The following is a 112,678-nucleotide window of genomic DNA, read 5'->3' as shown; positions in this document are numbered from 1 at the left end:
CATACACTATGCAGCGAGATCAGTGTGTTAGAATTGAAAGTAACCAGCTTAAGCATGCAGCACACCATTAAATCCCCATGACCATGGTTGGAAAGGTTACAGAAGGTTATACACAATATTAACTCGATTAGAGGCTGCTACATAATTATAAAATTGAAACTCCAGACACAAACATGCACTCGTTTGACATGCAAATCACCATGCTTAAGGGTTCCTTTACTGGTGTCCACAAGTCCTCACACTGACATGTCAATCACAGAAGCAGTTTACTGGACCATTTATGGAAGTGTGGTTTTAATGATCAATGTTAACTGAATTCTGTCAACAGGAGTTGAACCAAGACAACTGCCACTGTACTTCCATGCTGAGAGATTGAGGCCGCCACCAGGATTGTATAATGTACTTGATTATTCTTCATTAAAAACCTGCCGGCTCCACACAAGTGGGTCATGAGCCTATAAACATTTCTACAGTAACATGGCTTGCTATCCAGCCCTAATAAAAAAAAACTTTGACTTTGATCTATCTGTTCTGTTTTGTTTCTGTTAGGTTACATGCTGAACATGTTGAACACCAAAGTTCATCAGTGGGTCACTTCCCTGAGAGCAATTAACTCTGCAAACACATGAGTATGTTGGGTCTAAAAGTGAAAGTTAACATTAATGCGAGAAGAAAGCAAAGCCTACCTCACATACGAGAACAAAGGATCGTAGTCCTGTGCGCCATTGTCATTGACAGACACTAAACTTAAATGATACATGTTTAAGCAAGCCTATTAATGTCACCATATCATACTATATTTCATTGCTTCTGATAAAAACAACAGCATGATTTACTTTCAAAGAAGGTCCATCTGTGTATATATTTTATGTGAATTGACCGCAATTTGCACAGCTGCTGCCTGTCAATGCATCTACAAGTTGTTCACATTTGCCAGCAATGCAACCTCCGTGATCACATTTTCCAAAATTTTGTAGCTGTGCTCTTCAAATAAAACCACTCGGCCCTTCTCTGTTCGCTTATCAGTAAACCCAGCATGTTATGGATTCCTACAGCATATTGGATTTTAATTGCACTGAGCCCGGAGTGACACAGGTATTAAACCGTCTTTTGCTGCAAAAGTAGGCACATGTGCAGATGCACAGACAATATGCACTCGACATTACTCTTCATGTCTTGTAGAATTTCTTAATGAAACCAACCATTGCCAAACACAGAGTTACATACGTAACATGTGACAACATGCCCATTCTGAGGCAAACCATGCCTCACCGACATAAAATATGTGGTTTTAATTGTACCTTTCTTGAGAGCAAAAAAAACTATGTGTTTATTTCAGATATAATGCATCATCAGAGTTATGATTGACGGCCTTTTGGTTTTGCTATTAATTCAAATCAACTGTTCGCTACCACCTTTCAAATCACAATATGTGTCAAATAACTGGTAATAACAAGGAAGCAAACACCATGACTAATAATAATAATAATACATTGAATTTATATAGCGCTTTTCAAAACACACAAAGACGCTAAACACAAGGCATAAACATACAGAACAAAACTAAATAGAAAGACAAAGAGGAAACAAACAAACATTTCAGGTAAAAAAAAAAGAAGAAAACTTGAGAAGCTCAGAGGAATGAGTCATATAGAGGAGGGTAGAGTGCAGGGGTAAGCAGGTAAGCAGTTCTGCATTTGGTCTATATGCTTGTGAATCACACAGACCAACCCCGGCATCACAATTTCAAGAAGTTATTTTTCGTCTTTTTGGTTGGATCAAGGTCACTCTGCCTTGTTCCTTCATCAGCCCCCTACAGGAACTGTCAGGGGAGTAACTGTCCTATCAACAAAAGACAGGCTGTCCAGCTCTGCTCAAAGTCTGTTGTCAGTTCACATAAACACACACGTGCACACACAATCTAACACCAAAACACAGAACCACACAAACATACCCACACTGGCAAGGACTCACACATAACACACACACACATTAATAAGCTCACTGCTGTCACTCAGAGCAAGGGGCTTTCAGACAGAGGTTTGAGTCGGTCATGAGGCAGCAAGAAGAGGAACGAGATGACGGAGAGATAGATAGGAAGAGGAAAATAGTTAAAAGTGCCAACTTACACAATGTTTCCAGAGAGGCACAGACAGTTGGGGAGTTTTTGTAGTTTTATTTCTTACCCAATATTTCCAGAGAGGCACAGATATAGGGTGTTATTCTTTGATTATTAGCTTCTTTTTTTTATCTATGAGGAATTGGAGGAAAATAATGTTTTGAATGTGTGAGAATCCACTATAATATAAAGTTATCCATTAAATTGATATTACTGCTCTTTATATCCACTTCAGTGATTGAAGGGACTCATTATGAGATACAATGTGGAATAAAACATTAGCTAAGTGTAGAAATGGGAAGCAGTCGCACAATGTAGGCAAGGCTGGATGATCAAAGGTTCGTGTTTTGGTCACTTGGGAGAACATTGTAATTACTACACTGGAGATGTACAATATCCAGTATATTTCTAATCAGAACCATTACACTGACTAAAAACAAGCTTTAACCATTATCTCTTGTAATACAAATAGGACAAGCCTTTTATATCCACATGGCAGGTGAGTCCCTGTATTGTGACTGTGATTCTTGTTCCCACAACATGCATCAGACATTTCTCACATGCACACATTCTGAAATTGTTTTTGAAAAGACATTCTCAAGGTTTTTCCTATTTCATTGGAAATACAAAGTGGGTCAAACATGCACCCCCCTGTGTAATCACCTGCACCATTGCTTTTATGATTATCAGCTGTCTTCCCCACTTGCTTTTCCACATGGAGTTGGTATTTGTAGGAATCTGATGATTTGGTAAGGAATGACAAGTGACTAATGTAGATAGCCTATTTCAAGAACCTCCCAGAGATCAGATGCATTTCCCAGAATATCCGTAGTTCTTCATTGACACAAATTGTGATGGACATATTTTGAGACTTCTCATCCTACCTCACCGACCGCTCTTACCGGGTAACCTGGAGAGGATCTGTGTCTGAGCCTTGTCCTCTGACTACTGGGGTCCCTCAGGGTTCAGTCCTTGGTCCTCTTCTCTTCTCTCTGTACACCAACTCTCTCGGCTCTGTCATTCGCTCGCATGGCTTCACCTACCACAGCTATGCTGACGACACCCAACTGATCCTCTCGTTTCCCCAATCCGAAACACAGGTAGCAGCACGAATCTCTGCCTGTCTGACCGACATCTCTCAGTGGATGTCTGCTCACCACCTGAAAATTAACCCGGACAAGACTGAACTTCTCCTCCTTCCAGGAAAAGGCTCTCCCACCCACGACCTAACTATTAACTTCAACAACTCAGTGCTGGCTCTGACTCCGACTGCCAGGAACCTCGGTGTGACACTCGACAGTCAACTCTCCCTGACTGACAACATTACCGCAATAACACGCTCCTGTAGGTAAATGCTGTACAACATCAGGAGAATACGACCTCTTCTCACTCAGAAGGCGGCACAGGTTCTGGTCCAGGCTCTGGTCATCTCACGGCTGGACTATTGCAACTCCCTCCTGGCAGGTCTACCTGCTAATGCCATTCGACCTCTACAGCTCATCCAGAATGCAGCTGCTCGACTGGTCTTCAACCTCCCGAAATTTACCCACACTACTCCGCTCCTGTGGCCGCCCGCATCCGCTTCAAAACATTGGTACTTGCGTACCGTGCTGCGAACAGATCGGGTCCGGTCTACATCCAGGACATTGTCTAACCTCACACCCCACCTCGTTCACTTGGCTCGGCTTCTGCTAATCGGCTTGTAGCTCCTTCACTTTAAGCTAAACACTCAACAAAGTCACGACTGTTTGCTGTGCTGGCTCCTCATTGGTGGAACGAGCTCCCCATTGACATCAGGACAGCAGAAAGTCTCTACATCTTCCGTCGCAAACTAAAAATACATCTTTTTCGACTATACCTTGAATAGGGAGGGTAGAGCCGTAGTAGCACTTAAATGTCCCTTACCGATAGCACTTTGTTGTTTAGCACTTTAGTAGCACTTAAATGGCTCTTACGGATAGTACTCTGTAGTTTAACGTTATTGAAGAAATTGTACTTTCTCGATTCTTGTTGTTCTAAGTTTGGACTCATGGTTTAATGCACTTATTGTAAGTTGCTTTGGATAAAAGCGTCAGCTAAATGACATGTAATGTAATGTAATAAACACATAAATGAGCGTTTGTTGCAACGGTGGGATTCATCCTAATCCTGACCCTGAGCATGGATTTTACTGAAAGCAGCCACTGATCAAAATATAAGGCATGTTGAGACAGATTCTTATGACAGTTTGAGTTAATGCTGTGGTTTTGGGGTTTGAGCTGAGGGAAGGAGTGCCACAGCCTTGTATTATTTAGAATCGCCAGCAGGGGGCAGCTCCTCTGGTTGCAAAAATAAGTTCAATTGTATAAGAAGTCCTTGAGAAAACCACAAAATTCTCACTTGATTTTTTACTCAACATTGTAAACATGAGTTTATGGTCGTAATCGCTAGTTCCAAGTCTTATTCAATACAGCATGATGTGTATTTAGTCAATTATGGCTCCATTTAGAACATAAAGTAAAGTATGTTTTAGGGCGGGTCAACCTCTTTGACAAGTCTCTGCCACAGCATTGTCCGGTCTGGGATCAGTGTGTTCCTTGTACAACTTCAACACTTTCACAGTGTGTTTTCAGTCTATAACAAATGTTATTTTTTTTGTTCAGAATTTTGTAGTACTTAGCTCCACCTTTTTGTGCAAAAAAAACAAAACAACATGGCAACTTCCAGAAACCAAGATGGCTATCTCCAAAATGCAAAACTAATGGGTGTCGTTGAGGTGATTTTGTCCACATTTCTCATAGACAGTCTATGGTAACTACCTATATGACAAACGTTCTTGTAAACAACAACATTGGCTGTGATCACTTCTGTCTGGTGTTCTGTTTTCTGTGAGCCGACATTGTACTGTTTCAAGCAATATTTGTCTTAACACTTGGACACGATCTGTCATCCACCGCTGACATTCCTACACCTCTTTGGGTTTACACCGGTTCCTCCCCCTCTCTTTCTTCCGCTCTGTCCTAAAACAGGAAATGTTTTACTCAACTTGACTTCGAACAGTTAGCATAGACACAGACATGTTGTCCATCTCTCCTTTTCTCTTTCACACTGATTGAATCATAGAATTACAGCTATTTGTATTCCCTATCTTTCCTCAAAAGTTTCGACAGTAAGGGAGAAAACTGAAAAGTTGAAAATAAGGTTACGGTGGAAGGTAAAACACACAGCGGGCTGCACAGAGAGACTTGTTAACACTAACTACTGAGTGCTCTCTACCTCTCCAATGCATTTGAAAGCTTTTGGTTGATCTTGATGCTGCTTTGGTGCTATATGTAAAGCCACTGCCCTCTAATATTCTGTAATGAAGGCACAGCAACATCCCTTCTCAGCTGTAAACCCCTGTGGTGAAACACGCTTGTTATTTTTAGTGATATTCAAAAGATTTTTTTTTTTATGCCTGCCAATCTTTTCAAAACTGCTCCTCTCTATTTGAGATTCTCAGTGAATTGGAAAGACCAAGATTGAAAACATAGTTCCCCAAGATAAAATATGCTGGCAGTTGACTTGCTGGGGAGTTGCAACACTTCCACCGTGTTATGAAGAGCGCTCTAGTTTGATAGCAGCCAGCTTGAAAGGTTTTTACAAGTTGCCCATGTGTGTGGATGATAGCCAAGCTAGTGCACAGATATCAGTTAATCAGGACTCAATCTTCTATCTGTTTGTTTTAAATAAGACAGACATGTAGCTCCTAATTTAAAATGCCTGAAGCAAAAGTGTTTATTTAATAAACAATCATATTGCATAATTTATCTCTCACCACTTTGCCTTTCTGCCTCATTTCACGCTGAAAACCCATTTTGATGTTTGAGTTTAAAAGAGTTAGTTTATTCTGAAAGTAATGCAGGATATATTGAACTTTACTGAATTCCTGTAACAGTGATCCATGCCTGCTACCCGTCTCTGTCTGCCTCTTTATGGTTATTGCATCAGAGGAATGAATGAGAGTGCAGTAGTGATGGGGCCCAGAGGGAAAAAGAGGTACTAATGGGACCTTAATGAAAATCTTCAGTCTGCTCATTAATGTAGAAATATACACACATCATGCACACGGTTAGGGAGGGGAAGGAAGACTCAATGCTTGCACACATACACACACACACACACACTCACAGAAAAACAGATGTCACATTGCCTCTTTATAATGCTCTACTTGTCCCTTCTCTCCCTTCATTGAATGCTGTCTTTCACTCCAGTAACAAAGAAAGCAAATGCTAGTTCATCATCATCACTAGTTTCTAACCATAAATAATAAGACAAGCTACATAGGTTTGTACTCTGGGCTGGTTGTTTTCTTGACAGATATTTTATTCTGCTGCAAACAAGTAATTGATTCCATTAAGACAGACAGCTGGATGAATTAATTATGCTGATTAGTGTGGTAGGTTGTTGGGATGAAGGTTTGGAGTGAGATGATAAAATAAAAGAGAGTTAATTTGTCAGATTTCTTCACAGTCAGATGCCTTGATAATTTCTGTCCCTGCAGGCTTGTAACTGTGACCCACCTGAAACCACAGCGGATCCACTGCAGTCCTCACAAGAACACAAGCAGGATTACTTACACACCTGCATGAAAGCACATGTGAGTTTAGAGGACACACATATTGTTGTTTGTTCAGCTTGTACTAGGCTTTAGACAATACTTTGTTACCTGCTTCCTGTGTTTGACTCTGGTCCGTCACACATGCCAGATTTTCCACAGTGCAATAGGTCCATCTGGTGGACGAAACATGACTTTTTGTGACCTGGTAAAAACTTGAAAGGATTGTTTTTACCATTGTTCAAGTCTGTCTTTGAACAAAGGTCATGCACACAGAAACGTTTTTTTTTACTCTCCCTACAGATATCCCTCTTTACAGTTTTTCTCAATTGCTAAAACACTAAAACCCATTGGCTGAACAAAGTTCTCAGTTGCCTGAACTCATTTAGCTAACTGTGCAGTCTGTTGTCAATACCTTAAACTATTTCACATGGTAAAACACAATTTCCAGATCTCACTTAGACTTTTCAGCAAAACTCTAAACACATTCTCAGTCTCAAAACACATTCTGCAATCTAATGCACATGTCATCCATACTGGTAAACACAAGTGGCAACAATCAAATACAAATAGAGAAAACATGTCATTGATTAAACATAATTACTCAACATTGATCAAATGATGTGACACAACCAATACGAGTGCTCTGGCCTGACCAGCCCAAAGACAAGAAGAAGCACATTGATGACATGTTGACTCCTTTGATTTGTGTCCCTTTTACTGTAGTATTGTATACTGTAGTAGGCCTACATTGCATTGTAGGCTGTATAATGTACAATAAACAAATTGTATGGCCTTGAACATCGTGCTTTCTATTTGTTACAATAACAGTACTGACTGCTCAATAGATTTTGACCGGTTGCAGGTTCATATCAACAAAGAACAAGAATTACAGTATCACAGAGACAAAGGACACGTTTGTGAGCTGCAGGGTACAGTACTGTAACAATAGGGGTACAAGGAGGAGGAAGAACAAAAGAAATTGCAAAGAGCAAAGCACAGTAGTAATTTCTGATCAATTTTGAGCTACTGTAATAGAACATGTTTTCGTTCATATGAAATTTGTTTTGAGATTAAAAATCTACTTCTCGCTGAGAACTATATGTTTTGAACAATGTGTTTTCTATTTATTGGTGTATCGTTTACCGACTGCTTGATAGTGTATATTATTTTGATCACTTCATTTACGATTTTAGAGCAGTGTTTGATTTTGAGCACAGGTAAATCTGTTTTGAGGCGAAAGTTTCGTTTTGCAAGAGGATTCAGAGGTTTTGTAAATAGTGCTCGAAGATGAGGTTTTGTGTTTACAGTTTTGAGAAAAGGTTTCAGGGTATATTCACACGATATACAATCATACAATAGGATGGTCACTTTTAAGATTGAAATGCTGTACAGACAGTCATGTTTTCCTCAGGATTAATTTTAATAAGGTTGGTGATCCCACTTTCATCCAGTCCCATAATCCTGTAAAATCTGTAATGTATGACCACTTGAACAACTAAGGACATTCCCATTAGCCTCAGCTGAACATTGTGTTTAATGTTAGCATGCTAAACTAAGAAACAAAAAATTATGAACATGGTAAATTTTAAACATCAGGATACTTGAAGGCAACGTAGTTGAGGCAGGTCGTCAGCCTTCTTTGTTAAGCTGTCACTCATGATACCACGCCCCTGTAGTTGAAACCACGCCCCTCACGCCACATCCCGGCCAAAAGTCTGAACCTGAAAAAAACCGATCTGAAAGTGAAAAAAAGATTCGAAAGTTGAAAACATAAAATATGCTATTGAAAAATGAAAAAAATATATTTTATTCGAAAAAAAACATAACTGAATCTAAATTATATTTAAACCAACAAAACTTTTCATACACTTATTTTTATTTTGAAATACATTGTTGAATTTTTCCAAAACTTGAATTTTCAGGTTCACATCTTTTTTTTAAACCAACAAATCTATTGGCATGGATTTAGCTCCATACACTAGGAGGCACTGCCAGACACACAATGACTTATACATGTAGGTTGTTATGTCTGTGCATTTGCAAACAGATGCTCACATCCTGCAGACCCAGAGGAACATTAGCATTCATTATAATATTTATATATGTTCACCTCATGGAGGCTCTTTTTAGCTTGGTTTTGGTCTCTCTCAACTCACATGGGATATGACTTGCTCTACCTATTATTCTAAATGTCCACTTTAAGAGTTAAGTAATGATTTTCTGCAGTTTCAGCAAGACATCCCTTTCTTAATGCAAATGTTTATGATTCAGTGCTATATTTTTCAGCATCAAGCTCCCTTTTCCCTACTACACCAAGTATATTTTGCTTCTCAAAATCAATCTATTTTTTTTTAAAAGCATGTAAATAACCTTAACATGCACTGTCTGTATTTAACATGCTATAATCCAAAAAGAGAGAGGATCAATGTGGGGAGTGCATTGATGTGTGTGTGTCTGTGTATTTTTTCATACAGCGCTAAAGCTCTATCCCTGTTAATATATGGGAAATATATATCAGGAAGAAAGCTTACATGTATTCTAGATAGGTGAGCTAATTATGCATCCATAATGCATAGTAAATGTATTCTTGTGTAGTAAATGTTTTTCAGATATTGTGTGTATCTTTTTTCCAGCTCTTCATCTAACAAGTCTTTGCTCCATGAATAAATGAGGCAATGTGTTTTGACGGAATGCTTCATATTTTAGTATTTTCCAAAGGATTCTGTTTCATCACACCTACTCTATTCCTCACAGATACATTTCTCTATGAAAACCTTTAGTTGCACTCTCACCTTGTGCCTTTTCATGCACACATTGCATGCAGTATGCATAAACACACAAAGTAGGTCACCTTGATGTGTGATGATGAGCTCAGTTTGTGTACCTGTGTGTGTATGTTTTAAGCCTTGTGGATTATGTTTTGTCCTCTTGATCCTCTCGGTGTCCTCATGGCCCCAGAGAGAGTCTATAGTCATTAGACTGGCTGTAAGTCCCTTAGTCACAACTCTAATACAATTGCAAGACTTGAAATCGGGTGCACTTAAGTCATGTCACATCCATATCGATATAAATGTTGAACAAGGCTGAAAGCGCTGAACTTCCACAGATAGTGGTATAATACTCTTTGTGAGAACATGATGGAGGGGTGTAAATAAATAAGCATGGGCTGTCATCATGCAAATCCATGTTTGCATTCACATAAAGCCAAAAATGCATGAAGAGTGATGAATAGAGCACTACAAATCTCTATCTATGGACCACTGCGAGGACACCCAATGAACCATCTAAACAAACTGAGAAGTCCTTCAGCCTGAAAACCCTTGAATGCTACCAGGATGAGCCAAGGCCAACACGCCAGGGTAGAGGATCCACACAAAGACAAACAGAAACACAGGTTATATTTCCTCACAAATAAATCTGCCTCTGACCAGCCGCATGGACTCTGTGTCCACCTAACCTACTTTAATGTTGTACCTAATACAACTATCCAGCTGTATTAATTACAAATTCATTAATTATTCATTAATTGAATGGGGGTTAGAATGTGTCATGACCCGAGGAGAAGGTCGAGCCAAGCCACAAATGAAAACGCGGACCGATGCATGTGACCGATTCTAAACGGAAAGCGTCTAGTAGAATGCAGCGTTTGGCCCAACCCCAAATGAATACCGAGAGAGGAAACGACGATGACGACAGCGCGTAGGCTGGAAGCGAGAGGTGCCCTCGTTACGCGGTTTGAACGGTGCCTGCCAGAAAGGTTCCCGGTGGCTCCACATCCAAGACACCAGAAAGCTTTGATTGTGCGCGCATTCCTTAAAGGGATATTGCCCAATGTCTCTCTCACCATCTCCACGCTGTGCATATTTAATAGAAGCGGTGCGGGTCGGGACATCACATCTTTGCAGCGAGTTTTACTACGCCGGATAGTGGGTCCGATTTAAACCAAGTAAAAGTACCAAAGGAGACAGAGAAGTTAATTCATTGAAAATGCCTACGACGCATATTAGCTCCCCGGCGCCCAACCCGAGCGACCTTTCCACGGCCACTTACGAGAAGACAGACGTCACCTCGGAGGTGGAGAGGCAAATCCGCCTGGTCACTTTCGGCTTGTGCGTAATCTTCGCCGCTGCCACTTTTATCGGAGGTGTGTATTCGCTGCTCTCTCTCCTCCGAATGAGGAGAAAAACCTCCCTGTGTCTTATTGTGGCTTCCATGTCGGTGGACGACCTGCTCAGTGTGGTCCCTCTTTCCCTGTTCATACTCTTACAGTGGGAGACAGCTGGAGGGTCGGGCAGCCTGTGCACCTTATCTGGACTTCTGTACGTCTTCCAGGGTGTTTCGAGCAATATGAAGGCTTGCCTCATAGCCGCCTACACTTTCTATGTGACCAAGAGATTTGGAGTTCTTCAATCTGTCCGCCGGCCCCTGAGAGTGATGTGGGCCATTGCCGGTGTGTGGGCGGTCAGCCTTGCGGTTAGCGTGTTGCCTTTGTGCGGATGGGGAAGCTTTAAGCCGGTCTCTCTCGGATGTTTCCCAGAGAGCGAGAGTTTTTACACGCTGCTGCTTTTCTCTTTATATTCCCTGTGTCTCTGCGGCTTGTTGTTTTTCTTTATCTCCCTCACCTACCAGCTGCTGTGCTCCCGGGAGCCCCAGAGGACTGTACTGTACCCCAGCTACTTGGATATAGCGAGGGGACTGAGTGGCTCCGCTCCCCTCTGTGATCTTCCTTCCTTTTCCCGGGACAGCCTGAGCAATAGTTTCGAGCTGAGCCCAAGTTCATGCGCGACGGTGCGGAGGGAGAAAGAGGCCAGCGGGCTGTCCCCGGTGTCTACCGGCGGACAGAGGACGTCAGCTGTCGGGGACACACCAGTTGTGTTTGCACAAAAGCGCTTCTCCATGATCCTCGCGGTTGTCCGAGTTATTTTATGGATGCCAATGATGGTGAGCAGCGTGAAAACTAATTTTAACAACAGCAACTTTCAGCGTATGCCTTACCAGATCATGTTATCCAATAGTCTTTAAATGATGTATGTTTTTTTCACATCTTGTGTTTGTTCTTATTTAAAAAAGGGTTATTTAGTTAAAAATGATTGGCCTTATTTTGTACTGAAAGAAAGAAAATCCACAAAATTACAAACCAAACAAGTGGAGCTGTCTCATTATATTGAATATGTAATCTTACATTATAATCACGTTAACCTAGACCTCTTGTTTGCACTATAGCTATCAACTAATTATACTGTCTACCCCAAAGAACAATACAGGAGTATGGCATTGTTTCTATATGGGGGCACCAATGAGATGTAAGAGAAGGGCTCAACAGCTAGACACTCGTGGCTCTAATGCAGCACATGACAAGACTGCCAAACATATTAATGCCATACATCTCCAAACTGACGACCATTTCTGTTTTAGTTTGTGCATATCGGCTATGAGCTTGTCCAGTTCAGTGTGGGCACAAGTAACAAGCTGTGGGGAAATAAATACATTTTCTAATTGGGGGGAGAGGTCGAGACCAATTACAAGACCTCCCATGTCCCTTAAGGCAACTTCGGGAAAACCACAGTATTCTTTTCCATTTATTAATCTGTTTTGAAAGCATTTAGACATTTCGTGATGGTTTATGTTCTCATTAAAATAGTTAAACACTCACAATTAATAAAGCAGCAATTATTTATATATATATATATATATATATATATATATATATATATATAGCCAATGTCCCATTAAATTAACCCCTAAAGGCGTTGAGAACAGTTTTAGTCCAGTGCTTCTCAAATAAGGCACTCCAGGGGAGTACGTGAGATTTAAAAGAAATATAAAATGACCATCCATTAAAAAATCCTTTAAAATAGTTATTTAATAAATATTAAATAATATATAGTAGTAAGTTCATAAACTGGATTGTATATATTCTATATTAAATCAGACACTGATGACACAGCGCTGTGTATTACATATTTTTTTCAACCAAAAATGCTTTGCACTGGTCAGGGGGTACTTGGCGGAAAAAAATATTGCAGGTGTATCACTGAAATAAGGTTGAGAACCACTGTTTTAGTCAATACCTAAAGGGCAGCATTCATTGGGTTGCATTGTAAAATACTTTACATGAATGCCTCACAATGAGTGCCACTGTTTCGACATTTGTTCTTGCTCAAACCTAAACAAATTAAAGGTGATAAATGCTGTGCAAGCAACAGCAAACATAATTGGTATGCCAAGCTTGCAACACTAAAACAATTGTAAAAACCTTGGATATGATTAGCAAAGCAAGTGTCCACATTTCACTGATTTAGAAATACATGACTACAACTTGAACATTCCTTAAGAAACAAACACGTCTACCTCAGATATTTATTATTTGTATCTGTATCGCCACAATTCCTCATGCATGTTGAATCACAGACTCCTCAGTGGATTAATGTCCCCTTCCCCTTCATTCACAGACCTTGGTGCTGGTAAGCCACACAGTGAACGCACGCAGCTACTCCCTGGAGATGCTGAGCTTCTTTCTCACTCTGCTTGCCCCTGTGGTCACTCCATTATTCGTGCTGAGTGAGCGCTGGATCCACATGCCTTGTGGCTGCTTCATTAACTGCAAGCGGGATCCAATGCAGGAACCCTCAGGTAAAAAAATAAGTTACAGAAACTTACCAACAAATCACCACCAAGTGTGTTTCTACATAATGAACCCCTAAACAAGTTACCCATTGTTTTATGGAGGAAAGGGTAGGTGTGACTAAATTATTCTCAATAACCTTTTTCACAGTGATGAACAGAAGATTTGAGTTCAACCTTTCCCTCCAACAAGGCTATGGAGTGTACAAGTTGTCACACGCCACCGTGCCTCAAAACATTCCACCCCTTGAGAAGCCTGCCTATCACAGCCTCTTTAACTGTGACTTCTCTGATACCTGCCTTGATGCACGAGTAAGTGGTGGACTCTCCAGCCTGGGGCCTGGTTTTGATTTCAGCACCAGCTGCCCTCTGGACAGCTCCTCTCGTGCAGACCTATCGTTGGAAGTAGTGGCCAGTGGAGAGGTGCTGGCTGATTGTTCACTCCCTCGTGAGAGCCAAGGAGATGATAACGACTTCCACTGTGTCTCTTCGCTTCCTTCTCATCACCGGGAGCAGGATCGCAATCTTACTGCTAATTCTTCTGTGTTCGAGGGCCCGGAGAGGAGGCTGTCACATGAGGGGTGTCGAAAAATCGAGCTGACAGACTGGGAGTGGTGCAGGAGTAAATCAGAGAGGACACCCAGACAGGTACGCCACTGTCCAGAGTTGTCAGTGTATTTGTCTTAAGTTGAACCATTCAATTTAGTAATTTTTATCTGACATTCTGTGATTTATGGCTGGCATTAATTGATTTTCCACACTCACACTACTGCTTTCCGAAACTATATAGTCCAACAACTGCTGCATTAGCATGCAACATATGGTGATGTACTCTAGGTCGTACTATTGACCGTTTAGGATGGATAGATTTTTAATCTCTATTTCTGTGTTTACATTTTGTTCAAACGGGGAAATAAATGCAGCGTTATTACAGTGTATCTGTACAGAGATACAGAGAAGCACAGCTGTTGGGCTAGACGTCATTCTTTACATAACCAGGCTTTATAGAAGTGTGTGCATATGTGTGCGTTTTTGACTGCTTGAATGCCTGTCTGACTTTCTGTTTGGTGGTCTGTATCTCTGTGGAGGGTAGAGGGGAATATGGCTCTTTTTAATCAAGCTGACAGACTGGCAGCTGTGCATGTGAATAAGATAACATGGCTCAAGTCACCTCCTCCTTAGCCTCTCAACTCTCACCTCTCCTCTCTTCTCTCTTTGTTAGTGCTAAGCATCAATGACTTTTGACTAATAGAATAATTGATCAAGTTACTATCAGCATTATGCTAGTAAGTACTCATTAATTGCTGCTCCATTCTAAACTCAGATCAACTCTCAAGGCTCCACTCAGTTCATTGATTTAGTCTTGTGGTTTCCTGGGGGATTAAAGACGGTGTTTACAATTTCAAGGTTAGTATTAATGAGCTGAAACCTTCAGTGGTGGTTAAATCTCAGTATCAATGAATATGTTTGTGCATAACTGGGACTTGATATGACATTTTAATTGATTCAACAAAATCCATTGTGGGTTCAGGGTTTAGTTGAATCAAACACAAGCTGTGTATCGATGTATCTGTATGGCAGCATTGTCTGTCTACATGTATTATTCCCTCAAGACAGTTTCCTACAAGCACATGATATAGATGGCCTAGCATAAGCTTAATTCTGTCTACGCTTTGTTTGCCACAATGAAAGGTATCGTGGAATTGTGAAATCCAGACCCAGATGAGAGAGCTGCCTCACTCTGTTCCAGAGAAACAGCAGAGCAGCCCCATTCATAACCTTTTTAAACAACATGACAGCATAGTAATTGGGGATTTTAGAAGAATGCCACTATGAGCTGCATGGTTTCAAAACTAACTGGGACAGGAACAGGCGGTGAAAACATGTGCACACATGTGCATACATGCACAAATACACTCATTATCTCTGTCTCTCTTCCTCTCCATCTCTGCTCTACTTATAAGTCTAACATGTTTTGGTTTGAAAATCACTGTCTGTCCCCCCTTTCAAACACAGTGTAAACATACAGTATATACACACACAAAGCCAAAAGAGAGAGGAAAGCCAAGCATTTGTCTTGTTCCTCGTTAACAGGCTAGATGTCATTACCCAGTGTCTATCCTCCTTACTGTCAGCCCCTCCGGCCTTCAGCATCCACAGGGGGAGGTGGAATTAGAGCTTAAAGACATCTTTACCCTCTCTGTGACTTTATGCTCTCTGCTAGCAAGCACAGACTGGGGGTGCACGTTCACAAGCCCTCTCTCAGAGAGGAAACTGAGATCTAATGTGCATTAAAATGTAGCAAACTAAAACCTATTCACCCTTCTGAGAGCGCATCCAAAAATGTTTTTCTCACCAATAAAAGGTGGAGAAAGAAAACAAAACAACGGTTGATTTGGAATGAACAGTAAATTTAGCCAGCTCACAATGATAACATCCTGATGTTTACTAATATTTACCATATTCATCATTTTGCATGCTAACATTAGACACAATGTTCAGCTGAGGCTAATGGGAATGTCCTTAGTTGTTTAATACATTACAGATTTTACAGGATTATGGGACTGGATGAAAGTGGGATCACCAAACTTATTACAGTAAAATGAATCCTGAGGAAAACATGACTGTCTGTACAGCATTTCAATCTTAAAAGTGAACATCCTATTGTATGATTGTATATCGTGTGAATATACCCTGAAACCAGAACACCCCCCCCCCCCCCCCACCCACACACACACACATGTCAATGCACTTCCCACATTGATCCTACAAAGCATGATTTTATTTACTTGATGTGTTTTCAGCTCAACATGGTCGTCTCTCTTTCTCTCTCTCTCTCTCTCTCTCGACATCCTTTGTGTTTCTATTCTGCGTCAGAGTCAGAATCAGATCATTACATTGAACTAATCTAAATTCTAATTCTAATTCTAAATCTAAAATAATTTGGACGGCTGAATGAGACCTGCCACAGCCTCCCTCTGTTGAACCACAGGATGCTTCTTCTTCCCCGTGCCAGCAATATGCATTTTATCAAACACATCACATTGACAGAGGCTCACTTTGATGTACTGTGTGATGAATTACAGTTTTTCTCGATTGCTAAGACACATTTCTTGAAGCGGTCACCCGTTTTCTCAAAATTGTAAACACAAAACCTCATCTTCGAGCACTATTTACAAAACCTCTGAATCCTCTTGCAAAACGAAACTTTCGCCTCAAAACAGATTTACCTGTGCTCAAAATCAAACACTGCTCTCAAATCGTAAATGAAGTGATCAAAATAATATACACTATCAAGCAGTCGGTAAACAATACACCAATAAATAGAAAACACATTGTTCAAAACATATAGTTCTCAGGGAGAAGTAGATTTTTAATCTCAAAACAAATTTCATATGAACGAAAACATGTTCTATTACAGTAGCTCAAAATTGATCAGAAATTACTACTGTGCTTTGCTCTTTGCAATTTCTTTTGTTCTTCCTCCTCCTTGTACCCCTATTGTTACAGTACTGTACCCTGCAGCTCACAAACGTGTCCTTTGTCTCTGTGATACTGTAATTCTTGTTCTTTGTTGATATGAACCTGCAACCGGTCAAAATCTATTGAGCAGTCAGTACTGTTATTGTAACAAATAGAAAGCACGATGTTCAAGGCCATACAATTTGTTTATTGTACATTATACAGCCTACAATGCAATGTAGGCCTACTACAGTATACAATACTACAGTAAAAGGGACACAAATCAAAGGAGTCAACATGTCATCAATGTGCTTCTTCTTGTCTTTGGGCTGGTCAGGCCAGAGCACTCGTATTGGTTGTGTCACATCATTTGATCAATGTTGAGTAATTATGTTTAATCAATGACATGTTTTCTCTATTTGTATTTGATTGTTGCCACTTGTGTTTACCAGTATGGATGACATGTGCATTAGATTGCAGAATGTGTTTTGAGACTGAGAATGTGTTTAGAGTTTTGCTGAAAAGTCTAAGTGAGATCTGGAAATTGTGTTTTACCATGTGAAATAGTTTAAGGTATTGACAACAGACTGCACAGTTAGCTAAATGAGTTCAGGCAACTGAGAACTTTGTTCAGCCAATGGGTTTTAGTGTTTTAGCAATTGAGAAAAACTGTAATCTCTTGGAAGATAATATTCAAATATGACCAAGAAATCTGATACAAAATTGAGAGTGATTTAAAAACAGCCCTGTAACAGTGTGATAAGAAACACATCCATCCATCCATCCATTATCAGCCGCTTATCCGGGGTCGGGTCGCGGTGGCAGCAGGTTCAGCAGGCCGACCCAGGCCTCCCTCTCACCCGCAACACTTTCCAGCTCATTCTGGGGGATCCCGAGGCGTTCCAAGGCCAGCCGGGAGATATAATCCCTCCAGCGTGTCCTCGGTCTTCCCCGGGGCCTCCTACCAGTTGGACGTGCCCGGAAAACCTCTAATGGAAGGCGTCCAGGAGGCATCCTGACTAGATGCCCGAACCACCTCAGCTGACTCCTTTCGACACAAAGGAGCAGCGACTCGACTCCGAGCTCCCCCCTGATGTCCGAGCTCCTTACCCTATCTCTAAGGCTGAGCCCGGCCACCCTACGGAGGAAGCTCATTTTGACCGCTTGTATCCGAGATCTCGTTCTTTCGGTCACAACCCAGAGTTCGTGACCATAGGTGAGGGTTGGAACGTAGACCGACCAGTAAATGGAGAGCTTTGCCTTCCGGCTCAGCTCCCTCTTCACCAAGACGGACCGGTACAGCGCCTGTTTTACTGCTGCAGCCACACCGATCCGCCTGTCGATCTCCCGCTCCACCTTACCCTCACTCGTGAACAAGACCCCGAGATACTTGAACTCCTTCGCTTGGGGTAGGCAGTTTGCCCCCACCTGGAGGGAGCAATCCGCCGGTTTCCGGCAGAGCACCATGGCCTCAGATTTGGAGGTGCTAACTCTCATCCCTGCCGCTTCGCACTCTGCAAAACGCCCCAGTGAATGCTGGAGGTCACGATCCGAGGAGGCAAACAGGACCACATGTAAACATGTAAACTGGTTGGGCAAACTCCCAGGACCCCTCCAGTAATCTTGCGAGGGTAAAGAGCTGGTCCACTGTTCCACGACCGGGACGGAATCCGCACTGGTTCGACAAGCGGTCGGAGCCTCCTCTCCAGCACCCTGGCATAAGCTTTTCCCGGGAGGCTGAGCAGTGTGATACCACGATAAAAGTGCTCTTTCCACCGCCCGACGATGTCCCCAGTCCGGGTCAGCAGTTTCCCCCCCCCCCTGCTGAGAACAGCTTGGGGTAGACCCTGCTTTCCCTTCCTGAGCCGTCGGATGGTTTGCCAGAACCTCCTTGAGGCCAACCGAAAGTCCTTCTCCATGGCCTCTTCGAACTTCTCCCCTGCCCGAGTTTTAGCCTCCGCGAACATCGCAGCTGCAGCCCTTCTGGCCCGCCGGTACCCGTTAGCTGCTTCAGGAGACCCCTGGGCCAGCCAGGCCCGAAAGGCCTCCTTCTTCAGTTTGACGGCTTCCCTCACCCCCGGTGTCCACCACCGGGTTCTCGGGTTGCCGCCACGACAGGCACCGATGACCTTACGGCCACAGCCCCGAGCAGCCGCGTCCACAATAGAGGCTTTGAACAAGGTCCACTCGGATTCCATGTCCCCAGCCTCCCTCGGGATTTGTGAGAAGTTCTTCCGGAGGTGGGAGTTGAAGACCTCCCGGACAGGATCCTCTGCCAGACGTTCCCAGTTCACCCTCACTACACGTTTGGGCTTGCCAGGTCTTTCTAGCCGTCTCCCCCGCCATCTGATCCAACTCACCACCAGGTGGTGATCAGTTGACAGATCTGCTCCTCTCTTCACCCGAGTGTCCAAGACATACGGATACTCCGAAATGCTGTTCGGTGCATAAGCACAAACAACAGTCAGAGCCTTATTCCCCGCAACCCGTAGTCGCAGGGAGGCGACCCTCTCGTTCCCCGGGGAAAACTCCAACACAGCGGCGCTCAGCCGGGGGCTCGTGAGTATCCCCACTCCCGCCCGGCGCCTCTCACCCTGGGCAACTCCAGAAAAGGACAAAGTCCAACCCTTCTCCAGGAGCTTGGTTCCAGAGCCCATGCTGTGCGTGGAGGTGAGCCCAACCATATCTAGCTGGTACCGCTCCACCTCCTGCACCAGCTCCGGCTCTTCCCTGCTAGTGAGGTGACGTTCCACGTCCCTAGAGCTAGTCTATGCCGCCGGCGATCGGCCCGCCCAGGTCTCCCGCCTGGCCCGCCGCCCGGTCTAAATAGCACCCAACCCCGATAATTCTCCCTGCGGGTGGTGGGTCCACAGGTTGAGGTAAGAAACACAGAAGAAATTAATTTTATCAAAGTTTTACGCACTAAAATTGTATTATTCACAAATTTGTAAATATAACAATTCTGATAACAGCTAATTAGCTCGTAAATCATATGTGCCTTTTTGCTGTGAGCCTAAAAGGTATCCAGTTGCTTATATCATGATACGCTAATTCTCATATAACCGGCAGTGTAACGTTGTATTCAATGTCAACCATTTAAGCTGTTCATGGTGCCAACAGTTTTTTCAGTTTCATCTCCACAGCCTCACAGAGTGGAAGTAATTTGATCATCTGCTTATTCTCAATTTCAGAAAGAACAACACCTCAGCTTCTGGTCTCATCAATCCTTGTGATCAATAAACTTGCTATTTGCTTTGTGTGTGAGCTTGTTGGTGACTTGCACATTAGCTGTACAAGTGCATGTTTACTCAGTCATGTCAACCATCTGAACGGATTCTGTAACACAAAGTACTCAAATGTGATTCTTTTTACAGAATAAAAAGCAAATAGTTAATGCAGTGATTAAAGAGACTGACCTAGCCAGCATCATCGGTTTTTGTTTGGTTGTTGTAGCCCTATGATGACAGTAATAGGACTAATCCTCAACAGTTGATATTGTGTTAATGCTCTTATCTGTGTTTCAGCTGACGTGAAATCAGCACTAAATACATTATATATTAATTTTTTTGTGGAAGATTTTGCAAATTCTATTTCATCCATATATATATATATATATATATATATATATATATATATATATATATATATATATGATACAAATAGTAGGAAAACAGGAGAGATTTTGAGAAAAGGGCACATGGCAGCAAAAGCAATAAGTAAAATAAAATGAAAAACGCAGTTATCAAAAGCATTAGCCAACAGCTATTCCTAAATTGTCAACATTTCTGTCTGATCCAAGGACTTTCACCTCCCACTCAAAACCTGTGATTATTCGAAAAAGCATTAAGGTATCGATATGTAGCATCAGTGGCACAGCTTGAGACCTCTAGCTCCACACATGCACCCCGAGGTTATGAAAACAAGGTGTGAAGAATAATCTGCAAAAGAGGAGTAGGGGACTGCGGTCAAGCCAGCCTCCACTTCGAAAAACACAGTCAACCCAGCCCGCACGGTTTTTTTCTTTTTTTTTAAACTAATCATGAATTTTATGAATGATGAATAGAAAAAAAAATAGAAAGGTAACTCTTCTAATATTGGGACATTTTAAATTGAAAGAACGAGATCTCGGATACAAGCGGCCGAAATGAGCTTCCTCCGTAGGGTGGCCGGGCTCAGCCTTAGAGATAGGGTAAGGAGCTCGGACATCAGGGGGGAGCTTGGAGTCGAGTCGCTGCTCCTTCGTGTCGAAAGGAGTCAGCTGAGGTCGTTCGGGCATCTAGTCAGGATGCCTCCTGGACGCCTCCCATTAGAGGTTAGAAGTAAAATAAAATGAAAAACGCAGTTATCAAAAGCATTAGCCAACAGCTATTCCTAAATTGTCATCATTTCTCTCTGATCCAAGGACTTTCACCTCCCACTCAAACCTGTGATTATTCAAAAAAGCATTAAGGTATCGAAATGTAGCATCAGTGGCACAGCTTGAGACCTCTAGCTCCACACATGCACCCCGAGGTTATGAAAACAAGGTGTGAAGAATAATCTGCAAAAGAGGAGTAGTGGGGGAGGGGGCATACGAAACAGTCCATTCTTACATTATATCTTTTTGTTATCACAACGTCTCCCTCCACAAAGCTCACTTTGATGTACTGTGTGATGAATTAATCTCTTGGAAGATAATATTCAAATATGACCATGAAATCTGATACAAAATTGAGAGTGTTTTAAAAACAGCCCGCACTAAAATTGTATTATTCATAACAAATTTGTAAATATAACAAATCTGATAAAATCTAAATAGCTCGTAAATCATATGTGCCGTTTTGCTGTGAGCCTAAAAGGTATCCGGTTGCCATGGTACCCTAATTCTCATATAACCAGCAGAGTGCGGTTGGCAGGGCTCTTATGTTTAAGCCCAATTAAACACATTCATCTCCTTGCCCTTGACAAGTTGACGTCATGGTCTAAGCACATTTAGTTTGAACTAAAGGACTTTTATTCAATAACATGATGAACAATTCAATTTAGTAATTTGCACAATCATAATCTCAAGAAATGAGGCCTGTTGTTGTGGTGGATGTTGACTGAACATTTAATTTTTCTCTTTTGGTCTTCCTATGCAGCGGTCATCAGTTGGTCTGTCAATCCCCCTGTGCGCCTTTCAGGGCACTGTATCTCTGCAAGCACCCACTGGGAAAACCCTCTCTCTCTCCACCTATGAAGTCAGCAGTGACGGACTCAAAATCTCCCCCAACAATGCAAAGAAGGTAATAGCTCCCGGCACAATCACAATCACATTGTTAGGGTTCAATTCCTGTTGATTAGAGGCAAGTCATCATATGACTTGGGAATTACGTATGCATTTTACTTTCTTTCTGAGAGTTAAAGGCAGACAATTATATCACTGTCTTGTCTGTGAATATATGAAGCTAGGTGACTTTTTAAAAAAGACTGTAAACAACTCAAACCAGAACAAAAAAAACTACAAGTTGTGGATTGACGATATGGAGAGTTGTGTGCTGTAGAAAAGCTTTGGATAGAGTAGGACTAGCTGTTTCCCTCCACACCCAGTCTCTATGCTCAACTAAGTAGATCTTTGCTAGGCTGTAGTTTCATACTTATGTCATATCACATTTCAATCATTTAACTCTTGGCCAAAAAAGTGTAATGTCACAAAAATACTGTCAAAAACAACTAGTTTACATAGACTTTGTCAATGTCCCATTGTCATCTAGGGACAATAGTATTTAATCAGGGAGAGTCAAGATAGATAAAGAAAGGATGCATGTTATTGTTAACGGATGATATTAAATGATGAAGTCTCAGCGTCTTTGGCGCTTAGACTCTGCGGGGAGATTTGCAATTGAGAGCCGACGCCCCGATCAGCAACAAGATAGATCCCCCGTGGAGTCCAGACCTGGTGGTGATGAGCTGATAGAATGATGAGTTGATGAAGCTGATGGATCCGTGGAGACTGGGCGGAGATGGGGAGGTGGAGGGGTGTGTAACAGCAGCATGAAAGAACTGAAGGTAGAGAGACAGTCATGTTTAAATGAGACAGCAGCAAGATGATTGGCTAGCCGTGTCATTGTTTCCGTGTGCTTATTGGATAGAGGGGATCAGCTGAACTGCGCAGCTGGTGTCATGATTGACGGTGCAGGACGATGACAGCAAGTAAACAATGCGTGAGCATGCGTGAGGAATGATTGGCAGGAATGTGAGGGAATAGATGGCGGGCTGAGGGGTATGGTCTTCCTGTCTGAACTTGAGCTAGAGCTCCATGTAGCTAGAATAATTTGAGAGTAGAGAGAAATTAAATAGCGCTATAACAAGTCTGTGGGATGATTTGAAATAGGACATGAAGTGACGAGTATCCACTCAAAAAACACTTTCTTGCATTTCAAGATGACTAACAATGAGTCATGAGTGAGCCGTGTGATGTAATTGGGTTAATTGAATTAGGAAAATATGTACGGTTCAGAAAAGAAAAGACTGTTTATGAATAACTTGAACTATAAATCTATAAATCTTCCTCTGCTTCAAAGGTGGAAGTGTATCGCTCAAAATCAGTTGGCCACGAGCCCAGTGCAGACGACCCAGCACCAGGAGGCCATCCTGGAGACGTGAATGTCAGCAGCGTAGAGATGGGCATGGAGATCGGAATGGGGATGGGTATAGGAGCTGGTGTGGGGGACACCAACGTCAAGATTCACCTTGAGGTTCTTGAGATCTGTGACAACGAAGAGGCCATGGACAGTGTCTCCATCATCTCCAACATCAGCCAGTCCTCCACCCATGCCCGCTCGCCGTCGCTGCGCTACTCTCGAAGGGAGAACCGCTTTGTCTCCTGTGATCTGGGTGAGACGGCTTCCTACTCTCTGCTCATCCCAAGCAGTGCCAACCCAGAGACAGAGACCATCAATATCACTATACCTGACACTGTGGAGGCCCACCGGCAGAACAGCCGACGGCAGACGCAGGAGAGCTCAGGGTATCGTGAGGAGATACAGCTGCTAAACGAGGCCTATCAAAAGCAAGCTGGGGAGAGGGAGGAGTGACGTACAGGATACCAAGAGGGTGTCTCTCAGGAAGAGGTTGAAAGACATTAAAGGATGAAAGAAAAATGTCCTAAACATTCCACATCACCAATTTCCGATCCCCACCCTAGAACTGAGAGGTGACCCAAATAGACATTTAGCTTAAGACTGTTCACTTGTGTACTTTCTCTTTAGGTAGCACCATGAGAGCACATACATCACTTATCTATAGAGACAGATTAGCCTGACATAGATTAGCCTGAAAAGAAGAGCTATATGGCTGTGAATTAGGGTAAACAAGAGAGAGAGAGAGAGAGAGAGAGAGAGAGAGAGCAGGGAGGTAGGAGGGAGAAACAATATTCCAGCAGGGCATCTGTATTCCTTGAGGGTTTCACCATATGGCAGCCTGTCACATATCTAAAATAGATAGAGCAAGAAAACGTGGAAAAAGAGGGGCCACGGTCTAGTCACACGTCTGATATGAAGCGGCTCCTGTACACTATGTCACAGGTGACTCAGCGTTGAGGGGAGGGGTCACCTGACCCATGGATCTGACTCATCCTTGTGTGTTGGTGTGCATTTTTGTATGTGAGAAGTAGCCTTGCCGGAAACGGAGGGGAAAGATATATTAGAGTAATGGTTTGTAATGTCAGTGATTAAAAGTATTCAAATGTTTCCTTTATATGAATGTGCTTATTCTACATAATATGTATTTTTGCTGTGTTTTCCTTTGCATCCAGGTGCTATAACCATCATGTATTTACACAAATAATGTAGAGACCGACATCAATGCTGAAAATATCAGGAAAGTAGAGCCCGAGCATATGAGGGAGAGTGCAAGTGATAGAAGAAGAGGTGGATGGTTTGCATATGCAGAGGAGTTTTCTGCCTCATGCACATTTAGTGCAATTTAAATGAGTAACAGTGTGCATATCTTACAACAGTAGGCAGCATATGAACGTACATTACAGAGCCACTTATGGGGCTCATCTGCCCATTCAATCAGTGAGCCACCGGGCCTCTCCCTTTCTATTGATTACATGCATAAATTCAGGACTGGAATACAATTTTCATATATAGTATATACATAAGCCTATTTCAACACTGTTTTTTAATGGGCACATAGACTGTGCACATCTGTCAGAAGCATATACATCTTTATTCTCTTTCCTGAATAATGTTGACATATCCATTACTTAGATTTAAATGTACATGTGTGTGTATTTAATTGTATAGTAACTAATATATATTTATTAAAGTTGGTTTTATTATGGTGTCTTTTATATGTCAGCCATTTGATTGCATGTACTTCAACACAACATCGGCACTTTGTGGACATTATTTTCAGACATTATTTGCAGACATTTGAATTGTCCTTTAGCTGCAGCATTTCCCATCCTCCAGAAGAATGTTGTCATAAAATTGCCTCCAATTGGATTACAATGTCAAGTGCTCCCAGGCAAAATGTAAAATAAATAATGTACAGGTGTATTAATCACACTGAATGTAACGTTGTATTCAATGTCAACCATTTAAGCTGTTCATGGTGCCAACGGTTTTTCAGTTTCATCTCCACAGCCTCACAGAGTGGAAGTAATTTGATCATCTGCTTATTCTCAATTTCAGAAAGAACAACACCTCAGCTTCTGGTCTCATCAATCCTTGTGATCAATAAACTTGCTATTTGCTTTGTGTGTGAGCTTGTTGGTGACTTGCACATTAGCTGTACAAGTGCATGTTTACTCAGTCATGTCAACCATCTGAACGGATTCTGTAACACAAAGTACTCAAATGTGATTCTTTTTTACAGAATAAAAAGCAAATAGTTAATGCAGTGATTAAAGAGACTGACCTAGCCAGCATCATCGGTTTTTGTTTGGTTGTTGTAGCCCTATGATGACAGTAATAGGACTAATCCTCAACAGTTGATATTGTGTTAATGCTCTTATCTGTGTTTCAGCTGACGTGAAATCAGCACTAAATACATTATATATTAATTTTTTTGTGGAAGATTTTGCAAATTCTATTTCATCCATATATATATATATATATATATATATATATATATATATATATATATATATATATATATGATACAAATAGTAGGAAAACAGGAGAGATTTTGAGAAAAGGGCACATGGCAGCAAAAGCAATAAGTAAAATAAAATGAAAAACGCAGTTATCAAAAGCATTAGCCAACAGCTATTCCTAAATTGTCAACATTTCTGTCTGATCCAAGGACTTTCACCTCCCACTCAAAACCTGTGATTATTCGAAAAAAGCATTAAGGTATCGATATGTAGCATCAGTGGCACAGCTTGAGACCTCTAGCTCCACACATGCACCCCGAGGTTATGAAAACAAGGTGTGAAGAATAATCTGCAAAAGAGGAGTAGGGGACTGCGGTCAAGCCAGCCTCCACTTCGAAAAAACACAGTCAACCCAGCCCGCACGGTTTTTTTCTTTTTTTTTAAACTAATCATGAATTTTATGAATGATGAATAGAAAAAAAATAGAAAGGTAACTCTTCTAATATTGGGACATTTTAAATTGAAAGAACGAGATCTCGGATACAAGCGGCCGAAATGAGCTTCCTCCGTAGGGTGGCCGGGCTCAGCCTTAGAGATAGGGTAAGGAGCTCGGACATCAGGGGGGAGCTTGGAGTCGAGTCGCTGCTCCTTCGTGTCGAAAGGAGTCAGCTGAGGTCGTTCGGGCATCTAGTCAGGATGCCTCCTGGACGCCTCCCATTAGAGGTTAGAAGTAAAATAAAATGAAAAACGCAGTTATCAAAAGCATTAGCCAACAGCTATTCCTAAATTGTCATCATTTCTCTCTGATCCAAGGACTTTCACCTCCCACTCAAAACCTGTGATTATTCAAAAAAGCATTAAGGTATCGAAATGTAGCATCAGTGGCACAGCTTGAGACCTCTAGCTCCACACATGCACCCCGAGGTTATGAAAACAAGGTGTGAAGAATAATCTGCAAAAGAGGAGTAGTGGGGGAGGGGGCATACGAAACAGTCCATTCTTACATTATATCTTTTTGTTATCACAAACGTCTCCCTCCACAAAGCTCACTTTGATGTACTGTGTGATGAATTAATCTCTTGGAAGATAATATTCAAATATGACCATGAAATCTGATACAAAATTGAGAGTGTTTTAAAAACAGCCCGCACTAAAATTGTATTATTCATAACAAATTTGTAAATATACAAATCTGATAAAATCTAAATAGCTCGTAAATCATATGTGCCGTTTTGCTGTGAGCCTAAAAGGTATCCGGTTGCCATGGTACCCTAATTCTCATATAACCAGCAGAGTGCGGTTGGCAGGGCTCTTATGTTTAAGCCCAATTAAACACATTCATCTCCTTGCCCTTGACAAGTTGACGTCATGGTCTAAGCACATTTAGTTTGAACTAAAGGACTTTTTATTCAATAACATGATGAACAATTCAATTTAGTAATTTGCACAATCATAATCTCAAGAAATGAGGCCTGTTGTTGTGGTGGATGTTGACTGAACATTTAATTTTTCTCTTTTGGTCTTCCTATGCAGCGGTCATCAGTTGGTCTGTCAATCCCCCTGTGCGCCTTTCAGGGCACTGTATCTCTGCAAGCACCCACTGGGAAAACCCTCTCTCTCTCCACCTATGAAGTCAGCAGTGACGGACTCAAAATCTCCCCCAACAATGCAAAGAAGGTAATAGCTCCCGGCACAATCACAATCACATTGTTAGGGTTCAATTCCTGTTGATTAGAGGCAAGTCATCATATGACTTGGGAATTACGTATGCATTTTACTTTCTTTCTGAGAGTTAAAGGCAGACAATTATATCACTGTCTTGTCTGTGAATATATGAAGCTAGGTGACTTTTTAAAAAAGACTGTAAACAACTCAAACCAGAACAAAAAAAACTACAAGTTGTGGATTGACGATATGGAGAGTTGTGTGCTGTAGAAAAGCTTTGGATAGAGTAGGACTAGCTGTTTCCCTCCACACCCAGTCTCTATGCTCAACTAAGTAGATCTTTGCTAGGCTGTAGTTTCATACTTATGTCATATCACATTTCAATCATTTAACTCTTGGCCAAAAAAGTGTAATGTCACAAAAATACTGTCAAAAACAACTAGTTTACATAGACTTTGTCAATGTCCCATTGTCATCTAGGGACAATAGTATTTAAATCAGGGAGAGTCAAGATAGATAAAGAAAGGATGCATGTTATTGTTAACGGATGATATTAAATGATGAAGTCTCAGCGTCTTTGGCGCTTAGACTCTGCGGGGAGATTTGCAATTGAGAGCCGACGCCCCGATCAGCAACAAGATAGATCCCCCCGTGGAGTCCAGACCTGGTGGTGATGAGCTGATAGAATGATGAGTTGATGAAGCTGATGGATCCGTGGAGACTGGGGCGGAGATGGGGAGGTGGAGGGGTGTGTAACAGCAGCATGAAAGAACTGAAGGTAGAGAGACAGTCATGTTTAAATGAGACAGCAGCAAGATGATTGGCTAGCCGTGTCATTGTTTCCGTGTGCTTATTGGATAGAGGGGATCAGCTGAACTGCGCAGCTGGTGTCATGATTGACGGTGCAGGACGATGACAGCAAGTAAACAATGCGTGAGCATGCGTGAGGAATGATTGGCAGGAATGTGAGGGAATAGATGGCGGGCTGAGGGGTATGGTCTTTGAATTGAAAGAACGAGATCTCGGATACAAGCGGCCGAAATGAGCTTCCTCCGTAGGGTGGCCGGGCTCAGCCTTAGAGATAGGGTAAGGAGCTCGGACATCAGGGGGGAGCTTGGAGTCGAGTCGCTGCTCCTTTGTGTCGAAAGGAGTCAGCTGAGGTGGTTCGGGCATCTAGTCAGGATGCCTCCTGGACGCCTCCCATTAGAGGTTTTCCGGGCACGTCCAACTGGTAGGAGGCCCCGGGGAAGACCGAGGACACGCTGGAGGGATTATATCTCCTGGCTGGCCTTGGAACGCCTCGGGATCCCCCAGAATGAGCTGGAAAGTGCTGCGAGTGAGAGGGAGGCCTGGGTCGGCCTGCTGAACCTGCTGCCACCGCGACCCGACCCCAGATAAGCGGCTGATAATGGATGGATGGATGGATTTTGAATTTCAAAATAAAAGATATAGAAAATCACATTCATGACCAAACGTGTCTCTAATTTCAGACTAGATTTAGAAGGAAATGGTGCATAGTTAAAAACTCATTCCACTTCAGATCCATAGTAGACCATCTCAGGATGTCCCTCAGAGACAATCAAGACATTCTGATGTTTGATTTAAAAATGAAAGCCCGTCAAAATCTCCTTTCTGAGCTGACTTCAAATCAGTTCATGAGGCAATTTATGTCTAACTTTAGATAATATTTAAAAAAGAATGACCCATAGTTATGAACTCATTCCACTTTCAAGGTAGAATTTAGAAAGTTTCCATGTGTTTTTACAAAATTAGACCTGTCATTGTTTTTAACAAATGTTTCCCACTATTAAACTACACATTATGTATGTATTTTAACCTTACTAAAAAAGAAGATATCAAGTTCACTGTCAATCAATACACAACTTCACAGGTTCAAAGTTCTACACCTTTTTCTTTCTATTGTCGTGTCAAAAGTTTACCCTACCAGGTGTTAAGTCTTTTTAAGGTGAAATGATTAATATTGAAAAACTAAAACTTATCTTTAAATTATTTGTTCTTGCAAGACGAGGCTCAGTTGCACAGAGCCACAACGATTCGGTGCAAGTGAGTGCTGAAGATTGAAATTCACAGCGCTATAAAGACAGTATACAGAGGTGGGCTGTTATTGGAATATTCAAATGTATTCAAATACACAGGGGTCAGGCATTAACTGAACAAATATCTTCCAATATTTTTAGTATTACTGGAAAAACTTTTCTCATATATTCTCATAAAAAAAAGATTTAGCATTTTAAATAAAAGAAAATGTAAAAACAGAATTTTGAGTTGTGTGGCACACATGTCCTTAAAACAAGGCATTATGTGATGTTACAATAAAAACTATTGATAAACTATGTCTATCAATCAAGGTCTGTTCAGATCCCCTACATTGTTCAGGTCCCCTTCATCTCTCTATCTCTCACTATTTATGTGAGGTCGCTCTGTGTATCTCGGTGCTGATACATATCCATTAGTCTTCCCTATTCACCTGCTAAACTGCCACAAATACCTCATAGGTCATCGAGTTGATAAATATGTGTTTTTACATGAATTAACACTTCTGTTTTTCTATTCCTTGTCTGACCTGTGTATTTTTATTTTGACTTGTTTTGGATACATTTGCAAAGATTGTTTGTTTTCTATGGATTTCACCAATAGTATAATGCAAACTCGCTTTTGCATTTTTGGCATAGTGAACACCTTTTGACCGTACTTCCCTGCCGCCTTGTTTGTTTGATTCCTGACAAACCTGAAGTTAGTTTCGTACCCCACCCCCACACCACAGACAAACACTATCCTTACAAACTTGTTCAATTCAATTCAGTTTATTTTGTATAGCCCAATATCACAAATTACAAATTTGCCTCAGATGGCTTTACAATATGTACACATACGACATCCCTGTCCCAGGACCTCACATCGGATCAGGAAAACTCCCCAAAAATAACATTTCACAGGGAAAAAAGGGAAGAAACCTTCAGGAGAGCAACAGAGGAGGATCCCTCTCCCCGGATGGACAGAAGCAATAGATGTCATGAGTACAGAATGAACAGCATTTACAAAGTTACATAAACACATTACATGAATATGACAATGTATGAATGGAACTCCAATCCATGAAACAGAAGGAGGTAGAGAGGAGGGGGGGCGGGGCATCAGCAGGGCCAACGCGGGAGGCCGGCTCACCAGGCATCAGACACCTCCAGGTCCAATGGACCCTATGAGACGTGAAGTCACAACGACTCCGGGGAGGAAGCAGAGTTAATAAGGTGCAATGGAGAGATGTAAATTCATCCATAAGGAGAGAGAGAAGAGGAGATAGGTGCTCAGTGTATCCTAAAACATCCCCCAGCAGCCTATAAGCCTATAGCAGCATATCAAACGCGTGAACCAGCTTTTCTGCATCTTTTTGGGACAAGGTGTGGCCTGATTTTTTAAATGTTACGTAGTTGAAAAAATGCAGTCCTTGAGATTTGATGCTTTCAGTATTTTGAAAGCCATTGTTTTTCTCTCATTTTTCATGTTCTTTTGGATGTCCCAAACATGATTTTTGGAACCGCTGGAAAGGCCTCCATCATGCTCTTGCCATCTAAAAATAATTTAAACATCATATGTCCTATTTCACAGGACAGGTGTTCAAAGGCAACACTGCATTACTCAAAAACAATCTTATTCAGTCAATGTACAACCATTCTTGTATCTTATTGTTATAAAGGCAAAATATAATTGCACAGGTAAAACTGAGTTTAATGGAGACATGGACGTCATTTAAAGGTGACAACCTGTGAACAAACATACAATAGAAATACATGATATAGCTTATGATTAAGTCCACATTACAAAGCACTTACCATGATGACCACAACCCCACAGTTATTGCCATCCTTCTGAGTTGGATGTGTGAGAACTCCTCCGGTCCATTTTTTGTCCATCCACTCAGTTTTCCCACGGCTTCTCCTCACCTTTAAAGTGGGAACAAAGCAGATAAACCTTGCTACATATGATCCAAATTGCAACTGGATCAACAACATATTCTTATTAGATTTTAAATAATGATTGACATGTAAATGCACATAAATTATCTTCTCACACTATTAAGTTATTTTTAAAATCTATGAAAAAGAAATACCTTTGGCTTCTCTTTTCCCCCATTCAAACAATTGAAAATAAACACGTATCAAGCTATTGAACATCTGTGAATGTAAACAAATGCAGTATTTATTTTAATCCAATACAGACTGTCAAATTTTAATAAATGCTGAAAGTGGGATTTTTTAAAGCTGTAATTAAAGCATGGGGGAATTGATTTGTCATTTGAAAACTTACAAACGTGACATACCCACTACATCTCAAAGTTCCATGACTGTTAACTAAGTTATTGGGTTGCTATTTAGGTGTAGACTGTCTGTCGTCAGTCGACGAATGATGACAAGTACTCTTTGAGTGTTCGGAATACTAGAAATGCGCATTACACATACAGTAAATGTATACACACACACACACACACACGCACACACACACACACACACACACACACACACACACACACACACACACACACACAACACACAAAATAACATGCCAGGAACTCTAATAATACCTTGACAAACAGTGCCTGGCAACATGCTCTCTGTCGCCAAAAAGAATGACACCTGCTGTGAAATGATTAAGTATGTAGATGGTAGTGCCCATCTGTAGCTCATTTGCAGCAACTTGAAAAACACCTTTGATTATCCAAATAAAGCAAAATGGGGAAAAGAAAATGATACATTTTTGAGAAACGTTTGGATTGAGAAACGGCCGTGTCCCGGGAAACACCTTTGTATTCACAAGATGCTCAACCTTTCTGTCCTGCATAACACGGTTGTAGTTACATTTGTAACCATAACGTAATACAAGAGGCTAAGACTAAAATAACCTACAACATCTAAGCAAATGTATAACAATATTTGTTTATGGATTGAGGATAATTGAACAAAAAACAAGTTGCATTGTTAAGTACCAAAAATGGTAAAAAAACAGCTACCACCACCTCCACCAAACACAACTCGAACAACCAATCACAGAGCGCTACCACGGCAGGCGGTTGGAAATGATCTCTGACGTCGTTTCTACGCGACATGCCGATGAGCTCGAACAAGCGCCATTCGAAGTGTTGTCTCCTGACAGCATAATTTGAGTGTTGCTGTTTTATCAGTGAACTAGTGGGCCATCATTTCAACTGTACATGCAACGTTAGCTATCAAGGAATGAACTGTTGGCAGCTACGTATGTTTAAACTTCCGTCTCTGAGCCACTAGTCCATTCAACAATCTAACGTAGCGAAGCACCCCGGCGCTTTGCTACATTAGCATTAGAGAATAGCTACGTTACGATACACCGTTACGCTAGTTAACCAATATTGTTCGAGCGTTTTTTTTTGTCGGGTAGTGTTACCACCGGGTGTTTCTGACGGCGGTATGAGTTATGGACATGGTGGTCGAGGAGGGAGAAGAGGCACAAGAGGAGGTCGAGGATATAGAGATGGAAGCAGAGACCGACGGGACAGAGGAGGTGGAGTAGGTTCGAGTGGACAACGTTCCGAATTGGACCAGGACCAAGGAGGAGGTGGACAACGGGACCGTCCTCCTCCTCACCTGAAGGGACGTGAGATTGGCCTGTGGTACGCAAGATACGGAGTCGTGAGGAGGAAGCAGGGTGACCGGAGATCGGTATGGATTGTGTTTGGTAGCATGCACATTGTGTGTAGCGGGGCAGGTTGTCACTAGCAACGGAGGCACGTTTATGACAGGTCACAATTCCCTTTATACCGATGTATCAACCCCTGTAGTAGACACCAGAGTGCAGTGCCTAATTCCCAAGCAAAGTGTGGGGCATATGCTGATTTAATTGGAAAATGGTTAAAAGCACAAAGTCGATGTACATCGGTTGGGCAACATCTTGCTGATAGGTGGTATGCCTCCATTTAGTGGGTAGACAATGGCCTAAACAATAGAGACACCTTCCCTGAATGTTTTTAAGCTTCCAGTAATAAAAACTGCATTTAAGTTGTTTGTTATCGGAGCCATTTTTTAATTTCATTTACTGGGGTTTGGAATGGGCATCGAACGTCTCAGGGAGACATAATTGATTATTCATGGTATACATAAGTTACAATAGAAGTTGCATGGTGCTAAAAGAGCAAGTAATACTTCAGCTATCACTGAAATTCCCAAATAACTTAACAATGTATATCGCTCTTACATGGATTTTACATTTCAGAGGGATTCAGTGGAATCTTTCAATGGAATAAAATAAATGTGGTACAAAACTAATAACATTGCTTCAAACCAAACGCTGGTGTCACATTTGTACACGTTAACTGCAAGGTCATGACTGAATCTTCCCCTTTATCTGTCCTTGTTCAGCGGGCGGTCGTCCAGATGGATGAGTCCAGAGAACAGCATATTACCAAGCTGCTTAGCTCTGTCCAAAATGATTTCCCTGTTCCGGGGAGGGATGCAAGAGCTTCTACGTCTAACAGCTGGCAGGCAGGTGCAAATAGCAGTGGTCATTGGTAAGAACAGCTTCTGCAGCTATTCCATTCGAGACTTGCACAGTGTAATTTTGGGCTTACGATAAAGAAAAATGGAAAAAGTAGATGGGATCAAAGTGTCTGGAGTGTCAGTTATTTTTTCAGCTGCGAGTGCTGACAAAAATGTCACTCTAATTTTTGCTTGCAGCTACTTCGATGGGGAAATGTCTGAAGAGGAAAAACTGAAGATTGAGCTCAAATCTGAGGAAGAGGAGGAAGAAGTTACTTCAGGCCAGAAGAAAGCAAGTCACAAATCGCAACGGTAATTTTGCAAGCAAATAAGAAGCATTTCTCAAAAAGATATAGTTAAATATTTGATGGTGCTCCATGCCACAATCCCAGAACAACGAATACTGTTTGGTGATCCACCGTATTGTGGATATTTATACACTTCAATGTTTTTCCGTTCAGTTACTTCTCCCCTGCAGTCGTTAAAGATGAGCCTCCAGACACGTGGGATGAAGAAGATCAGCATCAGCAGCAGCAGCAGCAGCAGCAGCAGGAGAAGGAGAAGGAGACACTGAGAATGAAAGACAAGGACCTGGAGTTTTTAATCCAGGAAATAGCAAGAGACAGTTCACTTGATGACCGCTTAAAGAGAGATCTGCAGAGCAAGAAATCAGATCCAAAGTACAAAGAAAATGCTGGTGAGCATACAGATTAGTATCAAGTTCATTATGTTGAATGTAATTATTTATCATGTTTCAAAATGTCCACTGCACCTGACTTGTATTGTTGATTTGATACCTAAACTAATTGATATTGTTTTAGTTGGGATGCATAGCATTCAATTAAAAAAAGGTTACATGATTATTTCTATGGGGAAGATTGGTTTTCTAAAGCAGTGGAGTAAAAATAATCAAAGCTACAACAGGATAATTGTGGATGGGATGAATAATTATGAAAACCTGCAAGTTAGTTTGCAAGATGTCTTTGGCTCGTTTTGTACTCTGGGATCAACAGATGTTTAGTATAAGACCATAATACAGAGTACGGGTGGGAAATATGGGGAATTTTTATCCTCGCAGGAAGAAATTATTCCACATGTAAAGTATTGGTAAATGTTTTAAAAATTAATTTACAGAACAGATTAGTCACAGTATCACAATATTGTAATGTTCACATTATTATTGTGAATATTGAGGAATTACTGAATCATTGTCAACCCACTGCACAGACTTTGGTTCTCATTTTATTGATTTTCTTCAGTCTTAACAAATGTTTTACAAATTTTTTGCCTTCAGAAATTCAGAGAAAAACTACCATCTTATGCCAAACAAGAGGTATGTTTTTGATTCCACTAACTCTTAAAACAAACAATCTCTTCAAACATTGTTTATTCTGCTAAATTAAATCTTATCCTCTATTTACCCTGTTGCTCCTCGTCTCATGATCTGTTCTCTCATCTGCTTCCATCTATCTCTACTCAGGAGCTGGTTGAGCTAATCAACTCAAACCGTGTCCTGGTGGTGAGTGGGGAAACAGGGTGTGGAAAGACCACTCAGGTTACCCAGTTCATCCTCGATGACTACATCAATAGAGGCGTGGGCTCTATGTGTCGTGTGGTCTGCACGCAGCCTCGTCGCATCAGTGCCATCTCGGTATGTACTCTTCGTTTTTCAGCTCTGTGTTGGATTGTATGTTACTCTGTGCACACCAAGGATAGATGTGGTTGCTAAATTGTGTGATATTGTGTTTATCGGCTACATATGTCATTTCCTGCATCTGTCATTACATTTAGATGAATAATCTTGAACAATGCTGATTTGTGTTCTTAAATGTTTTGTGCATGCTTCCTCTCAGGTAGCAGAGCGTGTAGCAGCAGAGAGGGCAGAAAGTGTAGGAAATGGAAATTCTTGTGGTTACCAAATCCGCCTGCAGAGGTAAGGAAGTCTCTTCAATCATATGTTGTATACAAGTATTGACATACCTGATGCTATAGCATCTAGACTAACCTCTTTAGGAGCTGCCATTGTTGTTTAGAACCAACAGTCGCTTCTCTGTCTTGCACACACCAAAGCCACGTCAACGATGTGGAAGTTCATCAGTGTGCGTAAAGAAGACATAAAGCATGATTTGTAAACTGAAAGACCAAAATAAACAGTGGAGAACAACCTTTAAAACTTTCTGATGTTACGTTGTAGTTCATTACAGCTGCTTAGAGTAATCGCAGTGACCGGCTCGTCAATACTTGACGTATGTTGTCTCCAGCTAGCAATAATTACCATTTTCTTATACTAGTCAATTGATCACGGAAAAAACAAAACGCTTCCCAACATTCAGGACCTTCTGTCCTTTACAATAAGATGTCATGCATCAACCACTCCAAATGATGCATGAAAAGCTCCTTGATTTCCTTTTTGAGTTTATACCATATAACCTGCTGGATGTTTATCCAAACTCTCTTCTCATTTCAATCATTTGCAAATACCAGCTGATGCATGACTATTGGCAATGCATGCATATGCACATAACAATTATTATCATTGCACACAGAGCAGAGCAAGATTTATAGTGGCCTGTACACAAACATGAACATTTGATTAAATAATTTTTTTTAGACGAATGACTAGAGAAAATTATGGAAGAGATGATTTTTTTTAAGTGATATAATGGGGGAAAAAAAAGATGAGAAAAAGAAAAGCATAAATAGTTAAACAAAATACAAAATCAAGACACCAATTATGGTCATCAGCGTGCAGCTCCTTTTCCCAGTCCACATAGTGTGTGAAACCATTTGTGGCAGTTGTCACACTGCCGTTTCCTTGTTTAAACATTTCCACTGGTAACTGCGTGTTTAATGTTGCATTGCTATGAATTGTGGGTAATTCCCTTGGGCAAAGTCTGCAATATGGAGGTCAACATAAAGGATCATGGTCATGTTCATATATTGTACAGTACATAAATAACATAAAACTGATCAAGCTCATGTCCATACATCGTACACATAAGTCAGTAATTTCATTATTGAGACAGGCCGACATGTAACATATTACAACATACATTTGTGATAAATCAAAAAACCATGCAGCAGACCTGCTGCTAGTACTGCAGTGTCAAACATCTGTACACATTGCACAGCGTGCGTGATGAATGGGGGGTTCCTAGAGGCCCAGCAGCTCCACGAGGCCCTTTCCGCAAGTTAATCCAGCCATAGCGCCCGGCCCCTGGGATCCTGCTCCTTCAATAGTTTCTTTTAATTCATAATAAACATGGTTGTTTGCTGTAATCACTCCATTTCACTGTTATTCATTATCTTTTTTTAAAAATGTATTATCTTTATGCTGTTTGATCATTGCTTGATGATCTTTTTAGGACCACTGCATTTGCTTGTATGATAATATGTGTGTGTGTGTGTGTGTATATATATATATATATATATATATATATATATATGTATGTGTGTGTGTGTGTGTGAATATAAATGTATGTATGTGTATATATTATTTTAATTTTTTTTTTACAGTTGCAGACACAAATGTAGGTAAATTAACAGAGAAACCTGAGACTATTTTAGATATCTTTTGTCTTCGCTTTATACTCATCTTAATTTGTGTCACTTGGGAAATGTAGTAATTTTTTTTTTCTGCTTCTATTTCTCAGCCGGTTGCCACGGAGACAAGGTTCGGTTCTGTACTGTACAACAGGCATTATTCTTCAGTGGCTGCGTACAGACCCGTAAGTCTCCCCCAGCCTGCTTCCTCATCACATCTTCACCCTGCATTTCTTCTTCCTCATCCTCATCCTCTTTGTGTCTTTGTTGCAACTGTCCTTCCTCCAGTCTCTAATTCCATCTGCTTCACTCCGCTTTATCCCCATTGATTTGTGGTTAAATGTTTACTCTCTGTGGAAGAAGCATTAGTATGGGTCCCTCATTCTCATCGACAGAGAAATGAAGACACACACACACACACACACACCACAGACACACACACACACACACACACACACACACACACACACACACACACACACACACACACACACACCACTTACTCACAACACACAGAGCTTCTGTGACTCATCCCTGCATTCTGAGTATCTTCATAAAAAAAAAACAGACTTATGCTGCGTTCACACGCATGAAATATTGCATTTATCATGCTATGTAGTGGGACATACTAAATCTTTTTTCTGGCATACTAAATAGTATTGTCGTCTGGGCATTGGAACAAAGCAACCCACCTAAAATTAACCATTTTATGTTTCAGATTATTGTCCAGCATCAGCCACCTGGTGTTGGACGAGATCCACGAAAGGAACCTGCAATCTGACGTTTTGCTCGTGATTGTGAAGGACATACTCGCCATTCGAGATGACCTCAAGATCATCCTCATGAGTGCCACGCTCAACGCAGAGAAGTTTTCTAAATATTTTGGTATGCAGCCTACCAAATGACATATCAAAGTTTTTTCAGCGCTGATCTTGCTGGTTAATTGTTTTGGATTGTTCCTCCTTCTCATCCCCCCGTTTCCCCGCATCAAACCTTTAGACAACTGTGAAATGATTCACATCCCTGGCTTGACATTCCCAGTTGAGGAGTTCCTACTGGAGGACGTTGTGGAGTTAACCAGGTAGAACGACACTGCTCCCAAACATACACATTCAAAGGCAGTCGCACACTGCCATGCACACACACAAATACAAATGGAACCACACCCTTCTTGTTTAATTGGGGTCTTATATAAAGTGGTTGGTGTGTCTGCCAGGTATCGTTGCCAGAATCTGGACCGTCGCCCCTCAAGGAAGAGAGGCTTTTGGCAGGGGAGCAACTCCAGGCCTGAGAAGGAGGCGAAAGAGGCTGAATACAAGGAGAATTGGCCCAGTTATGCACGCACACTGCAGGGCAGGTGAGTTGGGGAGAACGTTAGGAGCAGCAGCCAGGTGATAGATGTGGCAGTTTTAAAATGAATATCTTCTTTTCGTTGTGAATTTGAGTGTTTAAAAGCTAAATGTAGAGATGGGGAAGTGCCTTCGGAACACTTGAACCTTTAAAAAATGTGTTAGGTAAAGACTAAATGAATACATCTGCATTGAAGTGTTGTACCCACGCCTTTGGTAGCTAAGTACGAAAACGACAATGTCGCTCATTTGCGCCTCTTCATGTAACTCCATGCATAGGTAACATACATATATAGTGCTGGGTAAAGATGAAGAAATGTAATCGATTAATCGCATGATTTCTCTGTGATTAACAGCGATTAATCGCATTATGCGCACAATTCAATAATGAATTAAAAACTAGTGTATTACACGCTTTTACTTTAAAGTAATATTATCAGAACAATATAACAGGCACTCTCGCAGCAACAGCAAGTTAACATACAGTATTTAAAATCTGTTTTCTTTTTCTTCTGTAAAGGTACCAGAAGAAACATGTGTCTTTTATCAGGGAACAGCATTACAGTCTCTGTTCAGTAGGTAGGATCCCTGTAGAGTGACGTTAAGTGGTCTAGCACTAAAGAAAATACACAGCTGTAATTTACTGTGCAGGGACCTTTTAGCCTTTACAGCCTGTGGATTTCCTTTTAGTGAATCTCAGTCAAAGAAAGATAAATATAGAGTGAACAGGTACCAACAGTTAGTTTAAGTGGCTCATAACTTTTCTGCATTTGTTCAGGACTTTGTCAAACGCACTGGAATCATATTTCTGTCACCACTAAGTGTTCTGACTTTATTGTAAACGGTCCACTTATGTCCAATAAGTCCGGCGTCATTGTGATGATTGTGATCATTGCCAGCCCTAATATATACATACACAACATATACAAACAAACTGTCATTTACATACTTTCTTACGTTTTTTATTCCACAACTGCCTCAATATTTTAATACAACTCAACAAACACTCTTCTTCTTTTATTACAGCTATTTGCAGTGCAGTTTTTTTTCTTTGCCACCATTATTACAGCTCTGTGTCACTGAATCGATGCAACAGAATGTAGACATGATTTATTCTTGTGTACTGTACTTGTAGAAAGTGTACTCACTGTCTGAATGCACAACCCTACAAGCATGCACATTCAATGGGCAGAGCTCTTAGCAAAGCTATATGTCACTCACTACACTGTATGAAGGTACAATATGTCCTAAGTAAGTATAATTCAGGACTTAAGTGGCAAATCAAGGTTAGAGCCTATTTCGCACTTCATAGCCGTGACTTTGTCTTGAAACAGTAGTCAGGTGCCCATTTAAATATTTAAATTGGTTTCTTCCTGTGATCATTCCTCTTGTCCATACTGACATTTCAGTAATAGGTTAGACACATCAAGTATGTTCAAGAGATCCATCCATCCATCCATCCATCCATTATCAGCCGCTTATCCGGGGTCGGGTCGCGGTGGCAGCAGGTTCAGCAGGCCGACCCAGGCCTCCCTCTCACCTGCAACACTTTCCAGCTCATTCTGGGGGATACCGAGGCGTTCCAAGGCCAGCCGGGAGATATAATCCCTCCAGCGTGTCCTCGGTCTTCCCGGGGCCTCCTACCAGTTGGACGTGCCCGGAAAAACCTCTAATGGGAGGCGTCCAGGAGGCATCCTGACTAGATGCCCGAACCACCTCAGCTGACTCCTTTCGACACGAAGGAGCAGCGACTCGACTCCAAGCTCCACCCCTGATGTCCGAGCTCCTTACCCTATCTCTAAGGCTGAGCCCGGCCACCCTACGGAGGAAGCTCATTTCGGCCGCTTGTATCCGAGATCTCGTTCTTTCGGTCACGACCCAGAGTTCGTGACCATAGGTGAGGGTTGGAAACGTAGACCGACCAGTAAATGGAGAGCTTTGCCTTCCGGCTCAGCTCCCTCTTCACTAAGACGGACCGGTACAGCGCCTGTTTTACTGCTGCAGCCGCACCGATCCGCCTGTCGATCTCCCGCTCCACCTTACCCTCACTCGTGAACAAGACCCCGAGATACTTGAACTCCTTCGCTTGGGGTAGGCAGTTTGTCCCCACCTGGAGGGAGAAATCCGCCGGTTTCCGGCAGAGCACCATGGCCTCAGAGTTGGGATGTGCTAACTCTCATCCCTGCCGCTTCGCACTCGGCTGCAAAACGCCCCAGTGAATGCTGGAGGTCACGGTCCGAGGAGGCAAACAGGACCACATCATCCGCGAACAGCAGAGAGGCGATCCCGAGACTCCCGAACCGGATCCTCTCCGCCCCTGGCTGTGCCTAGATATCCTGTCCATGAAGGTCACGAACAGGACCGGTGATAAAGGGCAGCCCTGGCGGAGGCCAACACCCACCGGGAACGTGTCTGACTTACTACCGAGGAGACGAACACAGCTCCTACTGCAGGTGTAACAGAGACCGGATGGCCCGTGCCAACGGGTCCGGCACCCCATACTCCCGCAGCACCCCCCACAAAAACCCCCGAGGGACCCGGTCGAAAGCCTTCTCCAGGTCTACAAAGCACATGTAAACTGGTTGGGCAAACTCCCAGGACCCCTCCAGTAATCTTGCGAGGGTAAAGAGCTGGACCACTGTTCCACGACCGGGACGGAATCCGCACTGTTCGTCTTGAATCTGAGGTTCGACAAGCGGTCGGAGCCTCCTCTCCAGCACCCTGGCATAAGCTTTTCCCGGGAGGCTGAGCAGTGTGATACCACGATAGTTCGAGCACACTCTCCGGTCCCACCTTCTTGAAGATGGGAACCACCACCCCGGTCTGCCAGTCCATGGGCACTGTTCCCGACCCCCATGCGACACTGAAAAGGCGTGTCAACCAAGACAGCCCAACAATGTCCAGCGCTTTCACCATCTCAGGGCGGATCTCATCCACCCCTGGCGCCTTGCCACCAGGAGCTTTTTGACTACCTTAGGCGACCTCTGCCAGGGATATGGGTGAATCCACACCCAAAGTCTTCCGGCGCTGCCCCCTCTCCGGGGGACATGTTAGCCGGGTTTAGAGTTCCTCAAAGTGCTCTTTCCACCGCCCGACGATGTCCCCAGTCCGGGTCAGCAGTTCCCCCCCACCTGCTGAGAACAGCCTGGGGTAGACCCTGCTTTCCCTTCCTGAGCCGTCGGATGGTTTGCCAGAACTTCCTTGAGGCCAACCGAAACTCCTTCTCCATGGCCTCCATGTTCAAGAGATGTATTTTTACATTGGAATTATTAGTCCATTTAAAATAATAATAAAATAAATACATACACCCAGCATAAACATATTAACTATTCAATTCAGTTTATTTTGTATAGCCCCAAATCACAAATTACAAATTTGCCTCAAGGGATTTACAATCTGTACACATACGACATCCCTGTCCCCAGGACCTCACATTGGATAAAAAAAAACTCCCCCCAAAAAAATAGAAAAAACGCATCAGCAGGGCCATGGCAGGAGGCCGGCCCACCAGGCATGAGGCATCGCAAAAGAGGCCAGACCAATGAGGTCGGCCTTTGAGGCAGGAGGCGCAGAGAAGGAGGCAGGGCCATTGGGAAGGAGGCCAGGTCTAGGCCAGAGGCTGGATGCAGGAAGCAGGGGAAAGGGGTCAGGACCAGCTTCAGACACAGCCAGGTCCAATGGACCCTATGAGACGTGAAGTCACAAAGACTCAGAGGATGCAGTGTTAGTAATGTGCAATGAAGAGATGCAAATTCATCCATAAGTAGAGAGAGAAGAGGAGATAGGTGCTCAGTGTATCCTAAAACATCCCCCAGCAGCCTATAAGCTTATAGCAGCATATCTAGGAGCTCAACCAGGTCATAACCTGATTCAGCCCTAACTATAAGCACTATTAAAGAGGAAAGTCTTAAGTCTGTTCTTCTATGTGGTGACTGTGTCTGCTCCCAGCTGTTCCATAATAAGAGGAGCTTGGTAACTGAAGGCTCTGGCTCCCATCCTAATTTTTAAGAACTCGAGGAACCACAAGTAGCCCCGCATTTAGTGAGCGCAGCTCTCTAGTGGGGGAATATGGGACTACAAGCTCCTTAAGATATGATGGTGCATCACCAATCAAGGCTTTGTAGGTGAGAAGAACAATTTTAAACGTGATTCTTGATTTTACAGGAGCCAGTGCAGAACAGCTAATACAGGAGTAATGTGATCTCTTTTCTTAGTTTTTGTGAGTACACAAGCTGCAGCATTCTGGATCAACTGGAGGGATTTAAGAGACTTATTAGAGCAGCCTGATATAAGGAGTTGCAGTAATCTAGTCTGGAAGTAACAAATGCGTGAACCAGTTTTTCTGCATCTTTTGAGACCAGATGTACCTAATTTTTTAAATGTTACGTAGATGAAAAATGCAGTCCTTGAGATTTGCTTCACATGGGAGTTAAAGGACAAGTCTCGGTCAAAGATAACGCTGAGATTCTTTATAGTGTTGGATGCCAGGGCAATGCCATCTACAGAAACCACATCACCAGATAATTGATTTTTACAACAAAACTCCCCATTTGTGCTTTTTTGCTAAGCTGCTATGCAATGTGTAACCACGTTATGGCACAGAAGATGGAGGCTTGTCTATTTATTAATTGTCTGTGTCCCATGTTTTATAGATACTCCGACAACACCATTGAGACACTGGAGATGTTGACAATGACGAGAAGATTGACCTGGAGCTGATCGTGACACTGATTCGCCATATTGTACTCAAGGAGGAGGTGAGTTTAACTTTGTGTCTGTTTCAGGGCAGCCATCTGAAAGTGGCTGAATTCTTTTCAATTTTAGTCTTAAATTAGATGTATTTTTACATTATACTCCATTGATGAAAATGGGATTCCAGGGAGTTTGTTATATGGGTCGAAACAGCTGAAAAGCCCTGAGTGCCCATGTCACGGACGCTTCTCCTGTAGATTTTAAGATTTGTTTTTTCTTGGACTTGAAAAGCTTCTGATCGTAGACGGGTGGACAGAGCAGAGCTTCATTAGGTACATGGTTTAAATTCAAATAATAGTGAATAGTTGACAGCGATACAGAGAGATGTACAGTACATTCCTAGTAGAGCAGATGGAAGGAACAGGAGGGCTAGCTTCCAAACATGGAGCGGCATCAGATCAGAGGAAATATCACATATTCTGACAGCAGAGCTGATGAGTGATCGAACAGATGCACTCCCAATGCACATCCATCTTTTATTTTATTGTATTTTTTTTTTTAATACTCTTTCCTGTTCAGACTTTGGTAATGTGGAGAATAATTCACAAAGTCAGATCAGACGGCTCTTTTTTTCCCTTCTTTTTTCGCAAAGGTTTGAGATGTAGCTAAGGTGAAGAGGCCTTCAGTGTGGGCTTTTGTCCACTCTATTAGAAGGGAGAAAACAATGGTGAGGACAACTTGTAAAATGTGCCTGAATGGAAGGAAAACAATCAATACTGCTCTCACTTTTCCTGTATTTTTCCAAACGAAGTGAAACTAGTTTAACATATTTCTTAGTTTGTGGTGTATAGGAGAGAGAGACAGAAAAAAGAGACAGGCCCAGAATGAGATGTGACTAACACAGTCAGACAGAATAATTATCCCTTCCCCTCTGAAGCCATATCTCTATCAGTCACGGCCACCCTGAGCCAGTCAACCAGCTGATTCGCCATGGCATTGCCCAACTGTCGAGAGGGAACTGCTTGATTCTCTGTGACGGCGTTCTGAACCGAGGAAACGGGACGTCTGCCGAGCTTTCTACTGTGATGATTGGTTAATTATGTTGCCGGAGTCTTTGATCAGACACCTAGGGGGGTGCGTACAGCCTTGTGTGTGTGTGTGTGTGTGTGTGTGTGTGTGTGTGTGTGTGTGTGTGTGTGTGTGTGTGTGTGTGTGTGTGTGTGTGTGTGTGTGTGTGTGTGTGTGTGTGTGTGTGTGTGTGTGTGTGTGTGTGTGTGTGTGTGTGTGTGTGTGTGTGTGTGTGTGGTGTGTGTGTGTGTGTGTGTGTGTGTGTGTGTGTGTGTGTGTGTGTGTGTGTGTGTGTGTGTGTGTGTGTGTGTGTGTGTGTGTGTGTGTGTGTGTGTGTGTGTGTGTGTGTGTGTGTGTGTGTGTGTGTGTGTGTGTGTGTGTGTGTGTGTGTGTGTGTGTGTGTGTGCCCGCGTGTGTGTGTAGCCCAACACTACAGAGCTCGCTGTGCGATTTTTAGTTGGAATTAATCAGCGTCCATTATTTACTCCATGTGTTTTTGACACCGCTTGCATCTCTCTCCTCCTCACACAAATCTAGTCCCAAGTGGGTGACAGTTCTTTATCTCCCCTTCCTCTCAGGAAGTCCTTTTTAAAGACTCGTTATTTTGTATCGGCCTAATATTATCCTGAATATAATTTTGTTTAGTTTTAGGTGTTTAATGTAGCAAAATATCATTTCCAGAAACGTAAAAGTAAAATTTTCGTCCGGATTCCAAGGTTTAGAGCGTCTAACATTTTGATTTGTCTTTAGTTCAAATGAAAAAAATATTTTCATTGTTTATTTCTGACCTTGTCAGCATGGTGCATATATCTTTGTCTTAGAAGCTGCTGATTATGTGAGTAATTATTCCAAAGCCAGGTATTAAACCTCACTTCTTTTTGAGTGTTTGTAGCTGGCATAAAAATCCTGGTTTTATTTAGTTATCTAAAATCATGAAATGAGGAACATCTGCTAACTCTAGACAGTGTTTCATTGTTGTAATCTCAAAAGTTTTCTTCATGTTTATTGACAATTGTTTATGAGAAACCTGATGAAAATTCAAATACGTTTCTTTACTTTTTTGTATTTACACACTGTTTTAAGCATTTATAACATATAATAATGACAAATACTTGCCATATTTTTACATTTTACATTTCTCCTGAAACAAAGAGCAAAATATTTACCCCAAGGACATTTTCTGACACATTTATTGATTAAAAAAAGACACAAAGGACCAGGCGGCCTGTCATCATTACAGATGTAAAAGGGTTAAATAATGTAAAAAACTTTAAACTGATGCATTGAGATGTTTGGCATTTTGTTAAAGGAAAACATTTTATATTCCTCAAAAGTGAATTGTAATCTCTAAATCTTGATTCATTGCATTATTCTGTGTATAATTCAAGGTATGATTTATCCATTGCAGCATTATGTGATGTTGTTTTTATGTTTGAGGGGCTGATGCCTACTTTGCATTCATTCCATTTGCTCTGGAATACCTCCAACTTAATGAGTTACTGCTGATATTTTCTCAGCTGGCATGTGTGTGCCTCTATATCTTCCAGGTGACGAGTTGGTTTACCTCTTTTCATTTTCTTTGTTGCTTTGAGAGAGTCTATCCCTGTGGTAATGTGAAGCAGAAGTAGCGGGAAGAGGTTGTTGTCATTATGATGTTGGCAGGCGTTGTCGTGGCCGAATGTGGGGGCTCAGAGCGGCTCCTCCGAGGACACAAAACCTTGCTCACTTGGCTTCGTTATTGTTGCGGCTCCTCTGGCTAATGGCTGTTTGTTTCTGTTGGCAGTTTGTTTCTTGTTGTATATTGTGTCTTCTGAAACCCTGCTGTTTTATTGCGTGGCTTTCAGCTGCTAATTGTTGTGTCATGTCTGTGTCTGACAGGATGGAGCAATCTTGGTGTTCCTTCCTGGCTGGGACAACATCAGCGGTCTCAACGACCTGCTCGTGGCTCAGCAGATGTTCCGATCAGGTACACGCGTGGAAACACACACATCCTAGTGACCTCAGTGTTGATATACTTCAGAGGAGGTCGTTATTCACTCACGTTTGCTGCATTTTACGTCCTTCTCTTTTAACATGCAGCTGTTGAAGGGAGAAAGCCTTTTCTGTGCCCAGCTTAAATATTGTATATTATACGTTGGAGCATGACTATGTTACTAGTTTGGATCCTGTTCAATGTAACTTACAAAAGTGTGGAGAGCTGGAACAATTAATCCACTGGACATTAATTGTGTTTTAGAAAATCTATATTTTCATATTTTCTGATTCATTAATAATGGAAAATAGTTGCAGCCCTAGTGTGCTATTAAAACTTACAAAACGTTAAGTGCACCTATATTGAGAAGAAATATAGTATTCTGTTGTTAAAACCTTTTGAAATGTATATATTCATAAATACATCATTTTTCTTTGAAGGAGGAGTAGCTATAAATGTAAGATTATTTTTTTAAATAAAAACATTACTGAAGGAGATTTTTAAATATATACTGAATTACATCTCTTGTGTTTTTCTGTTTATATTTAATAACAATATAAGTTGTGTTGCCAAAGATGAAGGTTATATTTTTCAACATAATTGTTAAGCCTCACACACTACAGGTATTATATTATGTTGGCAAATGGTTCTTTGTTTGATTTTTCTTTTGTGTCCTGTTGTGTTTCAGACCGGTTCGTTATCATCCCTTTGCACTCTCTCATGCCCACCGTTAATCAGACGCAGGTTAGCATTCTTCTGTTTCTCTCTCCGTCTGCCAGTTGTCCTTCTTTACTCCCTATTTGATATCAGAAAAGTCCAATCTTATGTTCCCCCCGACTCTTCTCAGGTGTTCAAAAGGCCTCCTCCTGGAGTTAGAAAGATTGTGATTGCTACCAATATAGCTGAGACCAGGTATGTATGTATGTGTGTGTGTGTGTGTGTGTGTGTGTGTGTGTGTGTGTGTGTGTGTGTGTGTGCGCGTGCGTGTGTGAGCAATTTAAGAATCTGCATGCACTCCCCTCACATCACTGTACTAAATATAGACTCTAAACCTACCAGAGAGCAATATTTTATTTTTTTAATTCTGAATGAGTGCGTGTGAATCGTTCTTCACAGACTGCTTTGAAGATCTGATTTGGTCTTTATTTCAGCATCTTTTTTCTGTCCCTCCCTCTTCTTCTTCTCTCTCTACTCTTCCTCACAGCATCACTATAGAGGACGTTGTATATGTGATAGATGGAGGCAAGATTAAGGAGACCAACTTTGACACCAGCAATAACATTAGCACCATGACAGCGGAGTGGGTCAGCCTGGCCAATGCCAAACAGAGGAAAGGACGTGCTGGCAGGTATGTGTGTGGGTATATAAAGAGGGCATGCTGTAAATGACTGCCTCTGGCTATGCAATGCTTTTCTGGATGCATTATTTCAGCCGACTCCTTTCTGCCTTCCCCGCTGTAAACACTGAGGAAAGCAAAGTGTAGTCACTCCTGGGTTGTTTCCAGTCTGTGACTCGAGACGTCTGTTCTGTTCACTAGCTCTGACATCAAAGTGGAGCGAGGGCCCAATTAGCAGGAGCTGCTTACCGAGTGAAGTTTCATCCCATTGATTTTATATGAAGCTCTTGTCACAGGACTGATGTAACACGCAACCTCTTTTTTTTTCTCCCTCTCTCTGCCACTCTCTTCTTCTGTGCATATATGCAGAGTGTGTCCCAGGAAAGTGCTATCATCTGTACAATGGTCTCAGGGCCAGCCTGCTGGATGCTTATCAATTACCTGAAATCATGAGGACACCACTGGAGGAGCTCTGCCTGCAAATCAAGGTTGTCTATGAGGAGAGAAAGACTGAGACGGACTGACAGAGAGAGACAAATGGGTGTTGTCTGGGGAGTTTAAGATGAGGAAAAGATTGCCGTGAAGGCAGAAGGGGAACGAGGACACGAATGGGCACTTTCTTCTTTGGTTGCTTACTATATGTTTCTCCTCCTCTTCTTTAAAATCCACATACTCTAGTCAGAAATATTTCAGCCCATGCTAATGGAACATTAAGCCAAAGTTCACTGAGATCTAGTGTTTGCAGTGATTGTTCTCACCAGGCTTTATTGGATATGCATTTGAGTGTATGTCTTCCACTTCAGTTGGAGGTATTGGGAATTGTTTTATGTGGTTTTTGAAGCTAGTGGCTGAGAGGAGGACTGTCCTTAAAATGAGAGAAACACTAACAACATGCTAACCCTGAGAATACTCTCTCATGCACAAACACTCCAACACCAACCTATTAGTCTGACATAGAAATGTGGTCGCTATGGACCCTATGAGACGTGAAGTCACAAAGACTCAGAGGATGCAGTGTTAGTAATGTGCAATGAAGAGATGTAAATTCATCCATAAGTAGAGAGAGAAGAGGAGATAGGTGCTCAGTGTATCCTAAAACATCCCCCAGCAGCCTATAAGCCTATAGCAGCATATCTAGGAATTCAACCAGGTCAAACCTGATTCAGCCCTAACTATAAGCACTATTAAAGAGGAAAGTCTTAAGTCTGTTCTTCTATGTGGTGACTGTGTCTGCCTCCCAGCTGGTTCCATAAAAGAGGAGCTTGATAACTGAAGGCTTCTGGCTCCCATCCTAATTTTTAAGACTCGAGGAACCACAAGTAGCCCCGCATTTAGTGAGCGCAGCTCTCTAGTGGGGGAATATGGTACTACAAGCTCCTTAAGATATGACGGTGCATCACCAATCAAGGCTTTGTAGGTGAGAAGAACAATTTTAAACGTGATTCTTGATTTTACAGAGAGCAGTGCAGAGCAGCTAATACAGGAGTAATGTGATCTCTTTTCTTAGTTTTTGTGAGTACACAAGCTGCAGCATTCTGGATCAAATGGAGGGATTTAAGAGACTTATTACAGCAGCCTGATAATAACGAGTTGCAGTAATCTAGTCTGGAAGTAACAAATGCGTGAACCAGTTTTTCTGCATCTTTTTGAGACCAGATGTGCCTAATTTTTTAATGTTACGTAGATGAAAAAAATGCAGTCCTTGAGATTTGCTTCACATGGGAGTTAAAGGACAAGTCTCGGTCAAAGATAACACTGAGATTCTTTATAGTGTTGGATGCCAGGGCAATGCCATCTACAGAAACCACATCACCAGATAATTGATTTTTACAACAAAACTCCCCATTTCCTTACTCTTCAATTTCTCACAGTTAGATTAATGTATTTAAAAATCTCTATTTGATGTGGAGGTGAATACATATTTAGTTTTCATCTTTTGTCATCATCATCATAGTCTGCTCAGCACTTTACTATAGCTATATACTGTACTGCCCACAATTCAGTGCTAGAAATTACAATTAAACAAACAGAGTGGAATTTCATATACAAATAATGACTGATAAAAGTGTGATGTTATGTGTGCTGCCTAGATTTTGAATCTTGGGTCTATAGCTGCATTCCTGGAGAATCCCTGGACCCTCCCACTACAAAACGCCATCAACCTAGCCATCAAGAACCTTGTAGACCTGGTAAGAAAGTTAAGATCATTAATGTATGTTTAAAGAACAAATCAGAAATATGTCTGCAACTAACAATTAGTTACATTATCAATTCATTGGACTCATTGTTTCAGCGTTAATCAACATTCTATTTTGGTCGGCAAAAGAAATGTACCAAAGTAATTTGGAGAAAAGTAGCATTTTAGGAAAGAGACTCTTATCTGAGCATGTGGTTTCAAGGTCTCCTCTCTGGAAGCGTTATTTACAAATCTGCTAGTTCCAAGGATGCGCGTCCTCTAGTGGAGGAGGTAGATTGGAAAAGAAATGACTAAATGATGAATCAGTACTCATTCAAAGGGTTTAAGAAGATAAAGGGAGAACATTATTTCATGCTAACAAGGTTAAAGCACAATAGATTCAATGGAAGAAAGTGTTATGTGACAGTAACAAAACTCAAAGCAGCTTAAAAAGCCTTAATTAATACATCTTTGCATGCATTATATTTTGGGATATTATTTCCTTCTTGTGGATAGAAATGTGTGTCGAGCTGGAGATGACTAAAGATGTTTGATTTGTGCTAGAACGCCCTGGACCGCTCAGAGAATCTGACCGCGCTGGGGTTTCCATCTGGCTCGCCTCCCTGTGCAGCCTCACATTGGCAAACTCATTCTGTTTGGAGCTCTGTTGGGATCCCTCGACCCCGTACTCACCATTGCTGCATCACTCAGCTTCAAAGACCCTTTCTTCATACCCCTGGTAGGGCACTGAGCTCACAGACATAAAAGTGTGTGTCAGCAGCGACACAACACATTGCTGCACTCTATCTCCTTCTTCTTCTTTCATTGCAAAGTAGGTCTTAAAGGAATACTAAATACATTTGTCCGTCTCAGGTAAGAGAAGATGGCAGACATGAGGAGAAGGACCCTGTCCAGAAACTCCAAGAGTGACCACCTCACTATTGTCAATGCCTTCCAGGTAAGATGGCGCACATCTCTCACATCTGTCTTTAATCTCTGGCTGCTGTATGTTGATTCTGTTCTAATTTATTTGATTGAGTAGGGCTGGGAGGAAGCAAAACACCGTGGCGCCAGGTATGAAAGGGAGTACTGTTGGGACAACTTCCTGTCTGCCAATACACTCCAGGTGAGCCAGTCTGATTATGAGTGTTGTACTGATGTGCTTTGAAAGAAAAACCACATTACATGTTCAAGTTGACTTCTGCCTGGGCAGATAAGGACATGCAGCCTTTTAGAAGCAATGTGTCCTTTGTTATTCAGATGCTGCACAATATGAAGAGGTCAGTTTGCTGAGCATCTAATGCATACAGGCTTGTCAGTAGCAGGGACCCCAAAGACCCCACATCCAATGTCAACTCAGGTAACCATGAATCAATTATTCATCGATTGGTTCCGAAAATGCTCTTTCTTATGAATCTTAAAACCAGACCGTGGAGCAGTCATGAAATATCATATGCAACATGCTCATTTTTTATTTCTCTAACTCTCACTTCCTTTATCAGACAATGAGAAGTTGATCAAAGCGGTGATTGTAGCTGGTCTGTACCCGAAGGTGGCCACGATCCGACCATCTGGCAGCAAGAAGAGGCCTGGGTGAGTCTGCCCATTCAATGTGATGAACAAAGAGAGAGGAACGGGCTCAATAGAGAAATGGACAATCAATAGAGAAATATAGAGAAATGGACAATCATTCTTGTTGAACTTTTGATTTAGTCAAGCGGTTGGTTTTGTCGGGCTGATTTGTCTTTGGTACCCTGCTAAAATGGAACGAGGCATTAATTCATATTAACAAGCACAAAGCACCTGATGGGTTGTTTCTAGAACTAATTAATAAGAGGAGATTTGACAAATAAATGTTGACTAGAAGTCATTGCCATATACTGTAGCGCATGGTGGTAGTCGCAGAGACATTGGCTGCGATCGTCCATCTACAGTCATGAGAAATGTTTCCCCTTCGGTTCTGTTGCCAGTTATTGAGATAATGATGGTAGTACAACTATAATATTCTTGTTTATTAATTAAAAGTTTGAACCAAAGTATGTAACCCTGACACCCAGACGCACTCTAACATCTTATCTTTCTCAGGGTTAAGGCGTACACCCAAGCTGATGGAAAGGTGTGTATCCACCCGAAATCAGTCAATGCGGAAGAGACTGACTTCAACTATTCATGGCTCATCTACCACCTCAAAATGAGAACAAGCAGTGTGAGTAAGCGAGGGGACACGGGAAATCAATACCTGTGTTTCAACTCGGCTGCATGAATTTGGTGCTTTTACATTCAAGTGCGTATGGCTGTGTCTTGTTGATTCTGTATGCGTCCTCTGAAGGACGCATGGTTTATTCCAGCTTTACTTTATTAATATTTGATTAAAACGCTGCCTTTCAACTCGCCCTCAAAGGCTCTTGTGCTTCAAAGCTTCCAGACACAATGTAAGAGGTGGTGGGGGAAAAAAGGTCAATGCGGCTCCCCATTGCCACCCTCTCTCCTCTCCCTCTCCTTTTGTTTCTTGTCTTTTATTATTGCCCCTCTTCACTCTTTTCGCATCTGTCTGTCTTTGTTATTCCTGTGCCATCTCTTTGTGCAGGAAAACCCCTTTCATGTCCTCTCTGATTTCTGCCTCTCACTTTGCCTCTTGGGTCTTAATGAAGAAAGTGTTTTGCTGGATTTCACCATTAGTATTGCCATTATCAAATGTTTTCAAGTGGTTTTGTGCACAATGCTATGCATTTGTGTCTATTACATACAGTAAGTAAGGTGTTCAGAGATGAATAAGTGAGAGAGAAGGAAGCAAAAAGTCCTGGAAGAAAAGGAAGGATAGTGAGCGATGACTCCCCGACCACCTTCCTCTACCTTTCTCTGATGCTAATTTTCAACACTTCTCTCTGTTACCTTGAAGGCTGAAATATAAATCTCTATATGTTTTTTGTCTACTGCTTATGTAGTCTCAAGAGCTAAGCATACGGCGTAAGTGTGTGCAGAGAGTGCATTAAATGGAGCGTCTCTTCTATGTTCTGTCTAAATATTTCACATTTTCAATTATTATATTATATAACATATTTACTTACTTTGTCATTTCTTTAAAAACAGATACTATTTTTTATTTGGGCATCAATAGTCAAGCTATTCTGCATGAGCAGCTGTCAGTTGAGCACAGGATGGAAAATAGATGGAAGAGAGTGGAACACATTTGTGAAATTCACAGACGGGGCAAGATGACATTTCTCTCAACACATTTAAGTCGCACAGCCTCTCTCCACTAATGGGACACTTTCAGCCCACACCAGAGTAGCTGTCGGGCACGCCTGTGTCATAATGATCCCGCCACTGACCGTGTGAGCGTGTTTGTCTTCAAGCTTCTGTCATTGTGCGTTAGCGACATCTCTCTGCGTGTCCTCAGATCTTCCTCTACGATTGCACCGAGGTATCCCCGTTCTCTCTGCTGTTCTTTGGAGGAGACATAACAATCCAGAAAGATGAGGACCAGGAGACCATCGCCGTGGACCAGTGGATCGTCTTCAGATCCCCGGCACGCATAGCTCATCTTGTCAAAGTAAGCAAAGGACACACTCGCAACAAAGCCAATAATGAGATACATTTGACTGACCGAGCTTTACCTGTCTTTTCTACAGAGCTTAAAGAAAGCGCTGGATTCTCTGCTTGAGGAGAAGATCCGTAAGCCTGCTCCCGTAGACTGGCAAAATCGTCAGTCCAAAGACTGTGCCGTCATCACAGCCATCATAGACCTCATTACCACCCAGGAGAAACCTACAGGCGGCACTAGGGGCTATGGCAACACGTGGGCATCTGCCCCAAGAGGACAACACAAACACTTCAATGACGATGATGACGATTAGGTGTGGCTGGCTTTGAGGAGAAATGACCCTTGGCCACAGAGGTTAGTTGGGATATTTATGACAACCAGCTGGCCTCTCTGGTGGCGCTTCTGAAAGCCAGTATGCAATAGTACTGGAAAATGTTGTACACTTGAATGACTCGCATTATTTAGTTTTTTTGCCTTTTCTGTTATTTAGCAAGGACCAATCCATGTTCTAATCCACAATCAGTACCCATTTTATTTGGTTTGATCTTGCTCCTCTTTAATGTCACTGCACAATAAAGAAAGGATCAATACATTAAAAAACGCCTGGCGTGGCTTCATCTGCTTGACTAAGATGAATTGTAGGAATTCAAAAACAAAGTGATCACCATTACTCTGAAATATTGCAGGCTTTATTATGGGAAACCATAATCTGTTCTATGATGGGAGAGCACCATTTATTCTGAGCTTTGAGCGAGCAATTATGAAAATCACCTGGGTAGTATTTGGATACAATCAACACCTGCATAGATATCATCGCACAAATATCTGAAAAAGTGCTGCTGGCCAAAGGATTTATGTACAAATGGCTCATTTATTGTTCCAAACGTTACTGGAGTGATCCTCAAAGTACATTTCATATTGATTATTGAGAGTACATGACAGGCCCCAGGCAATTGAGCTTTTATTTATAGTGGCTGAAATATTAAAAGGTTGTCTGCAGTTTCTGCAATATAAATCTGTATTTAGGCAAACATATGTTACAATTCAGACTGCTTTACATATTTACATGTACACAGATGATTTACAATAGTTACAAGTACAGGAGGTGATTGAAATAAAGAATGTCATGCTTATGTGTGTGGTATTGCAGAGGTAATGTTCCCTGAGTGCAAATGCAAAGCTTTGTCTGGATACCCATGTCCTTCCTCCTGGGTGCTCTGCCCGCTACCGTAACACCTCGCTTCATGTAGCTCAACAGAGTCATGTGGGCCTGGTGGATGGTGTCATCACCACTCTGACCAAGCCATTCATTTCCTTTGGCTGGGCATGGCAACACTAAAACATATGACTCACGCTGGACAATCACATTAGAAGCAGGGGCGCTCTTCTCTTCCGGTCTCGCCATCAGCACACACAAATTAATTCAGCTTTCCTCTGTAACATCACAGATATCAATCCTGGGGGGGATGGGGGGGTATTTATATTTACAACCCTGGCTGGCATCTAAGGTGTGAGATATTTCCGGCTGTCCAAATTATTGAGTGGATGGGGAGAAAAATGGCATACGTGACACAAATGTAGTCTGATTCACGGTGGTGGCAAACGGCAAGGTAGAGGACTCATACTTCTACTTAACCCGTGGATGTCATGAGATTATACCTAGAACTGTAATTCTAATGTATGACAGTTTCATGACAGTTTCATGACTTCAGACAATTAGCATTCATGTTTTTTCTGCAGCTCAACGTACACCCTTCTGTATTTTCTTGTAAATATCATTGTACTAGTTTTACTTGTGTTCAGATGCTCCTGAAACACGAGTTCTACACTAACCCACACACTAAAGAAGCTGCTAATCCCACCGCCTTGCCTTATTATCTCTTTCACAACCAACATCTTCATAGTTACATTGTTACTGACAAAGCTCCTAATTACATGGCCTGATGATCCTCATTAACACATCAGGCTGCTGTCATCTGCACACTATTAAATCTACTTTACCTCCTAAAGCGATACTGTAGTTCCAATTATTACATGGCACATCGGTCACGTTTAACAAATGTTTGGAAAAAATAACATTGACAAACTTCACATCAAAAGTTAAGTAGCGGGCGGCATGTTGAAGTGACTGGCAGTGGGTGTTAAGTTTTCCTACCAACCGGGTAATGAATGAATGTGATGGATCCCAACCACATGGGAACCGATCAGCAATTAAGGAAATCTAATTGCTGAAGTCTTAAGAACTATGGCTTGATCTTTAACCCACTGAACAGTCAGGCAGCTTGGTCCCGGGAGGCCGGCCACTGATCTGGTTACTGAACTCATTTGTTTGGGTTCTCTTCTTAAAAGGAAGGTCACTGGTGATTTAAAGGCTCACTACCAGCTGAGCGAAGCCCTCTGTGGGTTTAAGCCCCGGGCTCATACGGCTCACACGTTGGTCTCCAACCCCTGCAGACGGTCCATCCTCTGCATGTTGCGCTCGATGGTGGCCTGGCACGTGATTGGTTCAGCACACTCGGCGAGGAACCACCCCCTTTCGCCGTCGCGCAGTCGCTCACCTTCATACCAGCCTAAGAGGAGACATTGCACCGATGCATGAAAACTGAAGCATGTGTTGCGTTTCCACGTGATCTGCTTTTGATGCTCAATGCAGACTGTTCTTTAACAGGAAAGACAGTTACTATGGTCACCAAAAGGGAAAGGACCTTTGGCCTCTGTAGGTTTAAACCACAATGAGGTCTACGGTCCATTATATTAGACAGATTGGTATTAAGACGGTTTTGCATAATAAAATGACAGTTGAAATGGGATGGTGAATACTAAAGACTTTGAGTGAAGCTATACAAAGAGCTAGCGCTAAAAGGTGAGAGAGAGAGCTAACGTACCGTCCTCCACAGTCTGCGAGACCAGCACCACATCAGCCACCTGCAGGGACAACTCATCTGGCTGCTTGGCAGTGTAGGTTCTGACCACCTCCACCTGCATGACATCTACAACACATACAGAAATATAGAAATCACTTCAGATGGGTTACACCAGCCTTATTTGAATATATCTAAATGAACTTAAGACAATTGTGAAATCTCTTTAAAAAGAAAGACAGTTCTTCAAATGACCACAAGGTGGTGCAATAGGCCAAGAGGAGAGTTCAGGGAGCTCTTTCAAAGAGTACTTACTGGTTCTGTCCTGACTCTTGTTGTTGTCGACATTCTGGCCCAGGCGGCTGATCCATCGAGCACGCTCATTCCTAAAAGCACACATTTCAGCACATGAAATCTTGGCACTGAAATAGTTATGAACACTACAGGAAGTTGTATTAACTTCACAACTCCAAAAACGGGAGTGCTGTGAGAGTTGCACACCTTAGGTGCGTTTCATTCTTTAGAGCATCTATCACAGATGTGGCACGCGCTTCGTCACAGCAGGTTTGAGAATATAAGCAGCTATAAAAAGGTCCGTCACAAGCTGACAAGCAATGGAGGCCAATGAATTACTTAGTTGCACAGCAAGTTTGGCCTTTTCCCTCCCTCCTCTCTGTCCCCGTTCAATGAGAGAACAGAGGTATGTTTTCAGTCGCAGAGAAGTGAGGAGAACAAGCACAAGGCCGATTCCCAGGAGGGTACAGACCTGCTTTTGCTTTCCCTCTCTTGTGCGTTTCATGGGAAAGAAAGAGTGGGTGGAGTCACACAGGTCAAGTTCCACGAAGCTCTCCCATTTCACCTGTTCTCAGAGACTACTGAAGGGGGAGAGCATTTAGAAAGAGTGGGAGATAAAGGGGGTTTAGGAAATTACCAAGGGGGTTATGTCAGCCCCTTCTGACTCAGCACCGTTGGCTTGAATCCTGGAGATAGATGCAACATGCCCAGAGAATCACACACAGAGCGGGACACTCTTCCCAGGGGCACAAATGGACCTCCAAGTCCCATGAGTCAGACCTCAGTATTGTGTTCCCATTGTACACATGCAGTTTTGATCTTTTACCAGACACACAAGCTCTAAAAAAAAAAAAGGGGGGTGGGGGGGGGGGGGGGGGGGGGGGGGGGGGGGGGGGGGGGGGGGGGGGGGGGGGGGGGGGGGGGGGGGGGTCACGTCAGCTTTCCACAACTAATTGGACTGTATGACATCACTATAAACCTTGAAATAAAAGTATTTACTTCAAGCCATCTTTGTGAACCCACAATGCAATATGACCGATAAAGGAGTCCAATAATACATTTTTACAATCTCAAATCAACACCTATCATCTCTCTTTGGTACCCCTCTACTACGTTTAATCATTTACCAGACATTTTAAATATTGCCTGGTGTAGTCCAAAGTCGAGGTGGAAAATATTTGTAATGTGTTGTCAATCATTGTTTATTATGAATATTTGGTGTGTTCATCAACAACTACACATTTCAAATTGTTCCTTATGTGAGCCGTTGTCTTGAGGATAAACACGTGTTGCTTCATTCCTGAAAGCAAGTGTCTAGGAAGCTGAACTTGGGCAGCTAACCTCATGTTAACTTTAGCATGCCAACAATGACATGCTGATAATTGGCAGGTACAATGTAGGACATGTTATCGGCAGTCTTAGTTTCGCACGCTACCATTTTCTAATTAGCATTAAACACCAAATACAGCTGAGTCGGTTGGGAATGTCATAAACCTTTAGTCGTTGACCAAAGTATGTGCTGTAATTTTGACCTGATGATGTTGAGAGATGAAAAGTGCAATTCATGCCGACAGTAACGAGACTGTCTGGACCAAATTCCATGGCAATCCGTCCAATAGTTGTTGGGAAACGTTACCGCAAATGTGAACCTGGCTGGGCCCGCTCACTTGTGGGAAAGCCATCTGTTAGATGCTGCATTTAACAGCTGGACACACATGCCAACAGATTCATGTGCACAAACACTCCATCGTGACAGGTCGCGCTCTAATGCTTGAACATCTGAAATACTTTATGGAAACTATGAATGCACATGTATTCAATATATCAAGCACAGGCCACCACATGTGTTTGAGAAGCACTTAATGGTTATCTGTGGAATGTGAGCCACATACCAGAGGGTATGAAAAAATAGTAAAAACAGCCGTTGACAGTGTGTATGTGTGTTTAGATGCATGTGAATACTGCATATGCACAGACATCAGGTGCTTGCCCTCTTGTTTCAATGACTATGAGCCTTTTCAAGTAGTAGAGTGTAGTAAAGCTCCCTCTGCCTTCAACCATTCATCCCACCGTGCATGGGAATGTCAAGAATCATAAATCTATTGTCAAAGGTTCACGCTTAACCTCTGAAAAGGAGACTGCACTATAAAACCCCTTTCTCACGAGCAGATAAAGAGCGAAGACCGCCTCCTTCTAACCTCAGCCAACTTAAAATCACCACCAGACCACTGTTTTCTACCCCCCGCCCCTTTTTCTGCTCACTCCTATCAAATAGTTTACTTTTAACCTAGTCCCTTGCTCGTTTCCACTTCACCACGGGTCAGAACGATATTCATGTACAATTTCTTCTCCTCAGACAAAAACACGACATCTCTCTGATCGGAGCTTTCCAGCGAGGGAAGCTCACAGGCAGAGAGAACAATTCCCATCAGCAAAACTCTTGTTATCACATAAGCAAAAAGCAGACTGGCTAAGATAATAAACAAAACAAAAACAGACCTAAACAAAAAGAAAGTTCTTCCAAAGCGTGCAACAGAAGTATAGACCCCCTCCTCCGGTGGGGGCTGTTACGTAACGGGTGCTGCTTCGTGTTATCGCTGCATATCTGACTAACAGAACTGTTTTGCTGCAGACTTCTGTAGCTGCTCTGTTCCACTCATATAGAAGCACAATTCACTGGCTCTGGACAGGGCACAGCATCAGGGTCACGGGGAACGCTCTGACATGCACACCGAACAAAAGGGTGCGAGAAAAGGAGGACGACGCAGACAGAAAGGAAGAGAGTCACAGGCGTCCTTGTCCCATCTCTGATCCAGCCGTCTGAATTACTGATGCATGGGGTCACATTTCTTTTGTTTATTTTTAACAGATGATTATATAATAAAAATAGATAGTTGACTCCATCAAAATCAGCAATTTGAGGTCGTCATTCTGGGATCTTGGAACTTGTGATAGGCATGTTTTACTATTTTCTGACATTTTATACAATTAAGGAGTATTCAAAATAATAAATAATTTCATCGTGAAAATATTCATTAGTGGCAGCCCTATTCTCTTATAGCAATTATATAGCCTCAATACCCCGTATTGTCCTCGCTTCCTCATTTAACTCCAATAGAAGCCCAGAATAGGCTGGCTAATGTAACACCACTTACATATGTCATCCTGGGTTAGATCACTGAATTGGGATGGATGGCCGAACGAGGAGGAAGTTATTCTGGTCATCAAAAACAAAAGAGCAGACACGGGGCTGTGAAGAAGAAGAGGGGAGAGTGGGTGTAGTCGTGGGAAACAGCCCACTTAACAATGGGCCACTGCTAGGCAACAGCTTAAACAATGCCTAGCAACTACCATCACAATGGCTAGTTGCCAGGATCTGCTTTCTTCGGCTTATTCAGAACTACAGTGAGCGGAGCGATGCAGTCGCATAAATCATTACAGAGGGCCCCAAACTCAAGCTATCGAGGGAGGAAGTCGAGGGGACACACAGACACACACACACACGACAGTCACACTTAACACTATTACTGCAGTCGCTCTGTCAGGTTTCACTTAGAGACAGCATGGGGGCTGACATCAGTGGACCAAACTGTTATTCAGCAATGTCACGCCCCATCCTGTGGCGAACAACACTGACCCAAATCAACCACAGAAGACTCCTTAAAAACATGCGATATATTCACATAAAGACGTGCAAACAAGACAACTACATCCTAGGCAGCAAGACCAGCAGTCCCCAGGCCAGAGGGCTCTCCCTTCTGCTGCTGCCACAGGCGCTTTTAAGCACGTCCTTCCCAGGCCAGGTGCACCTTGTGGAGTAATGCAGCACACCGGAGCAGAGCCACTGGAGAGGGACAGGGAGAACAGCACCGGGGGACACTGTTATGGCAAATTGTACCTTGTTGAGTCTTTAAGCTGAAATAACCAATATCATAATACCAGAACTTGTCTATGAAATCATTTATTCCCTGCGCAGAGAAGAGGCACCGTTACACAGAGTCACTATGAGTCTGCATAAAGATACACTGAAGCGCACACACACACACACACACACACACACACACACACACACACACACACACACACACACACACACACACACACACACACACACACACACACACACACACACACACACACACACACACACACACACACACACACACACACACACACACACACACACACACACACACACACACACACACACACACACACACACACACACACACACACACACACACACACACACACACACACACACACACACACACACACACACACACACACACACACACACACACACACACACACACACACACACACGGTTTCAGACTGTAGCAAACAAAGGGATTGGATCAATGTGGGAATCAAAACAGAGGTCTACATCCTGCCCTTAATTTATGACCTGTCCACATAAGTAATTGATTACTTGACAGTAATGGGGGTATGTGTGCCATTTGCTTTATATCCCCCAATGCAGGAGAATAGCTAGTTTGTACGTATAAGTTTGTAAACCAGTTCACTTAAATATATATAATACAACTAAGAATATAACACAGCTCTATCAACAAACACAGAAGTGTGCAGTGGAGATGAACAGCAGTTTAGTGGTTGTCAACCACAGGCTGAACGGAAGGGGTTACAAATCATTTTAAAATCGACTTCTGAGACTTTTTCGTCATCTTTCGCTTTTTTATTTTCACTTTCACGCCTGGGAACGGCTGCAGTGAGTGCTGAAGGGTTAACAAAACGTTGCATTGTAAATGTAAATTATGTAAATTTGAAGTTTAAAAGCTGCATTTCTCTTCATCAACTTGCTGTCACTTTGACATGTTTAGGAGTTAGAACGATGTTTAATTACCATTGATTGAATCCTTTCTATAACCTTTGACAATGTACATTTTAAAGCTGTAGTAAAATAGTCATATTGAAACTCTCACAGATTCTAATTTTATCACGACAAAATTACAAAATATGTACCTGAGGAACATTCAGCTGATGCAAAAAAAGAGTTAATAGACATTGAAAAGCTGTGTTTAGCACAGTGAAACTGAAAACCACTCCTTCTGTAATGATAATACAGAAGAGGTTCTCGAACTTCACAGGAATGAGGAGGAACCGGCCCTGTGCATAGGAAAACACTCTTTGACAAAGCCTTCAACCACAGAAAATAATTACAGTGAAAATGGTGCGTGTGTGTGTGTGTTCACAATTGCTTGCACATTTGTGTACGCGTATGCACGTGGACATATATATGACAGATCCTCTTTGTTTGTGCGGGTTACATAATCTCTCGAAGCAACCTCCCGTTTCACTCTGTTCGCCGTACAAAGAGACAACACAGCGACAGAATATCAAGGAAGCTCAAAGCAGCGGACCGTCTTTCTAAGTCGGATGAATGAGTAATCATTTACGCTCCTTATGCAAAACATGTCAGCTACAACAAGCAGTCTTCCCACAAAGAGAGGCGCTTTTCCCAAAATCGATGGTCGGGTTAGAAGACGAAACAATTATCCGGTACAGCCGGACTGTGTTACAGGACGACGGCCGACAGTACGACTAATAAACTTCCCTTTCCTCGGTCACATAAACAACCAGCAGTCGGGCTCTTGAGAATAGATGTAACTAAATATCCCTGTGACTTGACTTAGTCCAAAAAGAGATTAAGAAATAAGAGCTAAGGAGAGAGGATAATTGATAGTGGAATTTTCTTCCTTTAAAAAGGATAGTAGAGAACATAAAGGAACGATAAGGGAGTAGGAGAAGTGTTTAAGGGAGAAGACAAGGACCTGAGCTAGAGACTCTGCTCTCTTGACAGGAAACCAAACTATCAAACCTTAAGTGTCCTCTGACGTCCTCGTATGTGTGCACGGTGATCTCAGAGAAAAGTGACCCACACGCTGAACATCAGAACTCGTACATCTGTGACTGAAGCACAAGTGATACAAAAAACGCACAATAAAAGGAGGGACAAACAACAAAAATAACAATAACAAAATAAAGCACTCACAACAACTCCGTGCCCAGCACCATGGGCACCTTTTCGCCGGAGTGGTTGCTACGGAAACGCAGACGGAAGAGATTGTTGGCGCCAGCTTGCCGTGAACTCAGCATGCCGCCGCTGCTTCTGACCGGTGACAGGTTGAGATCCTCGGGCTGGCAGGAACCCACCCAGATCTGGTCCCTCAGAGCGTAGTCGATCACAGTGTAACTCTCCTCGCTGAAAGACACAAAGCTTTGGTTAGACTTCACCTACTTTACTACTAAGTCAGTGTCCGTCAACAGATTCAGTCAAGTGAGATTCATTTGAGACGGTGGTTTTGATGATGGGAGGAATTGACTAATGTCAATTGAACTCACTAACATTTTTTTTTCCTGGAACTGTATCCCACCAGCCAAGTAGTTTTATACAAATGCTGAAAACCATACATTAGACATAAAATGGAAATAAAATGGCAAACGCGTTTACTTGGAGCATCATGAAAACAGATATTCAGAAACTCTTTTCGCAGGTTGGTATTCAAACAGATGTGGATTCCTCTGCTTTTCTCACCTTTTTAGGTTTAGACAAACATAATTACAATAGACAAATAAACCAAAGCAAGTAATTGTGCTACAATAATAACTGACTGAAGTCCAAACATTCATCTGTCTACATGTCCTTACACAAAATCTGACACCCTCTGGTTTCTTTAGGACATGCCTACATTTCCCATGAGTACCTTTACCATGACCCTGTGTCATGCACAGAAAGTGAGTACGAAACATCTGGAGGTGATCGTGAAACATGGTACCTCTAATACGGCACTGAACCTGGAGAATGAGTGTGTGTTTGTGTTTTCATAGTGCTCTGAAGAACTAGAGCTTAAGCAGCCCACACGCGTTTCATCCACCTAAGACTGAAACAGAGCTGAGAAGCTACTGGACACGGCCAACTTTTCGTAGGCCAGCATGCCCATAAATGTGCTGAACACACAAACACAAGATGGACAAAGGTAGGGGTTAAACAAGCAGTATCTGTCTTACTGTTTCACTCTTACACACAGATGTGCTCACACTCTGGGGTCATGACTGGTTGGAGAATCCAGTCACGGTCGGGAGGCTCTCAACAAGGTTCAACTGTCACCCATCAGCCCCTATTGTCCGCCAGTTGATCAATAAAAGCCTGTTGCCCACAAACAATTAGACTTCTTGAAGAGGAGAACGAGAGTTCATGGAGAGACGGATCAGATAAAAACCGGAGGAATCGACGGGAAAGCGAGCTCACTGAATTTCCTCTGAAGCTGCATCCAACTGTAACCACAAGCTGCTCTGTGCATCAGGCCAACCACACTGACCCGGAGCTTAACAGAAGACCGTGGCATTTTTGGAAATACACTTATTTGCTCAACTAACAGTTCAAAAAGAAGATTCATATCGAAGATTCAAGATTTTTTTGTATCCCTCTCAGCTTTTATTTTCATTAGCTTTACTTACCTATAAATTTATCACAGGATATTTTGGTTCAACAATTGTTGAATTAATCTATCTGGACCACAAGAATCCCTGTTTTATCTTAAAATCAAATACAAATATAATAAGGATGTAATAAAGGTATTTTTCATGTGATTTTAAAGAGATAACATAATTAAATAATGGGTTATATGCTAAGTTTAAGTTCTTTCTAAAGAGCAAAAACTCTGCACTCTGGGAAGTTTTCAGGGCTGGTAAAAAAAAAAAGTACCTTAAAAAAGGGCTTTACTTTTTCCATTGAGAAGTTGGTTTGTAATTTTTTGCCCCTGGTACCATGAAAAAATTATTATCAATTAATGCATCTCCATGATTGGCGTCATTTATTTTCACCTCAAACATTTCCGACCTTTATGTGAACCAAAATCCTAATGATTCCATCTAAAATAAAACAAAGAATACACCCTAATACTGTTCATAGTAACATAAGAATAGAGTGTCTCTAGGGTCGTCAGCATTTGAGCTCCCGACAGCCCGACTGTTGAAATGCCATTAACATGAGCTAGCAGTGTTGGAAGAGTGTTAGAAACTGATATAACAAGCAAAAGAATACAACATAATCTATCCATGGTTTGGCCTCCTCATAAGCTACTTACACAGAAACAAACTTCTGCTGGAATGAAAATCCCTCTGCCGCTAGAGAGAGCACAGGCATCTACCACACATCATCACGGCCATCTTCCTAGTGTACAACCAGTTCCTCAACACAAAGCCTCAGATAGATGTTGAGATGCAACTCCAAGTCACTCACTCACACACATTGTTAGAGCAATGGTGCAAAGTGCAGTAGGAGTGTTGAGACTAGGGAATAGTCAAACAAACAGAGGGAGGGAAAAAAAGGAGAACAGGAAGTGTTATAGGGATTATAGGTTTGCACGCACACACATAGAGACAAAAAAACACAAGGTCATGACTCCCCAAAAAATGGGAAAGGACAGCGAGAGAAAAAGGAAAAGAGAGAGATGAAGACCTTAATATTACTTAATGTTTAGATGATGCCCAGCATCACACAGGAAAAAGGGGGGAAGTGAAGATGAGGAGCCAGCTGGTGTGGACTCAGTGTTACCTAAGTGTTCCTGTGAGCCAGAGAGCACAAAACGTGCCCCGCTGCGTGACAATAGCCCAGTCTGACATGGGCTTGGTTTCCAAGAGCCAGTTTCATTTTGGATCCAGTTCGAAGTGGATCAAATGAGCAGATTTGACTCAATTTAAAAATCTGAATCTCTTATTGAAACCTTTAGCTTCTAGATAAAACCAAAATAAGTTAGGTAACAAAACCTTATGGTTTGAAACTTGTATTGATATTATAGTATTGTTGATTAATCCCACAATATATTTTCGAGTAATCTTTTGTTTGGTCTATTGAACATCCTAAAAAAAGTTTTGAAAAAATCCATCACTTTCCTCAAATGTCTTGTTTTATCTGATCAATACTCCAAAACCCAACAATGTTTGATTTACAAACAGAGAATAGCACAATGGAGAAGTGGAACTATATTAGATTATAACTAGTTTTGCATTTGTGCTTTAAAATCAATCAACAGATTATCTAAACAGTTGCCGTTTGACTGACTGACAAATGAAAATAAATGTTTTTTTGGTTAGTTTTTTAGCTCAAACCTTATGAAACTGTATCAAAACAGATTCAATAAGAGATTTGAAAGAATTTCAGATTTGAAAGATTTCAGATTCGATAAGCGGACCAAACACTAGATTCATTAAATTGAACCTCAACCAATGACAGCATATTAACCATAAGGATCCCCAACCAAATAATAACAGCCTCACACACACTCTCTTTCTTCTGAATATATTTGATGTATAGTCCTGTAAACCTGAAGACAGCCTCAGGTCATAGGTTTGTTTTCACTCTACTGTGGAAGTGCCGTGGCTTTGACCTTTGCCCACTTCCTTCAGGTATTCATGGTTCTCCTTGAAAACTATGCTTAAGAAAAATGAGACGAGAAGCAGCCGGCAGCATTCAAGCACACCACATTATTGCATTTGGCAACAACGTTCGGTTAGCTGATTGTAAGCTATCCCCCAACACACTCCTAGTCATAATGACAAGGGAAGAGCTATTACACCATTATGTCTGTGACCACGCTGTGCCCGGCTGGCCTTCTGGTACCCCTGGTGTGTTTTTGTTTTGATTACTGCAGATGGAGTGCAGTAGAGTAGCGTGCCACAGCGGGGCTCCGGCACTCACCTGCAGCACAAACCAATATTATAACGCCGTCTCCCATTCAAACGCACAAATACACACTGTGATTCCAGAGCGCTCCCTTTCCCAAAGCCAGGCCCGACACCACACACTGGTGCAGTATGCCGTCCTGGATCAGGTTTCCAGAAAAATATCACATGGAATGTTTTCTTTTTCACTTTTTATGATTCTTAGGAAATCATAGTTTTTGCCAGTGGCGGGACAATTCATTCCAGACCCAGAGGGAGATGGACGGTAAGGGATTTTTTTTTTTTTTTTGGCACAAGTAGACGCACTCGCGCAAAACCCACACTGCTCGCACACAAATGAAGACTGCACTATTTCAAGGAAGTCCTCTTTGTGGCTAGTTTCATGGTGTTGCCTAAAACTAGAGGAAACGGAGGAGACTCACTAACAAGGCTGACAACACGCAGGATGATGCATGGCACCAGGACATGTTGAGACCTTGACAACATTCAGACAAAAACAGGCTCCGATTCATGATGCCAAGTCGCAGCAGGTTCAGGTAACTGCACCTGTTCAGCTTAATAAACAACACACCCAAAAAGCAGGGGGGGGGGGGCAATGTGGGAGATCAGTCTGATTGTACAGTGCATCTGAGGGTGTTGACCCTTTTTTTAATTCTTCCTCAACACTGTCAATAATGTCGTCACACTATGACTGACGTAGCTGTTGTTGTTTTTTCTTTCAATTGTTTATTTTTCTTTCCAGCATGGACCTCAATAATTGTTCTTTATGTGAACATGTCAATATCACAAAACCAGTTAAAACACGAGGATGGAGAGGACGACATTACACGCCCTGCACTTAGGGTCTTGGCCATAGGTGGTCCATACGTTCTCACACAGTGGAAACCACAGGCTTATGGTTACACTTTCACCCGCAACATGTCAGAACAGGTGAGGAAAGCCGGCACACCAGCCATATCGAACACAGGCCCACACTCACCTCTTCTTCCTAGTGACAATGAAGACGTCATTGAAGAGGAAGAAATAGACCTGTTGCCGCGACTTCCGCTTGAGGAAGATGCCATTGTCTTCCACAAACGCAGTCAGTTCTCCTCTCTTTACCATCCACCTGGAGGATGACACCAGGGGGAAGGGCTGGGGGGAAATGAGAAAGGGAATGTGAATAGCCGGAAAAAACAATACATCGAACCATATAAAGTATTTCAAAATGTCTGAAATGTTGGTGCCGTCAGGAATTCCTGAATCTGTGTTTGCATGTATGAACAGCTGGCTATGCAGGATGAGAATATGTTCGAGACCTCAGTGAATCCCAAATGTGCCAACAGCTACTTTCCCACACTAGACACACTTCAGCCTGCCAAGCCATTTGTGCATTATGTGTAAAGAAGTGTTGCATGTCAGTGCATGCCTGCAAAGCCCACGTTTCATCTTTACCGACCACCACAGGCAGTTCATAAACACTAAATATCTTCTGTCTGGTCTTCATATCAACAATGTCTTGCGTCACTCTCATAGATAAGATATGTTGACGGATTGTGTTGCCTCTTAATACTAAGCTAAGCTAACTGGCTGCAGCCTCATATTTAAAAAAATACATCTTTTATCTTCTCTTCCAACTCTCAGTAAGATACTGAATAAGCACATTCCCAAAAATGTCCCAACTATTCTGTTAACTAGAATACCACCCAAGATACAAGTGTGTACCAATGTGTGTCCATACCTTGATCTTGAACTCCAGCTGAGAGTTGATGGTATACATCATCTCTGTTCTCTCCATTGTGCGCGCGCCCTCATTACACTTTCTTACCACCTGCTCTCACACACAAAAACACATACAGTGTCTTTTAATCACAATGTGCGCATTCCTTCTACTTTTCACCCGTATATATTAATTGAATGCTGCATGCTATGATGATAGTTAAATAATTCCTTAATGATCATGCTTATATATCCAAGTAAAAGAAGGGCTGCAAGTAGAAGTGCTTTACCAAAATACAATAAATAGGAAGTGATTTTTTGAAAATATAAAAAGAAAAAAATGTTTTCTGGCAGAATGCTATTTGTTACGAATACTTAATACACAATACAAAAAGAAAAATACAGTGCAGATAGGAGGTTCCCCTCGCTTTTCCTGGATCATTTTGCAGATAGGAGGTTTTGCACTTTATCGATATATTGAATAATATGTATACATGCACAGATACAAATTCACAAGAAAATTAAAAACATAAAATCCAGATTGCATAACATTAATAGTTGACCCTTTCAACCCACGCACCTTGCTTACTGCTTGTAAAGCCTTCTTACACTCTTCGTATTGTGCCGAGTCATTAGGTGTCTTCTGACAAATTGTCTGCAACACAGATAGTCAGGGCTCAAATCAGTTATTTTAACTTTTTGATGGAATAAAGTAGCTGGCAATGGCGGCACATGCAGAGGCAGTGGCCGGTAGCTCCCACAGACTTTGCTACATTTATGACAAAAATATGTAGACATCGGAAAAGTAAGTATGAGGATTGGAATAAGTGCAGCTGCTCTTGAGACAATGATCGCTCACGAAATCCTCCGACCACTCAGCCAGACCGGCCGAATGAGACGCCATCAAAAGCAGTGTGATCGACCCATGAAAAAGGGGGAAGAGAGCCGGGGAAAGGACTAAGCAGCATGGACCTAAGTTTATTCCCAGCCTGCTCCTAGCTAATGTCCGGTTGCTGGAAAATAAGATGGATGGAATAAAACCACGAGATCAGAAACTCTTGTGCACACATCTTAACGGAAAACATGGCTTCATCATAACATCCCGGAACAAGCTATTGCACTTGACGGGCGGACTGCAAACTCCAGTAAGAAGAGGGGAGGCGGGCTGTGGGTTTACATCAATGATGATTGGTGCTTAAACGTTGTCCAAGTTGATGGGTCAATGTTCCCCTGATGTCGAATGTGTAATGCTCAGACGCCATATTTTCTGCCCAGTGAATTCACCAGTGTGTTGCTGAAGTTTACATCCCCCCCCCCCGATGCAAATACAAAAAAATGCCTGGGATCTGTTTTACGTAAATTCCACCAGCATGTCCACATCTCCACCAGAGGGGACACGGACCATGTTGACACACATTTTTGTGTTTACCACCGGAGACCCCCAAGGCTGTGTGCTAAGCCCCTTCCTATTCACGCTGTACACCCCAAACATGAAGAGAACTTAGCAGTTTGCAGATGACACTAGCTTCATCTGCCGGACTACAACAATGGACTATATGTAGAGAGGAAATAAACAACCGTGCAGAGTGGTGCTCGGAACAATGTACTGCTCAACGTCAGTATAACCAAGGAGCAGATTGTTAATTTAAGAAAGACGACGCACAAAGCTTATAAACGGTTGTGGCAAAATTCCATTGCCAAGTTTTTGTCAACTTTTATAAAAGGACCAATAGAAAGCATCCTGACTGCAAACATTACAAAGTGGCATGGGATGTGGCTCTACAGCGGTGATCAAAACCACCCAGAACTTTATTGCACCAATCTACTAAGCATCAGTGATACTGGTGAGAAAAGGAGCCTTTGATGAGCTAGAGGGATATTCAAAGACCAAACCCACCCCAGCCACCACCTGTCCACCCTGCTGCCGCCTGTAAAGAGATACAGAAGTATCAGCTGCCGAGCCACCAGACTTCAAAACAGCTTCTTCACTCTGGCTATGAGACGCCTTAATTCATCCTCCACTTATAAATATAGTTTTGTTGTTGTTGGTTTTCTTTCCTATATAACAAATTGGGAATTCAATCTAAATGTTGTCGTGCAACCCTATCGTACAATGACAAAAAAAATATATAAAATGTATTCATGCACAAAAACACAAATAACAATAATTTGCATTCAAGCACACCACTATCAAAACCTAGAGAATATACTAATGCATGAAGAAAGCTGTGGGAAGCAATTAACTGAAACCAAACTCTCAGGATCCAAAAGCATAAACCCCATAGTCCCTAGGGAGACACTAAGGGAGGACGGGACAGAGGGGGATGAACGTAGAGCAAGGAAGAGGAAGAGAGAGAGAAAGGGACAGTCGGGACAGAATAACGTGGTGCCAAAGGAAGCCGGAAAAAAACGAAAGAGGGAAGGGTAAAGATTAAGATTCAGATCATCGAGGAATGATGTAGGGGCACACAAACATCTTTGAGGTTAGAACACACCCCATGTATAATTAGTCAGGCTCGTATGAATAAATAAACTGTTGCGTAAGAGTCAAAGTATTGTTATTCCAAAGCTCATGCTACTTTATCCTACAATGCACTCACATCCATGAGTAGGGGGAGGCGAGTAATCCTCTGCATGGGCAGGATAAGGAAGGAGATCATGGGGAGGTTCCTGCAATCTGGGTGACTCTCTATCCTGGTCAGCACCTCCTTAAAAACTGGATTCTTGGACCTGCAAGAGAGGACGGAAGGAGTTTGGGTGTTCAGAAAGAGGGGCAAGTGATACAAGAGAGAAAGATGGAAAAAACAAGTGGGGAGGAAGAGCAAAGCCCCCTGGTTCACAATGTCAGAACAGTCATGCTGGATCAAATCCACAACAGATATGATAAGAACATAATTTGTCTGATCGGTCACTCACACCAGCCTCTGCAGGGTTCTTTGCTGGTAGACCTCGTTGGAGCAATATGTGACAAAGGGATCAAAGTTGGACTGAGCATGCTTGTCAACGATGTCGCTGATGTCATCGATAACAATGTTCTGTTGGTGTCTCTCCTCCAATTCCTTAAAGAATCTGAGTACAGGATGAATAAAGGTTAGTATGCCAGGGATTCATAGCGTACATGGCAACAGCTTGAGTCACAGGCATCAAATCAAGAGTCATTCCACATGGGAGAAAATATAGGACACAATGGCAGATATAAAGTCAGGAAGGCAGGAAGCAGAGACAACACCTTTCTTCTAAACCCGCTGTAAGATCACAAAATAGGAAGTCCCCGCCTCTTAAAATAGACATAGCCTACCATTAACCATAACAGAGGTTTTTCCTCTTCCTGAGCTCCACCAGATGGTCCGTTTAATGGCACACCACATGACCAACTTCAAGAGAATAAGTGCTTTTGCATGCACGATCCAAGGTGACAAACAGGAAGGTGTCGCACGACACAGGATGCTGACCTTGACCAGTTGGACAGAGTTTGAGCTCATCTGCAAAAGGACCTCTAGTGGCCCCTCCTATCCCCATCTATGACTAACTTGTGTCCATGACTGACCCCAAACTCTTGGAACTACGACCTTTCTGCCTATGGCATGAGCACACAGGATAACCGAGAACAAACGTATGTTCCCCTGACCTCTGGCCCTCATCCAAAAGGTATATTCAGGGCTCTAGCAGGTCAAGGCTGTTCAAGTTCAGGCAGCGCTCCATCCTGGGGCCAAACTCACTGGCTTGCCTCAGTGTTAAAGCACGCTGCTGCAATTATAAAGTAATATTCTAGGGCTGCAAGTGAAATACAATCAGTAACACACCTGCATGTAAAATACTCAACAGCCCTCCCACTCACAATCACACAGACTACACAGGAGTGATATTTCTTCTATTTTCTTTGAGAGGCTAAACTCAAAACCTGACCATCTGTTCCAAGTAATACATGTACTACAACTTATAACTAAAGAGATGCTGTCCCTTCATCTCCATGCTCTGCTCTCTACACCCTAGGCCCATGTAGGTCTCCTTATTTAGGGGGGAGGGTAAAGTATCGCATTAATGTGGGTGGTCTGTGTATAGAAAGGAGACAGGGGAGTGAGATGGGCTGCAGCACGTCCGAACACAGGGAGGAATTGTTGAGGAATTTACAGACACCACCATTCATACGAAGTGGGAATCAGGAGTAATTAAATGTACAACATAATGTTCATGTCAATCCACATTGAAGCTGTTTTTCCCTTCATGGTTTATTGTATGCAAAGAGGAAATCTCTCTCTCTGAGGAGGGGGCTGCTACCCTGGCATGGAATCCGTGTGCAAATGCCGTGAACAGTTGCAGAGCCAAGGCAGTGAATGCTCTGGGTAAACGTACAACCTAGGCAACAGACGGAACTTAACCTCAGATGGATTAACCCACATTATTGACACTCGGTTATTGAGAATAACCGCAAAAAACTTGGAACAACTTGTTGGCAGAGTAGGTGCAGTAAATGTGGCTAGGAGTGCCGGACTGGAGTCTTTAGTTCTCATAGCAGGCTTGTTGAATGATATGAGACTGCAGTGACTTCAGACCAGCATAGTAGGCTCATAATAAATGATACCACAGTTAAAAGCACAGTCACTTATAGCCTAACAAAGAACATGTGGGCTCAAAAACTCAATCATTTGTAGAATAATGGATCCCCGTATAGCACAGTAATTGCTGAGGCAGCACAGTTTTTATCAGTCTCAACTTTCATGGCGTCTTGTGCATGAGTGTTTCAGTTTATGGGATTATTGGAGGTTCATGGTTACCTGGCCATGAATGTCAAATCATGATGGACGGGTAAACTCAGAGCAGCACATTTTGGACGTTTCATTTTTCATGGACTCACAAAAAAAAAAGCAAAAACTGGCGCATGCAGTCCACTTGTCTACGGTTTATAGAGTGAACTTTCACTCAATTTGCCCTACAACATGTGACCACACATACACACAGCCGGGCGAGCCTACCTACAATCCCTTAGACACAACTGAAAACAAATTCTGATTGAAGCTACAACATCAGGCAGAAAAATAGACATACAGTAAACTGTGGCAACAGACACACCGCTCATAGAATGAGTGCAGTCTACCGAGTGTTGTTGAATAAGAAAGTCATCGAAGCAATTAACAAAACCACAAACACTGATAGAAGTTTGGGAACATGTAAAATTACCAACCTGCCTATAATAACCACCACTCATAAGTCCTTGAAGACAAAAGAGTTAGAAACATACACCGACTGAAGATTGCTGATACAGCAATAATACAGCTGATGATAATTCTGTCTACAAAAGCTAGACATTACAACACAGCCGCTCACTTACTTTTTGCTGGCCTCACAAACGTCCGTGATGTTGGAGAAGAGGTGGTGGTGTTCGGTCTTGGTTATGGCCTCGCTGAGCTGGGCAGAGCTCTTGAACATGCGGATCAGGATCTCCAGACTGTGGAGGTACGAGTGCTCCGACGAGATCACCTCAAAAATGGACTATTGAGGGGCAGGTGGGAGCAACAGGGAGGGAACATCATGTTTGTGTTTTTATTTCCATAACAGTCAGTTTGATACCTCCATTAGTGACTATGCTTGCTTCCATAACCTCATTAGGTCCTGACTCACTCACTGCTGTATGAGATGGGCTCAGTCAGGAACATGCTTGACATACCTGTGCTGCGCAATCATGTTGGTAGGCGAATGAACAATTCCATACCGACGTGAGCACCAATATGTCACTGAATTTAATGTTTAAACTCATTCGCCTTGTCATTCTTAATATGACAGTGATTCAGGAAAATATTTATTGGAACATCTGTCCTCCTCCTCCTAATTACAAAGCATGTGCTTTAATTTTAAAATAGTCCATAATGCACATGCTCTTTTAATGGTGTTCACAGAGAGCAAATGGACAGCCATCCTCCCCCCGGTGCTTAGTAACTCTTAACATCGCATGCAAGTAGCCCAAACTTGTATTATTCTCACTCTGAACCCAAACGTCAAAGTGTGAAACATGATTCCTACCTCTTGTCTTTTGCGTTCCTCCTGACTCATCCGGTCTGAAAGACCACTTCTCTTCACCTAAACAGGGGGAAAAAAGATCAAGAAAGATTTCAAATACAAAGTCACACTTGTTTGACGACTCTGGGTTTTATTCAGGTCAGCGGCCCTTGTATTTGTAGCATGGGTGTGTGCCGTGTGTGTGCGCGCGCGTTTGTGTGCCACTGTTGTCCTCACACACAAAGACAGGAGCACTTTGCATACCACAATGAACAGAGAGGCAATGAAGTTGTTGAAGAAAATGGGAACAGGAAGATCTGCACTGAATAAAGAGACAAGTGTACAAAGAGGAAATGTGTTGAAAGCAAAAAAAAACTCTTGGGCTAAAATGTCATTTGGCCGGAGACATACAGTTAAAAAGGAAAGTGTGTTTGTGCGTGTTGCTATGTGGGTGGTGAGATTTGGTCCAGAAATATTTGACTAAGTTTGAAACAAAGCAATCTTTTGGAGTGCTATTGAATTATTTAGCCTGTGGCTGAAGGTAAGGTCGAGTAAAAAGCATGCCTCCCTATCCTGATTCACCAAATACAACCACTATGAGCTGGGCCACATTCACAGTACACTTTAACAGTTCACACGTATAAGAAGATATCCAAAGAGGCCATCTTTCTCATACGCTTTTGAACAAACAAACCCACAGTAGACCAAACATCTCTTGTGGTTCTTTCTTTGTACTCCTTTCGCACATACATCAGTTTCCCTTCTGTCAAACCTTCAACACCATATCAGCATAACGAGCTTTCAATATGAGGCGGTTTTAATGAGCGAGCAACCATGCTCCTGGTCATGCCATCTGCACTTTGCCCTGTTCTGCAGTTTCCCTGGGTGTGACTGAAACACAATCAATTAGGTATCCGCTCTCTTTTTTTTTTTAAAGCTTCAACAGATAGTCGCTCTAATGAAGCTCCACCTTCTGAAACTACAAAGGGTGATTCTTGGAAATGTGTAAATCCAATGATGTGACATTCCACCAAACCCTAAACGGCGAGAGGTGCCAGGGTGAGAGAGGGGAGGAGTCAAGTGAGATGAGACTTGTTGGAAACTCACACAATGACAACTTGTAGATCTGGTTGTCGGCTTCACTGGAACTAAACGTATCTCCCGACACACAATGAAAGTGTCATGCCAGCATCCTGAACAGCTTTAAAACAGTGTGTGTGTGTGTGTGTGTGTGTGCTGGTCAGCATTGAAGCATTGACCCACTTCACCCCTGTGTCTCACTGGTATACACAGGAACAAAAACATGTTCAAATTTTAATCCAATCTCCCATGTATTAGAGTCGGAGTCCATATCATTCTCTGCTCAGCAATTTCAGAACCAATCCTAATTGCTTCTTTCGACGCCCTCACCCGTTTTCACTCCGACACTTTCCCTCCTCAACAAGTAAACAAACAGATGGGAATGTCTAAGTAGAAAACAAAATGAGCTCCTCTGTATTCCTCTATCCGTCCATTCCAATCCCAAACTATATTGCGTAATGTAGAGCCACCGCAACATTTTAAGCATATTTGCAGTCTGACGAATATGTAGAGTTTGCCAAAACACTGGCATTAGGCCAACCAGTGCTTGCAAGGGTTCCTGAGAGTCTGGTTGACTGTCTGCCTCCATGCCAGACCCAAGTCTTCAAAGAAATGCTCCTGCCCTCCCTGATAAACAGAGTGAGGGGCAGAGGAAGGCAGAAGCAGTGGGAGGATGGGAACGGACTCGGGCCAAACTGGATATGACGGCATACTTCAGAGCACCAGCATTCCAAGACTCCATAACCACAGCAGAGTGGATACTGCATGTTTATCCATGTACTGGATGTAGAGGAAGAGTAAGAACGATATGAGAAGAATGGAGGCTACCGTGTGTGCGTGTGCATGTGTGTGTGTGATGTCTGACCACAGTGAGCTGGCTCCAGGAGGTGCGTATAGGTCTGTACTGCACCACAATGCCGTTATCAGGTTTGGGTTCTCTGGAATCGGCATCCTCATCTGAGTCATTGTGTAAAGCCTTCTCCTTGTAGTTCTGGTACAGCTCCTCTTCTGAAACAGACATTTGTTTTGTTGGAAGTTTTAAAAAAGGACATGAGTTTTGGTTAAGAGAGACACAGAAAGGCAAAAAAAAAAACATACATTAAAAGTAGTAAAATTAGAGGGAAAGTGTGGTGGAAACAAGGTTCTCACCCTCGCTGTCAAACGTCCGCTGAGTGGTTAAAACTTTCTTCTTGTCTGGTCTCTGAAAGAAAAAAGGCAACACCATTGTCATGACTCTGACAAGCAGGCACAAACACAAACGTTAAAGGGCCTCTGTATCTCTGTCACCTGTGTGTGACCTTCACGTGTTCTTTCTGCTGACCTTCTTCATTGACCCCTGTCTAATTACAGAGCCATTGTGTGCATAAGTGTGTATGTGTGGCATGGTGTCACATTGCGTCATGTCTCCCAACGACATTAATTGTTTCCTTGTAACGCCTCGTCTGACCTGCTGTCGAGTTTGTCCCACAGTACTGCGTCTGTGTTGTCATTTTATAGTTAGGACTGCAACCCACAATACTAAAGTCCATATCAATGCCATATGTGTGCACAACAAAATACAAACCCGTCAGATGGATTATGATTAACTGAATCAGGAAATCTTAATATGTGTCAACACAAAGGAAAAAGTAACCATCTACAGGGCTGTACGTGTGCATCGGCAGTTCAGCAATAGGCGTTTGACTTGCAGACAAATGCCGACATTGATATCTTTCTGCATTAATTTCTCTTAAGCTCGTCAGGCTTATAAAGCTTGTTTCTCTCGCGCTGGTCATGAATGGCAGAAACATATTCTCTATGAGCATCAGAAAAGTCAACCCAAACATGTAAACCAATAGCAAACCAGACCTTAAAGACAAAATGAGTAGGATTTGCTGCATGAAAGCCAACCTCACAGATTCACTCTGGTTTTGAACAAGCTTTGTCCACTTGGCATATCAATTATTATTATTATTATTATTATTTCAGCACCTGGACGCCACGTTTTTAGAGCGGTTGAAACCCTGAAAGATTCTGAACACAGCAAAATCCAAAGAAAATAGAAAATACAGCCAGAGGGCAGGGTCATTGTAGACACAGACTCCGCCTAACACTTCTAGGGTAAAGTGATGATTGAGAAGGATTATTTTAGTATGAGTCAATACATTGTTTTGAGGAACATCCTATTTAAATGTGCCTTGAACCACATTAAGGTTAAAAGTCCTTTAGTTTTTAATTGTCTTAATAGCTTTTTATGGTAACCTCCAAATTACTCCTGCTCCCATAAGGTGATTTTTTTTGTAGATTTCAAACCCTTTTTTTCTTCAAGAGCAACAGTGTTTGTTTTTTTTGAGTGCACCCACCTTGTTTTCCCCTTTGCTGGTAGGCTTTGACATCCCGGGGATGGCTAGTTTAGGTGTCCCAGGGCTGGTAAATCTGGGTGTCCCAGGGCTGGTAAGTCTGGGTGTCCCAGGGCTCGTAAGTCTGGGTGTCCCAGGGCTGGTAAGTCTGGGTGTCCCAGGACTCGTAAGTCTGGGTGTCCCAGGGCTGGTAAGTCTGGGTGTCCCAGGACTCGTAAGTCTGGGTGTCCCAGGGCTGGTAAGTCTGGGTGTCCCAGGGCTGGTAAGTCTGGGTGTCCCAGGGCTGGTAAGTCTGGGTGTCCCAGGGCTGGTGGGCTTTGCAGTTCCAGGACTTGCTGGGCTGAATGGTGAATCCATCTTATCCTCATCTAGCCATCTGATGACAGGCTGGGACAATTGATGGGCCTTGGAATCTACCGATGGGACCTCCAAGTCGACTCCACTCACGACTGCCCTCCTATAGGAAGTACTCCTCAGGCCTCTTTTTAGTGTCCCTGGGCTCTCAGTTTCCCCATCTGTCCCCTCAGCGAGACCCCCTCCTGTAGAAAAGTAGGTTCCTGTTTCTACCATGCTGAGGGCTTTCAATGCACGCTTGGAATGATCCAACCCCAGCATCCCTGTTAAACCCTGCCCCTGCAGCTCAGGTGGAGGCCCCTTGCTCTGCCGAACATCGGATGCTAAGCCCTTGGGAATGAGCTGCTGGGTGCCCAACTTCAGGGCAGCAAGGCTGTGGGTGCTGAGGACGATGGAGGTGGAGGGAGAGATAGATGGGGAAAGTGAGGGAGATGGTGAGGTGAAGGAGATGGAAGAAGAGGAAGACGCATGCCTGGTGTCCTGTGAGGAGGCAGGCGAAGATGAGGACGGTCCGAGGAGTGCTTGTCCTCTGTCTGCTGGCGATGGGGAGCGCGGGGTCGGGGGGTCTGAGGAGGTAAGGGAAGAAAGGGAGGGGATGCTGGAGGTGGAGCTGTGGGAAGGGGTGGGGGTACGCCATGCTGGAGGAGAAGGGCTGGATGCGGACGATAGGGAGGAGAGTTCTTGGGAGTTGTAGTTGTTGTTGTTGTTGTTAGAAGTGCGTGGAGACATGACAGGAGAGGAGCTAAGAACAGCTTCAGATGAGGGTGAGCTCATCTCAAATACCTTCTGGTCTTTCCATGAGCGCACGCATTTCTGGGGGTCCTGGAGATGCTTTTCCTGCAATACCGTGACTCCATTAGTGGTTTTCTGCCGGTCGACATTACACACTCTATTGTCCAGTGAGGCGGATCTGCTATCCTCAGACCGAAACTTGGCCAGTGAGAAGAGTCCGTTGGACAGGTGCCCGATGCTAATGCTTCGGACCACTCTGGATTTCCTAGAGGGTTTGTGCAGAACGTGCTTCAACACCACAGTGTTCTTGCCCCAACACGGGGGAGTGACCACCAGCCTCTCAGCAGGTTGGCTCAATGTTAAGGAACACTTGTTGTCCTCCACTGGGAAGTCCGTCGTCATGACCCCATTTATGTGGTAACTGAGGGGTCGCGGTTTGGGTTTGCTTGAGTCCTGGGGGGGTTTATAATTGTCTGCGCGGCGCCTCCACAATGGGGTGATGTTTTTATTGGACAGATCCACATCGTTGCCGATGTCCATGGTGCTAGATCGTCGGTGACCTCTTCGCTATCTGCGTCCAGACCTCCAAGTCACAGTGCAAACACTGCAGTCCTGTCGAAAACGGATCTCGCCCCTAAGAGTAAACAAAAAGAAGGGGAGCTAAGTTCAGTGTCGAATTTCACTAAGATTACTCATTAACAGGGATTCAGTGCAGATACTGGAGGCCCAACTTCAACACATGAGTGAAGAAGAACAGCTCAAAACAGAAGCCAGGCCAGTGAAGGCTACTGAACATCCTTTTGTATATGTTCACTGCCGTGGAATATCTGCCCCTAGTACAGGCACAAAGCCAACAGCTGAGAGCAATCACTGTAATATTCCAAAAGGGAAACAGTTGTCCGCGACAACAGTGAGTTCAGAGAGTATTGCTGTTATCATTAATAGTTTATCTCCTTTATCCCTTAAACTCCAAACACTCACATTTTTGTTGGTGTGCATAAACATCACCACATAAACATGCATGCTACCGTTATGTACTGCACAACAGAGGCTCAGGTGGAGAGGAAACGTTCCCAGTCATCGTGAGGTTGTGCTGGTTCCACCAGTGTGCAGCTTACCAGTGGCTCTGCTGCAGACCGCGGTCATCGTACCGGAGAAAAACAAACCTTCTCTGGCCGAACAACTCCGGCCGGGGGGCTTAATCCAGCATGGTATCGACACCAAGTGATGTTGGTGGATCCAAAGTTAGAGCCGCAAAGTCTCTTTGAGGTTTGTGTGGTCGACTGGAAACTCGTGAGCGCGTCTGAAGCGCTGCTCTCGCTGAGCTGCAGCGTTTCTATGAGCAGGAGGAGGAGGAGGAGGAGGAGGAGCAGCAGGAGGGAGGGGTGCTGAACAGAAGCGAGACAAGGAGCAGAACTCCCCAAAATCACTCACCTCCGGTGCGACTTATGGTGGGATAGGATGTCCACTTATTTTAATAAAGCTTCACAATGAGACGACATGATTATCGATGTCTTCCCCAAAGTGTTATATTATTATAAATGTATTAACCCTGATATCAAACCAAAAAAGTACAATGTTGTAGCTACTTTGTTTCGTTATTTCCTATAGCCTCTAGTTAATAGTGATCATTTGATATATGTTCTAGGATATTTTATTATATTCACATTAATTTATTTGCGTTTCATATTTAATTTGAATAGCATGACTTACTTATTTAATAGTATCATACACCGTTATAGCTCCACCAGGAAGTCACTCTACACTATCAGGTATGTTTAGAAAAATCCATGTTCAAAAGAAAATTTTTAACACATTTGCACAGCGGCATTAATCATTTGATAGGAAACGGACCCGTTGCTGTTGTGCGCCATCGTGTGTTTTGTGACGTAACTGCAACAAGCCTGCGATCATAAATATGTATTTGCCGAGTAGCCAGCTGGTGAGTGCACTGGTACCCAGCTGGTGAGTGCACTGGTACCCAGCTGGTGAGTGCACTGGTACCCAGCAGGACTGAGGGCAGAGGCCGGAAACTGCATTCAGTGTTTGGACACTAATGATTAAACACCTACAATATTGTATTGTTTGTCTAGTCATGTTTTAAATAACGCCATCCTGCATGCTACTTTAAGCTCCTCTCATAGGCTAGCATCCATACAATATATCCTTTGTCTTTTTGATCTGCAATGACAATGGCAGGTGCTTCAACAAAGTAAATGATGATGGTCTGGAAGGATGTATAGTTTTTCATTGCGTCACTGAAATGTTGAGATGACAAAACTATGTTCTCCTTGAATCCACACATGTAGAAACACTTTTTCATTTTCAAAAACATAAAGACACAGATTGTTTAAAGAAACTTAAAAGTAGATGTTAACTTTAAAACATGTTAAAACTGGTTTATTTAGTGTAAATAACAGTAACAGGCTGACATAGACTATGTTGTATGGATGGTGCCCCACCGCGTGGCTCTTGTGCGCCAGTATTTCATCTATTTGACCGCTAGATGGCGCCACTGTCATGTTTACTACAGAGAAGTGTCATTCTACAAAGCAGGTCACATGTTTCATTTAAGTGTAAATAGTTTATAAATGGTCACACGTTGTGCTCTCTGATTGCATTGCAGTGACCATAACATGCATTCTCAATTTCCATAAACATTTGTGAATCAATAGTGGCATGTTTGTGTGTTGAAGAGATATGGTGTGCGAAGGCAGTCAAAGCACAGGATTAGTCAACTGTCACCTACATTAGAAGCATACAGACACAATAACAGAGAGTGTTCTTGCAGTCAGATAACAGCATGTTTTCTCCCAAGTTGTAGAGGGGAAGGAAACATTAATTAATCATCAAACAGGTCAAGAACAAACTGTTTAATGTGTATCTTCAGTGATTCATTCTGTATATAAAGGAAGACAACATCATTATTACAGCATTCTTCTTCCTTCTTGATGTTTATCACTTCTGCATGCAACATTGCCAAATTACTCCCCCATAAATCCACAGCAATATCATTCCCAGAAAAAATTACCCTTGCTGCTTTAATTACATTTAATTACATTTAAATGATATTATTTATCATAATTATCATCATGAATTACCACAACTATATTGTTATGCTAGCATTGGTCACAGCCCACATGTGGTGTGACAGTCCTCATTATATTCTATAGAGGAAGTGCAGCTGCCTCTGCTGTTGTATTGTTTGAAGGAGCTATATGTTTCCTTGTGTTGTTTTGGTTCCTCTGCCATCGGACATGACACTCGCCTCCAAATGGAAGGCCCCAAAGTCCCCTGAGCCAGAGAACATCCGCCCCCCATGAAAAGTTATTGAGTGAGACAGGGAATTTCCACATTGTTCAGACCAGGACTCTTTGTCAGGGGGCTAAAAAACTAACTTGCTCTTTGTGGAACAGTGAAGGGGAACAATGGGGGGTAAAATGGTCGAGTATCTAAGGAGCAAGCATTGGTATCTTCTCCAATCGACCATTTAAAGAAGCTACACAGCAGGCATGCTTTGTTCTTACAGCCTGAGATTACACCTTCAGATAGCTGTCTTTATTCTTCCACACACCGAAGACTGATAAGGCGAAAGCAGTAGCGTTGTCTGTCTGTGTGGGCTTTTGCTTGTCTGAACAAAGTCCGCTTCAATTTGGAGCAGCAAAGTTAAACTGAATAGAACTATGGTGAAAGTAGTGAAAGGGACAAAACAGCACGGCAGGAAAAGCAACACTAATATGATCAATAGGCCAGAAAGGATCCTCAAAAAGCCATTCATCTCATCGGGGAATTCTGATTCTGATTGCTGTAAAAGTGAAGTGGAAGACTGTGGAGGAGTTTGCAGCCCATCAACAAGGAATAGAAAAATAACATTTTGATTGGACTGAAAACTGTAAATGTCTTCTTGAATCATGTAAGTAACTATGTGGAGCACGTGGCGAAATGCATTGACATAAGGGCTTTCAACGCATCGTTTCCAGAGTCGTGAATTACATTTTTATTTAAAGCAAACGTTTGTTTGAGCTGCTGGAAGGCGGAAGTTAAACCTCAGTGGCCAGGGCGGATACACCAGTTTTTCTGGTGCAGTTATGTTTATGAGGAAAAGACAAACAAAGAGAAGAAGAAAAACCCACCATTGTGACCCCTCCCACTTTTCCTTGTACAAAGGCATCTATATACATATGTAAGTGGTCCAGTTTATCTTCAAATGAAGATAAACTAGACTAGACTTGTATAAACACGTTTAAACTAGCTTCCCTTCTGACCCTCTCTCAAGAGTCCAGCGTTCCCTGCAGGTTTCCTCTCTAAGGCAGCTCTGGTCCAGTGATAACACTCACTGAGTTCATTAAGTTCATCCTGCAGAGAATACTGAGAAAAGATTATTATTATGTATTTCTTAAATATTGCACACATTCAAATCTAAAAGCAGCAGATTCAGATCCAGATCCTTTGTGAAAGAGCAAAATAGGTAAATGCTAAAAATAAAAAAAAGATATAATAATACTAACACACAAAATGCTTGACAGGTTTTATAATAGGCGTAAAGCCTATGTAGGTTATATTACAGGAAGTGACTACTTTCCTTAGTATTTAAGCTGCTTAACCTGAAGGGTTTATCTTAAAGTGTTTTGTGTACAATATGTAAATGATGTCAGACCCCTTTGAAAAGACAACAAGAGTGTTTTTAATTGTATTTTAGATGCATGATCTATTGAACCTACTTAAGGTTGAGATAATATTAATAATAATAATAATAATAATAATAATAATAATAATCCATTTAATTTATATAGCGCTTTTCATGGTACTCAAAGACACTTTACATAACATAATTATAACATTCTAAAAGCTAAAAAAATAAGAATAACTAAAATTACAGGTAAAACAAATAGGGACTTTGTCAGTTGCTCGGACCCTAATAAATAAAAATAATAAGAACATGGAGCAAACAATCACACATTAAAAGCAGTTCTGAACAGGTGGGTTTTGATTTGCGATTTGAATGAGGAAAGATCAGTGCAGTCTTGGATGAGTTTGGGGAGAGAGTTCCAGAGGGAGGGGGCAGATATGGAGAAGGCTCTGTCCCCCCACGTCCGGTGCTTGGTCCTATGTGGGATGGACAGGAGGTCGGCATCAGAGGAGCGGAGCCGCTGGGATGGAGTGTGGTGGTGGAGCAGGTCGGTGAGGTAGGAGGGGGCCTGATTATGGAGGGCTTTGTGAGTGAGGAGAAGGATTTTGTATTGGATCCGTTGTGGGACGGGGAGCCAGTGAAGGTTCTGGAGAACAGGGGTGATGTGATCTCCAGAACCTTCACTGGCTCTATAAGATAGACGACTTGTTTTCAAAGAAAGTGAACTTGCTTCCTGATTTTCTTTATCCACAGTCCTCTGATTTAATTTAGATAGGTGTATGAACTGTAATGTGCGCGTTATGCATTTGTCTCCATTAAAGAGGCATTTCAACCAAATTGACAAACTAAAACAATATAATCTCTGGTTTTCTGGGAGGTTTTCGAAATATTTGTTTCTGGTATTTCTGCTTCTGCCGCAGTACAAAGACGATGGATGAAATTACATTCTTGCAGAATTGACAAAAACACAATAAGCGGCAAGACCAGTAACACACAAAACACACACACGTTGTTTTAGGGGCCATTTCTTTGGGTAAAGAAATGTGGGGTCACAACAAGGGTCACTGGGGTACAGGGACACTGTCTCAGAAGTTTTAAGTGTAATTGTACAATGCTGTGACCACAAATGAAATCCCATTCATCTCTATTTGATGGTTCTGCAACTCTCAGATTTGGATATCTAAAAAACTACAGTTGATTTATTTAAATTCCTAAATACTTATCCCTCCTACAGAATATGTTACAAGGACAACAATCTAAGCATTAATGCAAATACATGAGTAAAGCTCTTGCTAAAGGCAGATGTGTGATGCCATCTGATCTGGATGGTATTGGTCAGCTGTTTATATGAACAGCTTGGATGACTGTGGCGTGTGTTTTCCTGCTGGCTGTGCAAAGCAGTGGAGCATATAATTCAGTCACAAACAATGGGAATAACATAATTGTGTGTAGTCCTGGGAGTCGGGAATGCAGGGGTGAGATGATTCCTCGTCAAGATGTTGGTGTGGCAAAAAATATATATCTGCAATTGGGGAAGCAGGAGGGGCAAATAAATACAAATACATGTATTCTAGGAAGACAAATGTATTGCTGTACATCGTTTAATCCATTTTCATGTTGAGCCTCGGTTGAGTAGCGCCCCCTCTCTCTCTCTCTCTCCTCTGTTCATCGTGAGTCACCAGCTGGAGACTCGCCAGATATTAACATTAAAGCCTTGAAACAGAGAGATGGTTTGAGCACAACATGCCTGATTTTTTCTCGTCTTCTGACATTTTTGCTTTTCTTTTAAAAGCACTCCACATTGACCTTTTCTCAGTATACCTATTTCTTTCTCTCTTTCCTCTCTCCTCTTCTTTCTCTGACTCACAGCCCATTGTACTTCTCCTAGTCAGCCGTGCTGTTTGCTTGCTGTCCTCTCCTCCCCTTCCCCTCACCCTTCACTGCCACCTACACGTCTCCTCATCCATCCTCTCCGAGAACAATGCAGAGGAGAGCAATTACCAGAGCTTAAGTAACAAAGGCTCATAAAGAAAAGTGACCAGAAGCGTGTCTAATACATGTACGGATCACATTATGACTGCATACGCCATATGTTACCAAACTAGGACAACAGCTCGTTATTGTTTGTGTGTTGTTATCACAGTGTCCAGTGATAACAACTCTGTGCTCCTTCATGCATATGCCCACCCACAGTGAAGGATTACTGCAGCAGGCCCGTCTATGCACACAAGTGCATAAGGAACCAACACAGGGGGCATATGCCACACATACACGTATTTGAACCCAGGCTAATCGCCATGGTTACAGGCCTATTGGCTTGTGCTGATTGGCCAGCGTTGTTGCGATGACCCAAGATCGACTCCCCCCTGTGGGTTCTCATTGGCTGTTTGCCCCGGGATGATGATGTCATCATGTGTGCCACGTTGCAGAAGATGTGGCATTGGGACATGCACTACTGGGCATGGATGGAGAAAACTAAATTAGATCATAGCTGGAGGTGATGGCTGACTTTTTAGCTTCCTGACAGTAGATGTCGGAGACCCAATGATGCATCACAGACTTGTTACAGTGGCTTTTGGTTTAGATCAGAGTTCTAGATAGATTAGCGGGATGGTTTAGAAATACTGTATTACCCAGTTAACTGCAGAAGAGGGAATATTTTGAGAGAAAGAAAGAAAGATAGACACAATCGTGAGAGAAATACGTGCCGATGCTTTATTTTACACTTTATGTTTCATAACTTTTTCACATTTGAATGAGCCATTTCCCCCACACATTCCTGTCACAACTTATTGTTGGAGGAAATCGCAAGTTTTTCAGCCAATCTGGTCTTTAATTAGTGACTATTTACACAGAGACTATACGACATCATGCATTAGGTACACACAATAATCTAGGCTGTGGCTTCACTGGTCTTAGAGCAAACAATTGCTGAGTCAATAAAGTCATTGATCAGCTCTGTTCCTGAGATCAATAAAACACACCAAACATTTGTTCGAAAGCTACTTTATAGAAATATAAATTAAGTATTGACCGTGTTGTATCTTGTGAATGACAATCTGAAGGGGATATTGCTATAAGCCCCTTTGGAGCTTATTATGGTGAGGTGAAGTTTGCAACACAAGAGGAATGCATAAAGATCAGTGGACACAGAAACAGTACAAATAATAGATATATGTGTGTTGTTCAATTAAATGGACAAACATAACATGAAATCAAATGCAGAAGAAAGTCATACTTATGAGCAATGAAGATATAGGATATATACGGATATACGGAACGGCGTATAAATACATTCACTAAGTAAGAGAAGAAATTAAAACGAGGAGGAAAGCATCCATCTGTCTTTCATCCATCAAACTCTGTTGATGAAGAGGAAGAGGTCAATACATTCATAGTTAAGACCAATATAGGTACATTAGCATGTCAGAATCAGAATCAGAATCAGCTTTATTGGCCATGTTTTTGTGCACAATCATGGAAATTGATTGCGGTTACACATTGCTCTCGTTGTACATATGTACATATGATATAGAAATCAAGAAGAGAAATATAAAAAAAATACATTAAAAACAACAGAGTAGGAAACAAAGCATCAATAGTGCAGATGGAGGTGTGATTAATTGTTTATCAGAGTGACGGCCAGTCCACTTCCTGAGCTGGCGCAGGAAGTGCAACCTCTGCTGGGCCTTTTTCCGGATGGTGTTGATGTTGGAGGCCCACTTCAGGTCCTGAGAGATTATGGATTCCAGAGACCTGAAGGTCTCCACCGCAGACACAGTGCTGTTGAGTATCTTCCTAAAGTCCACTGTCATCTCCAAAGTTCTGGGCTTGTTTAGCTCCAGGTTGTTCTGACCACACCAGAGGACCAGTTGTTAAACCTCTCATCTGTACGCAGACTCATCACCGTTCCTAAAGAGGCCGATGACCGTTGTGTCGTCTCAATGCCCTGGGGAGTCAAGGTGTTACAGACGTCAGGGCGACGGACCTGTAGTCATTTAATCCTGTGATGGAGGATTTCTTGAGGACCAGGATGTTCATATGTACACATACTCCACATACACACATCAGGAGGACAAACAAATACGACTCCAACAGGAAGTGCTGATAGCATCACTTCCTCCCCGGGAGTCTGCAGTTGAGAAGTTCAGTTGACAGTGGGAAAGAAATTGTGAATGTGTCTCTTGGCTCTGCAGTTTCTTCACCAAGGGTTATATCGAGCTTCACCAGAACTGCAAAGTGAATATTCTTTTATTAATGCAGTTTAAAAACTGATTAACTGATGGACCCTACTCCCTCGGTAATTTCCCCCTGCAGCTAATGATTCTTCACTGCAATTTAGGTAAATAACTGTAACAACTGAGACACATTAACAATATGTTGGCTGTAATTATGGATGATTGCTTACCTTTGAGATTTCCGACAAGACACTAGTCAGAGAGGTTCGCACCTCTCTGACTTCCCACTTACAAACACACATAACAACTGACTTGCCATTTACCCTGCAGCTTCAGTCTGAGTCATCTGGATTCAGAACGTCGCTTATTGGAACAGACGCAAAGCCAGAAGGACAGATTGTGATATGGAAGCAGGGAGAAGAAAAAGCTCTTTTGGTGCGAATCACACCAGAACCTTTAATTTGTGGAAAGTGTGAAAAGAGACACAGTACACAATGTTGGGATAATGTTAAGTGATTGTGTGTGTGTGTGTGTGTGTGTGTGTGTGTGTGTGTTTGACCAAGTCACCAAACAGCCACTGCAATTTACCCTCAGACGATCCAAACAAACAAAACATCTTTCCTCACCAGCTGACAGGTAAATCTGAGAAGACACAGTCATGAAACATATTTCCTCCAAACTGCATGATAAGCGATATCTTTGTCATGGAGATAAACAAAGAAACAGCTACACATCACACACAAGAAAGCACACGCACACTCACACACACACACAGCCACATCTCTGTCCCTCTGCAATTAAACTCTTAGTCATACTGCACCAAAGGCTATTTCAGTCTTCTTCCAGCCCAGTTTCCCCAGGCATCTTCATCGTGTGTTTTTTTAAATTTTTTACCCTCCTTCTGTCTCTTGCTTGGTGACAAGTGTGAGTCAAAGTATATTGATGCTGATCATTATTGCCTTATTCCATTATTATTATTTAAATATTAGAAGATCCATCGGAACTTACAAAACTGGAGGGAGTTGAACAAGATAGACATTTGTGTGTGTATTTAGAGGGAAAGTAGAAATTGCTCTTTTCATTCCTGTCACAGCAGACACATACACACACGCACACACACACACACACACACACACACACACACACACACACACACACACAGATATACAAACATGTATACATATGTACAGAAAAAAACATCCATCTCATCTGCTTGACATGACACACATTTGTCCCTCGACATCACTCGGATTCACAGCCCTCTCACGCGCCTCACTGTCCTGTCACTTAGTCACAACACAAAGTTCTCTGTGAACAGATCCCTCTGCTCCGTCTCTTGTCAGTCTTCCCTCCCACACTTCTCAGTTTGCCGTAGATCTGCTCAGAATACGGCTGAATGACAGTTCAGTCCAATGTGCCACGTCTGCTGCCGCTGACAGATTTGGCAGAATCCCTTTCTCTGTCTTCTCTCAGGCTACATTTATGTCCCTGTACTTCGCAGCTGGTTTTCATTTGGCACACCTCTTTCTATACACCCACGCTGATGTCAATTTGTAAATTTGGGCCCGGACATTTTTTGGTGTCGCCCGTTGCAAATTGACAATGTTGCAAAAAGTGCACACACACGTTGTGTCACATGAACCGTGTGACAAGCAGCTGGAGGAGAAACACTCATCACTGTGGGAGGAGGGGGGGGGTTTCATACCATGCCACGAGTGCTGGGAAGCCGTGGCACGGTATGAAAGCACCCCAATGGAAATGTTCTCTGTCCTCCTCTAAATGTGATTCTCTGGAAATAGCCGGTGGGATGTATTGATGCAGCTTACACGCTGAGACTGAGGCAGTAATATCAAGTCAATGTCAGATAATCAAAGTCTGCAAGGCAAAATATATCAACAATAAATGATTTAAGATGGCTTGCCTCCACACAAATAATGATATCATCAGGGCATTCAGTCTGACATCCCTGACATATTTACGCCCTCCACTGCAGCGTGACTAAAACAATAGTGGGAAATCTCTGAGGGTGAATGGTTGAGATTTTAAGTCACCATGGCGAGAAACAGGTAGAGTTTTTTTTCCCAAAGAAGCGATCTTGGCCGTGAGTGAAAAAAGACACTGCAGCATGAGCTCACCGGGGAAAGAAGTGAGCTCATGTCTTAACTGTTAAAGTGGTACGCCTTACTTCTGATTTTGGTTTTGCAACTTCTTGGTCAAAAATAGAGCGTTGCCCCAAATCTCTCCCTTGTTCACTCATTCATTTTTATCAACAGTAAGCAGTACATTGAAATGTTGGACACTGATATGCCCTTCAAGGACTCCCTTTGACTTGACAGGATGTTTTGTTATTGGCATTATTATTGCTCTGTACCCGACAGTGAGACAATTTGGGTTTAACACATTGTACTTTTCCTAATGTAATAAACTAATTAAGCTTTCAACAGTGTTGCAAGTCTCTAAAAGTAGTACTCACGGTACTTTTGTTAATCCATGGGCCGTTCAGAGGGCACACTATAGTGCGTATAATTCATTGAAATTGAAATGCTGGAAAGGCAATATAGTGAACTACAGCGGTGGGTTTGAACACAGTATGTATATATATATATATATATATATATATATATATATATATATATATATATATTGTATATATAATTGATGTGCCTTGGAGAGGTGTTTCCTCTTGGCCTGTTCAGCTATCAGCTTAACATGCTACCTAACCTAACTGTAAGGTCGGGACGGTGTTTTCGGTGGTAACCATGTGACACATTCTAGGACTCACATGCACGAAAAGCATGCACACACAGCTACATAAACAACGCACAGAGAAACTCAGATTACAACACACACAAGGAGATGGACATTACTCCAATATATATCCAGTCCAGAAAGTACATTATTCAACAGTTTTAATTATCCTCCCCAGGACGAGTAAACTGTAAAAAGTGCTCATTCAAGACTTGAAAAAGCGGCCTCAACAACGCTCCTTCAGGGCCACAGAGGGCATTATACAACAGTTGCCATAGTCTGTGTAGTATAAGCTAGTAAATTGACTTTGACATGTAAAATAAATGAAGTTGCTCATTGATAAAAACATTATTTTATATTTGACAGCCACAAAATCTTTAAAATGTCTATTTATATGCAAAGATCACAGATTATCACATTCATTGTCATCTTTGTTCCAGTCCTTGTATATGCCTCAACTTGATTTATGTTTTATGTAATTCCTGTAATGAGTGGCGCCATAATGCAGATGCCTGCTCTTCATCTCAGAACAATGTAAAATCTCTGCTGACTGACTTGTTACACGCCCACACAGCAGGAGAGAGACAGAGGCAGGGAAGCAGAAAACAAATATTTAGATAGAAAGAGATAGATGGGTGGATGGTGGTAGATGACAGAAAGAAAGACAACCAGACAGACATAGATGCATAGATACATAGATAAATAGATACATAGATAAATAGATGAATGGCTTTTGGCTGTCACGTTGCGCCGAGCAACAGTCTTTGTTTTTGCACCTTTCTTTCACTTGTACAAGATAAATAAGAGATCAAATAAAAAGCCTGAGGGTCCAGAAGACTGTAATCTATTGTTCCTGCACCTACACACGGTGAGTCATCTATCCACACTCAGCTAACCTTTATCTCCCAGATGGGCTGTTTGACTGTGACCCCCACAGACTAATGGAACACTTCACTATAACACCCTTTCACATCTCATCCCGAAGTAAAAAACATTGTATGTAAAACAGGCCGCGGGGTTCATTTTACCTTCCGTTGCCTCTGGAATGCAGGTTGTATTGGATTCAATGCACAACGTGCTTGGCACTATTTCATACCTCTTAGGTTTAGAGAAGAGTGGACTACAAGGATACAAGGAACTTTAGTTGATATTGTTGACACAGCAAATCCACTGTAATGTCCCCTACTTGGTTTGTATTAGTTAGTGAGTCATTATCATCATAAGTGGGGCTTATTTGTTTAACTTTGAGTCATAATAATTGTGGTCTGATGTTTTGCAATAAATTCATTGGATATGTGAAACAACAGCTGACCTGAGTATTACCATGGCTTTCCCTCAGTCCTTGAAATTATTTTATTCCCCATATGCAACACAAGTCGATACACTCTCTCTCGTTGTTGCCAAATCATTTTGCAGAGGAGACCTTCAATTATGCACAGATTTGCTCTTCATGTTTTATAGAACGGTGAACTGGGTCACGATGCTTGGTCATTTTCAAAAAGTGAGTCCCCAGAAACATTTTTGGGGAAACATTGATCCAGAGTGACACACACAACTGCTTTCTAATCTGACGCCCCTTTCTGTAAGACACAAAAAAAAGTCACAAATCACTGTTGAAAAGTAAACCTGTTTTGTGATGTGACAAGGGTGAGTGAAATATTATATTCCCAAAACACATGAGCCTATTCATAAGTGTATCACACGTACTAGATGTGAAGTTCTCGTTTTCACACTTGTTACATTAGCACGTGAAATATGTAAGAATCCCATATATCATTAATAATTCACAATGCCGCACTTGAACCCAGTGACTTGGATAGAAAACAGAGCGAGGTCAGTGTGTTTGTGGGTCCATCACAGGGCCTTCATTCACAAGGATACAATAGTGCCAGCTAGTACAGTCGCCCCACTGTCCCGTCTGGTGGCCAAATGGCAGAATGCAGCCCGACCTGCAGCATGGCTCCTCTCTCTAATCTTTTTGGGGCAGAACGCATTCATTCACGCAGAGCACAAGAGCCCACTCAGTCCATGTGAGACGAGGCATTCATCTAAGGAAAACAGTATATTTGGGAAACCATTTGGCCAGTGTTTGACAGGAGGGGAGAGGGCAAATGTTCACACAAGCACAACACGCACACACACACACACACACACACACACACACACACACACACACACACACACACCCACAGGCATGTAGATTTGGAGCCATCCCACCCTGTTTCAGTTTCCTGTCAACGGCTACAATAGTATCTGCCTGCAAGCTGTGCAACCCAACCCTATCTTATCAACTGCAGGCTCAGACACAGCCACAATACTCTGCAGTGTGCGCGTGTGTGTGTGTGTGTGTGTGCGTGGGTGTGTGTGAGAGAGAATGTGTGTGAGTGTAAGTAAGTGTGGTGGTGTGTGTTCCCCAGGAGGTGTGGGGAATGAATTCACTTCACAGGAATGCACAGCTGAGTCTTGGTGTTTTTACATCATAACACCTACTGTATGTTTTTGATGAACGATTACTTTCTCCTCATTTTTCTATAAACGCTTGTGTTTTTTCGAGTTCACTACCGGGTTTGTTTTGGCTTCCTCACATTGTTGAAAATGTTTCAACTTTAGGGTTTTGGGTCTTTATTATATATCGGAGTATTCAGGACAATAATTCAAATCATATTGCTAATCAATTCTCCTGAAATCCTCATGTAAGTATCAAGGTGCTGAAAACAAATGTATGAAGGTTGCAGTTTTGTCTTTCATGAGCTATACAAGAATAGCCTCTAGCTTAGCTTGTTGTTTGTATACATACAGGCTCCTTTCCTCCTGTTTGAACAGTGATTCTATCTGCTTATTGTCCTCGTGCATGTACATCTATGTCACTGCAGCTGTTACATTCGAAACAGAACATCTCATCTTGTCCTAACTTGAATACTTGCTCCTCACCGCCTACAGTTCTCTGAAAATAGACAAATAACCCACGGGGGGTGGGGGGGCCTGAGAGACACATTCAAAGCTCTGCACCTTGAAAAATGGTACATTTCCATTTGCCAACCAGGGCACTCACTTTTCCCGAATGTTTTGTGCATGCCTCTGAACGGCTATTACACCCGATACTGAAACCAGAAGAAGTAATGATTGGAGGCTGAACACGAGACATGCTTGAAGCAAAATATCAAAACCAAAAACACCGGGTTTTTTTTAGCCAACCTCCAATCAAATAATCTACACTTAATTCTAATTTGCTGGAAAATGAGCAGTTAGCTAATGTACTGTATATTTACTAGCAGCTTCTAGGAGTTAAATAGTATGAGTGATAAACGTGTGACACTCATTTTCTCACAAATGCAAGTACAAACCAGTACTAACCCTCGTTCTCGTTACACAGAACCTGACTATCTTTCTCACAATCAGCCCTGTCTGATCTGACTCCCCAAGAAGCCTGTGTTGATCAATATCCCTTATCATCTATGGACTCATCTACTAACTCGTATTTCTCTCAAAAGAGCTCTCACAAAGCACTCCTAAATCTTTAAACACTGTCTGGTACAAGAAATATCTAACTCAGTATGTACTGTACGGGCATTATATTCCTGCACTTAATGGTTAGTTATCGTTCACAAGCGACAATATAACTTTACAAACCGAACATAATAATATATACCATATCGCAGGCAGGTCTGTGCTTCTACATGATAACCACAAATCACAATGTAATTACTGTACACAGAGGGAGCTGGATGGAGATACAACAGACAAGTGCAGACAGCGCCAATTAAATGCTGGTTTAAGTGTGTTGTTGTCATGGTGACTAAGCCAGTAGGTTACCTCTGAAATTCAGTTTCATATTAAATGCTGTTGCTTTTGTTCCTGGGCCTGTCTCTCTATCCTTCACCTCCCTCTGTGTGACTGTCTCTCACTTCCTCCCTGCTTATCTCCGTCTGACTGGTTGAAAAACATCAAAAATAGTCAAAAGCAGTCTCAGTCAACTGGCTTCAAACTGCCTCGTCTCATCCTCCGCCCGTCTCTTTGTACGCCTCTTTCCATTTCTCCTCCAGCTGTGCCCTCATCCATGTTACCACGTTTGACAGTTAGCAGCCATTGTGGCACAAGATGCAGTGGGGGTGGAGGATGTGTGCCACAGGGGGGGGGGACGGTCTCCCCCCCACAATCCTAAAGAAAACACCACGTTGTTGATCGTTTACCTCGGTGTTGTGAGACACAGAGGTAAATGGTTTTATGTGATCCGCCTAATTGGGGAGAGAGAGCCTGACTAGAGGAGAAGCGTGGGAGCTTTAGAGAGCTTTGATTTCAGTGACCTTCCCTTGTCATGCAGTCTGGTTCAGGTGCAAGTCTACACAGGTATAAAACACACACAAGCAAACATAGAAAAGGTTCAGGGAAAATAGCAGTGCTTTTGCAAGTTTGGACTTCTTCTATACAATTACCATTTGCTTGCTTCATAGCCACCTCTAATTATTTTTTTTCATAAATAATTATTCATGAAAACCAGACAGAAAGCTTGCTTCGGATATGTCATCTACAGTGAATAGTCCACTATTTATTATTAGCTACATTATTGCTGCTGAATTTTCTAATCAATTCAACTTAAAAATTATGTTTGGTTTATTACAACTTCTTATGATATATATATATATATATATATATATATATATATATATATATATATATATATATATATATATATATATATATATATATATATATATATTGTCTATCCTTGCTGAGTCAAGGGCAACTGGACTAGATTCTTAAAGCAGTTTTGTCTCTCATCCAAAAGGCTTCCTCAGTTCGGTCTGATAGTTGAACTGCTCGTGTTTATTGCCACGATGAGATCAGATTGAAATAATACCCCAAACATTTGAACACAAGACATTAAGAAGGAGAAAGAGACAGAGTGAGAAAGTGCAGCTTGCTGAACTGACAAACTTCCATACGGCGGGTTGGACGTGTGGGAAGAAGCTGAGTTGACTTGTGCGTTATGGCCTGATGACTCAGGTAGGCTGGGGGCAAGATGGAAAGCTTGAGATGTAGACAAGTATAGGCAGGCGGGTTGAAAGCAAATCAGCGGAGGACGAGGAGGACGAGGACGAGGAGGAGGAAGGGGACGAGGAGGACGAGGGACGACAGCAACAGCGAGGGGAGCAGAGAGACTGACAGATGAACACAAGAAAGGCATGTTGGGTTATACAACAACAAACGTGAAGGTGTCGACTAATTACAGTGCACAATACAAGTACATAATACTGACATTGGTATAATTGTGTGTGTGTGTGTGTGTGTGTGTGTGTGTGTGTGTGTGTGTGTGTGTGTGTGTGTGTGTGTGTGTGTTGCTCTGCTGCCTTTGCGTGCGGGATTTATCTTTGCCCAGCAGGCAGTCTTATACCATATGGTCCATAGAGAAGATATTCCTCAAACAACACACATGCACACTCTCAGACACAAAGCCACGTATGCTCTCACATGAACACAGACATGTGCACATGAAGAAAAAAGAGGTGATGGAGAGAAGAAGAAGAAGAAGAAGAAGAAGAAGAAGAAGAAGAAGAAGAAGAAGAAGAAGAAGAAGAAGAGAGAGACAGAGAGTCATTGGTGAGCAAGATAGAGCCATCTGCCCACCCTGGAGCTCCACAGATCACAAACCAAATGATAATTACACAATAAGCTAATGCTGTGCTGATTAAAGCAATGCATATTATATTTGTTTATGAATATGCAAAACGTTTGTGCTAGAATCAAATCAGACCGGCGGGTAAAAGAGGAGGGGAAAGGAAAGTAAGAAAACTAAATGATAACCCCTCTGACTTCTCTTTCTTTTCCAGACAGGAAGTATGAAACACCTGAAAAGATGGCAGCATGCCCCCTGAATCTCCCTCACACAGCAGGCCCTCCAAGGGGTGCTGGCTGGAGGACCACTAAGCCCCTCTGAGCCCATATGGTCACGAGGCTTACGTACCCTGAGATGACATGAGAAGGCAAGCCCAGAGGCTGATACGAGGTGCAGGAAGAAGAAACAGAGCATTCAGAGACACCCTCTAGGAAAGGCGTCATGTGTTGCGTCATGTTTGGGTAACCATTTGTCTGGTTCAAGGCTAGAGGGGGGGGGGGCTAACTCTACAGGATGTGTGACATGCTGGAATGTGTGTGTGTGTGTGTGTGTGTATGTGTTTATCAGGGAAAATAAATAAAGAGCAATAATGACTGTGTCATATGATCCACCTGCACGGTGACACTAATGGCATTATCCCCAATGAGAGACATGCAGTGTGCCTCATGTCTCTGTGTTTTCTCCCATCCTCTTCTCCATTCCCTCTCCTCTGTCTAACACTTTCCCCTCTCCAGCACTCATCTGTTCAATCTTGCTTATTGATTTGTTTTAGATTGTTTTAGACACACTGCTGCTGCAATGATTAGTCCGATCCACCGTTTTAATTGGATGGCATCTCATTACAGATTCACGGACTCAGAGATACACAACCCAGATATCAATCAGTATTATGAGGATCAACTCGCTGTTCCAAATTGTAAGAGGATGAAGGGAAGACATTAAGATACTGAAGATGTGATGTGCCTGTTTGAGTCATTATCCTAAGAATACAGAGGGGTTTGTGGATTTTGATATGTCAGTCAGATTTGAAGACATACTGGATAATGGATTTGCTTGAGGTTTTGTGGAATCAGAACACAAATTAAAGGAGTAGCTGAATTTCTTGCCAGGAGTCATTCGAAAAAAAGGCATATATACACATATTCATATGTGTATTTATACACATATACAGTATATACTGTATATAGAGAGAGTAAATATACATATATGCATATGTGTATATACTGTATATCTTGGTAGTCAATAACATGTAACAGCTAATAAAGTAAATGAAGAAAAACACGAGTGAGAGAAGTAAGTGAAGATAGTCTCCGGCATGATCTGGGTTAGGGAGGAAAAGAAGAGTGAAAGGAAAAGGAAAAGAGCAGCACAAGGACCGACACTGAGTCACTCGGTGGGACAGGAAGTCTTAAATGGAGACACCCTTCCTTCCTGTCAGCGCACTGATCACTAACACTGGACACCATTCAGTCTCATAACCCATGACACGTGAGACAAGTATTGTGGTGGAAAGCATTGTGGTGGACAGCATTGTGCAGTTTATTCGGAGCTGTACTCAGGGCTGTGTGTTGCCCATGGTAACTTGTTTCAGTAAAACTGCAGCATCGAGTCCAAGCCTCTGGCTCCACATGAAGCCAGTCTCAGGGAACCGTAGGTTTTTTCCCACCTTCTGCTTTTGATTTCAGTGCCTGTGATGATGAAATATTGATTTCCCCGGGGTGTATACTTTATCTATTCTATTGTTTTCTGTTGGTAAAAGCCCGCTGGCAGCAGGATTAGGACACCCTGAAATCTCAGCAGCCAGACAGTAAATTTGAGCTCACCCATTGATCAGCAAATTACTTTGTAACCAAGCACAACATGCCAAAGGCAGAAAGGAACAGAGAGCTCCAGATTTACATGAAGCTCCCATCTGTTAACATGCTTTTCAATTCTCTTCTTGCCTGTAGCCCAACAAGATATTTGCATACAAGCACAAACAGACTGCAAATATAATGTTGACACCTTTAAAAAAACAGTGAGCAGGACTCTGTGTCATTTTCACAGGGAGACACTGGATAAGTTAGATCACACCACTAAGACGGTGGTCTGTTGTAATGGAGGAACATTGACAAATAGCTAAAATGCTCTCCGATTGGATCCCCTGCCATTGCTCAACTATTGTACCCAATATGGCTGGAGATGTTGGCACTGAAGTCCTATAATTGACCTTGAGTTATACCTATTTCATGTCATACCGTTCAGATCATTATTACATGCAACCCAGTGTCCTGTGATCTACTATTATGCACAAAAGGGGCCACATGCTTGTGCATGAGCATGCAGGTGACAGGCCCATGCTATTGCAGTGACAGAAAAAATGATTGCAATGCCAAAGAAAACATATAAATGCATGAGCAAAAGGCAGGGAAGAAAAGGTCTCCTAGCTTGATATTCAAAACATATTACAAGAAAAAGGAAAATGTGATTTGAAGAGAAACACTGAATATCAACAAAACTGTTTAAGTATAACTGCACCAACATATTAATGCAACATTTATGACATCAGAATGATGACTTACAATTAAAATGTCCATGGGCCATAAAGTATATACTTTTAACACTGCAAAGCAATAGTGCTGGTAGCCAAAGTGCAGCAGGATCCAGAGCCCAGTGATGTGGGTCAGTAGACTGGAGATTCCCAGTGTCACAGGAGACTTCCTCTTCCAGCTCCACACAGGATATGAGCAATTTCCTCTGAGCCTAGTATCTCTAGAATTCCCAGAAATAAATTAAAATGTAACAGGTAATTTCTGGGGCATCTACGACATGCAATAACAGTTTCATGCAGGATCATTATGCTCTTGAGTATATGAGCAATGAGAAAATGCAGGTGTAATTGCACATACACACACTACACCTTGTCAGCACAGAAACTGACACTGATTTGGCTGTAGAGGTATGCATGTTTGGTTCTGACTACTGCGTTGTCATGCTCACTTCCGACTGCAGTGTTGCTGCATGAGACAGAGACTCTGGCATTCTGGGTGTGGCTCCTGTGTAATTCTACCAACTCAACTAAGTGAACAGTCAGCAGTGCGGCACACTGATTTGTCCGTGCACGTTTTCTGTAAGGACCATATTAGGAAAATGTTTCCGGAAGGTAAATAAACGTTGGCTGTTGTGTAATTTTAGACAATAATAACTATAATACACTTTCAAGAAAAAGAAAAGAAAAGAAAAATAGATTAAAAAACAATCTCCAAATCACATTTTTACACATCGTTTAACTTTTAAGTTTGAACTTTATCCGTCTATTATACTGTGTGTATGCTGTGTGTGAACCCAGATAAGAAACCTGAAGAAAAACAACAAAAAATAGGCCACAAATTCACGACTCTCAGCATGTGTTTGCAACAAGTGGTTTGCGGTAATGGTGCAAAAAACGGCAACAGGGATGGCAGAACTAGCAGTGTGTGTTTGCCTGGTGGGAAACTGTGCGCGACGCTTCTGTGACGTAAACCTCTCGTCAAATCCCAACGTTTGATCAGTGCCCCTTGGCATCGTAAATAAATGCACAGACGGCTCCTTTACTGGCTGTATGTGACAAATCAGGCTTTTGACTAACTCCATAAATCCTCCAGGGGTTTTAGAGGGCGGTAAGAGCATGTGACATAGCATCTAGTTCATGAGAGTCTGCATAGAGCAGGGTGGTGGAAGGGTCAAACAAACACAGACCTTTTGTCCAAGAAACCAATGTTTGTGTCCTGTGCAAAACTCAAAGTTAACATTGACATTGTGTCACCTGAGTCACGTGAGATGCTAGTCACATGACTTGTTTGTCAGTCGCTAGTGACGTGAGTCGATAGGAACTGGTTGACGTAACTACATGGTTTTGTTGCCTAAACTTAACTTCCTGTGAAGATGGAAGTTTATTTTGAAAGGACACGTCGTCCAGACATGTTGAAAAGTCACTGACCAAGCGGAGGTATTTGATGAGAATGTGTTAGCGAAGTTGCCGTCGGTCGCCGTATGACTGCAGTGCAGAGTGGCAGCCACGAGCAAGCCAGTGGGGTACACACACAGAGACTCACATGCACGAGAAGGCGTGCACGACCGGGCCGGCAATACGGAAACAAAGCACAGAGAGTGACTTCATTATTCCGCTAAATCTTTACATAGCAAATAGTTGTTTGCTGTTGTATTAATGCTCTGAATCACACATAGAGAACCTTCAAAGACATCCGGTTAGGTTTAATGGTATCTGGAAAGCCACAAAGATTGTTGGAGACCAGTGGGTGTTTTACTGTGTCGACGGGCTGATTTATTGTTTTTGGTAAAGTTATGAACATGACATTTTGGCATTGTCAAGGCCATTATTCCCATATGTTGTGTTGGAGGTATCCATACTGACTATCCCTATGAACACGATGACAAACACATATATCGTCAGAACTCTTCTCAACAAGGCAGTAAGGCATCTCACACGTACTTCCTACTATACACAATGTCAGCTATTCCTTTTTTAGCGTCTGTCTCCCACAAGGTATTTTTTCTGCCCCCTAGTTGCTCAGGTTATAACAGAGATGTTGCATAACCCTGCCTCCAGAGAAAAGTGTGATGATGAATCTGGACTGAGAGACTGAACAAGATTACATAACTTGATTTGCAGTAGACAGTAACATGGTACCTATCTAAAAACAGTTCTCACAAAGTGGAACATTGCTAGAATGGAATAACATACCAAATTGAATGAAAAAGGTGTTTCCGAAATGACAGAATACAGAGAATTGATGACAACATTTAGAAGCTCAGAAGAGGAGGGGGGGAAATGATGGAATGAGAAAAATAAATGAGATTGCAAATGAGTGAGAAAGGTCACAGATGTCTCTGCCTGTTAGTCAGAATGCTCATGTTGCTGTGGTGACAGGAGGGCAACACCAGCGTGGTGGGAGGCAGTCACATGACCCAGGAGCAGACCCTGGAGGAGGATGCCACAAACCCTCTTCTACCAGATGGAAAGGAAAAGAGGGCAGGAAGATGAAGCTGATTGCAAGTTACGTGTATGTGTAAAAGTTAGTGAGTGAAGACAGATTTATTTTACCAGAAGGCCAGGGTTCAGACCCCATTGACATCAAGCATCCGGTCGTGCTATAGTGTCCATAGCACAATGCTAACTTCCACCAGGAGCCACCAAACTGAGCCTCGTAATAACTGTGGAGACTGGGGGGAGATTTGGGTATCACAAAAAGATTAGGAATGATTTAAACTCCTCAGCTAATGTGAGCTTGATAATAGTTAGATCAAAGTGTAATATCTGACCTCGAATGACAAAACACAAGGACAATAACTTGTGAGAAAATGATGTCAGGTAGATAAGCATATTTCCCACTGATGTTATTACATGAATACTCTGAAACCCACGTTCCTGCATGTGTGCAAGAATGAAAGATAAAAACCAAGTAATACCCACCGTTAAAAGTATTTGCTGTTAGGTTGTAGTTATTATTAAAGTAGCTATTTACAACTGCTCACGATGCTCCAGTGACTTCATTGGATGGTGCTCCAGATTAGCATTCTTTCTTAAAAAGAAAATATATATATATACTTTTTTTTGAAGATGTAATCCGATTTAGTAGACCAATTGTTTGATTTTTAAAGAACTTTACACACAAACTGTGTAATGGATTTAAAAATAGCAAGTTCAACCCAATCCAGATATGCCTTTGTGTTGCTGACCTCAGACGTCCTTATGGTGAGGGTGCAGAATTATTATATCCCACCAGAAAATCCCCCAGGGCATTATGACAACCAATAGTTACCAACTTCTAACTTGCCTCTTCGGTGGTTTCACCCAAACATTCCAAAATCAAACAAATCACATAGTCGGGTCCAAATTATGTTGTTTTCCTTTCTCAAAATGTGACCCAATGCATCACTTCTAAACATCTTATGAAGGCCTATGATCAAACAGGCACACAAACAAACTACAAGTATTCAAGGCCGTTCACTTCTCGTAAATCCTCAAGTAAAAGAAAAACCACACCCAAACCAGCTGAGGCCGACTGGAGAGCAAAAGCAGCCAAGTGACTGACACAGTGCCTGGCTCAGTCAGGCCAAAGGTAACATGTTAACCGAGATGTTATTGAATGCCTAATACCCTAAATTCTTGAGAATTACGTATTTAATTCTACCTCCAGAAAGATCAAATTGCACACAAATTGAATGACCTGCTTTCCACCTCCATCATAATTAAAACACTGATTTCCACTGAACTCAATTACAAATCATATCTTTAAGCATTCCTTGTCCTTGAAGAAAAGTTATTTATCCACACTGGGAACACTGCAAGCAACTAGTACTGTCTAGCTGGCTCATTTGGCGTAGTTTCCTTGTCAGATCGAGCTCTGGTGTGAACTAAGGGAACTGTGCTATGATCATCTAAAGATGAGTATAAAGAGCAGATTGACGTGCCCAGCGGGGTCCATCTTGTGACGCAGTGGGGCGGTATCTGGAGGTCCAGACAAACCCTGCACTTGCTTTCATCCGTTATCTCAGCTGCTCTCTCTTTCTCTACCTTTGTGTTTGTTCTTGGTCTCAATCAAGAAAGAAAAAAAAAAAGAAAGAAAAGAAAAGCTGGGGAACAAGGAAAAGTAATTTACAATCAGACTTGAGAGGACAACAGCCCTGAAATGAACCATAAAGTACACGTAAACAACTCCTCGTCACATCCCAACCCATTGCTCTTTCAGCTAAAGACATGTCCAGACATTACAGTTGAAGGAATGACAAGAATGAGAGGAATTCCGGGACATTCCCATCTCAACATAGTCCGCTCTGAATGAGAAGGCCACTCCGGGAATCATAGATTAGAGAAAACTGAACGAATAATCAGTCACAACCCCTTGTTATGTTTCCTCAGTCCAGTAGAAAAAATAGTTTACACCATCAAGCCCACTCTTCTAAACTATTGTGATAGACACAACTTTCTCCAGCAAAAATATATACATACATATTTGAAGACTGCTCACAATCCACCGTCAATCTTATGGCAAGATACCACTCCTAATTGCAGTATGGTCAAAGACCCATGGACTAAGTAATAACTGGGTGATAAGGAAAGGGAACCGTTTACAATAGAGGAGAGCGATGTCTCTGCTGCTTGTGTCTGGACAAAGTTTTGGTGTTGGAATGCAGCCGGAATCTAAACTGCAGTGGGTTTAAATGTGCACAATGTGAGTTAACTGCAGTGTGTGTGTGTGTATGTGTGTGTGTGTGAGAGAGAGAAAGAGAGCAAAAACAAAGCTCATTCAACCTTCGAGGGGAAGACAAATAAGGAGACAATGGTTATTTCTGTGTTGTTATGGTAATGCTACGTACAAAAAGAAATGAGTGTGAGACAAACTACTAAATGAACAATGCTGCCGCATTACAACTAAAATGCAACTGTCGAAACGCATTTATTGAATTATATGTCATGTGATGTGTCAAAGTAAACAACGTGTTGAAAAGGAGAGGCTAATAGAGTCAAAGAGATTTGTAGAGAGCACAGATACAGTACATAACCGGCACATCTGCCAAGAGAACCAGGAGAAAACCACTCTTGAACACAACAGAGCCTCAAAAATAGCATGATGACGCTGGGAGAGAAAGAGCAGTCTGTAATTCAACATGGAGCCTATATAGTGATTAAGTCCAATGTAGAAAATGCAAACACACACCACCCACTCTCACTGCCTCTGTCGCAACACTTCCTGCCAGAGCAACTGCTACCAACTGCAAAGAAAGAGCGGAGGATCAGTGCAGCAAACAACACACGTAACCCTTATCTTAATTATCTTTTTTTTAAGCATCTATATTTAGTTCATTGCAACCGAGGAAGCGAACATGTGTCCAATGCTGTAAAACCTCAACAAATATATGTACATAGCCAAAAGTAAAAACACACTTCCTGTCATGAGCAAAGAAAATATAAGTTTCTGGAAACTCAGAGGGAGATGATCAAACAGACCGACACCCTCCTCTCTTACAGTCACCATACCAGCAGTGGCTGAACTACCATAGGTCACAAGGCCACCCACCCGAGCTGCCATACCACATCCCAACCGCCCTTAACCATGGCAACCACATCACATGATCATCTCCCATGACAAGCCGGGTCATCAGTAAAACTGAACACAACTGATTTTATAAAGGCAGCGTTAAACTTCAGCTCGGTTCATGTCTAATCGCACAATCTGTAGCTAAGCCTTGGAGGAAACCTACTACCAGTTTGGGCATTACATAGATAACACAGCTGTTAACTAGCTGGGACTTGTGGTGGTTGTAAGGGAGATCTGGGAGCTAAACCACACAGACCCTTCTGCAGAGAGCACTGACACCAAATATTAGGCTGTAGTTCAGCTTTAGGTTGTGAGAAGAATACCGTCTCTCTGTGTATGCACGTGGTTGTCTACTCACACAGGCAATATCTACAAATACTATAAAAAGATTGTTGTTTACACAGTAGGGTTGGGCAATATCAGTGTTTATCATATTTCAGTTAAGCAGCTTTGTGATGATATGGATATGGACATAGTGTATTTTGATTGTAAATGAATGATTTAACGCAAACTGTAACTTAAGAAATAACATGAACACTATTGTCAAATATAATGCCCAGTTCACTGCAATATGCATATATTTACATAGGTGTTTGCATACATGTAGGTATCATTATCACAAAAAGTATTTTAAATATAAAGAAATATTGATTTCAACCATATGGCCTGGCTATAATGTACACAACCTGTTGGATGCAATGTTCCCGCTGAATTGCCCCCTCATAGAACCCTGCTCCCTGACCTCCCCGTGCCCCCCAGTCACCTGGCAGAGCCAAAGGACACATATGATACAATGTTACTCTGGCTAACAGGCAGATACCCTGGCCTACTTGGTCCCTGTGTGGCCCTGTGACACACACGCTCAGACTTATGAAGTACATAACACAAGACATATACAGTGCAACACATGTCCCGCACATATCCACCCTCAGACAGACGGAGCTCTGTATGTGAAGCTCGTCTCCCTCCGCTGTGGTCGACCAGCCAGCGGGGGGGGCGTGTCATCCTTGTTACCGGCCTCTCCAGATCTCAACGCTACACCCCCACACACCCCCACAACTGGGGCTGAAGCTCTGGGCTGAAACACGACTACACCCACGCAGTTAAAGGAGACATTTCTCTGGAGCAGCATAGCCTGGCCTCAACTATTTATGCACGTTAGATTGGTGAGCAGATAAAGGGCTTTTCATCTTGATTACATGTTGTTGGTGAATACGGATGAGGTTCATCAAAGAGACAGGAATGACAACTCTCCTCAGGTACTTAACAATTATCTTCACACAAATTCCTGCTGTTCAGGCACATTTGCATGGGCTCTGATAGCCTGACAGTAACCATGCTGAGATTAGCAGTCATGTAAACACTGCAACAGACTAACAGAGGTGAGTTACAGAACACGTGGTCTAGTTTCTTTCAGCTTGTGATTCTGTACATTCATCACAGTGGTCAGTGTTAACCACACAGAAATGGCTAGGCCACAGCAGATTTTTTTTTTTTAACTAAAAACAATCTTTGGGGCAAATGGCTTTCATGTCAACACTGCATGCAGTAAAGTTAACTTACGGTGCCCAGTGGATTTGTCAACATAAAACTCAAACTATTGTACTCCTACTACATGTAAGGACCTCATGTAAGTTTGGGTTAAGTCATGTTACTGTAAATTACACACACACACACACACACACACACACACACACACACACACACACACACACACACACACACACACACACACACACACACACACACACACACACACACACACACACACACACACACACACACACACACACACACACACACACACACACACACACACACACACACACACACACACACACACACACACACACACACACACACACACACACACACACACACACACACACACACACACACACACACACACACACACACACACACGTGAGTATTTGTAGTAATTAAGTTATTTCTGTGTATTCAAAATGTACCAAGCTGAGGATTAAGCAATGATAAACTCTAAACTGCTCACAACAACTTGGTTTAGTATCAGCAACCTGGAAATTAGTCCTTGTGGTAACACGTTGAAACAAGTGGATCGCGTCAACAAAAGAGAAAACACAGCCTGGTTTCTTTAAAAAAAAAAATGCAATTTGTATTAAAAGTCTTTTTTTTTTAAAACAGACGGACCATTGTTAAAGGGCTTGTCTGAACTTAAAACTTACAATCAGGTTAGATTCGTCAAAGATACATCATCACATTTCCTGTTAAAACAACAAAGTAAACATAAACAGAATTGGATTTAAGTGGTCTGGAAGGTAAGCGTTGTTGTTTTCACGTCGAGGGAGATTCCAGTACCTGTGCATTTCAAGAGATCGGTTTGGCCAGACTAAGTAGACATTTCAAAATGAACACCGTAGACTTCAAAAAAGGCCAATGTAAAACATACAGAAAATCGCCATTCCATTAGCAAAAAGCCTATTGTAGTTTAATTTCAGCCTCCACCCCTACAAAATTATCTAGAAGAACATTTCACTAAATTGTGGATTGCCATATAGAAGGATTCTTTTGGTGATAGATGTAGATTGGCACTAAATCTGAACGGCTGACATGTTTTGGAAAGGCACTCGACACAAGGGCGATCGGGTCCCCATGTCTCTTAAAGTTAAGGTCCTCTCTGGCACTGAAGAGAAGATAGACGAAAAAAAGTGGCACTCATCACGTTTACTCCACCAGCAGACAAGTGGTGTCATCTTAGTTTTTTGGAGAAGAAAAAAATAAAAAAGGGTTTGGAGTGTTGTGGAGCATTGCACCAACACGGATTAGGCAGAGACATCACTCAAATCTTTACCAGCCACAGACTGTGCAGTTTCTTTAACAAAATATACTCTCTCTCTCTCTGTCTCCTTATACAGAAATATCCATTCATGAGTGTCTCTAAGTGTTGCCCTCCATATGTTTTCCATTGGGGTTTAGTCCCAGTTTTGAGTACAGTTGGAACTGGTGGAGGGGGGTGTTGCTGAAACTCTGGATCTGACACGGTGTTGACATCAATGGTGGACACTGATCGTACAGCAAAGATACTCCAACCCATCAGAATTCCTGAAGAGTGGACCCCTCCCTCTGAGTCTCAGTTCCTCCTCCTCCTCCTCCTCCTCCTCTCGTCCCCCTGCAGCATTCTTCCCTGTATTTTCCTCCAAGGCCAGGGTGAGACACGAAGAAGATCTCAACAGTACACAGTTGCTGCAACACACTGCCACAAACAAGAGATAAGAAGAGTCATGAATGAACGACAACAACCTCTGACCAAAGACACAAGAAAAAGCACACTAAAATAAGGCTTGGCTCATCAGAAACCAAGTTGCTGAGCCCTGAATGAAGGCCATACAAGAACACTGGAATCTCCTGACTCCTGTTAACCTCATTCTGGAAAAACAAGAACAAAAACAAGAACAAAAAAAAAAAAGACATTTAAAATCAGAAGTTTTGTAACTTCAAACTGTAAGCGTACAAATTCAACCACTAACTTTGTAAACCCATTGAAGTCCCTCATAGCTTGCTGCTCTCGTTCTGTTAGTCAGACACTTCCCCAATCTGCTAAGCAAAACAACAGACTGCAAGTGTCTTCCTGTCTCTTACCAGTGGACATCAACTGTGTGCTTTAAGGAACGAGAACTGCCAACAACTAGATAAAAGGCTAATCTTTTACATAAAGCTGAATAATCTGTATGTACCACTGTCCACGACCATGTATACTTACTGTGGACTTGAGTGCCCAGAGAGGATGTCAATAAGGTGCACAGCAGGTACCGGTTAACATTAACATCACGCGTGTCATCGTTACGTGTCGAGTGTGTGGCGCCTCCACTTACCATTGCAAACTTAAAACCGAGCAAAGAATAACACTTGTATGGTTGTCCTCGTTGTTAAAGGATGACACATGACGAGCAGCACTGGTCGTCGCCATTTGGTGTCGAGGCATAGTTCATCTGTCGGACGATCTCCGCGAACAGTTCGTCCACCGACGTTTTGTTTTTGGCGGACGTTTCAATGAACGGGCAGTTCCACTCGTCCGCCAGCGCCTTCCCTTCGGCGGACGACACCTCGCGCTCCCCCTCCAGGTCCACTTTGTTTCCGACCAGGATCATCGGCACCCTCTCGTACCGCTTCACCCGGATGATCTGGTCCCTCATCGGTTTGATGTCCTGGAAGCTCTGCTGGTTCACCAGGCTGTAGACCAAGATGAAGCCCTGCCCGTTCTTGATGTACAGGTCTCGCATGGAGGCGAACTGCTCGGTCCCCGCCGTGTCCAGGATCTCCAGGACGGACGGAGAGGAGTCCACCTCGATCTCCTTCCTGTAGAAATCCTCTATCGTGGGGTCGTATTTCTCTATGAAGGAGCCCGTCACGAACTGGACGGTTAACGCGGATTTACCAACCCCTCCGGACCCGAGAACCACTACTTTGTACTCTCTCATGGTTCCCAAAACCAGCCGACGCTCCGCCGCGAGCCCGCTAGCCGCCCTGCTGGGTTTCAAACCGCGCACCGTCGCGTCTCCGCCAGCAGTTTTGTCCGGGCTCCGGTCGGTGGGCACGAGGCGTGGCCGTCAACTATCGCCGCTCGGGGGGTGAATACGCGTGTTTCGGACCCACACTCAGCATTTGTAATGAGGCATGTTGAAGCCAAGCCGGTTCTTGAGCGAGCTTCCCCTGTTTTCGTTCAAGTAGCCACCGGGCGCCCGTTTCTGTCTGTGAGAGTCAAGTCCAACGTAACTAAAACCGTCTACTTCCTGCGGGAGCTTTCAAAATAAACGTGCAATGGCCAAACGCGTCCTGCGAAATCAACCCAGTTAAGGTCGCGCGACGTGTTGAAAACAACCATTCGCAAACTATCTCGCGATGATTGTTGTTTTCTTGCGCCTTCTTCTCGCTAATTATCACTTTATGTAATAACTATAGCCTTCCCTCTTCAACACGGGACATTCACTTTCCGGTATAGTCCTTTCTCACTCAAACTAACTTGACGACGTGAGCTCTCTGCGCTTCCTGCCCACACTCAGCACGCAGTCTGCGTCCCACGTCACTCAATAAATACTCCGGTGTTTAGTTAAAGGTGCAGTGCGGCTGCTCTCGCACAGTCAGCGCTGCTGCCCACGAGCTATCCACGCAGACATCGCCACACCTTAGTTTCGACATCACTGATCTTTTAGCTTACTAATGCTTGACTCATGCTCACATAATTGACTGGAGAGGCCTATCTGCTGCAATATGTGCAGTCCGTTTATTGCTTAATCCCCAAACACAATGTGGGCCTTTGGGTTTCTTCATGTCTCTTAAACTTTGGGTCCATCACATTCATTTCAAAATGTTATAGGGAACCTCAAGAGTTACGATGTGTACATATCAGCAAACCGGAATGGAAGTGACTCACTTTATCCTGTGAAGCATGACCCCAAATATTACAAAATATTATAGCGTTGTTGTCATACAGTTCCCCACACTGCTTATTTTGTTTTCTTGTTGCAACCTATTAGGTTACCAGATTAATCTCAATGTCTTTGTTCATGCCATTGAGACTGTTTTCTGTCCTTAAATCAATATCTGATCCTCGTGCTGACCGACCAGGAAGGAACGTTGTTTTTTCTCCTGGTTGTTTCTCAAACTATTCTGAATCTGGAAGTTATCCCTGAATCATGAATTGTGGTGTGATCTTTAATCCATGTGGAAACCACATAGGCCTACATTTGTAATACAATGCATAATTTAAGTCATCTCATTTCTCAGTATATGTGTGCTGGGTGTGTATAAACCCATCATTACATCCTAGTGAAACTACCACTGTTTCCAATCAATGCCCGTCAGTGCAGCACAGTGATGATTAAACCACAGTCATGACCTCATCACCTCGAGGGATGGCTGGGAAAACTCTGCCGGATCAATAGCATTTTAATTCATCCACAAATCACCAACAGCAATACAACGCACACTTTTGCAGTGCGGTTAGACCCGTGAATGGGGAAGTACATGTCTGAGTCGGTGCCTCACTGTGGTTGTTGGAGCTCAAACAACACGTCATAATGTCCATATGGAGACGCTTGAGATTTCCATAAACCAACACACAGATGTAAGACACATGTGGATTAGCCCGTCATGTGTGCTTTCCAAGTGCTCTGCAGCCAGACCCCTCCCCAAATCCTGTTAACAAACAACAAGTCAAAGCCTGAAGACAAGCAGCACTCTGCCCCATGGGGAGTGAGGGGAGTGTGACACACAGCCTCGTGATGTGGATTGTCACATCTGTGAGAGTGATCACCCTGAATGTAAGAGTGTCAGAGTTTATTTTCACACATGACTGATAATTAGATAGACATGTCCCTTAATCAGTTAATGGTATCCCAAATGTGGTTAATGTATTTCAACAAAGAGCTGGATTATGGTGATGTGTGGCTTTTCACACAGTTGTCATCATGTTTCGGGTTTTTGGCTTGAATTAACATTTACTGAGAGCTATTTGATGCTGATGTTATAAAAAACGTGATCCAAGTTGTTTCATATTGGAACACATTGATGAATGCCAGACTTTGGGGTTAATGCTTTTCCATACTGCATCTTTAAATAATACTCTAATGCACATTTAAAGAGTTATTTGTCACTTGTTGTGTTACTGTCCCATTCCTGCAGCTCAGCAAGGTGTCAGGTGAAACACAAACTTAGACTTTCAGACTAAGAAGCACATTTCAATAGCAGGCCCAGGCTGATGTGGACTGCAGTGAGACTGAACCAGACTTCAAACTTGCTGCAAAGTAAGTAGAAATTTGTCTAATTAACGACTACTCTATATAAAGCCATTTGATCTATTGTTAATATCAAAATATTGCGGCTTTAATGTATATTTGTATTGCTCTTTTTCCACATGTTTCAGCTTTTCCTTGTTACAGCTCCTTATCACCTCTACCAAGGGGCCCGGACTCCTTGCCCCTGACCTAATACCACTTCCATCTCATATCATGCCCAGCATGCTCTATGAAATAGCCTGAGGACTGCCTCTGTGTAATCTACTTAGTAAGAGGTGATGGTCTACAACACATTAAGATGTGCAGCAACAGGTCTTTAATCCTCACTCTTTGTTCTGTGAGAGTGACAGTAGACTACTTAAAATGTCTGAGACCTCAGAGCTAATTAATGACAGAGACAAGTCCCACCACCTCCTGGCCTTGAATACTTGCTCTATTTTCATAGTTTGTATTTCCACTCATCCTCTGTGGCAATATGTGTGTTTTTAAATGTGAATGATTCAGATGGTGGGAGATGCCCATTCACCATTCCAGCAGCATCATAGCACGGTGTGAATAAAATGCTTTCCAAAGCCATTTTGTGATTAGACTGCGCTTTAAAAGTCACAATTATGGGCAGGAAGTGCATGGCGGCTGTAGATCTGACATTAGGGTTTTAAAGTGTTACTCATTACACAAATAAAGTAAATTAAGGGTTGTTATGTAAATTGTTTCCTGTGTTTAATCGACTCCTCTTGCCTGTGTAACCTGAGATGTTCAGCATGTTGTCTTCACACGTCCCATCATCGTGTCCATGTTTTACATCGTTTTATCAACTTCATACAGGAACTTTTCCTAAATTGCTTATAAACAATGTCTGCTAGAAAAAATACACATTATTTCTGTTTGGGGTCTCAAAAGCCCTATAGCTTTGAAACAAACACAGTGGATACTAAAAAACTATTTGTAAACAAGTAAAGCTTTAGATCCCCTGTAATTTAATTGACGACAAACATAATGTAAAATCACTATGAATCTTAACACACTCCATTTTCTATTTGGTTTGTGAATTACTTTTTGGCCTCCAAAAGCAACTCGTAAATGCATAGGCCTTAGAACACATGAAAGCTTAAGCAAACTTTTTAAAGAATATTTCATTGGCTCAATTTTGTGCACTTACTCCCTATTGAAAATAAATGTGAAAGCCCGAGATGAGTGACAGCTGTCCTGGACCAGATACAAACCAAGTCTATAACAGATGTGACTTCATGAGGATGCTGGATCAATCTGAGGGGTGGCAACAAGATGGAGAATTAGAGAATAAACAAAGTTTCTGAAGACTGGACTAGAGTTCTGCATCTGCAGTGAGGCTCTTTGTCCAGTGGAGGGCAGCAGACCTACATCCAACCTTATGAGAGCACTGGCAGTTCCTCAGATGTTGTTTTCATATCTCAGGTGTGCTCGAGACTCCACACAGAGGTGAGAGTGCTGTGGAAGGTGCAGGGCATGTGCCATTTCTACACAGAACAAATGGAATAGCCTATGGTACATTTATGGGAGTGTGCATAAGAAGTAAACACATGATTAAAACGTGCGATAGTATTTAAATTTGTGTCAGAACATGTTTTATTGCATCAATATGTAGCATAGCTTCACAATTCTGAAAGCGACATGAATATAATGCACAAATATAGCAGGGAGGGGATTTCCTGTTGACATCTTGCTGGATGAGAATTCCTTATTGTTCGAACTGAAGGAATGAAGACAAAAGGCTGTTGTTTGGAGTCAAATGCCATTATATTCACAGAGAAAGCAGGAGCAGCCTGGAGAGAAACTGATAGGCAATGTGGCAGACACTTTTTCAACCAAACTGATTACAAGATGAATTAAAAATATAAAAG

The 112,678-nt window shown here is 42.4% G+C and overlaps 4 protein-coding genes and 2 long non-coding RNA genes across 8 annotated transcripts; 3 read left to right on the top strand and 3 right to left on the bottom strand.

Annotated features, from left to right (window-relative positions):
- Positions 1-10,685: 10,685 nt before the first annotated feature.
- On the top strand, positions 10,686-23,839 carry LOC117741913 (probable G-protein coupled receptor 149). Its single transcript, XM_034549177.1, has 5 exons — positions 10,686-11,639; positions 13,151-13,331; positions 13,474-13,970; positions 21,905-22,048; positions 23,327-23,839. The coding sequence occupies exons 1-5, from the start codon at positions 10,686-10,688 to the stop codon at positions 23,837-23,839; spliced, it is 2,289 nt and encodes a 762-aa protein (XP_034405068.1).
- An 8,787-nt stretch (positions 23,840-32,626) lies between these two features.
- Positions 32,627-54,672, top strand: dhx36 (DEAH (Asp-Glu-Ala-His) box polypeptide 36). The gene is given in 31 exon segments (XM_034548062.1): positions 32,627-33,224; positions 33,921-34,069; positions 34,236-34,349; positions 34,499-34,730; positions 35,003-35,005; positions 35,332-35,370; positions 35,518-35,688; positions 35,891-35,970; positions 37,691-37,765; positions 38,299-38,465; positions 38,580-38,661; positions 38,797-38,937; positions 43,582-43,613; positions 43,616-43,686; positions 46,568-46,655; positions 47,350-47,405; positions 47,509-47,573; positions 47,866-48,013; positions 48,369-48,485; positions 50,088-50,186; positions 50,738-50,773; positions 50,775-50,917; positions 51,047-51,131; positions 51,216-51,299; positions 51,434-51,451; positions 51,453-51,483; positions 51,486-51,533; positions 51,676-51,766; positions 52,259-52,379; positions 53,574-53,726; positions 53,806-54,672. Coding segments are annotated over 31 exon segments (3,216 nt in total). The 5' UTR covers positions 32,627-32,972; the 3' UTR covers positions 54,031-54,672.
- Positions 54,572-80,079, bottom strand: LOC117741205 (rho guanine nucleotide exchange factor 26-like). 3 transcript variants are annotated; one of them, XM_034548058.1, is made up of 15 exons: positions 79,893-80,079; positions 77,692-79,408; positions 76,499-76,550; positions 76,215-76,357; positions 74,294-74,350; positions 73,605-73,765; positions 71,192-71,344; positions 70,876-71,005; positions 68,856-68,930; positions 68,298-68,387; positions 67,557-67,711; positions 62,886-63,095; positions 56,894-56,964; positions 56,603-56,707; positions 54,572-56,287 (listed from the first exon to the last, which is right to left on the bottom strand). In XM_034548058.1, the coding sequence occupies exons 2-15, from the start codon at positions 79,312-79,314 to the stop codon at positions 56,145-56,147; spliced, it is 3,168 nt and encodes a 1,055-aa protein (XP_034403949.1). In that variant the 5' UTR covers positions 79,315-79,408; positions 79,893-80,079; the 3' UTR covers positions 54,572-56,144. The 3 variants fall into 3 exon arrangements, with proteins under 3 accessions (XP_034403949.1, XP_034403952.1, XP_034403950.1); XM_034548061.1 differs by lacking the exons at positions 54,572-56,287; positions 56,603-56,707 and adding an exon at positions 62,712-62,803 and having other exon boundaries at positions 79,893-80,064; XM_034548059.1 differs by lacking the exons at positions 54,572-56,287; positions 56,603-56,707; positions 56,894-56,964 and adding exons at positions 57,822-60,089; positions 62,712-62,803 and having other exon boundaries at positions 79,893-80,064.
- A 20,139-nt stretch (positions 80,080-100,218) lies between these two features.
- On the bottom strand, positions 100,219-105,720 carry LOC117741657. Its single transcript, XR_004610755.1, has 2 exons — positions 101,028-105,720; positions 100,219-100,931 (listed from the first exon to the last, which is right to left on the bottom strand). It is a non-coding gene; the product is annotated as an uncharacterized LOC117741657 (long non-coding RNA).
- Positions 105,721-106,133: 413 nt separating this feature from the next.
- LOC117741292 (ras-related protein Rap-2b) lies at positions 106,134-109,060 on the bottom strand. Its single transcript, XM_034548240.1, has 2 exons — positions 107,877-109,060; positions 106,134-107,257 (listed from the first exon to the last, which is right to left on the bottom strand). The coding sequence occupies exon 1, from the start codon at positions 108,480-108,482 to the stop codon at positions 107,931-107,933; it is 552 nt and encodes a 183-aa protein (XP_034404131.1). The 5' UTR covers positions 108,483-109,060; the 3' UTR covers positions 106,134-107,257; positions 107,877-107,930.
- Positions 109,061-109,097: 37 nt separating this feature from the next.
- LOC117741293 lies at positions 109,098-111,470 on the top strand. The gene is made up of 3 exons (XR_004610710.1): positions 109,098-110,324; positions 110,686-110,807; positions 110,927-111,470. It is a non-coding gene; the product is annotated as an uncharacterized LOC117741293 (long non-coding RNA).
- Positions 111,471-112,678: the final 1,208 nt, after the last annotated feature.

The sequence above is a fragment of the Cyclopterus lumpus genome, chromosome 13 (assembly GCF_009769545.1).
Source record: "Cyclopterus lumpus isolate fCycLum1 chromosome 13, fCycLum1.pri, whole genome shotgun sequence".
NCBI lineage: Eukaryota > Metazoa > Chordata > Actinopteri > Perciformes > Cyclopteridae > Cyclopterus > Cyclopterus lumpus.
Note: the sequence above shows the minus strand (reverse complement) of the source record. Positions and strands in the feature narration are given on the sequence as shown.

Coding starts and splice junctions, on each gene's coding strand:
- LOC117741292 (XM_034548240.1), bottom strand. CDS start 108,482: ATGAGAGAGTACAAAGTAGTGGTTCTCGGGTCCGGAGGGGTTGGTAAA.
- LOC117741913 (XM_034549177.1), top strand. CDS start 10,686: ATGCCTACGACGCATATTAGCTCCCCGGCGCCCAACCCGAGCGACCTT. Junction 11,640..13,150: donor TTTTATGGATGCCAATGATG/GTGAGCAGCGTG, acceptor CTTCATTCACAG/ACCTTGGTGCTGGTAAGCCA. Junction 13,971..21,904: donor CAGAGAGGACACCCAGACAG/GTACGCCACTGT, acceptor CTTCCTATGCAG/CGGTCATCAGTTGGTCTGTC.
- LOC117741205 (XM_034548058.1), bottom strand. CDS start 79,314: ATGGACATCGGCAACGATGTGGATCTGTCCAATAAAAACATCACCCCA. Junction 74,351..76,214: donor CCTGGAGCCAGCTCACTGTG/GTCAGACATCAC, acceptor CCCCCTGTTTAG/GTGAAGAGAAGTGGTCTTTC. Junction 71,345..73,604: donor GTTTGTGAGGCCAGCAAAAA/GTAAGTGAGCGG, acceptor TCCTGTACTCAG/ATTCTTTAAGGAATTGGAGG.